At 37.3% G+C, this 104,715-nt stretch overlaps 12 protein-coding genes and 2 non-coding genes across 19 annotated transcripts; 6 read left to right on the top strand and 8 right to left on the bottom strand.

Moving 5' to 3' along the window:
* Positions 1-9,035: 9,035 nt before the first annotated feature.
* On the bottom strand, positions 9,036-11,062 carry LOC121805350 (calcium uniporter protein 2, mitochondrial-like). Its single transcript, XM_042205160.1, has 2 exons — positions 10,435-11,062; positions 9,036-9,660 (listed from the first exon to the last, which is right to left on the bottom strand). The coding sequence occupies exons 1-2, from the start codon at positions 10,996-10,998 to the stop codon at positions 9,199-9,201; spliced, it is 1,026 nt and encodes a 341-aa protein (XP_042061094.1). The 5' UTR covers positions 10,999-11,062; the 3' UTR covers positions 9,036-9,198.
* Positions 11,063-13,004: 1,942 nt separating this feature from the next.
* TRNAM-CAU lies at positions 13,005-13,076 on the bottom strand. Its single transcript has one exon. It is a non-coding gene; the product is annotated as a tRNA-Met (tRNA).
* Positions 13,077-31,188: 18,112 nt separating this feature from the next.
* On the top strand, positions 31,189-32,200 carry LOC121803850 (transcription factor DICHOTOMA-like). Its single transcript, XM_042203439.1, has 2 exons — positions 31,189-32,087; positions 32,188-32,200. The coding sequence occupies exons 1-2, from the start codon at positions 31,189-31,191 to the stop codon at positions 32,198-32,200; spliced, it is 912 nt and encodes a 303-aa protein (XP_042059373.1).
* An 11,083-nt stretch (positions 32,201-43,283) lies between these two features.
* Positions 43,284-45,928, top strand: LOC121802163 (cyclin-B1-2-like). The gene is made up of 4 exons (XM_042201749.1): positions 43,284-43,479; positions 43,569-43,669; positions 44,995-45,092; positions 45,639-45,928. Exons 1-4 carry the CDS (start codon positions 43,360-43,362, stop codon positions 45,737-45,739), a joined length of 420 nt encoding a protein of 139 aa, XP_042057683.1. The 5' UTR covers positions 43,284-43,359; the 3' UTR covers positions 45,740-45,928.
* A 5,975-nt stretch (positions 45,929-51,903) lies between these two features.
* LOC121805310 (translation initiation factor eIF-2B subunit delta-like) lies at positions 51,904-54,692 on the top strand. Of its 2 annotated transcripts, none has more exons than XM_042205116.1 (7): positions 51,904-52,223; positions 52,309-52,404; positions 52,629-52,972; positions 53,111-53,855; positions 53,935-54,031; positions 54,109-54,169; positions 54,271-54,692. In XM_042205116.1, the coding sequence occupies exons 1-7, from the start codon at positions 52,100-52,102 to the stop codon at positions 54,331-54,333; spliced, it is 1,530 nt and encodes a 509-aa protein (XP_042061050.1). In that variant the 5' UTR covers positions 51,904-52,099; the 3' UTR covers positions 54,334-54,692. The 2 variants fall into 2 exon arrangements, with proteins under 2 accessions (XP_042061050.1, XP_042061051.1); XM_042205117.1 differs by having other exon boundaries at positions 51,908-52,199.
* Positions 54,693-55,984: 1,292 nt separating this feature from the next.
* LOC121802088 lies at positions 55,985-60,202 on the bottom strand. The gene is made up of 9 exons (XM_042201655.1): positions 59,925-60,202; positions 59,055-59,181; positions 58,829-58,929; positions 58,575-58,700; positions 58,337-58,457; positions 58,158-58,242; positions 57,350-57,463; positions 57,184-57,223; positions 55,985-56,508 (listed from the first exon to the last, which is right to left on the bottom strand). The coding sequence occupies exons 1-9, from the start codon at positions 60,102-60,104 to the stop codon at positions 56,356-56,358; spliced, it is 1,047 nt and encodes a 348-aa protein (XP_042057589.1). The 5' UTR covers positions 60,105-60,202; the 3' UTR covers positions 55,985-56,355.
* A 785-nt stretch (positions 60,203-60,987) lies between these two features.
* On the bottom strand, positions 60,988-62,649 carry LOC121803849 (protein trichome birefringence-like 19). The gene is made up of 3 exons (XM_042203438.1): positions 62,341-62,649; positions 61,841-62,236; positions 60,988-61,749 (listed from the first exon to the last, which is right to left on the bottom strand). The coding sequence occupies exons 1-3, from the start codon at positions 62,647-62,649 to the stop codon at positions 60,988-60,990; spliced, it is 1,467 nt and encodes a 488-aa protein (XP_042059372.1).
* Positions 62,650-74,654: 12,005 nt separating this feature from the next.
* On the top strand, positions 74,655-78,147 carry LOC121803848 (MYB-like transcription factor EOBII). The gene is made up of 3 exons (XM_042203437.1): positions 74,655-74,778; positions 74,843-74,972; positions 77,778-78,147. The coding sequence occupies exons 1-3, from the start codon at positions 74,655-74,657 to the stop codon at positions 78,145-78,147; spliced, it is 624 nt and encodes a 207-aa protein (XP_042059371.1).
* Positions 78,148-78,372: 225 nt separating this feature from the next.
* TRNAI-AAU lies at positions 78,373-78,446 on the bottom strand. The gene has a single exon. It is a non-coding gene; the product is annotated as a tRNA-Ile (tRNA).
* A 49-nt stretch (positions 78,447-78,495) lies between these two features.
* LOC121802316 lies at positions 78,496-79,068 on the top strand. The gene is made up of 2 exons (XM_042201952.1): positions 78,496-78,670; positions 78,757-79,068. The coding sequence occupies exons 1-2, from the start codon at positions 78,555-78,557 to the stop codon at positions 78,953-78,955; spliced, it is 315 nt and encodes a 104-aa protein (XP_042057886.1). The 5' UTR covers positions 78,496-78,554; the 3' UTR covers positions 78,956-79,068.
* LOC121802315 (2-oxoglutarate-dependent dioxygenase DAO-like) lies at positions 79,058-80,293 on the bottom strand. Its single transcript, XM_042201951.1, has 3 exons — positions 79,862-80,293; positions 79,475-79,790; positions 79,058-79,405 (listed from the first exon to the last, which is right to left on the bottom strand). Exons 1-3 carry the CDS (start codon positions 80,191-80,193, stop codon positions 79,154-79,156), a joined length of 900 nt encoding a protein of 299 aa, XP_042057885.1. The 5' UTR covers positions 80,194-80,293; the 3' UTR covers positions 79,058-79,153.
* A 1,618-nt stretch (positions 80,294-81,911) lies between these two features.
* On the bottom strand, positions 81,912-86,389 carry LOC121802416 (probable 2,3-bisphosphoglycerate-independent phosphoglycerate mutase). Of its 2 annotated transcripts, XM_042202087.1 has the most exons (6): positions 86,205-86,389; positions 84,647-84,999; positions 84,189-84,334; positions 83,731-84,007; positions 83,323-83,595; positions 81,912-82,987 (listed from the first exon to the last, which is right to left on the bottom strand). In XM_042202087.1, the coding sequence occupies exons 2-6, from the start codon at positions 84,953-84,955 to the stop codon at positions 82,517-82,519; spliced, it is 1,476 nt and encodes a 491-aa protein (XP_042058021.1). In that variant the 5' UTR covers positions 84,956-84,999; positions 86,205-86,389; the 3' UTR covers positions 81,912-82,516. The 2 variants fall into 2 exon arrangements, with proteins under 2 accessions (XP_042058021.1, XP_042058022.1); XM_042202088.1 differs by having other exon boundaries at positions 84,647-86,389.
* Positions 86,390-92,650: 6,261 nt separating this feature from the next.
* Positions 92,651-94,578, top strand: LOC121803261 (proline dehydrogenase 2, mitochondrial-like). 2 transcript variants are annotated; one of them, XR_006050946.1, is made up of 4 exons: positions 92,651-93,215; positions 93,293-93,938; positions 94,075-94,244; positions 94,336-94,578. XR_006050946.1 is itself a non-coding variant. In XM_042202945.1 (4 exons), exons 1-4 carry the CDS (start codon positions 92,757-92,759, stop codon positions 94,373-94,375), a joined length of 1,386 nt encoding a protein of 461 aa, XP_042058879.1. In that variant the 5' UTR covers positions 92,651-92,756; the 3' UTR covers positions 94,376-94,578. The 2 variants fall into 2 exon arrangements, 1 of the variants encoding a protein (XP_042058879.1); XM_042202945.1 differs by having other exon boundaries at positions 94,004-94,244.
* Positions 94,579-97,324: 2,746 nt separating this feature from the next.
* On the bottom strand, positions 97,325-100,887 carry LOC121802405. 3 transcript variants are annotated; one of them, XM_042202076.1, is made up of 8 exons: positions 100,735-100,887; positions 100,456-100,601; positions 100,139-100,387; positions 99,670-99,744; positions 99,427-99,582; positions 98,639-98,751; positions 98,153-98,363; positions 97,325-97,749 (listed from the first exon to the last, which is right to left on the bottom strand). In XM_042202076.1, the coding sequence occupies exons 2-8, from the start codon at positions 100,529-100,531 to the stop codon at positions 97,664-97,666; spliced, it is 966 nt and encodes a 321-aa protein (XP_042058010.1). In that variant the 5' UTR covers positions 100,532-100,601; positions 100,735-100,887; the 3' UTR covers positions 97,325-97,663. The 3 variants fall into 3 exon arrangements, with proteins under 3 accessions (XP_042058010.1, XP_042058012.1, XP_042058011.1); XM_042202078.1 differs by having other exon boundaries at positions 98,639-98,736; XM_042202077.1 differs by having other exon boundaries at positions 100,739-100,877.
* Between the last annotated feature and the right edge of the window lie 3,828 nt (positions 100,888-104,715).

Raw genomic sequence — 104,715 nt, 5'->3', positions numbered from 1 at the left:
GATACAGAGCAAATACATCACTCATGTAGGTCTGCAATTAGAACTGGGGTGAATATATTATGGGATAGTTTGGTCATTTCATATATTCTGTAAGTGAAATAATAAGATAAAAGAATATAAAAAAAGAGAAAAACTCAAAAAACCTTTGTTCTGAAAATTCGCATGCCTCGATCCCATATTCCGAAAGATTAACGAATTTAATCCCAAATTTCGAAAGGTCAGTGAAATTAATCATTTTTTTCCGAAATCTCTCCAAACGGTATATATAAGACTATAACATAATTAGAATTTAGAATTTTGCATATTATTAATTTATAAGTTGAATTGAATTTTATAATGTATTTTAATTTATAAACTTAATTTAATTTAATTTAATTTTCATAGTGTATGAAAAAAAAAGCACAATAATATCAATATCACAATTAAGAGAGAGGTGAGAGAGGAGAGAAAACTGCACATACATTTCTCGGCAAAAATGTGGAAGAGAGAGGAGGGAGAGAGATGGAAGGAACTAACTAACTATACGTGTTTAGCCAAAAAGTAGAAGTGAGAGGAAAGAAAATTGCTCCAGGTTTTTGGCAAAAAATGGGGAAGAAAGATTAGATAGATTAGAAAATGCACACACGCTATTTATTTTGAAAGGACAAATATGTAATATATTAATTTAATTAAAAGTAATTAAAATCATACACCGGTTTTATAGATGAAATACCTAAAATATCCAATTATGTACGTAGAATTTATGTACGTTTATCACTAGTTAATTACTAGTAGAAACTGGCGGGCAAACGTTTTTGACATGTGTGAATTAAAAATTTCTCTTATGTTTTTTAAATAATTAAAATCCAGTATCACAAATTATGTATATCAATTTAGAGCAAGATCGGCATCAAACACGAAATTTATTACTCTACTGAAACTACAACTTTCACTATCGTAGGAGTACTCCAATATTTTTCTCAATCATAAAAAAGTTAACCAAAGACCATCTCTAGCGTTATAAAATGATTAATATCACATGCATATATATAACAAGGGATATTGGAACCTAATATCATGGAATTTAAAAAAAGTTTGGTTTTTTCCACAAACTTTAAAATTGACAAATAATATCACGAACTTTACCCTGAGTTTGTTATTTCCCACCAACGAAAAAATTCCGACAAATAATATTACGGATTTTTTTTCGTAATTTCTGGACAACAACTTTGAGAGTTTCAAGATTTTCAATATTTGAGAATAGTTTTTCTTGAAGCACACCCTCCAAATTTGTTCTCCATTCAATTGATATAGACAGAATTTTTTCACTAGTAATAACAAACCCATGATAAAGTTCGTGATATTATTTGTCAATTTCAAAGTTCGTGGAAAAAATCCAACTTGATAATAGGTGCCAATATTCCATATAACAATAACAATAATGATTAAATATTTATGAAATAACTTGATAATAGGTGACAATATTCTATATAACAATAACAATAACAATAATGATTAAATATTTATGAAATAAATAGATACTAATAATAACAGTTTTTATGAACTGTCCAAATTCGAAATCTAAAAGGATACTCCGTATTAATTAGTTTATAAATAGAAAAAAAATCCGAATTGAATGCGAATGGCCTATATTATTATCTGTTTTAGTACACTTCAGTACTACATTAGTAATAAAATCGAATATCAGAAATCGGATCAAAAAATACATAACGCATCATTAACTTTCTTACTGAATCAATTTCCACATGTTTTACGTGAAAAGAAAAGAATACATAAAATTCGACTGATCAAATCGGTATGGCGTATATCCTATCAAAAATTAACACGTATACAATTTCCCAACTTTAAACCCCATCAGAAATAGAAATCAAATTTCAATACCAATTTCCGCGGAGGCGAAAACCAATTCAGGGGTCCCTATTTCATCGCCGCCGTGGCAGAGATGGCCCCCGCTAACAGCATGACCTATTACCTATCGAGCACCCCTCCATCGTCGGGTTCCGCTGGACCCACGCCCAGACATGGGGCTCCACGTGGTCCTTCCTAGGGGTGAGCAAAAAAATCGAAAACCGAATATCCGAACCGAATCAAACCGAAATTTTGAGATTCGGTTCGGTTTTTTCGGTATTTAGGTTTGGTTCGGTTTTGACAATACAAAAATTTCGATTTTTCGGTTCGGTTCCGTTCCGTTCGAACGAAAAAAAAAACCGAAAAACCAATTAACCGAATTATATTTTAAATATAATATTATATATATAGAGAAGTGATCAATTGCTAACTCACTCTCTAGTTACTAACTACAACTAATTTAAGACCATAGAGTTTTAGAAATCTAGTAGTCTAAAATTTGTCACGTGTAATTTTTGTTTTTATTAATTAAATCGAGAAAGATAAAAAAAACTACCAAATTAGGTTTTGGATGAAAATGTCAATATAGTGTTTTAAAAATATCAACACAATGCTTTGAGAATGTCAACACATTGCTTATGTCAATACATTGCTTTAAGATTGACATTTTACATGTATTATATTGACATATTTTATATACTATGCTGACATTTGTTGTTGTATGAAAAAATTGAATTTTTTTTATTTTTTTTTCAAATTTTGACATCGGAACATATGCAAGTGAGATCTCGTTAGAATCCTTATGAAATTATCTTTAATTTGATATATGTTGTGCGAAAAAATAATTTAAATCGAGAAAGTTATATGCGTTTTAAAGTTATGTGATATTGTTCAAAAGTTAGTTACAATTAATTTGTTGTAAATTGACCTTAATACCCTTATTGACGTTTTTGTTGATCGTATTGACATTCCAGGGCTGATGATCTAGGCCCTTGATTTGAATATCTAAGGGCTATTATATAATTGTAGTTAGCAATTAAGTATTGAGTTAACAATATAATGAACTTCAAATTACTAAACTATGCATGATGATGTCATTGTTTTTAAATCTCAGAATTCCCTATAATGAACTGCAAATAAAGTTGTAATGAATTTCGCGTTATTATATAATGATGTGTTTGGCGTTTAGTATTTTAAACTAGTTTGGATACAACTATATATATATATATATATATATATATATATATATATGGGGGGAGCACTATGATGCCACCATAGATAGGGTAACACCATACCACCAATATAGTCTGTTAGATCTCATTTATGGACGCCTATGATTAAATTTCGTGAACAAAACACAGATTGCAGTCTAATGTATTAGATATTGCAGTCTTGGTAAACTGCAATATTGTTGTGGTAAGACTGCAATATTCAATGAATAACACTGCAATCTGGTAATGTAAAAATTAAAGATTTCCTATTTTACCCCTCCGCGTTTTTAATTGATTCAGCATAATGCTGTCATATGAAGCTTGACAAGCACACGATTTTCAGATCCAATGGCCTAAAATGGTGGTATGGTGTCATAATAAAGAGTGTTGTCATTTTAATATATATATATTGATTTAATATATTTTATATAATATGTATTATAAATATTCTATTAATTTTATATTTTATAGATATATATTCTATGGGAAGTGATCAATTGCTAGCTCACACCTTAATTGCTAACTACAACTAATTTTAGACCATAGAATTTTAGAAATCTAATGGTGTATAAATTGTCATGTCTAAGTTCGTTTTATTATTATTTAAATTTTTAAAAAAATATATAAGAACTATTAAATTTAGGGTTTTGGATCAAAATATCAATATAGTGTATTAAACATATCAATGTGATGCTTGGATATGTCAACATAATTTCGAATTGGCATTTATATGTATTATGTTGACATATTTTATTAGCTATGCTTACATTAATCTGGCACTAAAAAAATATAAAAACTCAATAATTTTTTTCAAATTTTGATATCGGAATACATGCAAGTGAGATCTCGTTAGAATCCTTATAAAATTATCTCTATTTTGATATATGTTCTGTGAAAAAATAATTTAAATTGAGATAGTTATATGCATTTAAACTTTTGAGATATTTTTAAAAATTAGTTATAAATTGTTAATTGACATAAATACATAATTGACATTTTTTATTGGATACATTGATACTCGAAAATGATAGATGTTGGCTCTTGATTTGAATATTAGTTAGCAATATAATATACTCCTATATTCTATTATATAAATAAAATATAGTCTCTTCATCCCTTTGTAGTAGAGACATTTCTTTTCGACACGAGATTTTAAGAAAAATTGTTTTAAATGAGTTAAGTAAAAGGAGAATAAAGTAGAAAGGAAAAAGGTAGAGAGATGAATAGAGAGAGTAAAGTAAGAGAGAGTAAGTACTTTTGCCAAAAAAGGAAATGAATTAGTTACGTGGGACAACCCAAAAAGTAAATACTATTTGTTTAATATTTTATATCATATGGTAAATATATTGTTTAATATATAATATTTTATATTTAGATTATGGTTTAATATATCTCTTATAATTTGTGCAGATGGATTAAAATAGTACCGTTGCATTCTTGTAGAATGCAGTCTAGCAACTAACATTTTAGAAAATAACCATTTACCTTTTCAATATACTTGCAACTTGTTCTTGACTGTGACTTCGAAGATGGGATCAAATATGACATTTGTTTTTGCTAGACAATGTGTTGAGAATGTGTGTCATCTTGGTGAAGATGATGCTGCATCTGTTAAACATCAAATAGAAAGTCCGCCACAAACAACGCGGCTTATTACATCGGTATTCTTGAAACCATTTCAAATCCTAATACTCATAGCAAGACAACCGGCCGGCCTCCCTCCCTCGTAAGCTATTCCAGCAATCCCTTGAGTGATTCACATTTCCCTGTTTTTATCTCCCCTGCTCTGTTTGACTTTAATGAATCTAAAAAGATAGAGTTTGCTGATTTTGGCTGCGGATTCGGTGGGCTTCTAATTAGCCTTGCAACACTCTTCCCTTAAGATCGGGATGGAGCTCGAGGGACAAAGAGACAGAGTATGTGAAGGAAATAATAATTCCACTATTTGTTTTGTTGGTTCTTATCAAAGACTACGGAGATACTATAAATCAAATCCAATCACAATAACCATGAACATAAATCATAAAGATATAGCTTACTGATTTCATGCATAAAAATAAATATATATTCATAGCAGTGGCATGACAAAGGAACTTGGGAGTGATGACTTAATAAGAAAAGTAGTTGTGATGTCTAACTTTAAGGGGGATCGATTGTGTTCTATATCAATTGTGTAAACTTACGCAATTAGTGTAGACTTTGAAGACCAAATAATAACTCTTCTGAAATACTTAATCTTTTGAAATAAGTACTTTTGGTTTATATATATGGATGACCTTCTAAAAACTTTTAAAGTTATTATTTCTAATGCGTTATATATTTTTTTTCAATTTTTTTTTTATTTTTGATGCTTTAAGTACTTCCAACAAATTATTTCAATATGGAATTGGAATCCCATAAAATTTTTAGGCGTTTTAGAGCCTTTAAATTATTCAAATGGGCATAACAAAGCTTACCGTAAATCATGCTTTTAATGCGGTATTCCATTTTAGTAGTATTATTAATTAATAATTATTATAAATGAAACGGCTACGATGTCGATACTGATCGCTGTTGCTGCGAAATTGAGTAGGTCAGGTCAGCCCAACTAAATGGAATATTGACGGACCACTTTTTATGACTTTATTTAACCATTATCTTTTACTAGTATTATTTTTTGTCTGGCTCATGGACGGTTGATATTCAGAAGAGAAGACATTTTTAACTACTCTCTTCATTTATTTAACAATAAACTATCTGCATGGTATCTGATCTTTTACTTTCGCACTAAATGGTATCTGATATTTGTTTTAAATCATTTTTGATACCTGATCCAATTTTCATCCTAAAATACCCTCTAAACAAATTCATTTTTCTATTTATGTCATAAATGATATTTTGGACGAACTAGTACCAAAAGTGATATTATAATATATTCTCTCATTCTCCTCACTCTTTATACTAGTATTATTAATCAATATTAATATTATTATTTTGATGTTATAAATTAATAATTAATTTATTTTTTAATATCATTTAAATATACTTAATCATAATTATAGTTATAATTATATTTAAATATTATAATAATATTATTCTTATAATAGTAAAAACTAGTAGTAATTAATAAATAATAATAATTATTTTATATTAAATTAATAACTAATCAATATAGTCTTAATCAAAATTTTAAATTGTGAATTGTATTCATAATGATAAAGAGTTCAATATTTTTAGTTAGGCGTTTCAACCCTAAAATGAGTATAAATAATTTAATTAAATATATATAATTGATTTAATTACTTTAAATAATTAATTTATTAGGTGTTTTGTTATTGATTTATATTATGAATGCAATTAGATGTATGTATAAAACACTAAAAAGAAAGAAGGAAAAGAAGATAAAAGAAAAAAGAAGAAACATAAACTAAGGAGAAAAAAGAAAGAAGAAAGGAAGATAAAATACTAAAAAGAAAGAAGAAAATGAAGAAAAAAGAAAGAAGAATAAACTAAAGAAGAAAAAAGAAATAAGAAAGGAAGAAAAAAAAATCAGTGATTTTATTTAATTGAAATTTCTAAAAATATCCTCCATAAGAAAATAATCACATATTTGGTATCTAGAATTATTTTTGTCATGGGTATAAAAAATGATATAAAATAAAGATTAGGTACCTGCGAAGTTGAAAGGTGAGATATTAGTTCACTCTTTATCTATTTTTTTTTATAATTTGTCATATATAATTGCACGCCCATTCATAAAGTTGCGGTCCAACAGGGACACGAATATGAGCATATTCCGATTTCCGATGTAGAAAAGGTTGGAACCATGAATGAAACATGCATCTTCCCCTAGATACGAATATCCCTAGTGCAACCTATCAATTTTTTTGTTTCGTTATTATTTTCACATGCTAATTTAATACTTATGATAGGCATTGATTCTTTTTATCCCATGATTTAGGTGCTATATGACATGGACTAAATTTTTTTATGATTGGCTAAGCAGTTGTATTAAAGAAAAGTACTACAAATTTCGTGGATATTTTTTAAATAAAACATTGTTTGTTTACCAGGAAATTGAGTCTATGAATCACACCACTTGCATAAAACTCATGTATCTCCTAAGAAAACAATAATTAAATCAATGCAAGATAAAATTTTATAAAACGATCGAAACTCTGTTAACTTGCATAGGTTACCGTCGTTTTAGTTACTGTACAATATACACACGTGTTTGGTTCCGATTTTTTTTAATGAATAAATGAATTTAAAAGGCTATGGAGAATTCGAACCTGAACCATTTGACCTTAAATATTAACCTCTCTACCGCTTGGTCAACTAACAAATAATTCAATGTCTCTCACTGAGTACTAACGGCAGAGGTTCAATATCTTGATTCTTGCAATTTAGAAATTATAATTATCTTTGCATACGTGTTGTATATGTGTGCTTGGGTGGTGCAATTTTAAGCATGCAAAATTGAAAAGAGAACGTGTCAATTCGTTTAATTTGAAAGTGATGTAAAATCAGACAGGCCCGACCAACCATATGGTAGAAATTTTGGTAGTGTAGGTTAATCGACACTTCTAGAGAAAAATAATGGTTCACTGACGTTCTTTAATATGTGCTAGTACTTACTACATAATACAATTGATGAATTTAGTTGTAATATTAATCGTCTCTTTCAAACAATTGAAAATATCAACAACTCATTTCGTAAGCAGGATGGGATAGAGCGTGTTTTGTACTTGTAGTATTACTATATGCTTTATCAATCATACTTTGTGCAAAAAAAAAAAAATACTCCATCCGTCCCACTCTTACAATAGGAGTCACTCTTATTGTGGGCGCGAATTTTAGAAAGGTAAAGAATAGTAGATTGGAAAAGTTATTGAAATATGAGACTCACATTTTTATATTGGTTTTATAATAAAATATGACTGAAGTGAGTTAGTGGAAGAATGTGTGACCTACTTATCATTTATGATAAAAAATGAAGTGTGACTCTTATTATGGGAGAGACCAAAATGGCAAAGTGTGACTCTTATTGTGGGACGAAATGAGTAGTTCCCTTTAACCTTTTGGTCCACTTGTCAAAATTAATTTACTTTTATTTTTGAACACATTTTCACATATAATATTCCCTCTGTCCCACAATAATTGTCACTCTTATTGAGGGCACGAGTTTTAAGAAATGTAAAGAAAAGTTTGGTTGGAAAAATTAGTGGAATGTGGAACCCACTTTTTTATATTGGTTTTATAATAAAATGTGAGTAAAGTGAATAGTGGAATGTGAGACCTACCTACCATTTATGGTAAAAATGAAGTGTGACAATTATTGTGGGACGGGCTAAAATGGAAAAGAGTGACAATTATTGTGGAACGGAGGGAGTACATTACTAAAATAATGTTGGTCTCATTATCAATAATACTATTTCAACAATGTTTTCAGTTTTTCTCTTATTTCACTTATTTTATATTAAAATCTTTGATATTCTTAAAATATCAATTTTTAGATACGAATGAAGTACTATTTAGTAATACTCTACTATGTTATATGTCCACCCATTAGCACATGCATTAAGGCAAAAAGAAAGATGTTATGAAACAAATTTTGAGATTATATTATGTTGACAAAGGTTTAGCAATGCCATTAGGTTATAAAAGGATGTTATGAAACAGATTTTAAGATTATATATGTTTGACAAAAATATGAGAATGAAATTTTTTTCAATTAATAAAGTCAAGAAAGAGGAAAACTAATGCATCACAATAATGCATCAATCTTGTTTTCTCAATTATATATTGAATTGACACATTAAATAATGGCTTATTGAAATGGGAGACACGGGTAGCATCACTACGACAAGTCGACAATCGATAAAAATTATACACAATCAATAATTATATTAATGGTTTGTTTCACTCTACACTGCCGTCACATAAATGTGGAGTACAATATTTTTGGACTTTTCGTTTCAATTAAACAAATCAAAATAATTTTAAAAATTGTATTTTTATAAAAATCAGTGTATTCGTTATCAACTAAATTAAAATACATACTGCGATCACCCACCCCAAACAACCTACTCGGGTTCAGAGTGATTGAAAGAAGAAGATTTCTGTTAATCAGTGATTTCTACTGCTCATTTATCTGATCTCATTTTCTATGGGTTGGAGTCGCAAAGGAAAGGGCTGCAGCCGTTTCCGTGGACTGCGGATGACAAGCTCTCTTCAGCTCATCATACCTCTCCACATCAAAATTCAGCGACTTGAAGAGGCGCTTCTGCTTGGCACCGAACCTGCTCTGGAAGAACCCCTCGAATGAGGGCTCTTTCGACGTTCTCAGGAAGAAGGCATACCCTCCCATGAAATACATCGATGTCACATAGAAACAGATTGGCTCCATCACATCCCACGATAGTTCCCAGAACGTTAGGCGCATGAAGGCCGCTGTCTGAACAACAAGGTAGCCTAACCCGACCCAGAGCTCCCTACAAACATACGACTCTGCTTTCCTATCGATCACTGCCTTCTGCTTCTCCAGTTCTTCCAGCTCCTTCATTCTTGGATCGTCTGGTTTTGGGGCTAGAGGCATTAGTCCTTGGATTGCTCTCACCACCTGTGTCAAAACACAATTGTACAAAAATTTGTTTTACTACTATGATTCTTTAAGTTCTGATTTATCTTTGAATCAAACACAAGATTTAACATAAGACCCCCCTTGACTCCCATCCTAAGTTTTGACAAGAATTTTGGCATCACATCAACTTAAAGTTGAGGGAATATACATCACCCTATTCACCTCTAAACTTCTAGTGTTTCCATTTCTTGAAAAGGACTAGTAATAATTATAGAGGGGAAACACAATGTATAGAAAATCAAAACTCCTCCACAATAATGGGAAGTCCTTTTCACCCCCTTCCTTTACTCCACCAAAATTTTCAAATCAAGACCTCTAACGCAATGAAAAAACCAATCCCTTAACACAAACTTATCAATCGAGAGACTTTTTTTTTAATTCTGGCAAAAGCCAAGATATTTTTTTTGAAGAGAGGTGATGCTCTTTGAATAGATTCTTCCATGATCAGAGATCCACTCTCTAATAAAAGTTCACCACCATGTTTTGTGCGAAAACATTGTTTCGATTTCCTGTGGAAGAAGACATGGAAAACCAGCACACAACGAAAAAAGCTAATTAGTTCTCGGCAGTCTCCAGATCAAAACTTAGGCTAACGACTGAATCAGTAAATCAGAACCAATTACCGGCACATTTCGACTTCTGACCTGATTCTACAGCTCTAATCTATGATTAACTCATAAATATGCCATAATCCTTTCACAATTACTATGCACAAATTGAAAACAAATTAGGGATTGGGGAGGGAGCGCCAACCTGCTCAGGCCTGAGGAACACGACGCTTCCGAAGACAATCACGCTCCCAGATTCATCGAGTATTTTGGCGAATTCGTGCCCTAATTCCGGACTGGAGCACGCCTTAGCACAAATCTCCAGAAATTCTGGATGCGACACGCAATCCTTGTCCATCTGCCTCAATTTCGACTTCACCGTTTCAAGCTGCGACAGCCTGAGAATCTTCCTCGCGTCCATCACCGTCATAGTATCCTCCCGCGACTCCTCCGTCGCCTGCGGCGGGCGGAGGCCGTCGAGCCTGATCCGTTCTCTGGAAATGTCCATCTCGCGGAGCTTCTCCAGAAGCTTCTCGCCAGTCGGGAGGAACCGTGCCGCAGACGTCGTCGGCGCCGCCGCCGATTGGCGGTGGAGATATCGCCGGAATATACCGTCATCTCCGGGATCGGGGGCGGGCGACGTCTGATGACTCAGAGCAGCCGATTTAACGGCGGTGCGAGGTAAGGAAGTGCGGCAATTGGTGAGCGCCGTGTTCGTCATCCTCGACATGGTGAGGAGGCGCTGAGAGATAATTCTGTTGAACGCCATTGATGAATCAATAATTCAAGAGAGAGGGAAATGGCTGAATAACGTTTGATAGAATATGCGCATGGTTTGTTGAGCCTCGTTGGACCGACGCTATTTATAGCCCCCCATCTAATAATACGCCAGCAAAATCATCCAAAAACAGCCCAAATAATATTTTTTTTCCCGTAAATAAATTTCCGATTTTATATTTTTCATTAAAAAAAAAGGAGCGAGTAAATAAATGTGCGTTGAATTAGAATGTTAATCACGTTTAATTAGAAAGTAGAAAAAGAATAAAGGAGACGTGGTTGGATAACCATAAATAGAAAAGAGAAACGACGCAAACGTGTCGCCACATAATATAGAGATTTCATTTGTGAGGGAGAAACAGCAAACTTTTACGGGTAGGCGGAAGGAAGGGTTCAAACCTACACCAAATGAGTATTATCCATTCAATAACCTACACCAGTTCCAGCCTGTTTGAATCTGGCAATTTATTTTTAATAAATTGTGAATATTTAATCATTAATGTGCTTACTCTAATTAGTTTTAATACTATTTCAAAATCAATCTCATTTTTTATTTTTGAGTAAAAAATACCTATATTTAATTTTTCAAATTTTGTGGAAAAAGAGGCTAATATAGAAAAAATTCTTTTAAGTTTGAGTTAGTATAAATAGGTAGAGTAAAATTATATTTGATGTGACATTTAATTACACTAAAATGAATTTAAGTTTAATATATAGAAAAAATGTATATCATGTATTTACCTTCTCACAGGAGGAAATATATCATTTCAAACAGTAACAAACTCAAAAGAAAAAATGTAATATAACGAAAGGTAAATTATTTTCAAAAATAAAAAGTATTAGTACACGATGCATTAATACCTTCTCAAATACCTCTCACTTGATGATTGATTTTTATAAAAAAAAAGCTAAGGCAAATATAGTAGTTATAAGATTTTACCTCTCCAATGAAGATGCATAGATATATTTTTTAAATGAGAAAATGTATAATATCTTCTTAAATACATTTCTCCTTGAAGAATGATTTTTCAGAAGATAAATATAGAGTTATAAGACTTACCACTCCCTATGGAGATATTCACAATTTAGTATAAATATTATATTCACTATTATTAGTTTTACTTTCATTTCTTTTGTCCAACTATTCAAAAAAAAGTTTGCTCATATTAATTTAATTTAAATAAGTAAAAAAATAATAACCAGCCGAGATTGAGTCTTTTTATTATAATTTGTTTTAGCTTGCAAGAGTAGTTTAATGCAATGAGATTAAGACATCATATTATTTGTAAATTTAATCAATAAAATATTATACATTCACTATTTTCCTTTTTCTCATTTTATGTGATACCATCCAAGATAAAATTTTCAGTAAATAAATCAAATGTATAATTATATAATGATATTTTTCAAATGTTAGTAGCTTATTGTAATTTTCATAGATATAGTTACTCTATTTCGTAAATCAATAACTTTTGTTTTTATGTCATTTACAAATTAGTTTCACAACCAAAAATTTTTGAATGTCTAGAGATATTTTTATGTCCATTAAGGATGCTAATTTGTGTTTCAAAATAGACAACATACACTATAAAAAAACATCTTCAATCTTGGTGTCCGGCGCAAACAATAGCGTCTCTGAAAAGTAAAGATTTAAGGTTTAGTGGACAATTATGTACTCAATTTTTGCTCCCTCAATTTTGTCTAATTTTTTAAAAATTTTAACATAATATCTCTAATTTTTTGTCCTTGTAAGATAAGTTATCGTAATTTTTGTGTTCTTGTAAGATAAGGTGATGTAATGTTAAAGCAAATAATTCTATTTTCTAGTGATGTTAATTAGCTTCAAATAATATTAGTATATTAAAACATTAATTAATTATTATTATGAATTAGGCTAAAGTAATTTCATAATATAGTATTGAATTCTATGTTTTTTAAAATCAAAATTCCTTTATTGTCAATTTTTCAGAAAAATGTTTCAGATTTGGAAGCTACTCATATCAGAGCCAGGTTTCGATCCTGGGACCTGTGGGTTATGGGCCCACCACGCTTCCGCTGCGCCACTCTGATTTTGATGTTATTTTTCGACCGTGTTAAGTAGTTATACAAAATAACAATAAAATCTTATTAATTTATGTTGGTTTTAGTATTATAAGGATGTTGAATTTGCTTCCAAGATATTCCTTTTTCACTAATTACACAATGATAATTATAAGGTTAATGTTTGGTGTTTGATAGACTGGAGTATTGGAACCATTGAAATCTTAGCCGTGATGAAAGAGTTTAAACATGGTATACTCTTTTTTTGTTTTTGTGTCGGCGATGAAAGGGTGGGAAAGGGGAAGAGGAGCATTAGGGTGAATCCCTAAGCCAACTCTCTTTCTAAATGTTATTTTCATATTTTTGTAGATATTGTTTTATGAGGTGCTGAAAACATTTCGATTATATTTCAAATGGTGTTGACAACTCCTTACACGACTCTTCCTCTTGAAAAATGAAGGCTGTTATTCTTTATAAATGGACGTATTTTCTAGGGGGTATGTGTGTGTTGCACGGCATATATCGGTGTCTGCCATTTAATTGTGACCTGGTAATCCAATATATATAATCTTTTTGAGCTGATTGGGATTCCAATGACTTGTTTTTTTATTACTCCGAAATACAAATTTTGCTTCCCATATCCTAATTGGTAGTGTCGTAGTAGCTCTAGTCGACTTTGTTGAATTATTGTAATGAGTTGAATTTCTTGAATCTACTTAACATACTAATAAGCTACTTATTTATAATTGTTAAGAAAATAGCCAGCTTTATATCATCAAACAAATTCTAAAAAGTCTTATACTAGTGAAGATGACTTAATTGAACAAATACACCCCTCCCCCCTTAAAATTTCTTTGTTGCTCAGGTGTTGCCTATCTTCCAAGACTTTAATAATATAGAAAGTTAAAGTAGGATTAACAGATATATGGGCACTAGTCAGGGAATTATTATTTGTTTGGCAATTGAATTTGGGAGATTGGCTTATGCTGTTATTTTATTGAATGCACATAATAACAACATTGTAGACTGTCCACTTTTCTGAACTTTCAATTGTTTTCAATATGGGAATCGGTTGTTGTAATTAATTAGTTGAATTGTTTGAGTATTTCAAAATGGAATGTTGGCGATTGGGTAGGTATAGTTCATGCTCTGAACTTACTGAAGATATATAGTTATGTTGTTATTGTGTTAATGTGGATATGAATCAAAAGCATATGTTAATACACAGAATAAATATATAATATACTTATCAAGTTGAATCAATTGACTGAGTCACAAAACTGTTCACATCTTTTAGTCATTGTGAAGTTGTTTGTCACTGAAATATGATTCATAATAATACACAATATTTTAGAAAACCAGACCGGTAAACAAAACAGAGAGGTCATCCATTCATGATTCAATTGTTCTGATCGGTCGAAGAATAACTATTCAAGTCAAAATACATATGTAAATACTCCTTCCTCCTTCGTGACTCCGTCCAATAGAAATAGGAATACTTTCCTTTTCCGTCCATCCCATAAAAATAACTCATTTCCATTAATGAAAAGTTCTTTCCACCTATTAGTGATATACATCAATTTATTTATAACTTATATTCATAGGGCCCACCATTAAACACTAATAATAATATGAGCATACTATCCACTAACACTATTTTAATTACCTCTTTCATCAGTGGCGTATCCACCTTGGAACAAGGGGGTACAACTGTACCCCCAAATTCGAATACTAATACCTTTTATTGAGATAATTTATTTAAAAGGCTTCTTTGGCCAAGTGGTTGTGCTCCCCATTTTCAAAGCTCAGGGTTTGAGTTCGAATCCCCATAGTTGCTTAACTCATACTCCCTCCGTCCCATTAAATATGCAACATTTACTTTTCGGCACGTGATTTTATGTAGTGTTGTTTTGTGAGTTAATGAAGAGAGAGTAAAGTAAGAGAGAAGAAAAAGTAGAGAGAGTATTGTTTCCATTTTTAGAAACGTTTCATTTTTAATGGGACAGACCAAAAAGGAAAACGTTTCATTTCTAATGGGACAGATGGAGTATTTTTTCTTTTGATTTCTGCGCCTTTTTTTCTTCATTCTTTGATTTCTATACCTTTTTTTCTCAATTCTTTTATGTTTTGATTTATGCTTCTTTTTTTTCTCGATTCATTTATTCTAACGATTAAAGTTTCTATATCATTTTACTTATTTCAAATCTTTTTCTGTTTTGTTAAAATACAATTTGTTTACTTTTTTTCATGTTTTATTATTCAAATAATTAAAAGTTCTATAACCTTTTTCTTCTTTAAAATAATAGATTTACTTTTTTTTAGTTTTTTCAAACAATTGAAAGAATATATCTACTTTTTTTTTGTTTGCTAAAACAATAGAAATAATAAGTTTATATACTTCTTGATCAAATTCTCAACTAATAAAAAAAATTACTTATACACTATGGTGTAGCAATTCTATTCATATCTATTTGAAAAATTTATACCTAATAAAATATCTATATTTTTTATTTTCTAAAATTATAGATATTTTGCTTAAATTATTTATTTTCACAAGGTTCACTTCTAAAAACTAGTACTACTATTATCTTATAAAAAGTGATTAAAACTTCTCAAATATTTTATGAACAAAAAATTTATTTCTAAACTATATAATTTCTTGTTTAGTCGTTATATTCACGTCTATACAAGACATTTGTATTTAAGACAATGAAAAAGATTGTTCAGATATTTCTTCGTACCTCCGAATCCAAAATCCTGGATACGCCACTGTCTTTCATCTTCTCTCTCATTTTATTAATTATACATTAATTCTCATGTCGTTCTAAATGTTTCTGTTTTTATGGGACAGAAGGAGTATATTTTATTCAGGTCTGATCTACGTATATTAAATTACTAATCATGCTTGAATTATTCAATCACTCACTTGGTTGGGCTGAATGAAAAAATTAATTGGGGCGCATAGGTGTAACATTCTAGAAATAAATATAAGTAAGTTTTAAAGGAACGGAGGGAGTGTTAATAATTTCTAACCAGTCGATTCTACAATCATGTGTTTTCTGTAGCAGTTTATTTTCCAAGATTAGATTGGTCAGTTGGTATATTAGATGGAGGTGGCATAGAGATGTGAAGTGCATTTTTTATTTAATATTGTAATGATGTCGTTTTGATAGATTTAATTGCTCACTGCTCATTCGATTTTTCAGTCTCGCCAAAGCTTTTAATCATGGGTAACTTATATTAGAATTAGTGATTTAAAGCAAGCACCCTAGATTTATTTCTACAAAGGTCAGGAATATTCTTTGCCTATATATCTCGGTTGGTTAAAGCATGATGGTCCACTTGTTTGCATTTACTGATGATTTGGGCCTATTGATCAATTTGTAGGTAAATGAGACGACTATAGTCACGTTCGTTACTCTTTTTTAAACAGGAGTCGTATTCATTACTATTTACAGATCATATGAATTCGTCTCATCATTAAATATAATACTTTACATATTTCCTACAGTCGTTTTCTTCATCGCCCTTTACATATCTATCGGAACAGGCACATTAACCTAATCATTCAAGCTAGGTATATATAAAGTCTCCATCCAACTTTCACATATTAATCCTAAAATTGAACGTAATGAGACGGGAAAATTATATTTTTTGCGTTTGAATATAATTTAGTTTATTGAATTTCTAAAATTCAATCTTATGGCTAGCTTGCTACAAGTGTCAGGAGTATATAATATTCCTTGGAATCTATAATAATCGCATTTCCTTCAAATTAAACACATAAAATGTCATCAGTTAAACAATTTTAAAATATAAATTATATAAAGAAAAAATTGTCATTTAAATAATAACTTTTGATTGACTTATAGTGAATTCTATATATAATTTTTAAAACTAGTGAATTAAACCATAATTTTTGTACCTTTCACAATTCTCCATACTCCATACAATTAAAATTTCATTGAAATTTGTCATTTATTTGGTTGACTTCTAGACAAATTTGACATTGTTCTATATTATAATGATCGATTTCTAGATGATTGTTTTGTGTGCGATGAAGATGGAACAACAAAAGTTATAAAAAATTCATCAAATTTTAATCTATAGACCAATTGCGAAATGTACAAAGGTTAAGGTTTAATTTGCTATTTTTGAAAAGTATGAGATTGACAGGAAGTTAACAAAAAATTATTTAAATGACGATTTACACTATGGCATCAAAGTTCCGTACATACCATTAATCAATCAAAGTCAAACCCCCGGATCGGAACTAAGAGCATTCACAACCGTGCTCTTGCCAGCGAGCACGGTTGTGGGCCCGACCCCACTTTTTCTGCATGCTCTCTGGCTATAGCACAACACCCACAGCTGTGCTCTTCCGCAAGAACGAGCACAATTCAATTTAAAATTCAATTAAACAAAAACATTTCCATAATATTAAAATTCATTAAAAAATCACAATAAATATTACAAATTACAAATAAAATAAAAAAGACATAATTAAAATCCTAAAAATTAAAAATTACATAATTAAAATACTAAAAATTAAAAATTACATAATTAAACTCCTAAAAATTAAAAATTACATAATTAAAAGCTAAAAATACCCCCGTGGACGACTATTCATCCGGCGGCACTACCCCCAATTGTCTTTGGAGGCCCAATATCATGGCCTCGTGCGATCGAAGTTGTGAGGGGGTCATAGTGGACCTATCGACCATATTGAGTTGGGCCAAAAGCTGCCACAACGAGTTGGTGGGGGGTGGAGGTGGCGCATATGGAACGGGAACGGGAACGGGTGCGCGAACTGGAGCATCGGCGGTTGCAGCCGCGGCTCGACGGCGTTTGGCCGCCACCTTCTTCCTTCCTTGCGGTCGGCGTTGGGAACCGCTCGGGCCGGAGTTGGGAACCACTCGGGCCGGCCTCGGGGCTACCCAAGTTAGCTCCGGCGAGTTGGCTAGCCACTTCTTCGGAGCCGGCGTCGGATAGGGATACCGACCTTGACCATTTGGAGGAGCCGCTAGAGGAGGATGTTACGCCTCCCATATACTTCGGGTGCGTCCGCGTCTCCTGCCAAACGTTGAGGTACTTGAACGGCTTGTAGTTCATGGATTGGTAGGTGCTCATCGCGGCAGTGATGATGTCTACCTCGCTCCGGCCGCTCCTGGCATTCCGCTCTTCCTGGAGGAAATAGCCATTGAACTTGCCAATTTCATCGTTGGCTCGGAAGATGGCGTTGCGCATCATACTCTCGTTGCACTCGACCGTTCCCGACGGCCAATTTTCATTGTACCGGCGAGCGATGCGCCACCAAAAGTGATCGTCGGATTGGTTTGTGCCAACCACCGGATCTTCGGAGATTTCCAAGTACACCGTGAACAATTTATCCATCTTCGCCGGAGTGTACGGTGTGCGGACACCGCGAGTAGGAGGAGTCGGAGTTTGGGAGGGGGCGGTCGGCCTAGGCTCCGGTGTCCACCCGTATCGCCCTTCGGTGGCACCTTGGTCGTCGATTGGGTATGGCCGGTAACCACCCGGAACGCCCGAACTTTGGGTTTGAGGAGGGGCCGAATATTTTGTTTCCGGACTAGGAAACGGTTGTGAACCGAATCATTTGGGGTTCCAACCGTGGGAGGGTGGGGGGTCATCGCCTTGGCCGGACATTGTTATGATGTAGGAGTGGAAGAAAGATTGAGAATGGATATGAGATAATGGATATGAGAATGGATATGGGAGAATGAAGATGAGAATGAATATGGGAGAATGAAGATGAGATTTGTATAGTTTGGTGTGAATTTTTTGGTGTGAAAGTGGGGTATTTATAGATGAAAATGTGTATTTTTGGGGGAAAAAATAAAATAAAAATTAAAAAGTGGAAAAAACGGTAAAAAACGGATATATTTTTTTTGAGAAGCGAAAAAATATTTTTTTTTATTTTTAATCGGTTTTTTTTAATTAAAAACCGATTTTTAATAAAAAAAAATCAAAGGCAACGGCTATGCCGTTGCCCAATCGCTACTCGCTGGCACGGACGTGCTCGATGCAGCGAGCAGCGCCGTGCCAGAGGCGCGAGCACAGCGGCGGCGAACCTCGTTCTTGCCAGCGGCACGGACGGACGGACTCCGTCCGTCCACCGTTGTGCATGCTCTATTGTTTCATTAAGCGTTTCTTTTTGTTTGTGGAGTACTCAACTAGAGTACTTTTTAATTCCATTTATTGAGCTCCTTAGACTTCAATTATTTATGCAGTTTCTGTTAAGATTATATTGTGCAATGTACTATTTCATACAAACGTTGGTAAAAGTAACTAAAAAATGAATTCCATTAGGCTTCGAAAATAATTGAGGTCGAGCATAAACCAAAAAAATAATAATTACTAGTATTTTTTATCACCAGAAATAAAATTTAATAATAATTATTTTAACAGTGTCCTTCCGAGGTTTTCGAAGCTTGAGCTTGAATTTAAGGAAGTCTCACTTTACATTTTTAAGTTTTTTTTAATAATCAGAGTTAATAAGTCTATTAGTTCATATATTTAAGGAATTATTAAAATTGTCTTACCTTTATTTTTAGTTTTACCTAATAAAATTGTTCATTATCTTTCGGTTTTCAAATTTCATTTGGAAGCGGAACAGAATATTAAATTTAAATAAAAGAGTAATAAACCCTAATTACTAAAATAAAAATAAGCACTGGTTAGTACAAAAGTTAACTTATTTAAGGAGTATTAATTGATGCTCCAATACATAAATTTGGGCAATTTAGTTTAGCACGTAAATTTTGAAATTGTCAAAATTACTGCGAACTTAATTACTCTAAATTTACTAAAACTTAATAGTATTATTTAAAATCAGTGTTGCAGTCAATATAGTTATATAGGACCTATTCAATTAAACAAATGCCGTTTTATGAGTAAAAATTATAATTAACGTAACAATTCAACAGGATCTGCCTAAGCGAGTCAAGCTTAATCCCTTAATTAATGGTGTCGGTTGAGATCTCAACCAAGGAGAGAAAATAAGGGCTGGCCTGGAAGTGTGTGAGAGAGGTGATTTTATAAAATGAATTACGTAATTATAATTTCATATATGTCCTATGCTGGCCTGCTACTAACCTGATTAAAGTCGTGCTTTTTTTACAATCATAAAATTTTGTGTGAAAACAGCTTGGTTAAAACTTATGTAAGTGAATAACACATGTACAAACATTGAAAATGGTTCCTTTCACTAACAAACCATCTTCTCCCCTCAAAGAAGACAAAATAAAAAGAATGGAGGAGGATAAGAAAAATAAGATCTGTGGTTTTCGTTCAAAAAAAAGAACTCTTTTTTTTCAAATAGATCTTGATATGTGTAGCTAGAGACAAGTTTTTTCTAACACAAACTTGAAAAACATTTACAGAAGAAATGAAAAACAAATAAAGCCATGGATTAATTGAACTTTATGAAATGAAACTTTTGTCTATGAACCAAGAAATCAACAACTTTGCTCTCCCTCTTTGAGAAAAAGACAGAAACCAGATATAACTACGTTAGGGTTTATCCCACCAAACACAAAAGGAGAGAGAGAGAGAGGGAATGAGAGAAATTCTCATTCTTGATTTGTTTTCAAATTAAAAATTTCCCAAATTATCCAGACACACACCACGCCTTTGCAACTTACCACCAATAAATCTTTCATTTCCGCCTCTCGTTAAACAGGAAAGCCACCACTCACATACAGTTTTGAAAACGAAAAGGAAATTAGGGCAAGAAAAGCAGGTATGGAGAATTAGGGTTTGTAGGGATGCAGAGAATGGGAGGTCGGGAAAATACTTATTAAAGGTTGGTTGGGAAAAAGCCGTACTGAGAAAAAGAGAAGGTGTGAGGGTTTCTTTAAGCAGAAAATGGAGAAGGAGAAGCGGACACGAAGGTGACGGGGCCCCTTGCTCATCATCAGACTTCATTAACTGCAACATTTCTCGATTCCGTAGCCTCTTTTAAAAAGGACAGATTTATGCTTTATTATACTGATATAATACCAGCTTTTTTGGAATATAGGAATAGGGTCACACCTACAATTACAAACCACTCACGGCCGGCCGCCCTTTGACTTGCCCTGCTCTCTCTACACGCTAATTACTTTCCCCTTCTAATACTATATTTTCGTAAGTAATTATGGATTTCATTTCAATTCGATGCGGATTTTAAGAAAGATGAAGAAAGTAAGTGACAAAAATTAGTGCAACATCACATGCATTTATTCTACTACTTTTATACTCTTTCCGTCCCACTTTAATTGATGAAATACTACTCAGTTCCACTTTTTATTTAGTGCGTGATTTAATGCCATATTTATTTTGTGAGTTAAGTGGAGAGAGAGTAATGTTTCTGTTTTAAGAAATGTGGTGAAACTTAAAATCGGACGGGGAATATATACATTTCATCCAATAATAATAATTCATTTTTTTGTTATTTTGAAATGTTCAATAGGAGTCTCATTTTACTTTTGATATTTTCATTCGTTTGCCAATGTGAGTCTCATTGACCTTTTTCACTGGTGTTTTTTAAGTGGATCAACAATGGCTCTTCATCTATCTTCGTGGTGATTTGAACCTCTGATCTATTGGTTAGAGGGGAAGCATTTACATACATTTCACCTTGTATGTCTTATAACACGATGTATCGAAAAAAGACTCCTAATGCGAATTCAAGAATATAAAATTTATAAAAATATGAGTGAAATGATTTAGTGCATGAAGTTTAAGTAAAATACAAAAATAAAAATAATTTAATAGTGAATGAGAGAGTAATTAATTAGATAACATTTGAAATGGTAAGAGCTTTAATGCACAACTGCTAAAGTAAAAGAGAGATAGAAAGAAAAAAGTGATTTGAGTATTGTTAATGATACCCACTCTATTAGAGCGCAAAAAGTTTTCTTAAATAGAATTGGTCTATTTTTAATGGACATTCCAAATTGGCAAATGTGGTCTATTTTTAATGGACGATGGGAGTACTATACATAAAAAGCATACACATAAAAATATATTTTTTCTATGTATTGCACTAATTTTTTTAAGTTACTTTAATATCCTATTTAAAATGTTCACATTTCTTTTTGAACAAATTTATCTTTAATCATTAATCTTTCTATTTTATTATAATCAACAATTCATCAGAAATCTATACGATCATTTTAGAAAGTGATCTTTTTAAATGGAACGAAGAAAGTGTTTGTTTGTTAATAATTTTTAGACGGTCCGATCCAAATCCAATCTGTAGCCAATTTATTCATTTTCTTTCATAGAGAAATAACTTTTACTTATAAACTATGCCACTTAATTTCATTCAAATAAAATTATACTCCCTCCATCCCAGTTAAATTGGGTCAAAACTTTGGGGCACATTAAGAAATACTCCCTCCGTCCCGCACTACTCGCACGTATTTCCTTTTTGGGCGTCCCAAGTTACTTGCACTCTTTCCATTTTTAGTAAAAATTTTCACCTATAGCCGTCATTTTTGACTTTCCTATACACTCATTCCTTAATCTCCGTGCCGAAAAGGAAATGAGCGAGTAGCTCGGGACGGAGGGAGTAGTATTGAATGGATTAAATAAAAATAAAATAAAATAAGAGAGAGGAAAAAAGTAGAAGAGATAAGAGAGAGTAAAGTGGGAGATGAAATAAAGTAAGAATGATTAGCTGTTTCTCTTTTTTGTCAAAAAAATGAAATGACTCAACTTTGTTGGGACATCCAAAAAAGGAATACAGACTTAGTTGGAAAGGAGGGAGTACTAAAATCGTTAAAAGATTATAATTTTTAACGAGAATTGTCATTTTTATTTGAAACAATTGTCATTTTTACTTTTAATAAAAATTTCAATCCTAATTACATGAAACTGTCACTTTATATTTAGAACAACAATTGTAGCTTTTTCTTCAAAATAATTACTAATATCTTTTTTATCCCTAACAACGACCAAATAGCTTATGATGAATAGTTGGTGTTACTTAATTGATTAGCGACTAATATCGACAAAAAAATAATGTCTACTAAGCTCAAACTATTAAACTATATATATAACGTCTAATCTCCGGATCACATAATGTCTATTCATATTTCATGACTGTCACACGTTTCTATTTTTTTATTTTTTATATACTATTAGAAATAAATTGATGAGAATATTGTTCGTGATAAGACTATGATGAAAGACACCTTACAAAAAAGAACCAAATTTGTAATTAGTAAACTTTCACCAATGCTATACAAATATTGACCAAATAATGTACTGTAGCCGAACAGTAACTTAGGTTTGCTTGATGGTAATATCAACTCAAATTTTACCAATTTATACAATGTAAGGGAAAAATGGATTGTTTTGAAAGGGATGGAAAGAAGAGTACACTCTCAAGAAGTCCTTCTCAGACAGAGGCACTTTCTAGATTTAAATATAGAAACCGACAACTTTACTATGATTTCAGTACTTGAAACTGTTATCAGCATCCTCCACTGAGAAACCCTCTCTTGCTACATCTCCATCTTTCCACGTCCGATTTAATCCAATCCTCAACTATAAGGGTTTCCAATTTCCATATCTTTGTCGATAAAATCCAATGTAACATCTTGCTTTTCTAATCCCACCAAAAAAGAACAATGTTCACTGATGGAGTACGTACTAAACAAGCCAGCACAAAGCCCAAGAAAGAGTATCAGTTCGGCATGACCAAAGAGTTCGGCTAAGAGTTCGGTTCGGCACAACCAAAGAGTTCGGCCTCAGCCTACAGCTCGGTAAAAGCCAACCAATCAAGCTCTGCCCTCAGGTCGGCATCAAGCTCTACTCTCAGATCGGCAAAAGCTGCTCGGCAATACCGAACTGGGAGACACGATCTATCTAGTGGTGGACCCATGCAGCCTCCACGACATCCACGACATCCACGACATAATTACTGATGATGTAAGCCACCGCCTAGTTAGTGGCCATGCAGGATCTCATGACCTCCGTGACCTCCACGACTTAAGGTGGTGATGCAAGCCACGATCTCAGTTCAATATATAAATAGAACTTAGATCTGGTAGAAGAAGGTTAACTTCTGTAAAGCTCTCTAGAGAGAAAATAGCAAGTCTGTATTGTTAGCTGTAGAAAACAGATCAAGCAATACAACTCTGCCCTCTTTTCTTCCCGTGGACGTAGATTTACCTCAGTAAATCGAACCACGTAAATCTCTGTGTCGTAATTTATGTTTACGTGCATTAATCACCATCGAAAATTCGCCGATTCATCACTGGCGCCGTCTGTGGGAAACAGAGAACAAAATTTGTGATAAAGCGAATTTTTGACCCTTTTCCACCCCAAAAAATGCATACCAGATCACATAACACTCATAATACCGTTCGTGATAACCGTGAGGAAGCTAGTCCAGCTCGCAGGTCTGAAAAACGGCCTCGGGAGACATCTACCTCCGGTTCTCACGAAGAAGGAGCAAGCCACTCCAGGAGTCATCGCACCGAGTCTTCCCAGCAGCCCAATTTAAATGAAGCTGTCAAGCTGTTCTTGGCCGAGAAGCAGGAGGAGTTCTTAACCTTCCTGCAGAAGAGCCAACAGCCGGAGAAGACAACGGCGGATTCTCCCTCCTCATCCAGACATGAAAGTCACTACCGCAGTAGTGACGTGTCTTCCAGGAGAAAGAATCCTCAACCTCAACATGCTCCTGCTCCTCCTCGGTACCGGAACCACAGGAGAACTCCATCTCCTCCGTACCGAAGAGATGTCGGGTTCGCCATGTACGGAGCATTAAAGACTCCGTTCTCGGACGACATCACCCGAACTCCTTTGCCGCGGAATTACCGGACACCATCAATGACTTATGACGGGCTAGAGGATCCTCATGACTTCTTGGGACGCTATCAATATAATATGGCGAACCAGGGTCTCAATGAGGTCCATATGTGCAAACTGTTCCCCGAGCTGCTCATCGGGAACGCCAGAAGGTGGTTCGACAGCCTTCCTCAAGGCAGCATTAGATCCTACCGAGATCTAATGGATGCTTTCTACAGGAGGTTCTTTCAGAAAGCAGAAGCCCGGATCACTTCGGCTCAGCTGCTTTCTATACGTCAAGGTCGCGACGAAAAGATCAGCGACTTCCTGACGAGATTCCATAAAGAATGCCTACAAGTAGATAATCTCAATGATCTACTTGTCATTTCGGCATTCCAAAATGGAATCCTGCCCGGAGCTCTCTACAGAAAGCTCGTGGAGTGCGGTCCGCAAACAGCTCAAGAAATGTGGGACATTGCGGACCAGTTTTCCCGTGCGGATGAGGCAGACCGTCGAAAACGGTCTTTAGACAGCTCATCCCGAGGAGACGAAAAGAAGCCCGATCATAGCGATCAGAGGCTTCCTCGCCGAACTCCTTTTGAAAGAATTCAAAGGGCACCAGTACAAGGCAGATTGGGACCACGTCTCAACCCCGAGAAGCCGCCCGCTCAGTTCGTACCGCTGAACAAGTCAAGAGCGGAAATTTTCGAACTACATTCCGATATGTTCGAAAGACCAAAGCGGATGACGAAATCAGCCGCGCGGCGACCTCAGGATCAATATTGCTCCTTCCATCACACCCACGGTCATGATACCGAGGAGTGCCGAGATTTGGCTGCAGGTATTGATGTTCTTGTGAAAACAGGAACGTTAAAAAAATACCAAAGCAAGCAGCCGAAAAAGAACAAAAAGCAGAGAGGCGCGAACTGCAATCCTCAGGATCCGAAAAGGCATGAGGATCCTGAAGACGACGACGAGCCGCAATATGATGGAGTAATCCTGACTATTGATGCTCTCCCTGCCGGGAAGACTAAGTCGTCCCTAAAAGCAGAACGCAGAGGTTCCAATCAAGAGGAACCAACACATAAAAGGCTGAAGAAAGACGAAGTGATTACATTTTCAGATGCCGATCCCGTCCCAGCCATCTCTCCTCACCAAGACGCTATTGTCATTCAAGCCGGGGTGGCAAACAAACTGGTCCACAGAGTATTTGTGGATACAGGAGCGTCAGTCAGCATTCTTTTTAAAGAATGTTTCGATAAAATGGAAGTGGATCCAGCTCGGCTCAGTCCGGCTCCACTTCCTCTGAAAAGTTTCGCCCAGGAGGACACCCGCCCTGAAGGTATTATCAGCCTTCCGATCACGGTGGGAAAAGCGCCTACAAGCTCCAATACGATGATCGAGTTCTTTGTGGTGAAAGCTCGGTCTCCGTACAACGTCATCCTGGGGAGGGACTGGCTCAACACAGTTCGGGCCGTTTGCTCTACTTATCACCTCACCATCAAGATCCCCACTAAAGGTGGGATAGCGGTCATCCGAGGTGATCAAAAGAGAGCAAAAGAATGTCTGCAGATTGCGCTTAAAAGTGCCGAGCAATCAGTTCGGCACCATCAAGCATAGCAATCACAGCAACCGGAGTCGGAGGCAAGCGAGATGACCGAAGTCACTTCAGAGCCGAACTCAATGACCGTTCAGTTATACGAAGATGATCCATCCAGAACGGTCAACGTCGGCTTCGCAGGAACGCCTCTACTCCGGGAAAAGACCATTCAGCTCCTCAAGGAGTACAAAGATGTCTTTGCATGGTCTCCGTTGGACATGACCGGAGTGCCCCCCGAGGTAATCACTCATCGGTTAAATATTGATCCTTCAATCCGGCCAGTAAAACAGAAGCAAAGACTCTTTGCGGCAGAAAGAAGCCAAGTCATCCATGACGAAGTCCGCCAATTACTAAAAGCGGATGTACTATTCGAGGTGAAATATCCTTCTTGGGTGGCCAATCCTGTGATGATCAAGAAGAAAGAAGGAGGATGGCGGATGTGCATAGATTTTACCGATCTAAACAAGCACTGTCCTAAAGATTGCTATCCCCTTCCGAATATAGATAAAAAAGTAGAAGCTTTGATCGGCTTCGAAATTTTCTGTTTTCTTGATTTATACAAAGGATATCACCAAGTGTTGATGGATGACAGTGATGCTCCGAAAACAGCTTTCATTACCGATTTCGGCATTTTCGCTTATAAAAAGATGCCATTCGGTTTAAAGAATGCCGGAGCCACTTATCAAAGGATGGTAGACAAGCTTTTTCGGCACCTAATCGGAAAGCAGGTTGAAGTGTATGTCGACGACATAGTTGTCAAAAGTAAAAGCACTTCGGAGTACGAAGACAACCTCAAGTCCACTCTCAACGTGCTCAAGAAAGCCAACCTCAAACTTAATCCCCAAAAGTGTACCTTTTTGGTAGATTCGGGAAAGTTTCTGGGTTGTTGGGTTTCAAAGGACGGACTCAAGGCCAATCCCTCAAAAGTTCAAGTCATTCAGAACATGGCGATGCCGAAGTCCATACATGACGTGCAAAGGCTAACCGGATGTCTAGCCGCACTGAATCGATTCCTTTCCCAAGCAGCCGAAAAGCAACTGCCGTTCTTCAAGGTGTTGAAAAAGGCACCAAAGTTCGAGTGGGGAGCCGAGCAGAAAAAGGCCTTTGACGAGCTCAAAAGTTATCTAGCCGAGCTTCCTATTCTCTCTGCTCCAACCGAAGCCGAAGTAATATTCTTATACTTAGCGGCATCAGATCAAACCATCAGCGCGGTGCTTGTACGAGAAGAAGGCCTAAAGCAGTTTCCCATCTACTTTACAAGCCGAGCATTAAGAGGTCCAGAAACAAGGTATCAACCTCTGGAAAAAATTGCTCTGGCGTTAGTAAATGCAGCAAGGAGACTGCGGCCATACTTCTATGCTCACAAGGTATGCGTCTTAACCGATCTGCCTCTTCGGCAAGTTTTGACCAAGCCAGAAGCATCAGGCAGAATCGCCAAATGGGCCATAGAGCTGGGAGAACACTCAATCGAGTACCTACCTCGGAAAGCCATCAAGGGACAAGCCTTGGCAGATTTTCTTGCAGAGGCCAAGTTCGATCAAGCAATCCCTGTCATTGCCGAACAGAAAAAGTCTGCCAATGCCGAACTAGCACAGCCCTTGGAATCCGAAGTAGAGCCGCCAGACTGCTGGAGCGGATTCGTAGATGGAGCTTCAAACAAGATGGGAAGTGGAGCTGGTATTTTACTCGTCGCTCCCGACGGACACGAGGTAACCTACTCACTTCGGTTCCTATTCCCCACTACTAATAATGAAGCCGAGTACGAAGCCCTCCTTGCCGGACTTCAGTTAGCGCAAAGTCTGCTCGTCAAATCTCTCAAAGTCCATTGTGATTCACAAGTCATAGTAAATCACATGTTGGGTACCAGTGAAGCCCGTGACGAGAGAATGAAGAAGTATTTGGACAAAGCGCAAAGCATCAGCCGAAGTTTCTCCTATTTTCGGATAATCCGCGTTCCCAGAGCGGAAAATAGCCGAGCAGATACCTTAAGTAAGTTGGCCTCAGATCCGAGCTCAAAGGCGGAAGAATTAATGCATCGAAGCATTGATGAAGCCGAGGTACATTCAATATCCAGCTCGCCGAACTGGATGACGCCGATCTTGCAGTATCTGGATCAAGGACAATTGCCCGAAGATAAGAGAGAAGCTCGGAAGATCACGTGCCGAGCACTTCGGTACGAACTTCATGAAGGAGTCCTCTTTAGAAAGTCTTACCTCCAGCCGTTATTGCGGTGCGTAGGACCAGAAGAGACGGACTACATCCTCAGAGAAGTTCATGAAGGATCGTGCGGCAGCCACATCGGAGCTAGAGCTTTAGCTAAAAAAGTTCTAAGATGGGGATATTATTGGCCAACCTTGGTACAAGAAGCAGTGCAGCTCGTCAAGACATGCCCGAAGTGCCAAATCCATGCAAATATCCCAAGGATGCCGCAGACCGATCTATCCACTATGCAAAGCCCTTGGCCTTTCATGCAATGGGGCATAGACATAGTGGGACCACTTCCTCAAGCTCCTCGGCAAATGAAATTCCTAATCGTTGCCGTGGACTACTTTACAAAGTGGGTGGAAGCTGAACCATTAGCTACGATAACAAGCTCGAAGGCATTGGATTTCGTCTGGAAGAACATAGTGTGCCGATTTGGCATACCCCACATCCTCATCTCGGATAACGGGACTCAGTTCACCGACAAGACGTTCAAGAATTGGTGCCAAGAGCTGAATATTCAACAGCGGTTCACTTCGGTCTCTCATCCACAAGCAAACGGACAAACGGAGGTAACAAATCGTATCCTGGTGAAAGGGTTAAAAGCTCGGTTAGAACAAGCCAAAGGACAATGGGTAGAAAATCTCCCTCAAGTCCTATGGTCCTACCGAACTACACCCACAACCTCCAGCGGTGAAACTCCGTACAGTCTGGTGTACGGCACTGAAGCCGTGATTCCGGTTGAGATCGGCGTACCCAGTCCACGAACTCTACATTTCTCCTCAGAAATGAATGATGACGGATTGCGAGCCGAATTAGATCTGGCCGAAGAAAGAAGAGAATTGGCGTGCATAAAAGCAGCCAAGTACAAGGAGCAAGTAGCCCGGTATTACAACCAAAGGGTGAAGAAGCTGCAATTTCAAGTGGGAGATCTCGTCTTGAGAAACAACGAAGTAAGCCGAGCAGAAAAGCTGGGCAAGCTCGAACCCACATGGGAAGGTCCGTATCGGGTGTCAGAAGTCCTCGGCAAAGGGTCTTACAAATTGGCTCACATGTCAGGAGAACAGGTACCCCGAACATGGCACATTTCCAACCTCAAGAAGTTCCATTTGTAAGAGACAGTCCGGTCAGTCAGTCAGTCTTATGTGCTTTCCTTGTTTTTTTATTTGCTCTCTTTGCTCTCTTTGCCTATGTGCGTTTTTGTTTGTCTTACGTGCGTTGTGTCTATCTATGTGAGTGTCGTCTCTTACAAATGTAACTGAGGTATCTTGTTCTTCGAAGGCTGATCCCCTTCTTAGAACATATACAAGCCCACGATTGTGCGTCAAAGCTTCTAAAGAGGATACAAGACCACAATTCAGCTTAAACAAGCAGTTCGTCTGAAACGAGCTGCAACAAGCCCACGATTGTGCGTCAAAGCTTCTAAAGAGGATACAAGACCACAATTCAGCTTAAACAAGCACTTCGTCTGAAACGAACTGCAACAAAAGTCTGATTCTCGCGATAAAACTTGCCTGAATTACGACTAGGGAAAGTCCGATCCACGCGATAAAACTCGCCGAATTAGGACAAGGGAAAGTCCGATCCCCAAATTAGGACAAGGGAAAGTCCGATCCCGAAATTAGGACAAGGGAAAGTTCGATCCCGGCGACAAAAATCGCCAAATTAGAACACAGACCGACAAGCCAAAGACGAGTCCGGTCAAAGATGTTTATTTCATCAGACCAAAGACGAGTCCGGTCAAAGATGTTTATTTCATCAGACCAAAGACGAGTCCGGTCAAAGATGTTTATTTCATCAGGCCAAAGACGAGTCCGGTCAAAGATGTTTATTTCATCAAGACCAAGGACCAAGTCTGGTCAAAGAAGAGTTCACTTCATAAGATCAAAGACAAACATCAACTTACCCCGTACCTTTATCCAGAATGCCGAAGTGATTCACTTCGCTTTTCGGGGGGGGTAGTGATGGAGTACGTACTAAACAAGCCAGCACAAAGCCCAAGAAAGAGTATCAGTTCGGCATGACCAAAGAGTTCGGCTAAGAGTTCGGTTCGGCACAACCAAAGAGTTCGGCCTCAGCCTACAGCTCGGTAAAAGCCAACCAATCAAGCTCTGCCCTCAGGTCGGCATCAAGCTCTACTCTCAGATCGGCAAAAGCTGCTCGGCAATACCGAACTGGGAGACACGATCTATCTAGTGGTGGACCCATGCAGCCTCCACGACATCCACGACATCCACGACATAATTACTGATGATGTAAGCCACCGCCTAGTTAGTGGCCATGCAGGATCTCATGACCTCCGTGACCTCCACGACTTAAGGTGGTGATGCAAGCCACGATCTCAGTTCAATATATAAATAGAACTTAGATCTGGTAGAAGAAGGTTAACTTCTGTAAAGCTCTCTAGAGAGAAAATAGCAAGTCTGTATTGTTAGCTGTAGAAAACAGATCAAGCAATACAACTCTGCCCTCTTTTCTTCCCGTGGACGTAGATTTACCTCAGTAAATCGAACCACGTAAATCTCTGTGTCGTAATTTATGTTTACGTGCATTAATCACCATCGAAAATTCGCCGATTCATCATTCACCAAGAATAATGCATACAATTACCCATACCCCTCCAATCCTCGTACCTCCACCGCCTCCCTTGTCGGCCTCAATGGCAACGACTTCTTGCTCCACCACCATCACCACGACATGCTCTTGGCCACCAATCAAGAGCTCTACGGCCTCAACAGCGACCCCTCGGCCACGGCCGCGGCCAAGGCCTGGAAGAAGGACCGCCACAGCAAAATCGACACGGCCCAAGGGCCGAGGGATCGGAGGGTTCGCCTCTCCATCGGAGTGGCTAGAAAGTTCTTCGACCTTCAAGAAAATCTAGGTTTCGACAAGCCGAGCAAAACCCTTGATTGGCTCCTCACCAAGTCCAAGACTGCCATCGAAGATCTCGAGGAGATGAGGGAGAGAGTCGCCGCGGCAGCAGCCGCCGGCTCCTCGGAATGCGAGGTTGATTCCGGCGAGAATTTGAAAGTGTCATCAAACAAACTGAAAGCGGCTTCTTCGACCAAGGAGTCGAGGGACAAGGCGAGGGCGAGAGCGAGGGAGAGGACGAGAGAGAAGATGTGCATCAAGAAGCTAAACGAGACCAGAAACATCAATATTAATGGCGACTTCAACTTCATCAACAAGATAGCTTCCAGCAGCAGCGGCAACATCAATATCGGATTCCATTATCACCCAACCTACGAAGTCGGAGCAGCAAATCATCAAGACCTAATTCAAGAATCCATTGTGATCAATAGGAAAGTGAAGAATCCGATGGGATTTCAGCAGAATTTGATCATCTCTAGCTCCAACTACGGCGTTCCGGTGCCTTACAACGCCGCCGCCGCCGCTGAGAATTGGGACAGCATCTGTGCCATTTTGGATCAGCACAAGTTCATTAATAAGTGGGGACAAAAATCAATTTCCAAGAATCATTTTGGAACTCTTTTTTTTTAATTTGTTTTTGAGATTGTGGTTGTTTTTGTTTTGCAGCAATTTAAACTAGGTAAGAAACAAGAAGATAATATTGGGAAGCGACACTAGCAGTTGAGCTCAGGATTGTTGAAGATGTTTTCACCTTGTGGCTTGAGGCATATATGTAATTTCTGCTACCTTATTTTTCTTGAATTTCTCCCATTGATGTAATATGGTTGTCAGGGCTTTATAAAACAATTTAATCTACTATTGGATTAATAAATGTTGTTACCTAGCTCCTTCTTTTGATTACATATATATATGTAGATAGGTTTTATACCTAATGGTCTATAACAAAACATATCTGATAATATATTTCTGAATCTCATGCCCACTTATTTGCAAATACAGTTGAGAAAATTTTCAGGATATTAGAGCAGAAAATGTTTGAATCAAGCTTATTGCTCTTAAAATGAGTATATGTATATGAATGCACATGCTCAATTATAAATATATATAGGTTTATTTAGCTATAGCGTATCCCATTTAAGAAAAAAAGAATTAAAAAAGATGTTTTTAATTAGAAAAAAAAAGTTAGTATGATTGAAGTCCGACACTTTTAAGGGAATCGAAATGTTCAACCAATATTATGAATTAAATTACTTTGCTTTGAAGTGGTATATTGCTTCTAAATAAAATTATTACTGTTTCAACTCACTAAAATCTTTTATAACCAAGCCAAATTTAAATATTCAACCAAGTTTCTGCAGTCATTCATGAATCTGACTACTTTATTTGGAAGGGAGTTACTCCGTTTGCTAAGCCTTCTGTTATTTTGAAATTCATGTTTATTAAGTTTCCACCATAAAATCGTAATTAAATTATGTCCATTTTACCAAATACTGTGACTCTGTGAGAAATGGAGCATTAGTTATATGTAGGGTTGGAACGGTACGGTATACCGCGCCGAAATGGCCATACCGCATACCGTACCGTGCGGTATGACTAAAAACCATACCTTTACCGTACCGCTTTTGTCGGTATACCGCAATTGGGTTGGAACGGTACGGTATACCGCGCCGAAATGGCCATACCGCATACCGTACCGTGCGGTATGACCAAAAACCATACCTTTACCGTACCGCTTTTGTCGGTATACCGAAAAGTCGGTATACCAAAATTTAGATATCGTTACCGTACTGCTTTTGTCGGTATACCGTATCGTGATTTCGGTATACCGCAATATGCGGTATACCGTGATATACCGTGATTTCCGGTGTATACCGCAATTCCGGTATATACCGTATTTGCGGTATACCGTGTTATTTGAGGTATGATGCGGTATACCACGGTATATACAAAATGCATACCTTTACCGTACCTAAAACTGTCGGTACGGTATGATACCGTACCGAAAATTCAGTATTTTCGGTATTTTTTCGGTACGGTAAGTGCAGTATTTCGGTATATTTTCCCAGCCCTAGTTACATGTGAGAATACTTTTTGTGTACTTTAATAAGTTTATTTTGATATGTAGAGGTTTTAACTTGTGAAGGTTGTATGTACTATGTACATACATAATGCTCTTTAGTTTGGTTCTATTTTTAGTGATACGAGTATATAGTTTTGAGTATTTTTAACGCTAAGGCTCGTTTGATAAGAAAGATGGGATATAAGATGATTTGCAAAGTAAGATAAGAAATGCGGCTTCGTGTCAAGATAAGCTCAAATGAGGATTTTTTTCGTTGCTGTTTGGTAGACAAGAAATGAGACAGAAATACTATCCGACCAAATTTGTGAGATACATATCCTTGCATTCAGGGGCGGACGCAGAAATAAAATTAGTAAGGTCTATATTTTTAAAATATAGTTTAAAAATATTTTTTAAGTAATTTATATGATTAATAAGGGCTTTAATATAAATATAGGTATAAATTATGAATACATTATAAAAATTTATAAAAGAAAAATGTTAAAGAAAAAAATTCATTAAGGGCTACAACCCTACCTTTTCTCTATGTGGGTCCGTCCATGCTTGCATTTTGAAGAAAAAAAAACTGTGGGCTTGGATAGCATTAGGGCATAAAAGATAACTCGGGATATGTTAACTATGATACCAAACACTTGAAAATAGTTATATAATTATCTATATCTAGGCATTACCGACATATCAAACATGTCGAAAACCATTGATTTGGAATACGCATTAATTAACATACTACATAATTACATACTACGTATATTTAATTATAAAAAATATGAAAAAATATATTTTAAAAAATAAGCATATTCCTTATTGAAATTGAAATTATATAATAAAATTGTATAGTTATAATGATAAGTATTTTTTGTGTTATCTTTTCATTTTTCTATTATATTTAAATTTAATTCTGATGATGAGTATTTTTATAATAAAAATATGCTCTATTAAGCAATATCTATTCCTTGATTAATACTTCATTCGTCCATAAAAATATGTGCACCTTCCATTTTCGTCTGTTCTACAAAAATATGAGCATTCCATTTTTGTACAGTTATCCCGATTTATTTCTCCTATACATAACTTATTTACAACTTATATATACTATCATTAAACACCACTAATTTAACTACATTTCTCATCTCATCTCTTAATTTATCAATTTTGTCTTAATTTTTGTGCCATATTAACTGTTCATATTTTTTATGGGATGGAGGGAGGGAGTATGGACGGTGATTGATTAGGCTGAAAATTCAATTGCAATGGAATGATTCTGTTATTTTTTGACATTATAAAAATGATAAAATTATATCAAATATGTAAAGTTATACTACTCTTTAAGTAATACTCCCTTCCACTTATAAATATTTGTGTTGTATTTTGGGTTCTCTCAATATAATTTTACTTAGAAAATAAAATCTTCTTAATTTGGGTTTCGAAAACAATGAATCAATCACCTATGATAGAATGAAGGAATAATTATTATTTTTAATTATATTCATCTATAAATAATTACATATACCCATTTCATTACATCACATTGTCTTTCGTTTCGTTTTGTTTCGTTCAACTTCTCTTCTTCTTTTTTTTTATCAAACTCACCATAATGGTTCCAAACAACTTCGATCCAAATTGTCCATTACGTAGTACAATTTCATAATTAGTTTTATTAAACGCACACCAAAATTAAACTATTTGGAATGTTTTATTAATAACTTATGGAGAAATATTTTCTCTGCGTCATATAATTCAATCGAACACTACAATGGAAATTGAATTTTAATAATAAACTTAGTCCCGATCATGCATCAATATCATTACAACAATATTTTGTGGATGTAATATTTCGTACGTGATTGTATTAGAAAAGGAAAAAAAGAATAAATCAAAAAGAGAGTTATGAATTCTCGAACTCAGATCTAAACTCATCGCAGTAACAAATTTGAAAAGATTATTCAAGTGACGTCACATGATATAGAGCTGCTTACGATTAATAAGAGCATCCACAACCGTGCTCTTGCCAGCGGCACGGTTGTGGACCCGGGCGGTACTATTCATGTCTGCTCTCTGGCAAGAGCACAACACCCACAACTGTGCTCTTCCGCAAGGACGAGCACAATTAATATAAAATTCAATTAAACAATAACATTTCCATAATATTAAAATCCATTTAAAAACCATAATAAATATTACAAATTACAAATAAAATTAAAAAATACATAATTAAAATCCTAAAAATTAAAAATTACATAATTAAACTCCTTAAAATTAAAAATTACATAATTAAAATCCTAAAAATTAAAAATTACATAATTAAACTCCTAATAAGACTACGCATCCGGCGGGATCAACCCCAATTGTTTTTGGAGACCTTTTATCATGGTCTCGTGTGTTTCAAGTTGCGTGGGGGTCATAGATGACCTATCGGCCATATTGAGTTGGCTTAAGAGCATCCACAGCGAGTTGTTCGGGGGTGGAGGTGGCACATAGGGAGCGGGAGCGGCTTCGGGAGTGGCTTCGGGGTGAGAATGGAGATGAGAATGGATATTGGAGAATGATGATAAGAGTTGTGTGTTTGATGTGAATTTTTGGGGTGAAATTGAGGGTATTTATAGATGAAAGTGTGTATTTTTGGGGTAAAAAAAATTAAAAAGGTGTAAAAAACGGTTATAAACGGATATATTTTTTTGGGGAAGTGAAATTTTTTTTTTATTTTTTATCGGTTTTTTAATAAAAAACCGATTTTTTTTAAAAAAATATATAAAAATGTTTAAATGCAACGGTCGAGCCGTTGACGAATGGGAGCGCGCCACGTGTGCGTCCGCTGGCACGGACGTGCTCGATACATCGAGCAGCGCCGTGCCAGCGGCGCGTGCGCAGCGGCGGCGGATGACGTCCGTGCCAGCGGCGCGGACGGCGGTGGCGACGGACGCCACCGCTGCGCATGCTCTTAAGTGTATAAAGATAGCTTTATGCCTTTATATAAAGAAGAGAGACTTTTTAGACCATGTTTATCGGCAACCCTCCAACCCAACCCAATCATCCACTTTTTCAATATTTAATTCATTTCTATCTCTTACACATCATCTTCCACATCATTAATATTCATCCAACCCAACCACACATATTTTCATGATTTATCAATGACCACCCAACCACACTATTATATATTTATTTTTATATTATTTTTTAATAATATTATTATTACATGAAATACTTATTATTGTAAATTTATCAAAAAACGTAATAAATGACAAACTAAAAATTATAAAAATAAATAAATAAACTAAAAAATATGAAATTCTACTAAACTAAAAAATATGAAATTCTATTAAATAATAAGGATTATAGGAGGAGAAAAGATGATATTTTTTTGTGTGCAAAACTATAGCAAATTTGGTCTCTATTTATAGAAGAAGAAAAATTATGAATTTTGGTATAAATTTTATAATTTTTAATATAATATATTAAAGATATATTAATTATTAAAAATAATAATATCAGCCAATGAAATTGTGCCATTTGGCACAATCTCATTGGCTGATATTATTAAATGAGAAGAGAGACCGAAGGTCGGTTTGAGGAGAGAAGGAGACTTGGGTCGAGGAGAGAGGGAGAATATGTATTGCATTTATTTTATTTTTTTAATTAAGTTTCTAACGTGGAGGTCGACTCAAAGCAGCGATAAACATGGTCTTAGGTCCACGAACTTTGTCAAAGTATCATTTTAAGTTCGTGAACTTTGAAAATATCATTTTAGGTCCGTCAACTACAAGATAATATCATTTGAGGTATTTTAAACTTTTTCCGGATGAAAATGCCCTTAAGACATTCAAAGGTCAATTTGGACAATTTTTTCGCCACTCATCTTGCATCAGAGACCTAGAGTCCAACAATTTTTAAAGACAAATTTTTATATTTAAATTCAATTTGGATGTTAATTGTTCTCCATTCTGAAATTCAAATAAATAATACTCCGAATGACAATCCAAATTAATAGATATTTAATTTCAAAACAAATAAACTAAATATAATTCACAATTCACCTATAGTAAGTTCTTAAAATGCAGTTTAGATTGAAAAAATAAAATAAAGTATCAAGTCTCAATTCAGTATCCCTAAATAATTGGTCATCTAATAATTGAAAAATTAACACATATTTTTTACGTCAAATTGTAATTATATTTAAATTCAATTTGGATGGTAATTAAATTAAATAGTAGTAAAAGAAATTGTTGGACTCTAGGTCTTTGACGTAAGATGAGTGACGAAATAATTGTCCAAATTGCCCTTTGAAGGCCTTAAGGGCATTTTCGTCCAGAAAAAGTTTAAAATACCGCAAATGATATTAACTTGTAGTTGACGGACCTAAAATGATATTTTTAAAATTCACGGACCTAAAATGATACTTTGGCAAAGTTCGTAGACCTAAAAAGATGTTTCCAGAATTAGTAATGAAGTTTCAGAGTTTCATTCACACATTTTTCGTACTTTCTTCTTTTTATTATTTGTACAAATTTGTCTGAAAATTTTAAAATAATAAAATACCAAAGCATAGAATAGGGCAAAACGTAGGCCCTCGGGAAGAAAGCAAGAAGCATGGATAATCATCTTCATCAAGTGTTTCGAAAACAAATGACGAATGGAAATTATGTCCACCAAATGTCACTAAGTTCGAACCAAACCTTGTACTATAATGAAATATTTTTTACATTTATAGTTATTGTTAGTTTTAAATGGTGTAGCTAAAAGTTTCGTTTTGCAAATGGGATGGTATCCGTGGGTCTATTTCGTTTGGAACTCTAGGATATTATATTTGGGAAAAATTAAGTGGAGTAGCTTTGTGTATATTTTTCTTTGTTACTAAATCCGTCTCACAATAAAAGTTACAATTTGTTATTTCGTATGATACAGAAGGCAGTCTTGGATTATTCACATGTATTGAAATGCATCATGGTGTTGGAATAAAAGAAAATAAATTTAATATTTGAGTAAAAGTATCTGAATAATCTTGATGTTATATAGTATTCTCAGGAATTGTGTATAGAAAATCTAAATAATTTGTAATAGAATTATCTAGATACAGACTTGTCACGATATAGATATTATGTAATAAAATATTCAGATTTTTATATCTACAAATCTAGATAAATATAATATAAAAGAATAGAGTAGAAAATTATAGAAAGAATGCTTATATATATATAGAGGTGTCTTAGTATCATTTTGCTTAAGTTGAAAAGTGAAATGTATCTTAGTTTGAGAAAATTACCAAATCTCCCAAATGGATCACATTGTCCTCTCCGCCAAACTATAGTTATCCTTCCACATATCTCTTGTACTCGACATGGTGCCATATTTCACGACAATGGCTATATAGGTGGGAAACTGAATTATGTCAATAAGTTATGTAATGATAATCGATCCACATCGTCGATTATAAGAAGAACAATCACAAAAAATATGAAATAACAAATGAACCAACAATTGTTTGTCGTTTGGCAAGTGTTTACATCCACTGGAGATATAGATTGGATGTTTTATTGATCAAATCACCAAGATAGCTATAATATCCATTCTTATAATTCTCTTTATGTCAACTTTAGTCTTTTATCTTAAATCTGGACTTAAAATCATGCTGATTTCATCCATAAGCACCCAAGATGTCATCCACATATAATAAGAGATATACTACTTGCTTCTCATTTCTTTTTTTCATGCATACACACATATCATACTTTGATCTCTCAAACTCAATATTCAACATATAATCATCAAATTGTTTGTTCCACTGTCTGCTTAATTGTTTTAGCCCGTATATACTCCTCTTTAATAAAAGGTTTGATGAATCCCTAAGATTGCCCTATGAATATCTTTTCTTCAATATCTCCAAGTAAGAAATCAGTTCACATCTAATTGTTGAAGCTCTCAATATTTTGAGCTACATTGTAGTCTATCTGTAGTCTTTGGGTGTATCCTTTAGCTAACAACATGACTTTGTATTGTATTTTGTTATTCTGAGGTGCCTCTACCTTCTTTTTATAAATCCTTTTGCATTACTAAAATCCATGTGTTATTTTTTCAATAGTGAGTTAATATCCTCTTGCATGACCTTGATCCACTTATCTCCTTCTCTAATTTTAATACTAACATCTTTGTAACTCCCCAACTCAATATGTTCAATTTCTTCAGCTGCAAAGAGAGCATAATACACACATATACACACCAAAAACCACATTGCACACCTACACAACACAACACATTGAAGAACATGTCTATCATGGTATTTATGATTGTTGATTGTATTTTTATAACCATCAGGAGTGCTAGTTCCCTGAACTGCATCTAATTTGTAGGAGAGTTTGCTAAAATAAATTTCAATTATTAAGTCCATGAGTTATGCCTAATTTAGTAGGATTTGCTAAAAAAACGTAGTTTCAAATTATGTGATTAATTGATTTTTGCATTTGTTATTACAACTGTTATTCATAGACGGACGTAAATTTTTTTATCCCTAAAATATCCACTCCACTTTCAAAAATACTCTCTCCGTTCTACCATAAGTGCTAGAAATTTTTTGGACACGAATTTTAAGAAAATGATACTTATTGAGTTAAGTGGAGAGAATACAGTATAAAAGAGGAAAATATAGGAGAGATAAATAAATAATAAAATAAGAGAGAATAAAGTTAGAAAGATAAAAGTGTTGCTTTTTGCTAAAAAAAATCAATCATTTATGGTGGGACAACCCAAAATAGAAATTTATTTACTTATAATTGGACTGAGGGAGTATAAATTAAATGAAATAGAGTCTTTTTTGTTAGTTTGGTGAAAGAGTGAGCAATGAAAATTGAGTCAACGTCCTTCTCTTTTTTTGGTAATTACCAAGGATATCCATCGACGGGCTCAGTGACTATTCCCTGCTCTATCAACGTTCTTCTCTTTTGTAAAATGGATATCAATCCTTGCTTTAGTTGTTCGAGAAGTAAACTATTACTATTATCGCGACATACTTAAGTAAAATAGTTACTCCCTCCATTCCACGTTAATAGAGTCACGCTTTTTTGGGACGTTCTTGTTGGGTTACCGCAACGGAAGACATGGAAATCAAATAGGTCCTTACGGATCTATTCAGGTGACTATGTGATTAAATCTAATTTTTATGCAATTAATCTAGATCTATAGAAAACACATCAAAACACATGCAAACAACAATTTGATGTAGATTCGATTATTACCTCTCGATCCATTGAAGGATTGGCGTTGCTAGCTGCACCTCCCGGTGATCCTTGATTTATAGACCACGAGTCTTCTGCTAGTTGCACCTCCTGGTGATCCTTGATTTATCGACCACGAGTCTTCCATTCTATTCTCACGTCCTTGATTATTCATCCGTGTGGGCGGATCTCGAAGATTCAATAATAGTGAGATACGATCTAGGAAGTCCAACACAAAACACGAGATTGTCTTGTCATAATCCTATAAATTAGGATAGAACAAGAATAAAATAAGAACTCTATTCTCCCTCGTGCAAAGGCATGAAAACCGAGGCAAAGAGGAAGAGAGAGAACGCCGGCGATGGCGGCTAGGGTTAGGGTTGTTGTGAATTGTGTATTGTGTGTTCTAGGGTTTCCCATCTCTCTAGGGTTTCCCATCTCTCTCACTATTTATAAGAAGACTTGTTGGGCTAGAATGGAAATCCATGGAGTGAATTAGATGTTGGGCTCACTCATTTGATAAATATCTAATTAAATCAATTAACCCATGATTTAATATATTATCTAACGGAATATTATTTTGTTCCACTAAAGACTAGTATTGGACTCCCATCTAAATCACTAAATTACGAATAACTTGGGTTCCATTTTATTTTATAATATTTCTCACACTTAAGATTATCTTCATCCATCAATTTAATTCTTTGTCTGCTATGTGACTTGAATTAAATTAATTCTCCAAAGAGTTTTTCTAGTTTGAAAATTTATTTATTATTCATGGAATAAAATTCCAACTGCGCAGATTTCTGAATAATAAATTCTTTTTTCAAACACCTCTTGGAGATGAAATCATACCACACTGGGCACGTGAACTCTATTTTCATGTGTCTCACTTATATATTAGTTTTAAATGAAATGTGAGTTGGATTAAATTAGTGGAACGTGGGGCCTCTTTACCATTTATAGTAATTATGAACCGGGACTCTTATTCGCAGACGGACCAAAATGGAAAAGCGGGACTCCTATTCGCGGACGGCGGGAGTATTTCTCTGTGCCGAATAGAAATGCATCTATTAACATGGAACATAGATAGTACATGTTTAGCATAAACCTCAAAATTTTATAGGTGGATCTTGTTGTTGGGAACCAAGTTAATGTATATTTCCATGGGTGCAGAAATTGTATAAATAGTAAAATAAAGTTAATTTTAATACTCCATCCGTTCATAAAAAATAGTCTCATTCGTGGATGACACGGGTTTTAGAGCACTCACAATGGAAGGGCCCTCCCTTAGAGCCCTTCCATTCCACATCAGCATTTGACCAAAGGTATATCTCCCTGTAATGAAAGGGCCCTCCCATTCCATTTCATTTGACCTAAGGGCATATCTTCTGCTGCGGTAATCCCAACAGAGAAGAGACGCCAACATCGGGCATCAAAGAAGATGGAGGAGCGACTACAGATCCGTCGAGAAAGCCTTGGAGATCAAAGCACTCGGCCATATGCAGCACCTGACGATGCCAAATAAGATAGGTGGTGGAATCGAGCTTCACCGGAGTCATATTGATCATAGTATTGATAAGTAGAGGGTCTGGAGTTTGTGCTGCCATGGCGAGTGGGGAGAGAGACTGAAGGAGACAAGTTCAGCCGGTCGGAGGGGTCGAGTCCGATCAGGAAGGAGAGTATGACAGCGGAAGAATAGGGTTTAGAGGATCAGGATGACTGATACCATGTGAGAATTGATATGGGAATCACCGTGAATTGGTGATTGGAGAAACTTGTATTAATAGGTGTAAAATACATGATTAAAGGGAAACAATTATAGAAAAGATCAAATCAAATACTAATTACACTAATTAGTGATTAATCAACTATTTTCCTTATTAGAGAGAGTTTCCATTTATAGAAATGAGATTATTTTTTTGGACATCCCAAAATGGCAAAATAAGTATTTTTTTATGTACATCCCAAAATGATAAATGAGAATTTCCATTTTTGAATTCTCTAATGTAAGTGATACTTACGACAGATTTTAGGAAAATAATCTTGTTTTTAGTAAGCTTAAATATAATTAGGGCTTGGACTCGAAAACAACACTAAAAATCCACCTAATAAGCCCATTTGGCTACAAAGGCCCACCAATTTTTTTTATGTTCTTGTAGAATCTCTTTGGGCCTTTGATGACCGCAGTCCTACGGTCAATATTATACTCCCTCCGTCCCGCACTACTCGCACTTATTTCCTTTTTGGGCGTCCCAAGTTACTTGCACTCTTTCCATTATTAGTAAAAATTTTCACCTACAGCCATCATTTTTTACTTTCCTATACACTCATTCCTTAATCTCCGTGCCGAAAAGGAAATGAGCGAGTAGCCCGGGACGCAGGGAGTATTTTCTTGCGCTGAAAGATAACCTAAATTCTTTTTCTTTTTCTTTTTCTTTTTCTTTTTTTTTAATATTTCATATTTTCTCCTCCGCTGCCATTTTCCTCTTTCTTGAGCAAACAAATAGCAGAACTGCAGAACGAAAAAATTCACAAACTACAACAATAATAATGGATCCTGCGAAGACGATACCATTGGAAGGCCGCACCGATGATTTGCTGCGATTCGGGATCCACGGCGTCAAGAGCGATATCATCGAACCACATCCTCTTCAGTCTGCCCGTCGCTCTGTAATGTTTCAACAATTTACAAACACTCTCTCTCTCTCTGTCTCTTGATTTGTGACTTTGTTGTTGAATTTATGTTTGGTATTGAACAGGCGAAGCAAACGCAAGATGAGATGAAGAAGAAAATCCTGTCCAATACTTACGGAGCAGCATTTCCGATGAAGATGGAGATGGATCGTCAGATTCTCTCCAAGTTTGTGCTTCTCTAGCTCCCTACTCTTTCTCTCACTGCACACTTGTTCTCTCTCTCTCTCTCTCTCCCTCTCTTAATTTTGCTTGTATTGTGTAGGGAGCTTTAGGGGCTAGGGTTTTTAGTTTGGCGGAAAATTGGTTTTTAATTTCGTAGCTTTTATACGTTTGAATCTAGTAATGTCAAAGTTTCTTTCCATACTAAATTTCAAGTGATGTCTTCTTTCAAATGGTAACTTGTTTGATTCTGCTATAATGTTTCCGTTCATTTGTTCCTGGTCCTTTTCTTTTGCTAAAATGTCTGAAAGTTGCAATATTCTGAATAAATGGTATGCAGAAGTGGGTTCTCTAATAGTATTTCTATGAATGGGCTTCTTATGATACTATTTGTTTGAAGACTGCTGAAAAGAGTTAGTCATGACTGTCATAAACAGATAAACTGATTTCATGATTATTTATTTTTGGTCTTCAGCTAGTTATATGTGCTACTGAAGTTTCTATTTCGTCTATTATGCACCTGCCTTTGTAAATAGAATTCGCTGAGTATATCTTCTTTCATATATATGGATTCATGGAATGTGGTAATGTAGAGCTGATTGACAAGCAATGATAATAACCTATAATGAAGCTGGTGATATTGCTACCATATGCGAGCTGTAACATTAGGTTGAAAGTTGGAAGAAATATGATTTGTACTTAATGTGCTTTATTTTGTTTTAGTGAGTGATATTGTTTCTTGACATGACTTATGATGCCTTGTCTCCTTTGTCCCAAATAATATGCTACTCCATTCGTCCCACAAGAATATGCACTCTTTCTTTTTTAGTCCGTCCCACAAGAATATGCTCTTTTTAATTTTGGAAACTCTTTTATACTCTAATGAAGTGGGACCCATTCTTCACTAACAATACTTTATTTACTTTTTCTCTCTACCTCTCTCTTACTTTACCAATTTTGCATTAAACCTCTTGTCGAAGCCAAAGTACATATTCTTTAGGAACGGAGGGAGTATGACATAAAGATTCTTGTGTTTGTTCTTGTACCATTTCATTTTCATTGGTATCGAGACACGCAATATCAAGTTCTTTATGTTCTTTTCCTTTATGGGAAATTTTGTGTACGTTTGTTTCCTTTTATAATAGTGATGTAGAAACCTGTTCCATGTGTTGAATCTTGCAAGATGATAGTTTGAATTTATAAATCTTGTCTGTGAGTGCACAATGTACCTCATATGATGCTATATAGATCTCTCGGGATGTTATTGTTACACTTTAGCCGTACACAAATTATCTGGAATGTATTATAATGCAATCAATTTTTGCTTTACAGATTTCAAAGGCCTCCTGGTGCAGTACCTTCATCATTTGTAGGTCTAGAGGCCTTCACTGGAACAATGGAAGAGTTTGGTTTTGAAGATTATCTTAATGGTAAGGAATTGCTGAGAGAGATTTCTATTCAAAATTTCAAATTTCTGAACCTTTCCCATTTTACTTTTCATCAATTTGACATTGGGTGTCAAGGACTATGAATAGACAAAGTAATACCTTAGATCTTATAGCATTATTTGAAAACCTTAAAACAATAAAAACTTGCTGCTGGGACCATTTCAGTTGACAACTAGCGATGAAAGGCATTATAGTGAACCGTATTGTTTGAATATAGTAACCAATATATGAAGTCCTAAACTATAAGGTTAAAGTTCTGAGTTTGAAGTTCATTCTCTTCAATAGCATGTCAACACCTATTGCTGAAGTTATGCATGTTGTATTTTTGCTGTGTCCTGCTGTATCTGTGTTTCAATCCATACATTTACTTATACCTTGCAGTTTAAGTAGGAAACAGATTTCTGAACTGTCAGTCGAGTCTTGAGATATATTATGGTTTAATTGTTCATGATGCTACCTGAAAAATGTTTGTGTTATGGTTCTGATTGTCTTTCCGGATCCTTGCTCAATTTTTATGTGTCGTTTCAGATCCCAGGGAATCTGAATCATACCGTCCAGTTGACATGCATCATGGTATGGAAGTTCGTCTTGGTCTGTCTAAAGGACCACCATGCCCCAGTTTCATGTGAAGTACCAATCAAATCGATTTCAGGGCCTTTTACCAGGTGTATTGATTCTAACATATACTTTGTCCCCTTAAAAAGGCTCAAAATAGGCTCTCGAGTCATCGTGCTTTTATACCTGGAGCTTGCTTTCTTTATGACTTAATTTCCTACTGTCGGAATTCGTCATTGGCTAAGTATCATATGTTCTTTCCAGTTTTGTTTGCTGCTTTTCTTGTGAATATGTATGTGTATGCTAAATCAAGTGCAAACCCGAACATCCTTCTTCTGGGGCAAATGCCCATTCTCACCTCTTCTCACCCTCCTATATTTATGAAACAATATACACACTAAATGCCCCCTTTGTTAAATTTCAAAATCACTCTATATATAATTTTGCCCTACCCATTATTATTTCCTGGCTACCCTGTATGTAGTGTTTTTACTTTTCTTGGCTGGCTGTGGTTGAATTCGAGATCAGCTTTGGCCTTTGGGGTAATCAAATTCACTCCTCACTGCTTCAAACCTCTCAGCTTGGCCCCATCTAGAAGAAGCGACAGAATAGTAAGAAATGAGACTCCATATGTAAAAGAAATTGACTTAGATACCCTCCATCACGGCCGAACGAATAAATTTATTTTATTAGAGGCTAAAATTCAATTTAAAAAATAATAATTATCCTATGTTTTAATGTAATGATAGGAGCTTTTGCACAACTATTAACACCAAATACTACAAATTGGTGAAAATATACAAATAAAAAATAAATATTTTGATTGACTAGGGGCCTAAGTCCCATATTGGGGCTATGTAAGACCATCCACAACGCGTCTCGCGCCGGGCTCGCGTCTCGTCTCGGAGAGACGAGACCCCCGCGAGACGCATTGCAGCGCCCATCTCGTCTCTATCTCGCGCCTGTCTCGTCGCGTAGCTCGTCTCGGCGAGACACGAGACGAGATGGCTCGTCACGCGCCAGGGACACGTGGCACGTCCCCATGCGTGCGTGACGCCCACTCGCTGGCCCGCAAGTGGACTTCGTCACTGATGACGCAATAATTGGTTTTTTTTTAAAAAAAATCGATTTTTAATTAATTTTTTTTTCAAACGGTAATATTACCGTTAAATTTTTATTTTCATTTTTTACATTTTTTAATTTTTTACTCTATAAATAATTCTATTTCATACTCATTTCAAACGCAAACACACATCTATTCCTCTCAAATCCTCTCTATCACTCCAATTTCCATCTTCAATCAACTCAAACAAATGGATCCTTTTGAGCAAATGCGTCAATTAATGGAACAATCACTCGAAGAAGATTGACGACGAGAGGCGGAGGAAGCCGCACCACCCCCACGACGCTCCCGGAAGTACATCAATCGGAACCGGGAGGAAGTCGCCGCACGGTTAGTACGCGACTACTTCTGCGATAACCCGATTTGGGGAGATACCTATTTCCGTCGCCGTTTCCGCATGCGGAAACCGCTATTTCTCCACATAGCGAATACTTTGGCGGCCAGGGAGGAGTTCTTCCGAGAAGGGTTCGACGCGGTCTGTCGTCCCAGCCACACGACGCTGCAGAAATGTACTGCAGCCATCCGGCAGCTTACAACTGGACAAACGGCCGACATATTCGACGAATACCTGCACATCGGAGACAGCACTGGGCGCTTGTGCTTGCTCAACTTCTGCAGAGGCGTCCGGGCAGCCTTCAGTGACGAATTTCTCCGGAGGCCAACCACGGAGGATTGTCAGTTCCTCCTCAAACTGCACGAACAAGTGCACGGATTCCCCGGGATGCTTGGCAGTGTCGATTGCATGCACTGGCAATGGAAGAATTGCCCGGTGGCTTGGAGGGGTTCCTACACGAGCGGCCACAAAGGCACCCACCCAACCGTTGTACTCGAGGCCGTTGCCGACTACCGACTTTGGATCTGGCACGCGTACTTCGGGGTCCCTGGCTCGAACAACGACGTAAACGTGCTCCAACAGTCCGACCTCTTTACCGAAGTTTTGGATGGTAAAGCGCCGGCCATCAACTTCGTCGCCAACAACCGGCGGTATAAAATAGGGTACTATCTCGCCGACGGCATCTACCCGAAGTGGCCGACCTTCGTGAAGACGTGCGGCAGGCCAGCGAACCCAAAGCAGGCTCTTTTTGCGCAGAAGCAGGAGGCTGCGCGCAAGGATGTGGAGAGGGCGTTCGGGGTTCTCCAAGCGCGCTTCAACATCATCAAAGCCCCGACTCGTTCGTGGTTCATGGAGAGCATGGTCGACATCATGTATACGTGCATAATCTTGCACAACATGATTGTCCGAGACGAAGGACCCGATGCCGGAAATTGGTTCGACCCCGAATCCCCCGGAAGCTCAACCGCAAGTAGTCCGCCGCGAAGTGGAGCGCATCCATCTATACAAGAACGGTTGGCTATTCGGGCAAGGACACGCGACTCTAGCGCCCACACCCAACTCCAAGAGGATCTAATTGAGCACATTTGGGAAAATTTTGGCGGAGAAGATTAAATTATGCCATTTTTATTTTTTTAGAATTTTAATTATGTCTTCGTTTTTTTAATGTTAAGTTGTAATGTTGTTTTAATTTTAATAAAGTGTGTTTGTTTAAATTGAATTGGGTTTTAAAAAAAATTTATAAATTAAATTGAATGAATAGTAATTATGAGACGGTATAGAGACGGTTAAGAGACGGAGCGTTGCAGGTTCCGTCTCTTAGTTAAGAGATGGAGGAAAAAAGGACAGTGGGGCCCTCAAATAGTGCTCAAATAGTAGTTAAGAGACGGTTTAAGAGACGGTATAGAGACAGCGTTGTGGATGGCCTAACTCTGCTATTATTGCCCTTCATAACCGAAGGACATTATGCATCCACAAAAAAGTTTTAAAAAGTATAAAATCTTTCTTTTCATTATACTAAGCACCTTTTTTTTTATTTAAAATAGTTTTCGGCATTGAAATACCATTACAAAATCCAAAAACAAAAAAAGAGTCTTGTTATAAAAGTGGAAATACTATTCTCTTTACATTATTTTGAATCCTATTTGTTTTCTACAGTATTAACTAATCATACTCAAATACAGTGCACAAAATTTTATGTTAGTTGGGAAATTTTTTTTATTACACGGTTTAAGAAATTAATATGTTAAAAGTTAAAGTAAAGAGAATAAAGTAAGAGATGAAAAGAGAGTAAAATATGAGAGAAGATAAAGTTTTTGAAAAAAATAGAAATGACTCAACTACCTTGGGACAATACAGAAATATATACGACTCAACTACCTTGGGACAATACAGAAATATATACGACTCAATTACCTTGGGACAATCCAAAAAGTTACACGACTCAACTACCTTGGGACTGAGTGAGTATATAAGAATGAAAATATTGAAAAAAATGGCCAAATGTGTTTAATGCGTTAAATGGAGCAAGTATGACTTTTGCCACAATTAGGGCATCCACAATGCTTTGATTGGGTTCTGTTCTGAGGGACGAGACATGCATTACACGTTGAAAGTGTCCTGTCCCCAGCTTCTATCGAACCCAAGAGACAAGAGAGCGGTTGTCCCTATATGCCATCCCGGCCAATTAGCAAGCGGCATGAAGCCCACTCGCAACCCTGTGAGTCATTTCCAACCATTGTTATTATATATTTAAAAAAAATAGATAATACTATTATTTTTATTTAAAATTTACCTATTATTCATAATATATCCGTTTTACAACTTATTTCTTCCCATTCTTTTGTTTTTTATCCTTTAATATCTTCAATATTCATATATAACTACCTCATTCATTCCATTATTTTTTCATGGTCACAAAAGGTAGGCCAACATTCTGGATTTTCCAACGTCCACTCCCAGATCTCAAGATGTGTACATCACTCATATGTCCAACATGTCCGAGGCCCAGACCCAGTTGTTTGGTAAAATCCATACCATTGATGGCCAAGCCGATGTTGTGTTGCCTACGGATCCGATTGTCGGAAACAACCAAAAGACGAAGGCTTTTTACGAGAGAGACGTACAACATTTCACGTCCCCCAAGGGTTTCCTCGCCCGTCCTACAAGAAGCTTTGTGCTTATTTTGGAGTGGAACAAGTCAGATTGATATTTTGCCATCGTGTATTAGAGCATCCACAACGGCGAGCAGGACGACGTCCGTCCGTCCGTGCCAACGGCACGGAGACCTCGTCTGCCGCTGGCACGGCGCTGCTCGATGCATCGAGTACGTCCGTGCCAGCGAGCAGGTGGCGTGGCAGACGCTGATTGGCCAACGGCTATGCCGTTGGCAATTTGATTTTTTTTAAATCGGTTTTTAATTTAAAAAATCGATTAAAAATAAAAAAATATTTTCCCACTTCCCAAAAAATTATATCCGTTTTCTACCCACTTTTAATTTTTTTCATTTTTTCCCCAAAAATACACATTTTCATCTATAAATACCCTCACTTTCACACCCAAAAATTTACAACACACTACACAATTCTCATCTACATTCTCTTATTTTCATTCTCATCTACATTCTCTCATTTCCATTCTCAATCTTTCTTCCACTCCTACAACATAACAATGTCCGGCCACGACGATCACCCCCGGGCTCCCACGGTTGGAACCCCGATTGGTTCGGTTCACAACTGTTTCCTAGTCCGGAAACGAAATATTCGGCCCCTCCTCAAACTCAAAGTTCGGGAGTTCCGGGTGGCTACCGGCCTTACCCGATCGACGACCAAGATGCCCCCGAAGGGCTACACGGGTGGACACCCAAGCCTAGAGCGAGGTCGAGCGGCCCCTCCCAAACTCCGACTCCTCCTACTAGCGGTGTCCGCACACCGTACACTCCAGCAGAGATGAAGCAATTGTTCAAGGTGTTCTTGTCAATCTCCGAAGATCCGGAGGTTGGCACAAACCAATCCGGCGATCATTATTGGTGGCGCATCTGTCGCCGGTACAATGAAAACCGGCCGGCGGGAACAATCGAGCGCAACGAGAGTATGGTGCGCAACGCCATATACAGAGCCAACGAAGAAATCCAAAAGTTCCAGGGGTATTACCTCCAGGAAGAACGGTCGGAGGGGAGCGGCCGGAGCGAGGTCGACATCATCAGTTCCGCCTTGTCGACCTACCAATCCATGAACTACAAGCCGTTCAAGTACCTGAACATTTGGCAGGAGACGTGGTCGCATCTGAAGTATAGGGGAGGTGTAACATCCTCCTCTAGCGGCTCCTCCAAACGGTCAAGGTCGGTATCCCTATCCGACGCCGGCTCCGAAGATGTGCCTAGCCAACTTGCCGGAGCTAACTTGGGTAGCCCCGACGCCGGTCCGAGCGGTTTCCAACGCCGACCGCAAGGAAGGAAGAAGGCGGCGGCCAACCGCCGTCGCGCCGCGACTCCATCCGGCGATGCTCCCTAATCCGCTCCCGTTCCCGTTCCCAATGCGCCACCTCCACCTCCCACCAACTCGTTGTGGGCGATTTTGGCCCAACTCAATATGGCCGATAGGTCAACTATGACCCCCGCGCAACTTCGATCGCATGAGGCCATGATATTGGGTCTCCAAAAACAATTGGGGGTAGTGCCGCCGGATGAATAGTCTTTCACGGGGGTATTTTGAGCTTTTAATTATGTAATTTTTAATTTGTAGGAGTTTAATTATGTAATTTTTAATTTTTAGGATTTTAATTATGTAATTTTTATTTTTTAGTATTTTAATTATGTAATTTTTATTTTATTTGTAATTTGTAATATTATTTCAGTTTTTTTAATGAAATTTAATATTGTGGAAATGTTTTTATTTAAATTGAATAATAGAATGGTGGGACCCTCGTGCTCGTCCTTGCGGAAGAGCACGGCTGTGGGTGTTGTGCTCTTGCCTAAGAACAGGCAGAAAAAGTGGGGCCGGGCCCACAACCGTGCTCGTTGGCAAGAGCACGGTTGTGGGTGCTCTTAGAATTTTAAAATACATAATTATATTAAAAAAATCTAAAATATATTATGAGGTCCAAATGGGGATGCATGATATCTAATGCGTAATAATTAGAAAAATTACTCATATTAAGACATTAAGTCAATCCGATTTTGAGATTATAGTTGAGCATGGGGTCAATTCAATTATTCAAGTCGATCCGATTTGATAAAATTAGTATGGCATGGGTCATTGTAATACAATCTCATGCATAAAATTGTGTCAATCTAAATACGGAAAATTAGGTTAAAAATTTAATACTCCGTACTATTATTATTACCTACTAGTACTATAAATTTAGCGGTTATCTGCGGCGAGTTTTGAAGCTTCATCTCTGCGGCAACCGGAATCCATTTCCCACCTTAATCCTCTGCATCTAAACCCTAACCCCCAAATCCACCCCAAGGTCGGATTCATGATCCCGCACGTCTCCACCGACCTCCCCCGCCACTTCCCGCCGCTCTCCCACAATACTTCCAACTTCTCCACTCCTTCACCTATCACCAAGTCTCCGAGTAATGACGCTAATTCCAAACCTGGTTCAACTTTGAGGCTTTTTTTTCTTCTTTTCTTCTGTTTTCTTTTGACAGATTTTGATGAGCAATTCATCCGATTGTGGATCAGATGGAGGGGCAAATGTGCCTTTGAAAGAGAAGACGACCAAAGCTCAACGACGGGCGATTCAAGAGGCACAGCGTGCTGCCAAGGCTGCTATCAAAGGTAAAATATTTTATAATCAGCTTTTAAATCACAATTCGTCATATCACATTTATGTTCCCCACTTTTTCTATTTATTCCTTACCATTATGTTATTTTTGTTGCCCTGTTTAAGTTCTTCGCATGTTTTGTGCATCTCAACTGCAATCTTTTTTTGTGTTGTGGCTCTAGTTTCTCTTCTCTTGGAACATAAACACATTTCACTCGGTTAATTTTGCATCTTCCAGGTGAAGGAAGCAGGACTGCTAGAGTCGATTCAGCCAATGCAGGGAAGACTGTAAAGCCAGCTCCACAAAGGAAAGACAACTCTTCTGTTGCTGCTTCTGAGATAAAAAGGAGGGACAGTCAAACAGATAAAGGTAGGAAGAAAGATTTCCCTAATCCACGGATGCAGTTTGGTGATGAAAACAGATTTGACAAGACAAAGAAGCGGTCTGTAGTAAAACAAGCAGAAGCCAGGAAAATAGTTGAACTCTTTAGGCATCTACCTCAGTATGATCATGGTGCAAAGCTCACTCACCTGGAATCGAACTTCTTTCGATTAGCCCCCATCCATCCTGCTGTATACAAGGTATTTAGTCCGAACACTCTTGAATAATCTTGGTTCAAAGGGTCATCGATACTGAATTTATGAGATCTCCCGGACGTAAAATTAGTATTTATTCTCTTTGCGTAATGCTTGTGGTAACATGAACTTTTAACTCGACAGGTTGGTTTCCAATATCTAGCTGGGGATATATCTGGTGGCAATACCCGGTGCATTGCGATATTGCAAGCATTTCAAGAATCAATCAAGGATTATTCTACACCACCTGAAACATACCTTATTAGGGACTTGACTTCTAAAATAAACTGTTATGTTTCTTTTCTGATAGAATGTAGACCCCTTTCAATCAGCATGAGCAATGCAATTAGGTTTCTTAAGAGACGAATTGCCAGCTTTCCCTTAAACATCTCTGATTCAGAAGCAATTACCAGTCTTCTCTCGGATATTGATCATTTTATAAACGACAAGATAATTCTAGCAGATAAGGTTATTGCGAAGCATGCTGTGTCTAAAATTAGGGATGGTGATGTTCTTCTGACATATGCATCGTCTTCTGCTGTTGAAATGCTACTGTTACATGCCCATGAGGTTGGAAAACAGTTTCGAGTGGTGATAGTTGATTCGCGTCCCAAGCTTGAAGGAAAAAAGCTGCTTCGCAGGCTTGTGGGGAAAGGAATTAGTTGTACATACACTCATATAAATGCTGTTTCTTATGTCATGCATGAAGTAACAAGAGTTTTTCTGGGTGCATCTTCGGTGTTGGCAAATGGAACTGTTTACTCAAGAGTTGGCACTGCATGTATTGCTATGGTTGCCCATCAGTTCCGTGTCCCAGTCCTGATATGTTGTGAAGCTTACAAGTTTCACGAGAGGGTTCAACTTGATTCCATTTCCTGTAATGAGCTTGGTAAGATCAGGTTGTCCATATAAGAGAAGGTAGTTTAATTTGCATCGAATTATGCACTTAATACGCACACCCTTTTCAGGTGATGCTGAAATGATTTCAAGGGTTTCCGGTAGAGAGGATATCAATTCTTTGGATGGTTGGACTAGTAATGAGAATATACAACCCTTGAACCTGCTGTAAGTATGGTTTTAATATTGAGTGGTCATTTTATAGAAAGCAGTTTTGATAGTTAATTTTTTGTTTTTGGTAACAGTTATGATGCAACACCTTCGGATTATGTATCAGTGATCATAACAGACTATGGGTATGGCATGGTAAGTTCAAAAAAAGTTGGAGCATATTTTCATTATGAGTCTGCATAAAAATCTGCATTCATGAGTTGGTGTGTCGATTGACGTTGTATGTTGTGTTTTAGATACCAGCTAAAAAGGTAGCAGTTATACTCCGAGAAAATGACAGAGAATACTGGTTGAGATAGAGCTATGCATGTAGAGAAATCCAAGTGATGTTGTGCTAGAATCTGGAAAGGCCTTGACGAACTGACCCACCCCCAAGCTTATAGATTAACCAATTTTTTAGATGATATTACTGGCTAACAGACTTGCACATTTACTGATATTACAAGTGAAGAGGAAAAGATGGATTAAGAAGTAGAGCTAGCAAAGATTGAATTATGTTAATTGGAAAGCAGAATTAGGTGCTAGTTAGATTATTTATTCTGAATGATGTGTGTATAAACTTGTTTTTTATAACATGCGCGTGATATAATATCTTGTTATATATTTGAATGATGCAAATAATTGTTTTATACGAATGTATGTTAAGATATTTTGAGTATTTGATAGGAATATGCATATGAAATTTTTTTATGATGTTTTAGAATACGACACACATTGTACTGAAATTATGTAAATCACAGAAATAAAGATTATACTATGTATTGACCCGTTTGATAAGAAAGATGGGATATGAGAAGGTATGTAAAAAGGCTTCATGTTAAGATATGCAAAGATAAGATTTTTTTTCGTTGTTGTTTGATAGAAAAGAAATTATCTAAATTTGTATAGTATATTAAATAACATGGCTTAACTTAACAAATTGGTGAGTTATATAAACATGGTTAAAGTTATAATTTTGGTAAGATGGGAGAGGGCCCTTGTCTTATATTAGGCTTTGAGTTAAGCTTAACTATATCAAACAATTAAAAATATTCATATATAATTCTCTATCTTGGTATTACTAAGCTTAACTAGTAGTATAAAGTTTCGAGGTGCTTCTATGGTATCTAACCCTATTTCTTAATTTTAATGAGAAGAAATATTTTTTCTATCGTATTATTTCTCTTCTATAATTATTTGAATAAAATAGTCCAAATTTTACGAATTGTAGGATAAATAGTGATAATCATAATATCATCATTAAAGGATCTCTTATGTGATTCCATTGCACAAATAAATAGTAGTACATATTTATACTTGATAGGAAATGGACTTTAGTAGTGAATGGTTGCAGTATCAAACCTAAAAGTCTCATAACATTGAGATGACAAATGACACTATGATATAGTATTACTAAAAATACCATAATAAGATAACTGTTTCTTATCCAGAATATATTGCTTTTAATTACATGCTTCTATGTAAAACCACGATATTCATGATTTAGAAAACACACCATGTAATAGCAATCATAGCATTCATATCTAACAAATTTTCATTAACTAATAATAAATATTAATAAATGTTTAATAGAGTCTTAATTAACTTTATTGATTTTGTCTAAAGAAAATGAGTTTGTGCTCCTAGATTAATAGCAGACTGAAACTTGAACCAGAGAGGAGATTAATACTATTGTTTTCCTATATTCTTGAATTAGATAAAAATTGAAGGCATTTTGTTAAGATAGAACTTATATTTTAATTTTAGGTTAAATCTTAGTATTATGGAAGTGAAACAAATATAATTCTATGAAACGAAATTGGAGTAAATATGGTTTGAGTTTCTTGTGCATGTAGAAGTTTCGCATCAGGTGGAAAGATTAGCAGTTCTCATTGAATGAAACGTAAGAAACGTGGAAAATTAGTTCTCGCATATATTAACAAGAAAACTAAAACACAACAATGGGATCTATTTTTGAGAAATTTGAATGCTAAAGCAATCCATAACTTTTCCCATAACGTCTGTAGGCTACAAGGTGTCTCAAATAAAGTTTCACAAATATAACCTCCTGTGGGCTGAGGAAAAAGCTATAATTATAAAACATAAAGATTGATTGTATAAAATAAAGCTACAGACCGAACTGGGAATCCCTTCTAACTGGGACCTAGATGAAGCCAGGTCTTCAATGATTATTAGTTGCCATTGATTTAGTCCCAACTGCTTTGAATCGAAAATACAGAATTCTGGACGTTTTCGAATCAACGTAGAGTGTCTAAGTGACTCTTATAACAATCAGCCTACTCCAGATTTTACTTCTTTGTCATTAACCTCTTCTCAAGACTTCATCTCAACCACCATTTTTGAACGGTTGCCATTGGGGTGTTCAAAAATGGGGCGTAGTGCTGGATTAATGGATTCGCTATTCGCCCAACGTTAGACCATGCACTTCGGTGATAACTAGCAGTGGCAGGAGCATGGTACATAAGCTTCAGTAGCTGCCAAAGAAAGATATCCAAAATATCAGCCCTTCTCTACAATTTTGATTTAACAAAGTAGCATTTGAGAATCATACACTCCCTCCGTCATAGTCATGTTTTTCCATTAAGGTCCATCCACAAAAATTAATCACCTTCAATTTATGGCAATTTTTTCTCTCTAATGTGGTGAGTCTCATTCTCCACTAATAATATACTACATGCACTTCTTCTCTTTATATCTCCCTTCTACTTTACCAATTTTGCACTAAAACTCATGTCATCTCCTACCAAGACTATTGGCAGTGGACGGAGTGAGTATACAAAAAATGTCTATCCTGGTAACAGCAATAGCTCATTATAGTAGAAAGTTACTTCTGGAGACTGTATACTACTATTGTGGTGTCTCTCTGACAATGATCAGCTATAGGCACCAGCTCTGAAAGCCAGTATAAAACCTCCTAATAGAGGACGGCAGCAGGAGATAATTGAACCATTAACTATTGTGGAAACTCAAAACCATAAGAACTAGCCTATGTATCTCTTCCACACATACTACTAAAGAACCCATGGACTCGAAAGGAGAAAAATTAATACTAATTATTGCAGTTGTTAGCGGAGGTTGACCAGTAGCTAAAAATTTTAGAAACCTAAAAGTGGATAAAAATTAAGGAATAAAATAAGAGGAGTTATCACCTGCCAGTACATAAATGTTTGTATAATGTTGCGCTGCCACCTGCAGATAAAATTTGTAGTGAGCAAGAAAGTATCACAGCAAGAAATGGAAGTTTTTTTTTAGAGAAGCTATGACAAAATACATGAATTAAAGTAAATATATAATGAAAAAACTAGAAGTACTGACGATAACAAAGATATAATCAGAAGGAACCCAAGTCCAATTTCAGCCTGTGAGGAGAGAATGCTAAGGGTAGTTGCATTTGATTCTACCCAAATACAAGCATCTTCCAAGTATTTCCTGTAAAAGTCCCACCAATAAATCACAAACATATTACAGAGGCAGGCCTTCCAAAATGACAAGTGTGACCCATGCATAAAAAATTTAAAAACTGTTTCTTAGGTGGGTAAGCAATAAAAATATAAAAGAACAAAAGAATATAGGTATTCTGGCATTCCCTACAGATACGGATACAGCTACCCAAGAGACTTAGGAAGCAAGGACTCTCGACGGCATTATTAAAATCTTGCGAGTAAAATCCCCATTATCCCAGCTTAGAAAAGCTATAAGCCAAGGAACAAATAACAATGTGATATAATTCACCTTAGTTTTTCCTACATTTTCCTTATTTCTTCTCCCTGTACTTAACAATCCACAAGACAATCAAATATCCACTAATGTGTTTATTGCAACTATATCAAAGAGTAAATTACTACACAATCAATAGCCCCATTGTAATTACAGTTATGACTCTTTACAAAATATGGAGGTGTCAGAATTAACCTAAAACCTAAAATGTGTGCTTGGAATCAACAATGGAATACATGTAGAGAGGTAAATGCAAGCAAAGAAACGATTTGGTGGACTATGGTATTTTGGAAAAATGGATACATCCTATTTCAAAGTTCGCATTGCAAAGCACAACACGTGACTATTATGGCTAAAAAAGTGTATTTTGAGCAACTAAAGGAGAAGTACAGGCTTTCTTAATTACCTGTATATGGTTGATCTACTAAAGTTACTCCTCAGGAACTTTGCAACATGCTCAAGTGCCCGGCACATTATAGGAAGTAAAGCAACTGAACAGAATTAAGGAGCCAACTTATTATCATCGAAGAGAATCATCATATATCTAGTAACACAAGACAGAGAGAACAGACAGGTTGAACTAACATTTGAGAACCAGATGTGAGCTGACAAAGGTAAGGCAGTAGATTGAGTACATAAAATCTTTGGTGACTACCACCGACTGGAACCACACTTGCACAGCCTGCAAGTTCCATGCTCTAGGTTTCTGCAGACATTGATTAGTTATACTAAAAATTAAATGGCGCACTGATAAATTGTCAACAATCTAGGCATTACAGACATAGATGATATATTTTGCAAATAGGCTACTCTAGAACGTTACCCCGTATAGTGAATACAACGAATACAAGGAAGAACATGCAGTCCCAAAAAAGGAAAGCCGGTATGCCCGATTGGAGAGGTTCCTTGGAACAAGTGGAAATATTGCAAGGACTGCCACGATAAAAACCTGCCAGAAAAACATATAAATCAACATGAAATATTAAAACAATATTCCACCTCAAAACTATAAGCAAACCCCATCAGCTTGAAGATGATGAATACCTTCTCATCTTAATACCAAGAAATCTAACTTACCCAAGCATTGACAGAAAATTGGATTGTATGTTGATCCCAACGCAATGATGTAGAATTGGTTGGTGGAGTAGTTGATGCCCCCGATGTTCTACCAGAGGACCCTACAAGATGATTTTCCATAGGTTTCACATCAAAGAATAGCTAGCTTCAACAGAAAACATAAGACTGATAAACTAGTGAAACTTCAATCTCGTTCAAGGTAAAACGTGGAAATTATGACTGAGACCTGAACTCCTTTGGCGAGTATCGCTGGGGTTAGCAGTTGATGACGAGGATTGTTGCGGTGGGTTTGATGTTGTTGTCGACTGGGATGAGCTGCTGGTCGCCATTGCCTCGACAACTAGATCAGGGTCCTGAAAAATTAAAAACAAGATGCGGCTTTAAAATATCAAATAGAACCAACAAGCCACTAAATGTGGCCTCCACATATGATGATCATAGGGAAATTAAACTCCCACGGGGGGTTTACTTTTCATGATAGGATGGAAAGATAAAAATAACCGAAGCTAAACCCCAATCTACCATTACTTTGACGGATTAATTATATTTGTACTAGTTTAAGTATCTTATCTTATCCTTCAAATACTAAACCCAATGCCTTGTGGTAGAAATACATCAAGCAATTCTAGCATCATATATGTCTAAAACCTAGTGACAAGGAGAGCTTTGAGCTGCACTCAATGGCCATCTCTACATCCATGAAAACAATGAAGGAAATCGAGGACGCAAATCTGAAGCTCGAAAACGATAACAATCGGAACCTCACAAGTAATACCGTTCGAAAAAAACTGCATCGGAATTGAGTCCAGACCACATTCAACGATGAAAGAAAACAAAAACAGCATAACAAAATATATTTCTACTTGAATTGAACTGCGCACGGATCTTAAATATCTTCTCCAATACTACGCTAGAATAATATTATCAAGTAAGAATATAAAGGGGGGAAAAGCTACGAAAATAAAGCCCGATAGAAAATCCTGATTAGTCTTCAATAAGGATTATAAACAAGGTTCAATTGGGGAAAAACCAATTAAATCCCGATAAAACCCTGGCACAAAATGACATCGAAGAGAGAGAGAGAGAGAGATCGCACGATGTCACGCTGGTAGAACTTGCGCTTGTAGTGGTCAACGACATCGTTGCGGGATGCCAAGTGCGGCGGAATGAGAATATTGGACCAATAATCTGCCCAGCGGGAGTCGTTATCGTAATCGTAGGCCGCAGCCGCAATTCGCTTCAACTTCTGGGGATCCTCTCCTTCTCCACCACCCATCTTGTGTGGTTAGTTGCTCCTCCTTCAAGGTAAAGTAAGAACTGGAAATATAGATCTTTTGGAGAATACACGAAATCCCCTTTGTATAGTATTCTCGGCCGCCTTTCGCCTTTACTTTCCTTTTTATATTTACCCAAAAACATTACGTCAAATTTAGAAAATTATGCTCACTATATTAAATGGGATAAAATAAAGAAGACAAAAATAAAGCAAGGTAAAATTAGATATTATAGGAGTACTTTGTAAGAGTTCTATAAAATACTACACAATGAGTCAAAATATGAGAGAGCTTGAAATAGAATTCAAACATAAGTAAACAGGCAAAATGTATAATACAAAATTATCACATATAACATATGCTACAACACCTACCGTTAATAAAGATGAATTATTATATTTTTTTGTCTATTTCTCAGAAATATAAACTTTCTAATTTAAGAAATAATTGAAGAGGAGACTTGGGCTCAAAGTTGTCATTTCCCCCTGGTTAACGGGCCGATCCATTGAGAGTGTTATGTTGGGCCTTGGAATCCATTAGGCTATCTAATTAACCCCTATTACCAGCCATAACTAGGGGTAGGTGATAATGAGATAATCGTTGTTTCACTAATCCATTTTGCAATCTCTCTATGAACTGCAGTTCTATCGTGCATATTTTGGCTCCTTCGTGCGGCCATGATTTTTCCGCATAAAATTTTGGTATCGTGATTGTCTATTATTGAATTACTACTATTTTCTTGTGTGGCCATTTTAACAACGTAGACATAGACACATAGTATAACTTGGATTGGTGAACGAGATGGAGTAAATACACGTACGACCACTTTAATATAGTACATGAGAAACATTTTGGCGAAACAAAGTTAAATAAAATGTAGTAATGCTATTCTAATTCTGTCTTGAACAACTGGAGCAAAAAATCATTCCAAGCATCAATGGGTCCAGGCAAGCACCAATGCACGCAGTCATTAGCCAATGTGTTATTGATGACCGGCCAATGACCATATTTACTAGGATGTCCATCCGGCCGCAGCAGCATCGCCACCGTCGCATCAAACAGCTTGAACTTCCCTCCGCTTCTCCTCCCGGCCGCTTTCTGCGCTATCCTCAGCTCCTCCAGCTGTATCAGATACATCTCCAGGCTGTAATCCTCCAGCACCACCTCGCTCCTCCTGTACGGCCTCGTCCTTGCACAGTCCCCGCCCTTGTCCCACGCCGCCCCCTCGAAGTGCGACGGCGCGTACGTCCTCAGGAACGCCACGCCCCCGAAACCGGCGTCATTGATGGCCCGGAAGGCCGTGCGGAAGGCACGGCGGTAGCTGAAGTAGGAGGTGAGGTGGGTGACGTCGGGCTCCGGGCAGTAGAGGCACCCCATGCGGCGGCCGTGGAGGCTGAAGTAGGTGGGGCGGAAGAACCAGTGGCCTGCCGAGATGATCACGTAGTTGAAGAGGGCGACCTGGGAGGTCCAGTGGGGGTCGGGCTCGTCGAGGAAAAGCTCGTAAGGGCGCCGCTCGTCGTTCGGGTCGGTTTTTGCGGTTTTGACCAAGTAGGGAGACCAGAACATGGTAATGTTGAAATCGTGCTCTCTGTACTCGTACCGTTTGTTTTGGTCCCCTGGTTCCGACATGTCTACTGGACTGGCAACCTGGATAGGTGATCAATGGTGAGTCACTACGTCCCAAAATATAAAACTGAGACATGTAAAAGTGAATCAAAATATACTCCTATAAAGTTACCCTGGACAAGAGACAAATCAAAGACTGCATATGATTCCTGGCAACAGAATCGCCGACAAAAGCTAATGATAGCCCCCTAACGAGCTGCAGAAACTGTTGCGGGTCGAAAAGGGGCAGCTCACACTCGTCGGGCTTCCACCTCCATTTCAAATACCCCCGATCAGGCCGTCCGAACTTGAGACAATTCTGGTGCTCCTGAATTGCATAGCACGTCTCATTCGTGTAATACGGGCCATCCGGATCCGGTACCCATTCGCCCGAAAACAAGTCGCACTCATCCCCTTCGAAGACTCGGCTTCTTATTTTCCCACGATGGCTACTCCTCCCTCTCATCATCGCCTGCACCTTTTCATCTTCTCTCTGCCCTTTCCCAGATTTCATCCTCTTTCTTCTTCCCTTCGTTCCAAAAGCAACCATTTACTATTGAGGATTAATTTACAAATTGAGCATGCATCATGGCATTTGAGTGATGGAAGCACCTTATCATTTTTTTTCATTACAGGGGCGGGTTGGCGGTCGACGACAACGGCCGTGTCCACGCTGGCCTTGTTGTCGTCGTGGCAGTCGATGGAGCAAGGGTTTTCAGTTGGAGGGGCTTCTTCAACATGGGAAGTCAGGGTAATTGGATCCTCCAGATCTTCCAACCGCGGCGACGTCGTTTCGTACAACTTTTTCGACGAATCTCTTAATGCAGGGTAATATAAAGGGATTGTTAGAAGAATGATTAGAGCGATTAATGGAGCGAGCCTTGATGTTTTTCTTCGTGGCTGAGCCTTCCCAACGGGAAGGTCCGAAGCCTGGGATCTCATTGCAAATTATCATTACAAGATTTTGACGCCATGAGCTTTTTCAAAAACAGAAAAAAAAATTTAAAACAAAACTCTCTTTTTCTAATTTTATTTTTGGGAAATGTAAGGCGAATTTCAGGAAATGAGAGAGGTTTGAAGGAAAAGAGGTTGAAGATGTATGGTGCAGTGAGGTTGTAGAAGAAACAATGGTTTAGAATTTTCAATAAGGAAAACACTAACAATTGATTGAATGTCATATTTAGTAGTAGTATCCATTATTTCTTTGTTAATTAAATTGTTAAGTTCGTAAACATTTCTATGCATGAGTATTTGATAGTAATAGATAAAATGCTCCGAGTTTAATGTTGCATAGATCTGTGAGATTTTATTACTCATAGTATTTATCTAGTTTATTAATAATGGTCAAGCGCTTTCCAAGGGCTAAGATATTGTGGTAATTAGATAATACTTCATCTAGTCCCTATTAATTGTCTCATAGTTAACCGGTGTAGTATTTATTAAGAAAAGTGAGATGGAAAAGTTAGTAGAATGTTTATCCAATTTTTATATATATACTTAGTTTTATCGTGATTGTGAGTGGAATGAGTTAATAAAATATATGGTCAACTGACCAAAAATAATAAAAATGAAATCAAATACAATTAATAAGGATAAGAAGAAAATGAAAAATGGTAGGAGTACTTAATAGGAACCAAAGTGTGTTTAGGGATTTAGCTGCGGCTATGGACAATGCATGCATGGTGCGACAAATAGTAATATGAGAGTGAACATTTTTATGTTCAAGCTTACGAGTGTTAAGTAATTAAAAGAAAAGTTGGAAATGAAACCTGCAAATAAAAGAAGTTAGGGCCGACCTTATCTTGACGCAATTTATTTGACCCAAACCTTTTAGGCGAAACCATTTAATTATAGCCACTACAAGAAACTGCACCACAACAAAAAGAATGGCTATGGGCAATTTTTAATGCTATTGTTAAGGACGCTAATATGTGTATTTAATTATAATACCGACGTTTCATAAAAAGTCTTTAGTGTTGGTGTCCCAACTAAAATTAGAGGACATAAAGAAAAGCTTCCTTTAAAAACAAAAGATTACAATAATTTGTTTTCAACTTAGGGACAATTTCTTTTGCATCCTAAATTATGGTTATTTTAAAAAAAAATCAAACACTAATAATTTCGACTAAATTTTTGTGTCCTTAAAAAATACTAGTTAAGTTCTTTTTAGCACTGGAGTTCTAGACTTCTATCCAATTTTCATTCAAGAGTTATTATTTTCATGCCTCTTCTAAATCTCGAAAAGTGGACAAATTCATTTGTTAAGTCTTAAGAACATATACTCCATAAGATTCATTGAGGAAATCCTCTGATAATACTTATTCTTACAAGATAATTGGTGCAATATTATAATGGTCTCATTGTTAAAGCTCTAACTTTCGTTATATCTAAAATGCCGAAAGTGAGAGACGGGGCACAACAATAATTCATAAATCTTGCAAAACAATGAGTAAGAATTTTTCATTAGTTAATTCTATGTTAGGACAGCAACTAAGATGATGACGATTCAAGAGAAGTGTAACTGTACGTAGTAGCCACCAAATTTGACAACTTTATACAATTTCTAATGCTATAGGATGTTAGCATCCGATTAATAAAACCTCTCAACATAATTAATTGTAATTATGCTAACCTCACTACCTATACATAGCATTATGCCGTTTAATTACTCTTATTTAACCAGTAATTATGTGCCGTCACATTCTAAAAATAACACATGATACTCCACGCGTCCATCATATGAGTCATTGCTATCCTCTTTTTGCTAAACTTTACTGTTTTTATTTTATTATATACCTCCTATTACTATTTTGGGTTTCAAGAATCTTCTAATGCATCCCACGCCAATAGATAGATAGATATATACATAAGGTCTTATTCGTCCCTTAACTATCTCTTAAATTACTATTCATGGATCTCACTGTACTTTTTTACTCCATCTCCTTAACTAAGAGACGGAACCTACAACCCTCCATCTCTTATATGTCCTTTAACCGTCTCTTAAATTACTATTCATTCAATTTCATTTTTTATTTCCAATAAATTCAATTAATAAAAACACACTTCATTAAATAAAATAAAATTACAACATAAAATAAAAATACAACTTAAAATTCAAAAAAAACAAAAAAAAAAACATAATTAAAATCCTAAAAAAATAAAAATTACATAATTTAAAATACAATTTTATAGAAAATAAAAAAAACTACTCCGCCGGCGAATCATCCCCCGAAGGCGGTGGAGGTGCACTGAAGCCACCTGGAGGCGGAATACCAAGTTGTTTTGCCATAAACTCAATTCCGGCAAGATAGGCTTGGTATTGGTGAGGCGTCATGCGGGAAGTATCCACCATTGTGGCGGTCATGTACACGGATATTAGGGAGTTCGAGGGTGCCCCCGAGCCCGAGCCCGCCTGGCTTGATTCGGCTCGGCCCCTCCTCCCTCTAGCCGCCTTCGCCGCATTTCTTCCTTGCGGCCGACGGCGCCCACGGGACGATCCCCCGGCATCGTCTGTCGTGCCCTCAACCTCGTGCGAGGCAACCTCTTGTGCGGCGCTGCCCGAACCGCCCTCACTAGACGAGTATTAGCCACTCGCCGTGTGCCTCGTGCGCTTCGAGGTCGAGCCCGAGCTGGACCGGTAACCGCCGGCCCACCTTTCCTCGTCTTTGACGACCTCCCAAACATCGGCATGTTTGAATTATTTGCCGGTGTCGTCGAAGTAGACTCGCAAAGCCGACCTCAGAATTTCGGCTCCTGTGGCTCCGCTTTGGTAATGAGCCGATTCACTCTTGTAGATGGAACAGAATTTTTTGACCTCTCTGTCGACTCGGTCAAAGTGAGCGCGGAGCATCTTATATGTGCGGCGGCGGGACCCCTTAATATCGTGGTAGGCCTAGGTGACCTTTTCCCAGAAACACTTCCGGGATTGCTGATTCCCGACGATGGGATCGTACGAGACGCTGATCCAGGCGTTGTACACAGCCAGCCTTTTCCAGAAGCACTTCCAGCCTAGGTGATGAACCCTGGGTGCCCGGCGCTGATCCTAGGTGACCTTTTCCCAGAAGCACTTCCGGCCTAGATCCTCCTCCTCCTCGTCCGCCTCCGCCTACGCCCTCGAGCTTCCACCGCCTCGGCCTCCTCCACCGCCTCGGCCTCCTTCCTGAGTAGGTTCAACCGAATAATCCTCCCGAATCTTGGATAATCCCTGCGAATAACTCGGGGCGGAGGGGCGGGCGTATGCATCCACATCAAAATGGGGTGGTTGGTACCCCCGGCGTCGACGAATCCTGGGTGCCCGGCGTCGACGAACCGGAACCACCACCCAGGACATTGTACATGCCCCCAGTCGCCGAACGCGTTGATGTCAAACCCGCCGGAGCCGGCACCGCCACCGCCAGAGTTTCCGTCGCGGACATTTTGTGATCAGAGGTTAGATGAAAATTGGAGAGGAAATGGAGATGATTTGGGAAGAATAGATGTGTATTTGTGTGTGAAATGAGGATGAATTAGAGGTATTTATAGAGTAAAAAATAAAATAAAATAAGTGGTAATATTACCGTTTTTCAATTTTTTTTATTTTTTTAAAATTCAAAATTTAAAAAAAATAATTTATTGCGTCAGCGTGACGATGTCCACTCGCGGGCCGGCGAGTGGGCGTCACGCATGGCGCCGTAGCGCGCCACGTCGCGCTGGCGCGTGGCGAGACGGCTCGCCATCCGTCTCGGCGGGACGGGACGCTCGGAGGACTGGGGACGAGACGGGACGCTGCAACGCGTCTTGCCGCCGTCTCGTTCCGGCGTGACAGGTTACAAGCCACCCGCGTGACGCGTTGCGGGTGGCCTAATACTCCATATGGATACGGTAAAAAATTACGACCTTCCATCTGTATCAACATTGTCTTGTATCGTGACAAGATATGATTTAATCTGTGTTGGGATAATTTAATATTGATGCAACATCTACATAATCTAATATTGATTGTGAGTGAAACAACTTAAACTCAAACGATAAACGCGCCAGATCTAATCTAATCTATTCCTTTAATGGGAAAAAATCGACCACATCCTATGTGCTTGAGTCAAATAGAAAGAAAACAGTTATTGGACCGGTCAAAATTGGTGAAAAAACAGTCAATAACTTGACTTGATAGTCAAAGTAGTTTGACTTGTGTGTTGTTTATTTAGCATAGTAGTTTGACGTATAAGGATGTCACTTAATTTTTACTCTTTCAGAGACAATAATATGAAAATGATTGATAAAATTGATACTATATTTTTGAGAAGATTGAGATTTAGAATAAAACCCGACGTGATTGTGCAAGTTGTATAATCTGACGGGACTTGGCAAAGTTTGTGGAGGAATTATATATGTAGTCTAATAGTAGTATAAATGAATCATAAATTCGACATCATTAGAAAAACCTCGTTATAAGCTATTGCATCCATTGGTAACATAATGGTATAAACTAGGCATGCACCCGGGCCGGAAACCGCCGGTTCCGGTTCATGAATCGGCGGTTCACAGTTCATCATTACCATGAACCGAAACCGGCCCGCCAAAGGTCCCGACGGTTCCTGTTCCGGTTCAAAAAACCGCCGGTTCACGAGGCGGTTCAAAACCGCCGGTTTTTTGCCTGAACCGCCGGTTTTCGGCCGGTTCGGCGGTTCGTAAATTTTTTTTTTTGCATTTTTTATTTGTTTATCTATGAAATGTGCATAAATAAAATTAAAAAAAAAACACGATGAAAGTTGCAATTTTATTGAGATTACAAGTTACAACAATTACATATCACAAAAAACTTGAAGTCTTGAAGTCTTAAACAAAAATTTAAATACAACGAGACTACTAGTCTACAACTACAACGAAGCTAATTACTAATTACAAAAAAGACTTGAAGTTCTGAACAATAAATGTATAAGTATATATACTCTTAGTCGGCGAAGGAGATATTTCTACATAACTAAATTGAGGTCACCTTTAGCAATTCAACCTTAAATGTTGAGTTTAATCTAACAATCAACAATTATAGTAGAATTGCCAAAAGTTTCCTGAATTTAGCCTTATAGAGAAATCTACTTCATCGCTAGAGTATATACAAATACAATTATTTAATTGTATTTGCATATTTTTAAACTAGAAACAAATGGGAAAAAAAGGAAATAAAGTAAAAAGGACTTGAGCTCAACTTAAATTTAAAATTTAAGTTGAAGTGTCTACGTATCCCCAATGCTCATTTGCATTAGGGAATCAAAGCTCACGTAGTTCTCTTACCTTACTTACCTATTTGGCTTGGCCGGCGGTTGACGGTTGGCCTACGATTCATCCCCGGTGAATTCTTCTTGTGATCCCTCCTAACGATCATCCCAATCATTTTCTTGTTCTCTGACGTCAGCTTTGACCCAATCATCAAGTAATATCACGGCTTCCATATTTTTCGCGGAGAGCTTACTTCTTGATTCATCCAACACACATGAGCCAACACTAAAAGCGGAACAGAAAAAATCTCCTTGGCCATTGAGGCAAGTATGGGAAAATCTTTCTCGTGTGTTCCCCGCCAATCGAGGACGTCGATTTGGGCGGGAGGAGTAGGACCTTCATCACCAAAGGAAAAGAGTGAATCGAAATATAAATCTAACCACTTACCATACATGAGGTCGACCTTTTGCCGGTGTTGTAGCTGTATAGGTCGGCTAATTGGGATTGCGCGTCGGGCTCATCATAATCGGCTTGAAATGCGAAGCCAAAGTTATGTTGTTAATGAGGGGGAGGTCTTCTGACTTGGTGAGTACTGTTATAATTGGTTTCATATTCGGTGTAGAGAGCACGCAAGTTAAACTCGAAGGTTTGTTGGATAATTGACCGGTCTGGGAAGTTTATTTGAAATGTTTCTGAGAGGTCTACTCCGAATTCGTCACTGATATCCGATTGCAATGCTTTAAGTGGACCAAGATCAATAGAACTCAAATTATTATAATAAAAATCTAAAATCGTGGAGGTACCGGCTAATTTCCATTTTGGATCCAAGACCTTTGCAATAAAAAACACCGTTGGAATCTCACTGAAATACTTAGAGCATCCACAACCGTGCTCTTGCCAGCGGCACGGTTGTGGGCCTGGGCGGTACTATTCATGCCTGCTCTCTGGCAAGAGCACAACACCCACAACTGTGCTCTTCCGCAAGGACGAGCACAATTAATATAAAATTCAATTAAACAAAAACATTTCCATAATATTAAAATCCATTTAAAAACCACAATAAATATTACAAATTACAAATAAAATAAAAAAAATACATAATTAAAATCCTAAAAATTAAAAATTACATAATTAAACTCCTTAAAATTAAAAATTACATAATTAAAATCCTAAAAATTAAAAATTACATAATTAAACTCCTAATAAGACTACGCATCGGGCGGGATCAACCCCAATTATTTTTGGAGACCTTTTATCATGGTCTCGTGTGTTTCAAGTTGCGTGGGGGTCATAGATGACCTATCGGCCATATTGAGTTAGCTTAAGAGCATCCACAGCGAGTTGTTCGGGGGTGGAGGTGGCACATAGGGAGCGGGAGCGACTTCGGGAGTGGCTTCGGGAGTCGAGCCACGACGACGGTTGGCCGCCGCCTTCTTCCTTCCTTGGGGGCGGCGTTGGGAACCGCTCGGTCCGGCGTCGGGGCTACCCAAGTTAGCTCCGGCGAGTTGGCTAGCCATTTCTTCCGAGCCGGAGTCGGATAGGGCTACCGACCTTGATAGTTTGGAGGAGCCGCTAGAGGAGGATGTTATGCCTCCCTTATACTTCGGGTGCGTCCGCGTCTCCTGCCAAACGTTAAGATATTTGAACGACTTACCGTTCATGGATTGGTAGGTGCTCAGCGCGGCGGTGATGATGTCGACCTCGCTTCGGCCGTTCCCGACATTCCGGGACTCCTGGATGAGAGAATGAAGATGAAAATGGATATGAGAGAATGGAGATGAGAATGGATATTGGAGAATGATGATGAGAGTTGTGTAGTTTGATGTGAATTTTTGGGGTGAAATTGAGGGTATTTATAGATGAAAGTGTGTATTTTTGGGGTAAAAAAAATGAAAAAAAATTAAAAAGGTGTAAAAAACGGTTATAAACGGATATATTTTTTTGGGGAAGTGAAATTTTTTTTTATTTTTTATCGGTTTTTTTAATAAAAAACCGATTTTTTAAAAAAATAAAAAATGTTTAAATGCAACGGCTACGCCGTTGACGAATGGGAGCGCGCCACGTGTGCGTCTGCTGGCACGGACGTGCTCGATACATCGAGCAGCGCCGTGCCAGCGGCGCGAGCGCAGTGGCGGCGGATGGCGTCCGTGCCAGGGGCGCGGAGGGCGGTGGCGACGGACGCCACCGCTGCGCATGCTCTTAAGCCATTTCTCAATCATATAATATAAAACACACATCAATTCAGGTGAAGAGTAAGCATTTTTCATCGCAGTTTTAAAACCAAGTGATATATACATGCAATGCTCTAAAACACGAACAATAGTGCAATAATAAACACCCAATAATTCAACAATTGCATTTTTGAAATATTTGAACAATTTAAATAAAGTCACGCTATGATCCCAACAACTATGCGAAAGATATAAATCAGAAACGGGATAGGTTCTAAAAAAATCACACAAAGAATCTTTATGCATCAAAGTAGAATTCAGACAATCATATGTCGAATTCCATCTATGAGACACATCCATGGTAAAATTCGTATATCTTACATTCTTTTGATGGCAATACTTCTTCCAAGCTTTGTCAATAGGTGGCTTTTGATGGATTAATCTAACTGCAGTTCTAATAGGACTAACATGCTTTTGCCATAATTCAAGCGCATCTTGTACGCATAAATTCAAAATATGACATATGCATCTTTGATGAAAATACTTTCCTCCAATAACCGGAGCACAAGCCGCAATCAAGTCATTAATACTTGCAGTGTTAGCAGTAGCATTATCAAAACCAACAGAAAATATCTTATTGCATAATTGAAATTCATTCAAAACTTGAATAATTAAAGAAGCAATTTCGGGTGCAGTGTGTGGTGTCGTCTCAAATTCTCTAAAACCAATTAAACGTTTGTTCAAAGTCCAACTATTGTCCACAAAGTGAACCGTAATGCCCATGTATGAATGCCGGTTAAAACAATCAGTCCATACATCTGAGCAAATGTTCACTTTGTGTCCCAAGTTTAGTAAATAACGTGATAATTCAACTTTTTTCTCCAAACATTGTCTAACGGTAGATCGTTGAACGGTCATTCGACCTACTCTTTTGATAGCTACGTTCAAACCACTTTGCATAGTAACCTCAAATTTTTTGTCATCATAAACATTAAAAGGAAAATGCTTCATTGCAACCCATCTAGTCATAACGTCGGCAAAAATTTTTTGATCATATTTAAAAAGAGGCGAACCTGACGAACCTGAGCCACCGGGTTGGAAGTTTAGTTGGGTTTGGGTAGAGGTAGTGCCACATTCTACCGGATGCTTTGTCACCAAATGACGACGGAGGGTGCCATATCCCCCACCACTCCCAAATTTGTAGACTTTATCACAATAGTTACAATATGCATGAAACGCCGATATCTCTTCTTGAGAGTGCGGATCATGAGGACTTGGAATCACCACCGGGACCTTCTTGTAGTGTTTAACAAAAATATCAGATTTCAAAGCTTTTGTAGTGTTAGTGGGTGGAGGGGGAGGAGGCATGTCCTCATTTCCGCCGGTGCTAGACGGAATACGAGAATGAGATCTATCATCATTGTTGTCCGAGTCCGACGATATAGACACGTCGTACTCGTCATCTTGTTGGGAACTACCACCGCCTCTTCCCCCCCACCTTGATGCATTTCAGCGAGTAGCATGGCTGTCATATGATCTTCTTATATCTATAAATATTATATAAGTTGAAGTTTAATCAGGAACACAAAATAAATTAAAAAACTCAATCTTATGAAATTAAGAATTGTAAAAATATTTTTTTAAAAAAACTTACTTGCATGCGTTCAGCCGCCACTCGGGAAACCTCCTCCATAACTTCTCGACGACTAGGTCGCCTTGATTTTGAGGGACGACTACTTTGATCTTGGGCAATTCCTTTGCCCCGATCACCACGTCCCGGTCCACCACGATAAGAAGACATAGTGTAAAATGAAAGTAGTATGGAATATGGAGTATTGAATAAATGGTAAATTACGAACACAACAACAAATATAGTAGTAAGTAGAGAGAATAATGAGAGAATAGAGAAATTGAGATTGAGAGAAGGAAATCCTTGTTAACACAAGAATGAGGTGAGTAAAAATGATGGGGGAAGTAGAGTATTTATACGATTAAATTGGAAGAAATAAAATAAAAATAAAAAAATTCAAATTTCAAATTCGACCGGTTTACCGCCTGAACCAGCGGTTCAGTCCACGGTTTTTTACGGAAACCGGCGGTTTCTGACCTGTTTTCAGGCCTATACACTGCCACATATGCTCTGCCACCTGAAAAAGCACCTGAACCGTCTCAAACCGTCGGTTCAAACCGGCGGTTTTCGTAAAAAATCGCCGATTTTTCTGCACACCTAGCCGGAATCCCACCGTTGGAACCGTTGAACCGCCGGTTTAAACCGGCGAACCGCCGGTTACGGTTCATGATATTTCTGAACCTGAACCGCCTGCTTGAACAGCCGGTGCCGGTTCCGGTTCATGAACCGGCGGTTCCGAACCGCCAGTTAACCGGCGGTCCGATTCGATTTGTGCATGTCTAGTATAAACGATCAAAAACTGAAAACAAAATTTGAATTAGAAACAACGTGGGAAATGTATATATGAACTCTCAGAATAAAAATTAGTACTACTCTTTATGCCCCATTATTGTTGGATTATATACTTTTTTTGGACTGTTCTATTCAGTGGTGAAGCCACATGAGGGCCGGGGGCCCATGGTCTCCCCACCAAATTCGATGTTTACTACATTATAAATACATATATCCAGGGGTGCATTATAATGCTAACTTTTCTTAAATTGCTAACTTGCTAACTCATTAACGTAGTGTATTAAAAATGTCAATACGATTACGTTAAAATGTCAACACAAATATGTGTTGACATTTTAAATATTAATGTCAACACAATGTATTAAAATATCAACTTAAGTTTATGTTGACATTTCAGTATTATCGTATCGATATTTTTAGTACACTACGTTGATGAGTTAGCAATTTAAGAAAAGTTAGCAACGGATCACACCCCTAGGAGTGTGTTATATTGTTAACTCATAGTTAAATTGCTAACTACAACTAAATGATATGCATTAGATCTTAAAATCAAAGACTAAGATCATTCAACTCCGAATATCAATGCAACGAACAAAAAATGTCAATTAGGGTATTTATGTCAATTAACGACAAAGTAGTTATAACTAACTTTTTAAAAATATCTCAAAATTTTAAATGTATATAACTATTTCAATTTAAATTATTTTTGACAAAACATATATCAAATTAAAGATAATTTTATAAGGATTCCAACGAGATCCTACATGCATATGTTTCGAAGTTAAAATTTGAATTTTTTTTTTGAATTTTCGTATTTTTGGTGAAACAGTTTTATTTCAATACAACTTACATAATATGTTAACATAATGCTTGTACAATGTCAATATAAAATTGTGTTGACATTATCATGTCTTCGTGTTAATGTATTTCATACACTATATTGACATTGTGTTTCTAAACCCTAAATTGGATAATTGCTATTATATTTTAAATATTAATAAATAAAAAATGAAAATACACGTGGTAAATTATAGACTACAAGATTTGTAAAATCTAATGGTCTAAATTAGTTGTAGTTAGCAATTAAATGACGAGTTAGCAATTGACCAGAAGTTATTCTATATACTTAGCACAAGTGGTGGTCAACTCTATCTTTTTACAGTTAAGTACAGTGTTCGAATCCTATAGGCTGCAATGTTTAGTATTTTTTATATTTATTATTGTTTTAGCTTCACAAAGTACACTTTATCCTTAGTTTTTGTTCCATAAAATTCTAAGAGACCCATAAATGTATCTTATGGATTTTATTAGTAAATTAAATTTTAAAGATATTTCACACATATTATCCATCTTTGTGGCAGTCCCAACTTAGGTCGCATCAGTTCTTGGCGATGACGAAACAAAAATATCTCACAACCTTGAAGAGTAAGTTGGACCCCCCAACATTAAAATTCTGGCTTCGTCACTGGTTCTATTAAAGTTAGTGTCATTTCTTTCTTCTTCTTTTTTATAAATACAACACACTTAATCTTTATTATCGTCTTATAATTTATATTCCCAGTAACACAATATATATTTCTTGTAGGAGTATTACATAGATAAAGAAAAGATACAATACATATCGATTAAGGTAAATGATCTGTATATTGAGTGACTTATAATCAAAACTATATCTATGAGATGTAAAGTACCTAATTTTATATCTGATACAGTAAAATTGAAAGACAATAGTACAATTAAAGAAGAAAAGGTATAGAAGAATGAACTATAGAAACTAGTTACACAGCTACGGCATCATCGCGACATAAGAAAATATCGTGCCGTGGCCAATATTTGGCATCGACATTTGGCCCACGTTAATTGGCATAGTCTAGCAGATGGAAAGATTCAGGGACACCTGGCAGATTCGCTGCAGATTTTGTAATAAAATAATCCAGATTTAATGGCTAATCATGTTTAGTGCTAATTAGCTCAGCTTATAGTGGCTCCAAACGCAGAATGAAGATGACCCCAACTCTCTTTCTCTCTCATGTACATGCATGTAGGCGTGTGTGTGTCTATATATATAAGAGAATATTGTGTAGCAGTCATGTGCCATAGAAACTTCCGACAAATAGTTGAAAAGGGAATACAATACAAATATAGTGCATAGTGATTGAATGGAGCAAGCTGCAGCAGGTTGGTGGAGAAAAGGGCCATGGACTCCTCAAGAAGACCAGCTGCTCTTTCAGTATGTCTCTCAGCATGGTGAAGGCAGATGGAGCTCTGTCTCTAAGTGCACAGGTATGTAAAGAAAGAATGCATGTTGTGATTGTTATTGTTATTTACTCCCATTTATGGTGATCAGGTTTGAGAAGGAGTGGGAAGAGCTGCAGGCTGAGGTGGGTGAATTACTTGAGGCCTGGCCTTAAAAAGGGACACTTAACACCACAGGAAGAAGGGATCATTATTGAACTTCATGCACTTTGGGGAAACAAGTAATTTCATATCTCCTTCTCCCTCTAGCTCTCCCTACATTGTATATATAGTAGTAGTACTATTAATTTGATGATTTATATATATATATATATATATATATATAGGGTTGCGTTAAAGACAGAACCATTCTTAAGTGTAGAACCTAGAACTCTACATATTTTATTCATTGGATGAGGAAAAAATGACGGTCAAGATTAAAAATCATACATATTAGACTATGTTTTCACGACATTCCGGACTCAACATGTGAAAAAACTCACATATTGATGAAAGAATGAATGAAACGAAGAAGAGTCCATGCATGCTTTATTTTTTCACTTCTCTGCATTCACCCATTAATAATAGTTTTGGTTGTAATGGGAAGTTGTTGTGCAAATCAACACCATTGGATTAAAAGATCTAACGACCTCCGTTTGACATTTGTTCTACGTTTAAGAATGGTTCTACGTTTAAGAATGGTTCTATCTTGATCACAATCCTATATATATAGGGTCATGATCTATGGCAAACACCTCTTAACCATATAACTAGAGAACAAATAATAGCCACAAGATCAAAAAAATCAAGGGCTAGTATTAATTTTTGAATTTAATGAGATATTAGTTCCCTCAATCACAAATTTACTCCACAATAATAAGGCGGGGGTATAATGGTCATTGCACATCCAAAATTAGATTACATCATTGGCATTTGAAAAAGAAACCGCTTTCTTCTCTTCTCATCCTCTTCCTTCTTCTGCAAAATAGTTCTCAGCTCTCCTACCGTCGATTCGTCCGATTGAAGAGGAATTCGATTGGAAATTATCAATATTTTCACGATTCAAGTGACTCTCTTTCCCCGACGAAGGAATCTGCATCGGTGTCTCCAATCATCACTCTTCCAGCGGCCAACAACACCGCCACCGTCAACAAGGTGGCGGCGGCGCTCCGGAAGGAGCTCATCGCGGTGATCAAGGAGAAGAAGGAGGCGATGGCCAAGGGCGGGCCGCTCTACGATATCTTGTCGCACATGATCGTGGCATCTGACCCCGAGCGGGAACACACAGATCTATGATATGATTTAGCCTGCATTTCCCAATTTATCTTCTGTTTTTCTTAGTTTTGATTTCCTTTAATTAGGGAATTAACATTAGGTGATAAGCTATCGTTGCAATTTTTATGATGGGATGTAGTGTAGTATTTGAATTTTGTGAGATTTTAGCTATGCATTTCAGATGTAGCCCCTTTCTGTTTCGTCTTGCTCTGATCTAATTATAATATCAATGTTGAATTGTCCCAAAAATAATCATGCTAAGAGTGAAGAGTGAAGTAAAATCATGCTAAGAGTGATGTGTTTTGTAAACAAGAGTGAAGTAAAATCATGCTAAGAGTGATGTGTTTTGTAAACAAGAGTGAAGTAAAATCTGAGTAAGAGTGATGTGTTTTGTGAACAAGAGTGAAGTAAAATCTGAGTAAGAGTGATGTGTTTTGTAAACAAGAGTGAAGTAAAATCTGAGTAAGAGTGATGTGTTTTGTGAACAAGAGTGAAGTAAAATCTGAGTAAGAGTGATGTGTTTTTGTGAACAAGAGTGAAGTAAAATCTGAGTAAGAGTGATGTGTTTTTGTGAACAAGAGTGAAGTAAAATCTGAGTAAGAGTGATGTGTTTTGTGAACAAGAGTGAAGTAAAACCTGAGTAAGAGTGATGTGTTTTGTGAACAAGAGTGAAGTAAAATCTGAGTAAGAGTGATGTGTTTTGTGAACAAGAGTGAAGTAAAACCTGAGTAAAAGTGATGTGTTTTGTGAACAAGAGTGAAGTAAAATCAGAATAAGAGTGATGTGTTTTGTGAACAAGAGTGAAGTGTTTTCTGAACAAGAGTGAAGTGTTTTGTGAACAAGAGTGAAGTAAAATCAGAATAAGAGTGATGTGTTTTGTGAACAAGAGTGAAATGTTTTCTGAACAAGAGTGAAGTGTTTTGTGAACAAGAGTGAAGTAAAATCAGAATAAGAGTGATGTGTTTTGTACACAAGAGTGAAGTAAAATCATGTTTTCACAGAAGCATGATCTTTACCCAAACATATAAACGAAAGTTGGTACTGTACTACTTATATAATTAAAAAAAAAATTTGGTTGCTTGATTAAATTATAAATTGGCAGAAAAGTCAGTCAATTTCTCATCATTCTAACCTTTTACAAAAATAGCTAATTATTTTATAATTTTAATATTTTTTTAATTATCTCATAATATTAAATTTGAAAAAAGTTAAATTTCTATGGAGACAAAATGTTCAACTACCGTGCTTAATATTAATTTTTACACGATAAAAAATTCAAACACAAGCCAAAATAATGTTAAAGTTGTGGGATTAATCTAAGTTTACAATTTTATCAACATCAATTATAATCCGTATATATAAAAGAATTGGAAAGAGAGAGGAGCAGTTGAAAGTAGTTGATAGTAGTCTTGACGACGAAATCCTCAATTGCGAAGCGAGCTCTATTGTAATTGTGAATGTAGACTGATCATTCGATCCACCTCCTTTTACACTTGTATCGAGCTGAAGGCAGAGCAAGTGGGTTTTGGCGTTACGTTGGGTGATTTCAATTCGCGCTGGAACAACAATTTTCACAGAAGCATGTTCATGATCCTATTTTATATTTTAATATTGTAATTTCCAAAAATACACTTAGCCTATTTTGTATTATTAAAATAAATAATATTTGTTCCATTAAGATGTGTGGCTGAGATTTGTTCTCTAGTTATACACTTAAGATTAGTTATACCTTGATCACTACCCTATATATATATATATATATATATGTACAGATGGTCTACTATAGCAAGATACTTACCTGGACGAACGGACAATGAGATCAAGAACTATTGGAGGACTCGTTTCAAGACAAGAAAACCATCGACTGCGAAACAACAGAAGCGCAGAATTATCAAGCAACAGCAAAGTGAGCATATTCATGCCAATAGTAGTGGTAGTGAGAAGAAGGATGAAGAGATGGCGAGCATCATCGATCAGTTATTTATGGAGGAAAGTGCATCGTCCTCCGATTCCGTGCCATTGGATTGTTACTTGTGGGGTGGATTGTGGAACTTGGATGCTGAAAATGATCATCTTCCAGATATACCGACTGAAAATTATCATCCTTTTGAAGGCGATGCAATTGATTATCTTCTACTTTAAGGAAACTAGGCATGACCAATTAATTACAGTACTTGTTAGGTAATAGTAATTCATATAGTTTCATGTTCCATTTCGTATTCACCCTATTGTACAATTCGGATTTTGTAACTCTTTAGTTGAATTGGAATAATATTTTAAATAAAGGAAAAGGAATGGCCTTCAGATGCAATTTGTATTTTTTGTTCTTCGCCAAAAAAAAATGGAATTAAAATTATAAAAATAAAGTGGCCCATGCAGGTTTCGAACCTGCGACCTTCGCGTTATTAGCACGACGCTCTAACCAACTGAGCTAATAGGCCTCACTGAAATTTAAATGAATCAAAACAATTCATGTATTTGGATTTTATTTTGATAATGGTGATGAAGATAAGAATAGTCCAGTGGAGAAAACTTGTGGAGATGAAAGCATGTTTGAACAGATAACAGCAAGCGAAGTAGCAGGCTACGCCGTCGGAGCTCTGCTCCTCTCTGCCACCATTTCAGCCCCCAAGATCGACTCCTTCATCTCCTCTTCTCAGCGCAGGTCATTTTATACATACACTCATTCACTTAATTTGTTTTCTCACTTTTTTTTTAATGTTCACAAAGAATTTATCCATTTCCAAACAGTTCTTTAGGCATGTGTAAGAGATGCGGTGATGTGAATCGCATCGCTTGTCGGAAATGCAAAGGCTCTGGACTCATCAGACAAGGAGGCCCTTTCCCTTTGACTCCTATTGTTTCTCAGAAATCCACTTCACTTTCTTGCACCTACTGTGCTGGAAGAGGCTGCTTTTCCTGCCCTCAATGCTCATCCAATCAACCTTAATTCACTACTTATCTTTTAGTATTCCATGTTTTACGTTTTTAGTGAGTTTGTTTCTCAAACACATACACTATATACAAAGTTATAGCTTCACAATAAATTCAATTCTGTCCAAAGATACATAGCTTTATTTATTCCTTAATTAATTGGTTGAACATCCCATTACAATAGATTTGATTTGATTCCAGTTACAAGTTTGCCTTAATCTTTATTAATGCGGAAGCAATCCACAATTTCACCAGTCTGCAGCCTGTTGGACACTCGGAGCTTCCTATAATCATGATAAGTGAAGGCCGAAAAGAGACGAGGATGTTCGGCATCCACCAACTCCAGTGGCGCCTCCACCATCTCCGCCTTGGGCCCCAACAAGAAGGTAGCAATCGAAAGCCTCGTGCCCGCTTCCTTACACATCACACGGTGCTTCACGTTCAAGAATCTCCCATTGCTCCACACCTTTAAACCCCCAAAAAAAGTTAGAACAGTGTATTATTAGGAAAAGTTATCGTATAAGATCTGACTTACAGCTGCAATATCACCAAGATTGACAACAAGGGTTCCATGGGAGGGATCGACAGGCTGGAATTCGCCGGAGGGCTTCATAACCTCGAGGCCACCGATATCTTTATCGTCGTGCAGGAGAGTGAGGAAGCTAGAATCAGTGTGCAGCTGCACTCCAGGGGAGTTGACAGTGTGAGGGGCAAACTTGTACTTGTTGATCCTGAACTGGCAACACCAATCATCAAAGGAGAAGCCTCTCACACCTAACCCCAGCACAATTTTACCCCCAATATCCACCAGCAATTCATTCACTGCTCTTGCATACTTGGAGATAACATCGCTGATCAATTCATAGCTGACAATCATCACTTTTTCTCATCAATCATAATTAACTAGTGAGAGAATTGAAACCTTTGCTGAGGAGTTGCATCCAAGTCGGAGCAGAAAGCATCGACAGCTTGAGGAGAAGAGGGGTCGTAGAGGCCGAGCGCCTCGTAGAGCGGATTGACCGGAGACGGCGCCATGTATCCGCTTCCTGGCATGACGTCGCGGTTTCTGGCCTTGACCTCGGCCGGCAGATCTAGCAGCGATCCCACCACTTGCCTCATTTCGCAGAGCAGAGAATCTGGCAGAATCCCCTCGTAATTCACGATCCGGAAGCATCCCCACTCCTCGCACGCAGCCACCAGCTTCCCTGTCGCCGGGAAGTCTTGCAGATCGATCACTGGAATTTCACTCGCCATTTCTTACACAAAAATTGCTTGCATTCTTCTTGCTTTTTATGATGCTCTATATGTCTAAACAGGTTAAGACATATCTTCATTTTTCTAGGATGTTGTTTGGGAAAAAATATACAGGTTTGTGGATGCTGCACGCCTTTAAGGGCATCCACTATAAGAATAGTCCAGCCATAGCCTAGCCACAAACTCCTCCTGCCACATCATTAGCACTAAAAATCCTCCTGCTACATCATCAGGATAAGCAAATAGCCCAACAATAGCCTAGCAATAGCCTAGTCACATCACTCAAAATTATATAAAACAAATAATTGACAATCACAAAAATATGGAATTGAATTTACGACACAGATACGGGAAAATTCAATAATAGTATTAAAATTTTAAAAATACATTAATTAAAAAAACACACTTCATTAAAATTAAAACTACATTACAACATCCTCATTAATGAGTTTGTCCCACATCGAAAGTGGAACATAAAACATTCAATGATGTCTCTATAAAAGAGAAACAACCAAGAATGAGTTTGTCCCACATCGAAAGTGGAACATAAAACATTCAAGGATGTCTCTATAAAAGAGAAACAACCAAGAATGATTTTGTCTCACATCGAAAGTGGAACATAAAACATTCAAGGATGTCTCTATAAAAGAGAAACAACCAAGAATGAGTTTGTCCCACATCGAAAGTGGAACATAAAACATTCAAGGATATCTCTATAAAAGAGAAACAACCAAGAATGAGTTTCATAAAAAAACATTAAATAAAAAAATTAAAAATTTCCGTTCGCCGATCGGGAGCCTGCAATAGCGGCCAGCCGATCGGCGAGCGCTCGGAAATCAGCGTGCGCTCGCCATTTTTCTCGCTGATTTGGAGCTCGCCGGCTGCAATAGTTCGGCGAGCGGACCGACGAGCGCCAAAAATCGGCGAGCCGGTGCGCTCGCCGCTATTGGAGATGCTCTAAAGACTACTAATATTCTCAATTTTGGATATCTTTTATTTTACTCATTCCTGTATATTGCTAACTATAACTAAATAATAGTCATTAGATATTTAAATTAAGGGTCTAGATCATTAGCCCCGTAATGTCAATACGATAACAAAAAACGTCAATAAGGGTATTAAGGTCAATTTACAACAAATTAGTTGTAACCAACTTTTGAAAAATATCACATAACTTTAAAGCACAAATAACTTTCTCGATTTAAATTATTTTTTCGCACAACATATATCAAATTAAAGATAATTTCATAAGGATTCTAACGAGGTCTCACTTGCATATGTTCTGATGTCAAAATTTGAAAAAAAAATCAAAAACTTTTAATTTTTTCGTACAACAACAAATGTTAACATGATATATAAAATATGTCAATATAATACATTTAGAATGTCAATATAAGCAATGTGTTAACATTCTCCGAGCATTGTGTTGATATTTTTAAAACACTATATTCACATTTTCATCAAAAACCCTAATTTGTTAGTTTTTTATCTTTTTCGATTTAATTAATAAAAACGAAAATTACATGTGGAAAATTATAGACCACAAGTTTTCTAAAATCCTATAATCTTAAATTAGTTGTAAATAGTAATTAAATGATAAGTTAGCAATTGGCCACCGACCTATATGTACCTAAATCACTTCATCATTCTCTGCCTAATACTATGGGAAATTTCTGCATAATACAGGGGGGGGAGAGAGAAAGATTTGGCCACTTCGATTATACAGAAAACAGAGTAGTACAATTGTACAAAGCATTGTTAAGCCAGAGATTATTACAAAACATTATTGTCTCGAGCAGTTAACATTACTAAAAGTTAAAACTTAAAATAAAAATGAATTTTCAAATTACAAATTTAAAAACAAAATTAGAGATATAAAGTGACATAATAAGGATATAAAGAGAGATAATTTCACAAGGGGTATAAAAAGATATAACGTCACCTAGAGAATATATGATATATCGCCTGCCCTCACCCCGGCATCTCGCTCTGCCGACCTACATCGGGACAATTTCTGGTGGAGGAACGTGGATCCCGCGGCCCAGGGGCAATTTTCATAACACTGGTCTCGAGCTAAGAAGGATTCCAACATAAGTTTTTATTTCACTTTCTGATAAACTGTACCAAGACATGTCTCCAAAGTGAGTGAAACGAACTACTAGAGTCTCTCTTTCAACCAACGGAAAGCGAAATACACAAGCAGTTGCAGGAACATGCAACAAAAACCTCCAACGCAACTATCTGCTCTCGTATTTTTTCAGCACAGTCGGTCTTGTCACAGGGTAAAAAAGGAATACCCACGAAGAAGTGGATGGAAGAGCTATTATGAAAGCTTGAGATATGCCTTTATGATTCCCATCATTTCGCTACCAGTAAATCGTCCGAGAATTCCTCTGGCTGCTGCTATCTCATTGAACTCGAAAACTTTGTCACCTTTAAAAGCCCGGCCCTGTTTCTCTTCTTGACTTCTGTCAGCATGTGCTAAATCCTCACCGGGTTCAACGGTTGGAAGAGGAAAAGGATCGAGAGGGATATTAGAAAGATGTGAATCTCCACCCACAGCACCAATGAAGTCTTTCAAACGACACAGTGTAAATGGGACTGGTTCGAAGCTGTGATCACCATATTCAACTGGAGTAGAATGGTCCCCAGTGACACAAATGTAATATTGGAACTCCCCTGCTGACTCTGCTTGCCAGAGGAGCTTAGTTAGTTGCCCTATAGCTTTATCAACAGCTTCTACGCCTTTGGCTTTGAATACACTTGCTTTATCATGACCAGCATCATCTATTGCCTGCAATTTTCACATGTTTGGAAATACTCAGAACACAACAGAACCAAACAATTCAGATATTTATATTCAAATTGAGCGGAGACGAGTAAGCAGAACTGAATCAGATAAATAAAGATTGAGATCCTAGCAGGAGCTCAAAGCAGCTGAAAAGTAACATACTTTCCGCACACAAATACTAAGTCTGCATAATGACATGTTTTCTTGTACGACATATGCAAGAAAAGTAGTACGAGCACAGTATCCCACTCCAGAAAACAAGTATAGAGCCACCCATGTATGCTAAGAACAATTATATCAGTGACAAACTGAATGGACATAAATTAGTAAAACGCGACCTTAATGTGAAGGAAACCGAAGTCATAGCCATCAGGCCTGCCGGGTTTATGTTCATCTTCCCCAGGCACAAAGACATTGGGGCTTGATTTAGAAGGAGCTGAGAGTGCTCTGTCTATTGCATCTGATTTTGAGGTTAGCAGGGTTCTGTAGTCTCCTGTTGCTCCTGAAGCTTCTAAAATATCAATACCAAGGGATAAACCCAAACCAGCAATAATCTTGGTAGGAGCAACCATACAAGGCCACAAACCGTGTATTTTTTCAAAAGGAGGGACCTGGATTTGTCATTTTTTGTTCAGAAGCAATTATCCAAAAATGGAATTTCCAATCAAACAAAAAGGCAGCCCATACTTTTTTTAATTTATTAAATGAGAGAGGTAGAAGCATATACCCAATTTATCAAAGATTACCTCAATTCGAATCCCACAACCTCGTAAAAGGACAACATTAGCTATATTCTTTCCTTCGGCAACTCTTCTAGCATTCACAGGATGCCCAACCAAAATGCGGGATATTTCTTTCGATAACTCGTTAATAACTGCAGCCGTATTCTTTGCTTCATCAGAATCATCAAGAGGTTGAGCTTGTAAAAGTAGGCGATTATCCTTCAATGGATCGGTCCCTGATATGTATCCACTTAATTTTGGGCCTTTAACAACCACCCCACACCTATGCTCCGTGGCATACCTATAAAGATGATAATGCACATTAGGTATACTCAATGAACAGTAGCATTAGCATATCATAGAACAAGCCTAACTGGTTAGAATTCACAGCTCAACTTAGATGCAATTCTTAACATTAGCTTAATACTATTCAACAAAGTGAGGGTGTTTTCTAAACATGTAAAATCCAGAACGACATGCACCTGACTCTAACTTCATATTGAGGAAAAGAAGGCAGCTTGAGTCTATCCAGTGCTGCACAAAGAACAGGTCCTTCTTCTTCAAAATGCCTGTCTGCCCTCCTGCTGGTAACTACTCCAGTACTTTCATCAAGAGTTGCAAAGTTGGTCTGAGAGAAAAAGATGAAGGGTGAAATGAGAATCAGCCATATTGTTTTTAATTATTAATTCAGAATAGTTAAGATTGTATCCAGTTGGTATAAGACAAACTATTGTGAAGATCAATAGGATGCAGCTATAAAATGCTGCTTATTATGAGATTGTGCATTCCTTTTGAGTTGAAGAAGAAAAGGTTTGAATATCTAAGGCACAATAATATTCTTTAACTGTAGTGTAAAGAAATTATGATAATTTTTCCAATCTAAAACTGCATCAACTAATAAGACCTTAAGCATAGTAACAGCGGAAAAGATGGTGCGTACTTTAAAAGCGATATCTCCAGGTGACATTGCCAAACCTGCACCCATGGACTCAAATGCACCACGGCCTCGGTAATAGATCATAGGATCATAGCCCAGCAGAGAGATATGTGCAGTGTCACTTCCACAACCTAAGCCTACTTCAACAGGGTCCATTAGACCGTTGATGCCAGCCGATGCAATTGCATCCAAATTAGGGACATTAGCAACTTGCAAGGGATTCTTATAACCAAATCTTGGCAGTGATACATCTCCCACCCCATCAACTAGAATAAAAGCAACCCTTCTCTTTGGCTCTTTTGAGTTAACCATTTCCTACAGCTATAACACTTATTTTTACCTATGCAAAAGGTTTTCTGCAATCAAGACACCCATGTCAATTTTAGTATAAACATCTTGATTTAAAATCTTGATCACAAATATGAAAAATAGAAACCGACGAAAAAACAAACATGATTAGAAACCTCCCAAGCAAAAGCAATACCACAAATAAATAAATCTATCGCCAAGCAAACATGTAGCAACTTATTGTTAAAAACTACAGAACTTCAGCCAAAGTCAGATGGAAGCAATGACATTCTTTCTTTTACATTGTTACGAACGAAATCCATCAATGAAGAAATTGTATCCAGCCTAAAAATACATTAGAAAAACAACCTCAATACATTGAAAAGAACAAGGAACAAATTGATCAATCACCATTATTGCAAATACCATTGAGCAATCTTAAAACTCAGAAACTGATAGTAGTATTTCACTAGTCTCAGGAAAAATGAGTTAGCGAAAATATGTTTGTTCAAAGTTCAAACCAATGATTAAAAACCGAACTGATAAGCAAACTGATGAAGCTATCGGTTCATGGTTTAACTGGTCTAACCACTTGTCGAGCCAAAATACTATAGCAAAAATATATCTATGCATGTAATTAATAAACATGAAATGATTAGACACTCAAACATCATTAAGTGTTCAATTAAATGCAGAAGCTAAAAACCATTCAAGCATTCCATCACACAGTAAACAAACATCAAATAATTAGAACCTTCAAAAATAAGCAATCAGATACAACACATTGCTTCTTGAATTCAGAAAAAAAAATATCACATTGAACAAAACACATTGCAAAGATTCAAACAAACATTAATCACAATTCACACATCAATAAGAAACTGAGAAAAAAAAAAGCTCACCAAAATAAGCTTCAATGTTTTTAAACGACAAAGTAACAATGTTTTCTATCTAAACCACATTGCCATAAACCACGAAAGAACTCATTTCGCAAAAGCAGTAGATTAATACAAGGAAATCCACATCTTCATCCAACCGTAAAAATCCCAACCTTCTTCTCATCTTTTTTCGCTACAAAATCTAAAAAAATGAGTTTTCTTTTATCCTTTTCTTCTTTTTTTTTTGCTTTAACGGGAATTAAAAATAAAAGAAAAACAAAAAAAATTGATGATAAAATAATATGCAAAGTAAACTAATCAGATTCCCAAAATGACAATATCTGAGAATTTAAACGGTTCAAAAGAGTAAAAAAAGAAAGTTAAAAAAAATGTACAAGGTATCAAAAGCGAATTCTTTTAGCTCTGATTCCATCCAAAAGAAATTAGGGCAGACAGGAAGAGAGACACGGTCGAGTCGAGATCGGACGGGGGGCAGGAGGGCGGCGGCGACGTGATCGGACGGCAACAAGGAGAGAGAGACAAGTAGAGGTGATGGAAGAAAGAGAGGTAGTGAAGTGAAGTGAAGTGAGCGTTGCGAAAACGTGGAACTATATTCTATGTATATGGTCGTAAATTTCAAAATAATTTTACGTGTTTCCAATTTTTTTGTTGATTTTACTTTTTTATCATATTAATTTTTTTTCTTTATAAATTTAATTTAAATAGTACTCTAATTTATAAAATTTTCATTCTTATTAAATATAATTAAATTTAATTGATAAAATTTTGTATGTTAAGTTTAGAGCATCCACAATGGGGCGCCCTAAGGCGCGCCACGTCAGCAGTTTTATCCTCCTACCCTCCCACCTGCAATGGGGCGCCCTAAGTAGCGCCCTATGCATTTTATTTTATTTGAATATTTAAATAATAAAAAATTGGGAAAAAACTTCATTTCATATATAAAAATTAATACATTACAATACGAATTAAAAAAATACGCAAACTCAACGACGGCGGTTACGGGCCCACACTTCTTCAATCATGTCGTTCATGAGTTGCGCATGGTCTTGTTGGTTGCGCATTGAGGCCTGTCTAGCTAGAATCTCGTCCAAGCCCGACGCCAATCCTCTAGCGGGGGGCTCGGTCACCTTGCTGGACGAGCTAGATGCACCGTCATCATCGTTCCACTCGGTGATGCTCCTACCTTCATGCTTGATTATCATGTTGTGTATGATAATGCACGCATACATGACGTCGGCGATGCTTTCCTTGAACCAGAGACGAGCCGGCCCTTTCACAATTGCCCACGATGCTTGGAGCACACCAAATGCCCGCTCGACATCCATCCGCGCCGCCTCCTGCTTTTGCGCAAATAAAACCCTCTGCTCACCCATTGGGCAGTTGATCGTCTTCAGAAAAACAGGCCACCGTGGGTATATGCCATCGGCCAAGTAGTACCCCATGTGGTATCGGCGCCTGTTGGCAGTGAACTCGATGGCCGGGCCGTTGCCGTTGCATTGCTCGGCGAAGAGGGTGGAGGAGTTGAGGACGTTGATGTCGTTGTTCAACCCGGCTACGCCGAAGTACGCATGCCAGATCCAAAGTCGATGGTCAGCGACGGCTTCGAGGATCAAAGTCGGGTGGTTGCCCTTGTATCCACTAGTGAATTGGCCTCTCCACGCCTTCGGACAATTCTTCCACTCCCAGTGCATACAGTCGATGCTCCCTAGCATCCCAGGAAAGTCGTGCGCCGTCTCGTGCATTTTCATCAGGCCCAGGCAATCAGCGGCAGTCGGCTTGCGCAAATATGTGTCGTCGTAGGCCTCCACAACTCCCCTACAAAATCTCTTCAAGCACTCCCGGCCCGTTGTCTCCCCGATGTGGAGGTACTCGTCGAAAATGTTCGTCATGGTGCCGTAGGCCAACTGACGGAGTGCAGCCGTGCTCTTTTGCAACGGTGTAAGGCCGGGTCTGCCGATGCCGTCTTCCCGATACGTGAAGTATTCATCACGTGACGACAACGTCCGAACAATGCTGAGAAATAGGTAACGCGGCATTCTAAACCGCCGGCGGAAAACAGTCGGTCCCCACCGTGGTTGATCGGTAAAATAGTCTTCAACTAGACGTTGGTGAGCTGCCGCGTGGTCGCGTCGGACACACGTCCGACGTCGAATATGCCTGCGGATCTGCTCCGCCGCCGCCGCCTCCTCGCGCTGCAGTTCGAGTAAGCATTCCGCCATGGCCTCTTAATCGGCTGCATCTAAGGCTGCCGAGGTCTCCGAGTGCGAACTACCCGACTCCGAGGAGCTAGAACTAGTGGTGTCATCGTCGTGGTTCATTTTGGTATGTGAGATAGGTAGAAATGTGAGAGAGGAGCGAAACGAGAGAGGCGAGATGTTCGTATGAACAAGTGAATGAGAACTGAGGTTTAAATAGAAAAAAAAAATCAAAAACGCGTGGCATCATCCGCCGATCCCCAATGGGGCACCCGATGATGCGGACGATAGCCTATCGTCAGCGCCCATCGTCCGCCGAGCCCACAATGGCGCGGACGATGGCGCGGACGATAGGCCATCGTCCGCGCTTCAACCGCGGACGATGCATCGGGCGTGGGCGTAGGGCGCGGACGATGGCGGGCACCCACAATAGGGCGGACGATGGCACGCATCGGGCGTGCCATCGGGCGTCCCATTGTGGATGCTCTTATAGTACGTCCTAATGGATCACCTCGTTCACTATATACTACATTTGCTAATACGCCACTGTAAAGTGGACATGTGGATTTATATTGAGGTTATATTGAAAATAGATTCTACCATAATTATGGGTTCCACATGTCGACTTTATAAGGTGTATTAGCAAATGTAGTATATAACGTAGGAGGTGATCCCTTCCGTACGTCCACTACCTCACTTCAATTATTAGAGCATCCTCATCCATGCTCTTAGGCAAGAGCATGAAAGTGGGCCGGGACCCACTTTTATTTATGTTTTACTCCATGCTCTTCCCCAAGAGCATAACACTCATATTCATGCTCTTTCGCAAGGACATGCTCAAGGGTCTCACCATTCTATTATTTAATTTAAATAAAAACATTTCCACAATATTAAAATGCATTAAAAATACCCAGAATACTATTACAAATTATAAAAAAAAATTAAAAAAGAACATAATTAAAATCCTAAAAATTAAAAATTACATAATTAAAGTCCTAAAAATTAAAAATTATATAATTAAAATCTTAAAAAATAAAAATTACATAATTAAAATCCTACAAATTAAAAATTACATAATTAAAAATACCCCCGTGGAAGACTAGTCCTCTGACCCTATCCCCAATATTTTTCGGAGACCCCGTATCATTGCCAAATGTGAATCAAATATTCGGGAGTCATCCGAGACCTATCAGCCAAATTGAGTTGAGCCAAAAGGGTCCACAACGAGTTGGTGGGGGGTTGAGGTGGCACAAAGGGAGCGGGAGCGGGAGCGGGGGCGGGGGCGGATGGAGTCTCGGTGCGACGGCGGTTGGCCGTCGCCTTCTTCATGCCTTGGGCCGGCGTTGGGAACTGCTCGTGCCGGCGTCGAGGCTACCCAAGTTAGCTCCGGCAAGCTGGCTAGCCACCTCGTCGGAGCCGCCGTCGGATAGGGATAACGACCTCGACCGTTTGCTGGAAGAGGATGACAAGCCTCCCCTATACTTCGGATTTCTATGCACCTGTTACCAAGCGTCGCAGTGCATGAATGGTTTGTAATGCATGGAATGGAATGGTAGGTTGACATGGTGTCCACCCGTATCGCCCATCGGTGGCATCTTGCTCGTCCACCGGATGGCCGGTAGCCACCCGGAATTTGAGAACCTTGGGTTTGAGGTAGGGCCAAGAATTCCGTATCCGGATGAGGGAATGGTGTTGGGTTGAACCATTCATGGTTCCATCCACGGGTGTCGGAGGGGTGATCGCCGATGCCAGACATTTTTTTTGCAAGAGTGAAAAGATTGAGAATTGATGAGAGAATTTAGATGAGAATTGTATAGTGTGGCGGGAAATTTTTTGTGTGGAAATGAGGGTATTTATAGATGAAAAATGTGAATTTTGGAGGAAAAATGAAAAATAAAGTAAAAGTGGAGAGAAAACGGATATAATTTATTGGGAAGTGGGAAAATATTTTTTTTTAATTTAAAAACAATTTTTAAATTATATTTATTTTAAAAAAAAATAGAAAAAGCCAACGGCATTGCCTTTGGCCAATAGAATGCTGTCATGTCGTCCTGCTCAGCGGCACGGACGTGCTCGATATATCAAGCAGCGTCGTGCCGTCGGTGCGAGCACAGTGGCGGACACGAGTGTGTCGCGCCGTCAGCACGGACGCCATCCGCCCCATCGAGCAGCGATGGGGATGCTCTTACACACTCCAACAATTTCTTAAAACTCGTACCCTAACTAAATTGCACTCCTAAACTGGGACGGATGGAGTAGAGTATGTAATAATTGAAGTGAGATAGTGAAAAGTGGGACCATTTTAACTTTTTGTATGTTTAGGATTTTGTTTTGTTTTATTTTTATGAAAGTAATGACATCTGAGTGTAAATTTCATCAACAATGAGGTTAAATTTTATGTCCAAATATGGTAAATTCTAAATAGGACTCTTAAATTGGGACGGACGGAAATGGCAAAACATGACTCTTAAACTGGGACGAAGGGAGTATTTTTTAGTTTTAAAATATTAATAGTATAAATTTTAAAATTAATTATATTACAAATTTAATTCAAATAGAATATAGAATAAATAAAGAAATTAAAAATTTAAAAGTAACATGTTTTAATAATGTAAGGAATAAATATTTTAGAAAAAAAAGTAAAAAATGAACTGAATCCATGAGACAATAAAGCATAAAATATAATTTTAATAATGAATTAAAATTTCATAAGTAATTTAAATCAAGTAGTATAACAGTTTAAATTACCTTTGTCCTATTACAAGTGGTTTTTTTAGTTGCGTACACCATAAGTGTGTCATTCATTTTATAGCAAAAAAGGAGTATATTTATTCTCTCATGTTAATTATTTCTGCACTTCTATAATTTATTTTATTTTCGATCAACGTAATTTACTAAATAATAGTACTATTTTAATTCTCCTGCTAAAAAGAAGTATTCTCACTTGTAGCGAACGGAGCTAAACCCTAATCCAAATTAGGGCTAGGAAAAAAATACCGAATTACCGAAATATCGGTCTTATCGTACCGAAAAAATACCAATAATTTGGAATAAGGTAACGGTATGAATTTTTATATACAGTAACATACCGAAATTCGGTATATACAGTAAAATATAATATAATTATATACTCCATATAATAGTATTTTATATATTTATAAATTATAAAATCTATTGTGAAATATAAATATAATTATATATATTTTTTAAATTGTTAAAAATAGTAGTAAATAATATTCTAAACGCAAATATTCTATTTTTATTGATGTTGAAAGTTAGGTATACCGAATTTTGGTATAATATATCGAAAATGAGTTACGGTATCGGTAGTGAAATTTGTCATACTGAAAATAAGGTATACTGAAGTTCGATAAATCGAAAATTTTGGTAACGTACAGGTATGCTTTTTTCTCATACTGAATTTTCGATAAAGTATGCGATGTGATGAGTTTTGGTTAGGTATATCGTATACGGTACCTACCCACTCCTAATCCAAACAAATAATCATTCCAGAATTTCAAAACTTGAAAATAGAAAACAAAATAAAAAAAAATAAAAACCAAATGAGAATATTACGGGGGAAAAACAATAAAAAATAAGGTATGATATATGTATTGAAATTTGGTATGATATCGGTTAGGGGTGAGCAAAAAAACCGGAAACCGAACCGAACCAAACCGAAATTTTGAAATTCGGTTATTTCAGTTTTTCGGTTCGGTTCGGTTCGGGCGAAGAAAAAAACCGAAAAACCGAAAAACCGAATTATATATATTCTATAAATTTAATATATTATATTATATATAATATATAGTATATTCTTTTAATAAATTCTACTATATTATATATATTATATGTATTATTAATTTTATATTATATATAAATATTCTATTAGTATATATAAAATAAAATAAATTACACACACATATATATATATTAATATTATATTTATTTTTTCGGATTTTTCGGTTTTGTTCGGGTTTTTCGGTTTTTTAAGTTCGGTTTTCAGTTTTTTGGTTTTTCGGTGTTTCGGGTTCGGTTCGGTTTGGATTTTGAACTAAATACGGTTTTTCGGTTTTGGTTCGGTTTTGATAAAAAACCGAACCGAAACCCTAATGCACACCCCTGATATCGGTATTGAAATTTGCCACACCGAAAATAAGGTATACCGAAAATTTTAGTAAGGTATTTTTTTTCATACTAAATTTTCGATAAAATATACGATATGCTGGTTTTGATTAGATATACTGTATGTGATACCTACCCACTCTTAATCCAAATTAACCAACATCTACAACACTAATCATTCCAGAATTTCAAAACTTAAAAATAGATAACAAAATAAAAAAAAAAATTGACCAACGAGAATTTTGGGAAATAAAAACAATCAACACAGCTCATATTCATTTGATTCATTCCGATAAGATTCTGTGAAAATAGATCCATTTAGTTAGGTATTTTGAAAGAGGCCCTTTTACTCATCACCATATCAGCCGCTTAATACCCTTATTTCCCGGTAAGTAATTTCCTTAACCACATATTCTCCTACGCTCACGGAGATAACATCCTCTTATATATCCAAACAGTTTGAAGTGCCCTTACTTACCAAAGAAGTAGCAAAATGCAAAACTGCATCTATCCATTCACACTTTAAGTGCCAACTTCCCCAAAGGAGATTAGCAACATTAGTTTCAAAAACTGCATTTTGTTAATCAATCAATTCCTTCCTTGTTCATGGCAAGCCGCTATAGAAGTATCCCAAAACTAGTAACCAAGTTTCATTATTGCCAGCGCCGCCTCAACTCGACGGCCTACATCAATCTGGATGACTCCAAGGAGCTCTTCTCTTCCGTGCCAACGTCGAAGCTGATAACAACCGCATTCACTCTTCATGTGGTGATGAATGAAGCCATGATCCATTTCGGGTCCAAAGTCATGAATTCGAGGCTAATGGACACCCCCGTCTCCAGAGAGGTTTTATTGGGCTCCATCGAGCACACACTCTTTCACCATTTCTGTGGGGGGAAAACCCTAAAAGAGGCCGACCGCGCTGCCCGGAAACTCTGGGAATCCGGCCTCCAATCCATGCTCGATTACGGCATGGAGCACGCCCACGACAACGCCTCCTGTGATCACAATGTGCACGAGATCATTCAGACCATTTCTTCAACACTTTTACTCCCCTCTTCTCCTGTAAGCAATTTCCACATTTCTTATTTATTTTCTCATTTTTGGATCATGATCAATATATAAATCAATGTATATCACAGGTGAGCTCGGTTGTGGTGAAGATGACGGCGATTTTCCGTCCTCAATTGCTTAAGAGAGTGAGTGATCTATTGAGATGGGAATTCAAGGATAATTCCTTGCATCTCCCATGGAAGCTCCAAAGCTTCCCTCTTCTCTCAAATTCAAGCGCTCTGTACCACACACCACATATGCCGGAAGCCCTAACCCTAGACGAAGAGCGGGATCTGGAGCTAGGGATTCTGAGGTTGATGAAGATATGCGAGAGCAGCTTAGAGGCCAATGTACCTCTACTGATCGACGCAGAGGATACCGCCATCCAGCCTGCGATCGACTACTTCACATTCCACGCGGCTACAATGTACCACATAGGCAACACACCGTTGATCTTCAACACCATCCAAGCCTACCTTAAGGATTCCAATGAGAGGCTCGTCATGGCCAAGATAGCTGCAGATAAAGCTGGAGTCCCGCTAGGGATTAAACTCGTGAGAGGTGCATACATGTCCACTGAGAGACAGCTTGCCTTGTGTCTCGGGGCCAACTCACCCATTCATGGCTCTATTCAGGATACTCACGCCTGCTACAATTCCTGTGCTGCTTTTATGCTAGAGGAGATAGCCAACGGCCCCGGCTCCCTCATCCTCGCCACCCATAATATCGAATCAGGTACTTGTTTTGTCTTATCTATCTTCCCTGCCAAACGGCCCCTAAGAGTATTACTTATAACGCAGGGAAACTGGCAGCTGCTAAAGTTTTTAGTATGGGAACGAAAAATTACATTGAGAATCTGCATTTTGCACAGCTATATGGGATGGCGGAGGCGTTTTCTTTCGGGTTAAGGAATGCGGGTTTCAAAGTGAGCAAATATTTGCCGTATGGGCCGGTGGAGCACATCGTTCCCTATCTTCTCCGACGGGCTGAGGAGAATCGGGGATTTGTTTCCACTGCAGCATTAGACAGACAACTAATGAGGTGAACAAACTATACACATTGTATCACTTCAGATTATTGTCATTAATTAAGATATAATATTGATAGATGTAGCTTTTATGGTTTTATGCAGGAAGGAGTTGCTGAGGAGATTAACCACTTTGGAGAAATAGAAGATAGATTGGTAGAGATTGACAAGCAGGTTAAATAGTGGAACTGTACATTCGCCTAAACCAGCTAGGACCTTTTGGATTCAATAAATGTACAAAACTTTCTTGTAAATTATTGGACTACGATGAGTGACCTAGTTTTCAAGATTTTTTTGTATATCTTTTCTTGCTACTTTTCAAGATTTCATTTTATTAATGCAATGACATTTCATACCCTTTATTTTTTTTATCAATGAATTTTTAGCTGCATATATGAGATGTAAATTTGGATGCATCCAAAAGATTGTTTGGACTTTGGAGGACTCACTTTCTATTATACTACTGTAAGAGCATCTCCAATGCCGGCGTCAAAATCGCGACGCCGATTTTTCGCCGACGCCGGTTCTGACGCCGAACCATTGGAACCGGCGTCGGCGAAATCGGCGTCAAAATCGGCGTGGCCATGCCGATTCGCGCGATGACGCCGGTTCCGACGCCGATCCTCACGGCGCCATTGTGGGTCCCGGATCGGCGTCAAACCGGCGTCAGATTTTATTTTATTTTTTTTCTTTTGAAAACACTATATATACGCGCTTTGAACGTCATTTTCATTCGCACCACTTGTTTTAACGAGTACTCTCTCTCTATCTTACATTATGTACAAGATCAATTTAAGAAATGAGTAATGCCGGTGGTAGTGGTGGGGATGCGGATGAGTACGAGCGTATGCTGAACGAAGAGCTAGATGCCTATACGAGCCGTGAGGTTGATCGATGGATGCAGAGTTATATGCAGCCGGCGGCACCTCGCCCACGACCAGATGTATTTTTATGTAAATTTATGTAATTTTTTTAAATGTAATTTTTTTAAATTATTGTACTTTTTGAAATTTTAATAGTATTATTCAATTTAAATGTATTTGTCTCATAAATTAAATTTCGTATGTTGATACGATTGTAAATTAAATTATATAATTGTTATTAGTGATGTGGATATGTAGTGTGAAGGCTATGTGAGGGTTATTTGATGTCCAGTTGATGTGGCAAGCTGATGTGGCAGGAGAATTGTAGTGCTGATGATGTGGCAGTGTGAAGGCTATGTGAGGGCTATTTAACGTCCAGTCTTACTGGAGATGCTCTAATGTTACATAATTAAAAACATCGATAAATAAAACCATTAATAAGTTTATTTTTGTGATAAGTCAGTAGTATTTTCTCATGATACCAATTATCAAGTAAATAAGTGGAGTAGTAAATATTAATTTATACTATATACTTTCTTCGTCCACAAAGAATATGCACTTTGAGTTCGGCACTGGTTTTAATGCAAATTGTTAAAGTAAGATAGAGATAATTAAAGTATTGTTAGTAGAGAATGAGTCACACCTCATTAGAGAAAAAATAATGATCAAAATTGGAAAGTGAATATTCTTGTAAGACGGAAAAAAAGGAAAAAGTGTATATTCTTGTGGAACGGAGGGAGTAGTATTGTTTGTTTAATCTGAGTCTGACATATCTCCTCTTTATATCGAACTGATCATTTTTGCTTTATGTATGTATGCTTTGATATGTATTTTAAGTATGAGATTATTAGATAAGTTTGAAATTTTAATATATAAGTTGTTAGGGGTGTGTATATTGCTAACTCACCCCTAAATTGCTAACTACAACTAAAAAATAGACATTGGATTATGAAATTAAGGTACAAGATCATCCCTCATCCATCCATGAGTATCAATATAATACACAAAAAATGTCAGTTAGGGATATTAATGTCAATTGACCAAAAGTTAGTTATAACCAATTTTTAAAAAATATCCAAAAACTTTAAATGATTATAATTATCTCAAATTAAATTATTTTTTTACACAATTTATATCAAATTAAAGATAATTTTATAAGGATTCTAACGAGATTTCACCTGCATATGTTTCGATGTCAAAATTTGAAAAAAAAATCTCTAATTTTCGTATTTTTTAAAAGCAGCTTAATGTCAATGTAGCTATCATAATATGTCAATATAATACATATACAATGTCAATGCTAAATTGTGTTGACATATTCAATGAATAATATTTATATGTTTAATACACTATATTGACATTTTGATTCAAAACCCTAATTTTGATAGTTTTCTTATCTTTTTAAATTTAAATAATAATAAAACGAAATTACACCTTGCGATTTATAGACCACTAGATCTCTACAATTCTTATGGTTCTAAATTAGTTGTAGTTAGCAATTAAAGGTTGAGTTAGCAATTGATCACTCCCCCAAGTTGTTATTTATAAGTATTTATTATATCATCTAAAGGGGGAGTGTTATGTTGCTAACTCAATACTTAATTGTTAACTACAATTAAATAATATCCATTAGATATTCAAATCAAGGGTCTAGATCATCAACTCCGAAATGTCAATACGATAAAAAAAACGCCAATAAGGGTATTAAGGTCAGTTTACAACAAATTAGTTGTAACTAACTTTTGAAAAATATCTCATAACTTTAAAACGCATATAACTTTCTCTATTTAAATTATTTTTTCACACAACATATATCAAATTAAAGATAATTTCATAAGGATTCTAACGATATCTCACTTGCATATGTTCCGATGTCAAAATTTGAAATTGTTTTCGAAAGTTTTCATAAATTTCGTTATCAGCTTTATATCAATACACGACACATAATATGTCAATACAATGCTCGTACAATGTCAATATGAAATTGTATTGACACTGTCATGTTTATGTTGATGGATTTCATATACTGTATTGACATTGTGTTTCTAAACCCTAAATTTGATAGTTGTTATTATATTTTTAATATTAAAAACTGAAAAATAAAATTACCCATGATAAATTATAGACCATAAGATTTCTAAAATCATATGGTCTTAAATTAATTATAGTTAGCAATTAAATGATGAGTTAACAATTGATCACTATCCTCGTATAAAGTAGCTATGCTTTTCTTGAACTGAAATATTTCATTACAGAAACAATGAAGAGGTCTATTATTATCGAAAGCTCGTTTTGAATTTCGCAAATGTACGTGAAAATGGACTGACGATTTCAAGTCCAATAGCCATCAATAATTTCGCTATATGGATTTCTAATAAAAAAAAATTGCTTTGTAGAGGTAAAGCAGGTACAAACAATGCTTTTCAGAGCGAACCTACATCTCTCTCAAGAACACGACTCGACCTTGAATCTACAAAAGATGAGCAAAAACTTGAGATCCAAACACCGTCTCGGAAAAGCAGTGAACGACGGTGGGAGATTCGACTCTCATCCAGGGCCGAGTAAGCAAGTTAGTAGGGGCGGAATTTCCTTGCAGCTCGCATCTGTTGTATCCGCTTTTTATCCTGCTCAAATTTGCTTTGCAGCATCATGATCTCTGCATTCACAACCCACACACATTTCAGTAAGAGAAAGCGAGCAGCATCACATAATTCTCAAAACTTTGCAAGTCAATTATTTTACTCAAGACTATTAACGTGTAAAAAGGGTGGTGTATTTTTTAATATAGCGGGGCAGCGCCTAAAACAACATCGACACGAGGAATTATATGACAAGTTAAAATCAACTTTGGAAAATTTAACATTGCACATGTGATGAGAAGCATTTCAGATAATGAAAGCAGAAATGGACTCTGATGCTCGCAAAAATCAAACTATCATAAACATAATCCTTTCACCAACTTTATAAAACAAATAGTAAAACAAATTAAATGTACGGGTTATTTAACATAGGATGCATTACCCTATGAAAATTAGCACAAGAGATTTTGAAGAATGTACCATTTCTATGTGCTTCCCTTCTGTTGAACTGGTAGAAATCTAGGCCAACTTCCTTCTTTTTCTTCTTTCCCATCTTGTCCAGGACAGCAGCTTGGGCCACAGAACCAACAGCAATTCCACTTTCAGCTTCAGTACTCTTCTTACGACCTTTCTGATGCACAACAACAGTCCATCCACCTTCTGCAGCTTGGGCCAGCCGCTCTGCTTTAGCCTGCATGAATCAAAATGTTAACAGAAGTTTGATGCAGAAGAAAGCAGATCATAGAGGCCGTAATACAAATGAATGAGAAAGAGCACCATATACTAATTTATATAAAAAAATATACTGTATCGGTCCTTTACAAGAACAAAACCCAGCCCTGCAACAAGTATATCTTGTTTAGCCAAAGATTTCAGCACACTATCAGCAATAATGTCACAGTGCTACCTTTCATCATATGTTGTAAATGAGAGAGATTACGCTATGCTGCAGAATAAAACCATTACCTGCCCCTCTCTTGCCTCATGAGCCATTATGAAGTCATCAATCCTCTCTTGCAAAACCTCCAGCCCAGGTCTACTCTGGTGATAGTGTGTGATCCATTCTGAACAAACAGTTACTGATGTTGAAAATGGAACAATTATGAAAATTATAATCCCATTTAGGCTAGAACTCGAATATGCATTGTCGTAGAGACAGAGAGAGTTCTGTGTGACCATTTCTCTTCACTCAACCAAGTTAAAGCATGCCCGCTTGGTGTTAATTTATGACCAAAAAATAAATAAATTACACAATAACAAACTATATACTACTATTATTTAAACAGGCTAAATCAACCAACATATTTCAACAGGTTGAAATAGAGGACACATCAACATCAACCCACAGATCTCAAATAGATGAATAGATATTACATTCAATAAGCTTCATTTTGTTAATCATACAAACGTATGATGATAAAAGTAACATAACCAAAATGAGATTCTAATTTGCCCTATACCCTAGCTAACATGTGTAAAGGTATTTGTCACCACATGTATGAAGAGGAAAAAGGAAATAGCATCATTATTGGAAGTTCCATATAAACCCCGTGCATCTAGAATGATCATGTTTCCTAAATCTGTATGCAATATCATGTGTATGATGAGGAAAAAGGAAATAGTATCACTATTGGAAGTTCTACATAAACCCCTGTCCATCTAGAATGACCATGTTTCATGAATCTATACACAACAACAGAAATTTGCAAAAGATCATTCCACATAAAAAGAAACTTTTTAATATAAGATCATACCTTTCATTCCTTTCGAGTAATCTTCATCCCCAGAAGACATCTGATAAACTTCATCTTCTACGTTTTCTTCTCTTGTTTCCAGCAAATTGTCAGAGGGTATATGATTTGACACTAGCTGCCTTTTCTTTTTCTTTCTTTCAGGATGTTTTGACTTACCTACAGCAAAAGGATTCAGTTATCTAAAACATAAAAGGAAGCAAAGATAACTGAAATTTGCAGCAAAGCATGAACTTTTTTTTATACCTTTTTTGGTGTTCCTTGCGGCATCACCCTCGCTAATTCTTCCAGAAATTGAAAATTGTTCTCCAGGTATAGAATCTGCCATCCAATAACTGTTAAGAAGTACTAATATAATCCAGAATCCAAGCACTATCTAAATAAGTCTCAACAAATTACAACCTCTTATAATTGAGGTGATGAGATACTCAGCTTAGTCTCATTCTCATATTAAATTTTTTTGTCCAGTTCCATTTTCACACATCATCACACACCAACAGGCAACACGATACTCAGACATCAGTTTCCATTCATTGACTATCGAATGACTTACGTCCTTTTGAAGAAGGCTATAGACCAAAGGCATAACAAACAGGGTCAAGGTGAAAATTACTGCTAGAGCACAGCATCACAGATAGAATACATGATTGCAATACTTAAAAAGTTGAGATATAAAGCAATGAGAATTTTATCATTCATTCTTCATTTTTCTTACCATTACACTCTTCAGATGCATCTTTTTTGTCATTGGATTCATCAAAGTGGCTGATACTCTCAACATTCTTCCTCTTCTTTTTACTTTGTTTTAGCAAATTTTCCTTACTTGGTTTATTAGGAATTGTATCTTCAATTTCGTTGGTAAGGCTGGGAACAATGCTCTCAGCATCTCTTCTGGCTGGCCGGCTCTTCTTTCTTTTTTTATCACTCAATTTCTGACTCTTTTTCTTTCCTGCGGGCGTTGCATCTGCCAATACCAAATCTCAGTGACTCCTCTCCCATCACGAGTATGATCAATTGAAGCAGTTAGATTACCTTTCACCGGGCGAGTTTCAACCATCTCAGCAACAACTTTGACGTCAGTTGAAGCTTTCTTTACCTTCATCTTCATCTTCTTCTTCTTCTTCTTCTTCTTCTTCTTCTTCTTGTCGTTATTGTCCCAGCTCCACAAATACTTTCCCCTAAATGATGAAACACGGGTTCAGGAAAGGGAAACATCAAATTCTTCTAAGGTAGAAAACCAAATTCAATATTTTTACAATCACAGAGCAAAATCGTTACAAAATAAGATTTTCAAGGGTTCATGATTCATACTCACGCGAGCCGCACAGCGGAGTCAATTATCGGCGCCGCCGCAAATTGAGTGAATCAGATATTATATGTCTGCGCCTCCGACCGACTGTGGAGCGTTGATTTTAATAGGGTTTAAGGTTGTTTTGCGAGGTTTAAGAGCAACGTTTACTTTACTGTTTTCCATTAACACATGACCCCACATCAATTGTTTCAACAATTGTTTGACGCAGTAGATATCGCCCATTCATTATACTACTCCCTCAGGTTAGCCATTAAATGTCTTATAGGAGTATTTAACTGCTCCCGTTTTAAAAAATTGTTTAAATTTATAAAATAAAGTGAATAAAAAAGTTGATGGAATATGAAATCTACTTTTATATATTAATTTTATAATAAAATAAGAGTAGAATGAGTTAGTGGAATGTATGACTCAAAATAGAAAGCTTAAATTGGTGTGAAGGAGAATCGAGCCAAATCAAGTGCACCGTGCACTACTTCCATAATTTATTACATCTATAGTATCAATTCCGTCCATGAAATATTGTTCAAGTTTGACTCGACACAAGTTTTAAGAAAAATAAGTTGAAAAAATTAGTTGAATGAGTGCCTCACATTTATATACTACTCCCTCCGTTCCATAGTAGTGGAGTCATTTTGCCATTTTGGTACATTCCATAGTAGTGGAGTCATTTCCCTTTTTAGTAAAAGTTAGCACATTTCTTCTCACTTACTTTACTCTCTCTTACTTTATTCTCTCTTCATCTCTCTAATTTCTTAATCTCCGTGCCGAAAAGAAATGCCCCCACTACTATGGAATGGAGGGAGTATTAGTTCTATAATAGAATGTGAGTGTAAAGAGTTAGTGGAAAGTGTGGACTATTAAAAAAAACAAAGTGGACAACTTTTCACAGACGAATCAAAATAGCAAAACTGGACAACATTTCAAGGACGAAGGGAGTAGTAGTAGTAGTAGTACAAATACCGATATGAAAGTATTCAAAAGTCAAAACACTAGGAACCCTTAGTGGCTCTGTTGACTGCTCCTAAGAGCATCAGCAGTGGCGCGGAATTCCCGGTGAAATTCCCCGCGGAATTTCTAAAAACACCTCCTGCCACGTCATACGGACTTCCCACTGCACTGCCACGTCATACGGACTTCCCACTGCACAGTGGCGGAATTCCCCTGCGGAATTCCCGACGGAATTCCCGCGTTAAAAAAAATCACAAATTCAAATATTAACCAATTCCCGAAATTAAACAATTTAGAGAATTAAAATTTCGACACAAATAGGAAAAAAATTCCATTAAAAAAAAGAAAATTACATTTCACCAAATTAAAAAAAATACATTTCAACGACGACCCCTCCGCTGCCATACTTCTTCAATAATATCGTTCTGGAGTCGAACATGGGCTTGTTTTTGGTGCATGTCGGCAAATGCACGGACATTGCTGGTGGCCACGCCGTGGCTTGGACCCGCAACATCAGCATCATCATTGGCCCAATCAGCCAGTGCTGGACCTTCATCTTCGACAATCATGTTGTGCATGATAATACATGCGTACATGATGTCGGCGATGATGTCAACGTACCACAACCGTGTTGGACCCTTCACTGCCGTCCATCGAGCTTGGAGCACACCAAATGCCCGCTCTACATCCTTGCGCGCTGCCTCCTGACGTTGCGCAAAGTATATCTTCTTTTCATCTGCTGGGCACCTGATCGTCTTCACAAAGACGGGCCACATCGGGTATATCCCATCCGCCAAATAATAGCCCATGTTGTGCTGGTTGCCGTTGGCGACGAAGTTGACGGCCGAACCGACGCCCATGTACTGGTCGTTGAAAAGGGGCGACGATTGGAGGACGTTGATGTCGTTGTTCGACCTGGCTACTCCAAAATAGGCATGCCAAATTCACAAACGGTAGTCAGCTACCGCCTCAAGGATCATCGTGGGATTCTTGGCCTTGAAACCAGTAGTGTACATCCCTTTCCAGACAGCGGGGCAGTTCTTCCACTCCAGTGCATACAATCTATGCTGCCTAACATCCCCGGGAACCCGTGTTGATTCCCGTGCATATCCAACAGAGCCTGACAATCTTCGGGGGTAGGCTTCCGAAGATACCTATCCCTGAATATCTCCCTAACGCCCTGACAAAAATACTTCAGGCACTCTCGGGCAGTCGTCTCGCCGATGTGGAGGTACTCGTCGAACATGTCGGCCGCACCTTCGTATACCAGCTGCCTGATTGCGGCAGTGCACTTCTGAATCGGCGTGTGGCCGGATTTACCAGCCGCATCCTCCCGCACCCTGAAATACCCGTATCGACGCTCCAAAGCGCCCACGATACGCAGAAAGAGCGGACGATGCATCCTAAACCGTCGCCGGAATAGGTTCTCCCCAAACCGTGGCTTCGGCGCAAAGTAATCCGTGTACAACCTACGGTGGGCAGCTAGGTGGTATCGGGGTACTATAGTGCGACGGTGGATGGGTCGAGGCACCGCCGGCGCCGAGGCCGCTTGTTCCTCCCTCTCCGAGGCCACTACCACTACCACTACCGGCCATTACGGATATATAAAAGAAATTTAGAGAGAGAGAAACTTGTTAATACAATTTGTGCGAATGAAATGAAGTTCAACGGGATGTATTTATAGGAACAGCAAAAAAAACATTTAATGCAATAAACGAGAATTCCGCGCGGACGTCCGTGGGAGTCAACGGAATGGCGGACGTCCGCACGGAATTCCCCGCGGAATTCCGCGGAACTGCGAATTCCTCGCGGGAATTCCGTATCCGTGCATGATACGCACAATGGCGGACGTCCGCCACGGAATTCCGCATTGACGTCCGCCACTGCTGATGCTCTAACGTGACATATATTCCCTCCGTCCCACAAAGTTTTCCTAGTTTGACTTGGCACGAATTTTAAGAAATTGTTTGACTTTGTATTAAATAAAGGTGTGTAGTAGAATAAGGGTCATTCATTGAGGAAATTGAGAGGTGTATTTAATGTCTATTTTTTTTAAGATTTCAATTGGGATAAACTTTGTGGGATGAACGAAAATAATAAAATTGAAAAAAACTTTGTGGTACGGAGGGAGTATAAAGTCTACCGACATATAATTGCAAGCAGGCCCAACTAAGAGTTTTTTTAATCAATAATCTATTGAACCTCAATATATTTCTCAATTTTTTTGGCCTGTATTTCTAACCAAAACCTTCTTCCCTAATTTTGGCATATTTAAACACGGATCATCTTACAATGACTTTTCAAAACAAACTATAGATAGCAAAAATGAGAAGTATGGTTGGGATTATTGCATTCGGCATATAAACATGTGGCGCCACGAGTTTGACGCTAATCTCACGACCTATAAATACTAGTTTGCACACACTCCTCAATCAAACCACCAACATTAACATATTCTTTTGTTCCTACAACTTCTCATTCAAGAAAATATGAATAACTCACAAAGCGCAAGCTATAGAGCCGGCGAGGCCAAGGGCCAAGCCCAGGAAAAGGGCAACCAACTCTTGGAGAAGGCCGGCAATGCTGCTCAATCTGCTAAGGAATCCCTTCAGGATGTATTAATATTTCCTTGCATTTTAATTTATAATATAAATTAATACTACTATTATATTTTAATAATTAAAATTGTGTTTCAGGTTGGAAATCAAGCACAAGCCAAGGCACAAGGTGCAGTGGATGCTGTCAGGGATGCGGTCAACAAAAATTGACCCATTTTAGTTATCAACACATATACCCCCTCCATAATATTAGTATGTCTTTAATTGTAGACAATCCCTATAGTTATTGCTAGCTCTTTGTTTTTTTTATTTTTTCTTTATTAGCTTTGCTTCGGTCGTTTGACATGTTACACAGTCCGGCATGAAGCTGTATGGATTATACTAATAAATAAATAATACAGTAATAAATAATAATATTTTATTATATCAAGGCATTTCATTTTTTCAAGCATATATGTTCTCAAGATGCAGTTG

This window comes from Salvia splendens, chromosome 5, assembly GCF_004379255.2.
Source record: "Salvia splendens isolate huo1 chromosome 5, SspV2, whole genome shotgun sequence".
Classification (NCBI taxonomy): Eukaryota; Viridiplantae; Streptophyta; class Magnoliopsida; order Lamiales; family Lamiaceae; genus Salvia; species Salvia splendens.
This window is presented reverse-complemented; position numbering and strand designations above follow the sequence as displayed.

What these genes read in the sequence shown, in the direction of transcription:
- LOC121805350 (XM_042205160.1), bottom strand. Translation starts at nt 10,998, where the DNA reads ATGGCGTTCAACAGAATTATCTCTCAGCGCCTCCTCACCATGTCGAGG. An exon ending in TGTTCCTCAGGCCTGAGCAG is followed by an intron (nt 9,661 to 10,434) that starts GTTGGCGCTCCC and finishes GTTTTGACACAG; the next exon opens with GTGGTGAGAGCAATCCAAGG.
- LOC121803850 (XM_042203439.1), top strand. Translation starts at nt 31,189, where the DNA reads ATGTTTACGTGCATTAATCACCATCGAAAATTCGCCGATTCATCATTC.
- LOC121802163 (XM_042201749.1), top strand. Translation starts at nt 43,360, where the DNA reads ATGGATCCTGCGAAGACGATACCATTGGAAGGCCGCACCGATGATTTG. An exon ending in TTCAGTCTGCCCGTCGCTCT is followed by an intron (nt 43,480 to 43,568) that starts GTAATGTTTCAA and finishes GGTATTGAACAG; the next exon opens with GCGAAGCAAACGCAAGATGA. An exon ending in GATCGTCAGATTCTCTCCAA is followed by an intron (nt 43,670 to 44,994) that starts GTTTGTGCTTCT and finishes TTTGCTTTACAG; the next exon opens with ATTTCAAAGGCCTCCTGGTG.
- LOC121805310 (XM_042205116.1), top strand. Translation starts at nt 52,100, where the DNA reads ATGATCCCGCACGTCTCCACCGACCTCCCCCGCCACTTCCCGCCGCTC. An exon ending in TGCCAAGGCTGCTATCAAAG is followed by an intron (nt 52,405 to 52,628) that starts GTAAAATATTTT and finishes TGCATCTTCCAG; the next exon opens with GTGAAGGAAGCAGGACTGCT. An exon ending in CATTTCCTGTAATGAGCTTG is followed by an intron (nt 53,856 to 53,934) that starts GTAAGATCAGGT and finishes CACCCTTTTCAG; the next exon opens with GTGATGCTGAAATGATTTCA.
- LOC121802088 (XM_042201655.1), bottom strand. Translation starts at nt 60,104, where the DNA reads ATGGGTGGTGGAGAAGGAGAGGATCCCCAGAAGTTGAAGCGAATTGCG. An exon ending in AATTTTCTGTCAATGCTTGG is followed by an intron (nt 58,701 to 58,828) that starts GTAAGTTAGATT and finishes TTTTTCTGGCAG; the next exon opens with GTTTTTATCGTGGCAGTCCT. An exon ending in AGTAGATCAACCATATACAG is followed by an intron (nt 57,464 to 58,157) that starts GTAATTAAGAAA and finishes GGACTTTTACAG; the next exon opens with GAAATACTTGGAAGATGCTT.
- LOC121803849 (XM_042203438.1), bottom strand. Translation starts at nt 62,649, where the DNA reads ATGAGATCCCAGGCTTCGGACCTTCCCGTTGGGAAGGCTCAGCCACGA. An exon ending in TCGACCGCCAACCCGCCCCT is followed by an intron (nt 62,237 to 62,340) that starts GTAATGAAAAAA and finishes TTTGGAACGAAG; the next exon opens with GGAAGAAGAAAGAGGATGAA. An exon ending in TGATTTGTCTCTTGTCCAGG is followed by an intron (nt 61,750 to 61,840) that starts GTAACTTTATAG and finishes TCACCTATCCAG; the next exon opens with GTTGCCAGTCCAGTAGACAT.
- LOC121803848 (XM_042203437.1), top strand. Translation starts at nt 74,655, where the DNA reads ATGGAGCAAGCTGCAGCAGGTTGGTGGAGAAAAGGGCCATGGACTCCT. An exon ending in CTCTGTCTCTAAGTGCACAG is followed by an intron (nt 74,779 to 74,842) that starts GTATGTAAAGAA and finishes TATGGTGATCAG; the next exon opens with GTTTGAGAAGGAGTGGGAAG. An exon ending in CATGCACTTTGGGGAAACAA is followed by an intron (nt 74,973 to 77,777) that starts GTAATTTCATAT and finishes ATATATGTACAG; the next exon opens with ATGGTCTACTATAGCAAGAT.
- LOC121802316 (XM_042201952.1), top strand. Translation starts at nt 78,555, where the DNA reads ATGTTTGAACAGATAACAGCAAGCGAAGTAGCAGGCTACGCCGTCGGA. An exon ending in ATCTCCTCTTCTCAGCGCAG is followed by an intron (nt 78,671 to 78,756) that starts GTCATTTTATAC and finishes ATTTCCAAACAG; the next exon opens with TTCTTTAGGCATGTGTAAGA.
- LOC121802315 (XM_042201951.1), bottom strand. Translation starts at nt 80,193, where the DNA reads ATGGCGAGTGAAATTCCAGTGATCGATCTGCAAGACTTCCCGGCGACA. An exon ending in GATGCAACTCCTCAGCAAAG is followed by an intron (nt 79,791 to 79,861) that starts GTTTCAATTCTC and finishes TGAATTGATCAG; the next exon opens with CGATGTTATCTCCAAGTATG. An exon ending in ATCTTGGTGATATTGCAGCT is followed by an intron (nt 79,406 to 79,474) that starts GTAAGTCAGATC and finishes GGGGGTTTAAAG; the next exon opens with GTGTGGAGCAATGGGAGATT.
- LOC121802416 (XM_042202088.1), bottom strand. Translation starts at nt 84,955, where the DNA reads ATGGTTAACTCAAAAGAGCCAAAGAGAAGGGTTGCTTTTATTCTAGTT. An exon ending in CAATATGAAGTTAGAGTCAG is followed by an intron (nt 84,008 to 84,188) that starts GTGCATGTCGTT and finishes TCATCTTTATAG; the next exon opens with GTATGCCACGGAGCATAGGT. An exon ending in TCGGTTTCCTTCACATTAAG is followed by an intron (nt 82,988 to 83,322) that starts GTCGCGTTTTAC and finishes TGAAAATTGCAG; the next exon opens with GCAATAGATGATGCTGGTCA.
- LOC121803261 (XM_042202945.1), top strand. Translation starts at nt 92,757, where the DNA reads ATGGCAAGCCGCTATAGAAGTATCCCAAAACTAGTAACCAAGTTTCAT. An exon ending in TTTTACTCCCCTCTTCTCCT is followed by an intron (nt 93,216 to 93,292) that starts GTAAGCAATTTC and finishes TGTATATCACAG; the next exon opens with GTGAGCTCGGTTGTGGTGAA. An exon ending in CACCCATAATATCGAATCAG is followed by an intron (nt 93,939 to 94,003) that starts GTACTTGTTTTG and finishes CTTATAACGCAG; the next exon opens with GGAAACTGGCAGCTGCTAAA.
- LOC121802405 (XM_042202076.1), bottom strand. Translation starts at nt 100,531, where the DNA reads ATGAAGATGAAGGTAAAGAAAGCTTCAACTGACGTCAAAGTTGTTGCT. An exon ending in TGCATCTGAAGAGTGTAATG is followed by an intron (nt 99,745 to 100,138) that starts GTAAGAAAAATG and finishes ATTGGATGGCAG; the next exon opens with ATTCTATACCTGGAGAACAA. An exon ending in ATGAGGCAAGAGAGGGGCAG is followed by an intron (nt 98,364 to 98,638) that starts GTAATGGTTTTA and finishes TGATTCATGCAG; the next exon opens with GCTAAAGCAGAGCGGCTGGC.